This window comes from Bubalus bubalis, chromosome 15, assembly GCF_019923935.1.
Source record: "Bubalus bubalis isolate 160015118507 breed Murrah chromosome 15, NDDB_SH_1, whole genome shotgun sequence".
Lineage (NCBI taxonomy): Eukaryota > Metazoa > Chordata > Mammalia > Artiodactyla > Bovidae > Bubalus > Bubalus bubalis.
In genome coordinates, this window is record NC_059171.1 from 12320187 (window position 1) to 12464365 (window position 144179).

Consider the following 144179-nt stretch of genomic DNA (forward strand, 5'->3'; position numbering starts at 1 on the left):
AGTCTGTAATGGTGAAGAATCTGAAAAAGAATATATATATAAATGAATCACTTTGCTGTATACCCATACCTGAAACTAACACAACATTATAAACCAACCATACTTCAAAAAAAAGATAATATTTCTCTACATGGCTGGCTATATATTTCATGTAAGTTTCACAACTACCCTCAGACATATCACTGGACAGACAGTAAAACTCAGTTCATCGAAGACACTAACGCTGTGTCATAGGTTGCTATGTATGCAAAGCACTTAGCATTTAGAACAGAGTAATAAAAACTTAAAGTTAGCAATTATTATTATCATTATAACATTCATTTTATCTCTTCTGTAGCAACATTTACTACCAAGGTAATATTTTCCAGTCTCATGCCTTTATTAAATACCATCTACATGCTGAAAAATCCTGAATTTCTCTCTAGCCTTGACCAATGTTTCTGAACTCAGCTCATACCAAACTGCTTATTTGACACCTCCACTGGCTACCTAATAGGCTTATCAAACTTGACATAATCAAGTCTGAACTTGTGCTTTTCCCGCACAAACCTCCTCTCACAGTCTTCTTATCTCAGTAACTGGCAACTCCATTTCTCTTTTGGCTCGGGCCAGAAACCTTGCATCATTCCAAATGATTCCAACATCACTTTTTCTTTTTTTTTTACACCTTAAATTCAATCCATTCAGATATCTTGTCAGCTCTGTGTTCAAAAATATCCACAATCCAACACTGCCCTGCTCCTCCTTGGTCCAATCACCAACGCCTCTTGACAAGATTATGGCAAGAGCCTCCTAACTCATCTCATTGTTTCCAGCCCACGTTCCACCAGTTTGTTCTCATCACGGAGCGATTCATCTCGCGACTTTCCTTGGCTCAATTCCCGGTGGTTTTCCATCTCCCTCCAAGTAAAGCTGAAGCTTTCAAGATGGTCTTCGCTGCCCTATAACATCTGACCTCCTCACTGCGATTCTTTTACCTCATCTCCTACTACACTTCTCTCCCCGCAGCGGCCTCAAGCTGTTTCTCAAATGCGTCAATACTCCTTCCCCTGTCTCAGGACCTTTGCACTTGTGGTTCCTTCCATCTGGAACACTTTTTCCCAGAAAATGTCATAGGCCTCAATCCCTGACTTTTTTCAGGCTTCTGCATAAATCTACTGCATATAAATAGCAATCTCCATCTTCACTTTAATATCTCCCTTATTTTTATTTTTCTTCATAGCACTTATCACCATGTGCAATATTACGTTGTTAAGTCACTTTAGTTGTGTCCAACTCTTTGTGACCTTATGGACTATAGCTTGCTAGGCTCCTCTGTCCATGGGATGCTCCAATACTGCAGAGGGTTGCCATTTCCTCCTCCAGAGCATCTTACTGACCCAGGGATCAAACCCACATCTCTTACGTCTCCTGCATTGGCAGGCAGGCTCTTTACTGCTAGCATCACCTGGGAAGCCCTCTGAAACCACAGAACTATCTACAAAAGCAGGCTCCTACTCAGGACACTCTGGGCTGCAGAAGTAGACACACACCCAGGCACGCCAGCTCTGTGCACGCTCCAAGGCTACACGTGTGCAAGTGCATGATCCCTGCTCATTGGGGGACCAGCTTGACCGGCTCTCACGGGCAGACCTGAGAACACTGCTGGAGGGGGGTCTCCTGGGAGAGGACATGCATCCTGACCAAGCAGGCCCAAGTTCAAGGCTTCCTGGCCTAGAGCTGTAGGCCTGGGCTCCCAGGGCCGCCTCCCCAGAGCCGGGGTTCCCTCTGAGTGGCCCCACCTGGCACGTCCACCTGACACCTCTCTTACATATGCGTATCATTCTCATGATGCTAGAATGAAAGCACAGTGAGGGCAGAGACCGTCTATTCTTTGCTATATGCGTAATTCCTAAGACGATGTCCAACATGAACTAGGTATTCAATAAATAATTGTGGAATGACAAATGAATTTAATCAAAATTAAGAAAGGCAGGGATTTCAAGCAGTTCACCCATACCTAATGTGAACAGAAGTCAAGATGAAGATTGAAAAGAGTTCATTGCATTTGCCAGCTGGGGAATGACTGGATAGAGGCCTCTAGTACTGGGGACAGAAACACTGAGAATGCCTCTGAAAATGGACAGTGGTGATGACCGTACAACACTGTGAGTATACAGACAGCAATTCATTTCGACGTGGTCTGTTTTTCAAATGTGGTATGACGCAAAATTTATTGTACTTTTAAAAATGTTTTCATGTATCAGCTCATTCCATTCAACAATTATTCTGCCAACAACTAATGACAATTGGAATCCATCGATCATAATTATTCAAGTGCTTTTCCTCGGTGATGCCTCTGTGGGTAATGTCTTAGGTCAGGTCACCTGGACAACAGACCGAGCAGATCTGCATGCAGGGAGTTTGTCAGGAGCGACATCTGTAAGGCACTGAGGGAAGCAGGTCTGGACACAGAGACAAGCTGAATGGCAGTGAAGCAACAACACAGGCCTCAACAGAGGGCCTAGAGCTGGAGTGGGCCCTGAAGGCTTGTCCCAGATGAGGCAAAGGGCTGGGCCTTTCTACCCTACATCATCAGATCAGTGGGCACCAGTCACCTAGGGGAGGGACGGGAACTTAGCATAAGGTAGCTCCTTTCAGCTGTGGGCTCTTCTTGGAGAGAGACTTGGCTATGAGTGGTCGCCGGTGACACTCCCAACAGCTGGATAAATGAGCAGCTTGATCCTAAAGGGGGCAACCTGGGCAGTACACCCTAGTGTCCACTACAGTTAACATAAGACAATAACGCAGCTAGTCTCTTACCTTTTTAAAAAGATTTTATAACTGAGAATAATGTCATACAAGATACATACTGAAGACAGTTTTATATGTTAAGCCTCATATAAGAAGCCTGTAAACAGAGTCCAGAAATACCATTTTCGCTTTTTATTAGTTGATTACTTCCTTTCTGAAAAACTTGGTCCCCAAAATGCCCGTTCATGAATCACAGATGCACAAATGCCCAGGCGCGCATGTGCGTGCGTGTTTAGTCGCTCAGTCGTGTCCGACTCTTTGTGATCCCACGGACTGTAGCCTGCCAGGCTTCTCTGTCCATGGGGATTCTCCAGGCAAGAATACTGGAGGGGGTAGCCTTTCCCTTCTCCAGGGGATCTTCCCAACCGACTGATCGAACTCAGGTCTCCCACATTGCAGGTGGATTCTTTACCATCTGAGCCACCAGGGAAGCCCAAGAATACTGGAATGGGTAGCCTATCCCTTCTCCAGGGGATCTTCCTGACCCAGGAATCGAGGGGGTCTCCTGCATTGCAAGCGGATTCTTTATCATCTGAGCTACTAAGGAAGCCCACAAACACCCAGCATGGCACTACAGATCTGAAGAACTCAGATTTGATGATAATTGAGTCTTTACTCAAAACCTTAAGACCATATTCGGTCTAAAAGAATTTCCCTAAAAGGAATCAAAAGCTGATTATAGGAGCCCTAACTGGAGATTAAATGAGTAATTCCTTTCTCTTTGCAACTTCAGTCCTGTAAAGCTTGCTTTGTACACTAATGTCAACAATTTCCTCCGAAGCCTTCAACATGATGGTAGCTGAGCCATGGTCCAGTGTATACACAGTGCTTGGTGGGCATGGCTTTACAGACAGCGCGTCAGTCCCCTACGAGTCAGAGGTCCCAGATTAGAAACCAGTGCTTTGACGTGTCCAGTGCTCCTCCCCATCCTGCCACAACCTACACACCATTCTCATCCGAACTGCCCTGCATCACATCGTCAGCATCTGTAATCCCAATCTCTCATTCTCTTTCTCCCTTGAGCTATAGTTTAAACTTATCAAAGTTTTCAATTGTCTCCCACATCTATGGCTACAATTCCTAATCGATTTAGCTTTCCCAAAGACAAGAAACTGGGCATTTTACCTTTTAGTATTCCTTATGAAAATTCTTTAGAAAGCACTTAATAAAGTGTACAAATTATGGAATTATTGATAAGCAATTATAGGATGATAGAAGTATGTCTCTAATGTTTCAATATTTAGGAACATATACAAAACATTAAACAAGTCAGTTCTGACTACCATATCAAAACTATAATATAGTGTGCAACAAAATACATTATTATAATTAAAATAATTTTATTTGTTTTCCAGAAGTACATTTACTTACTAGATTAACTTTTTAAAGGGGGAAGCAAAGTAACGTCATAAAGTAATATTTCATTATATAGCAATAGTTTGATTGGTTATATTTTGAAAAAAGAATGATACATTTTCTCTTATTCTTTCAAGAAAAGGATCTGTAAGATTTAAATGATCTCCAGGAAAATGTTTCCATTGCTTCAGTTGTGACATGGAGAGAGGTTTCAGGGAATCAGACTTCTGTTGATGTGGACCAAGCTGACAATTTCTAGACACAGGGAGTTTTTCCAATGAATCACCTGAAATAAGTAAAACAATAAGAAAATCCTTAGGCCAATCAATACTCTATTATATACAATACTTTTCTTATTATATAATGAGTTTGTGTGACTTATTATATTTGATTACCATAGTTCATGTTAAGATGAGCAAATTCAATTAATTCATTCCTTTTACGAATATTTATAAATTGTTTATTATGTGTTAACTTGAGCAAAGAGGGCCAAAGTGGTCAACAAAAATAGACATGGCCTGACTTCAAGGACCTTATGATCTAACAAGAGAACTACACATTAAACAAATAATCATCTAGAGAGATAGATGTATTATAGGTCCACAATTTCTCATCTAAAAGCCTGTGGTGCCAGATAGGTTTCCTAATTTAGAATACAACTGTAACAACGTGGGATAACACTCCATAATCAAATTCATTAATCAGCTATGGCAAGAACAGTTGTACAAAAGAGATTAAAGACCATCAATAAATTCACATTAATTTAGCTAAGGTATCTGCCACCAAATAAGACTGTTGCAAATTTATGAAAGTGAAGTGAGTGAAAGTCGCTCAGTCGTGTCCAACTCTTTGCGCCCCCGTGGACTATACAGTCCATGGAATTCTCCAGGCCAGAATACTGGAGTGGGTAGCCTTTCCCTTCTCCAGAGGATCTTCCCAACCCAGGGATCAAACCCGGGTCTCCTGCATTGCAGGCGGATTCTTTACCAGCTGAGCCATAAGGGGGAAGGTGCGGGGTCGGGGGATGGGGGTGTGGTGGTGGGGGGGTGCGGGGCGGGGGGTGACAACTTTTGGTCTTTCAAGCTTTCTAGATTTCGAAACTGGAAATAAGGAACTATGGAACCACATTACAAACAGAGCTAAGGGTATGAAGCTAAGACAGAGAGGGCTGTGAGCATGTACAACAGGAGAAGCTGACCTGTGTTATTCAGATCTGAAGGATGAGAGAGTGGCCACAATGGCAAAGTAGGAAGACCCTGAGCTCGCCTTCTCCCACTGGCACACCAAAAGTAGGACTATGTAATTGTTACAAATTGCAACTTTCTATGAGAGGGACGTGAAGACCAACAGAAGAGATTTTCCACAATTAAAGACAGAAAGAACTACAAGGAGATGGGTAGGAGAGGCAGAGATGCAGTCAGGACCCACCCCGCTGTGTAGCTGACCCACAAACTGGAGGATAATCACAATTGCAGAGGTTCTCCCCAAAGACCAAGGGGCCTGTGGCCCATGTCAAGCTCTCCAGCCTAGGGGTCCCGCACAGGGAAGATGAGCCCCCAAAATATCTGGCTTTGAAGACCGAAGGGAATTGCATATGGGAAAGCCAGAGGAATACAGGAAATAGAGGTCACTTCTCCAAGATCAGGAAAAACCCAACCTATTTAACACACAAAAATAAACACAGAGGCAAAATGAGGAGACAGAAGAATATGTTCCAAGCAAAGAAGTAAGATAAAACCCCAGAAGACGTAGTAAGAGAAGTAGAGATAAGCAATCAACCCAATAAAGAGTTCAAGATAATAATCATATAGATGTGCAACAAACTCAGGAGATGAACGGTGAGAAGTTTAACAAGAGCTAGAAAATGGAAGAACCAAACAGAGCAGAAGATACAAAAGCTGAGGCTGCTTTGAGGATCTAGGAGACAGTAGAAAAATACCTCGAAAGTACTGACCAAAAAAAAAAAACCCAAAACATTAAAAAACCCTATCAACTAGAACTGTACACCCAGCAAAGACAGAATTTAAGAAAGAGAAAAAACACTTTGAAAAATAAAATACTGAGAGACTTAATCACTAATAGACCCTTGTTGGGGGAAAAAAACAAAAAATGAAAAGACAGACAGTAGAAATGAATCAAAATATATCCGTAATTATAATTAATGTAAATAGACTGAATGCTCTAGTTGAAAGAAAACATCAGACCGGATAAAAAAAGAAAATTCAGGCTCATGCTATTTAAATGAGAGCTACCTAAAACGATACAGAAAGATTTAATGTAAAAGAATGGGAAAAGATGTATCAGATAAATACTAACAATGAGAAAGTCAGTGTAATATATTAACATAAGACAAAATGAAAGCAAAAGACGTTAGGGATAAAGCAATCCCTACATAATGAAAATATAAATAATAATAAAATAATAATGAAAACATTTCACAAACAACATATAAAGTATATAAAGCAAAAATTGACAGAACAATGAGAAAGAGAAAACTTCACTGTCATACTGTAAGATTTTAATGTATTTCTTAATAATACATCTAACAAAGAATTAGGTTATTAACAGAAAAATGGGCAAATGTTATGAACAGGTGGTTCACATAAAGAAAATACAGCTCTTAACCATAGAAAAGCATTCTCAACTTCACTCATAACAAAAGAAAATTAAATTAAAACTAGACAAATGAGCCATTTTTACTCTCAGACTGACAAAAACCCAAAATCTGATAATCCTAAACTGGGAAAGCTGTGGGGAAATAGTATACTGTTGGTGGGGTATAAATGATACAACCTCCACTCCAGTGGAGGGCACCTTAGCAGGACCTATCAAACTACAAATGTACATATTCTCTGACAGAGCAAAACTGATAATTAACCTTACAGAGATATTTGAACATGTGGAAAAAGATGTATGAATGAAGATGCATACTGACTGAAAAGAACCTAATTACACAGCTGTGAGGTTAGATGAATAAATTATGGTCTATTCATTCAATGGAGGATTATATAACTGAGGGGAAAATAAGAATAAGGAAACTTTCTGTAATGATACAGAAAGATCTTGAGATATACTATTAAATGAAAAAGGTAGAGTTGAGTTCAGCTTAGTCGCTCAGTCATGTCTGACTCTTTGCGACCCCATGAGCCGCAGTACGCCAGGCCTCCCTGTTCATCACCAACTCCCGGAGTCCACCCAAACCCATGTCCATTGAGTCGGTGATGTCATCCAACCATCTCATCCTCCATCGTCCCCTTCTCCTCCTGCCCTCAATCTTTCCCAGCATCAGGGTCTTTTCCAATGAGTCAGCTCTTCGCATCAGGTGGCCAAAGTATTGGAGTTTCAGCTTCAACATCAGTCCTTCCAATGAATACCCAGGACTGATCTCCTTTAGGATGGACTGGTTGGATCTCCTTGCAGTCCAAGGGACTCTCAAGAGTCTTCGCCAACACCACAGTTCAAAAGCATCAATTCTTCAGCGCTCAGCTCTTTTTATAGTCCAACTCTCATATCCATACATGACCACTGGAAAAACCATAACCTTGACTAGACAGACCTTTGTCGGCAAAGTAATGTCTCTGCTTTTCAATATGCTATCTAGGTTGGTCATAACTTTTTCCTTCTAAGGAGTAAGTGTCTTTTAATTTCATGGCTGCAATCACCATCTGCAGTGACTTGGAGCCCAGAAAAATAAAGTCAGCCACTGTTTCCCCATCTATTTCCCATGAAGTGATGGAACCAGATGCCATGATCTTTGTTTTCTGAATGTTGAGCTTTAAGCCTACTTTTTCACTACTCTCCTCTCTCACTTTCATCAAGGGGCTCTTTAGTTCCTTTTTACTTTCTGCCGTAAGGGTGGTGTCATCTGCATATCTGAGGTTGTTGATATTTCTCCCGGCAATCTTGATTCCAGCTTGTGCTTCTTCCAGCCTAGCGTTTCTCATGATGTACTCTGCATAGAAGTTAAATAAGCAGGGTGACAATATACAGCCTTGACGAACTCCTTTTCCTATTTGGAACCAGTCTGTTGTTCCATGCCCAGTTCTAAGTGTTGCTTCCTGACCTGCATACAGATTTCTCAAGAGGCAGGTCAGGTGGTCTGGTATTCCCATCTCTTTCAGAATCTTCCACAGTTTATTGTGATCCACACAGTCAAAGGCTTTGGCATAGTCAATAAAGCAGAAATAGATGTTTTTCTGGAACTCTCTTGCTTTTTCCATGATCCAGCGGATGTTGGCAATTTGGTCTCTGGTTCCTCTGCCTTTTCTAAAACCAGCTTGAACAACTGGAAGTTCACGGTTCACGTATTGCTGAAGCCTGGCTTGGAGAATTTTAAGTATCACTTTACTAGAGTGTGAGATGACTGCAATTGTGCGGTAGTTTGAGCATTCTTTGGCATTACCTTTCTTTGAGATTGGAATGAAAACTGACCTTTTCCAGTCCTGTGGCCACTGCTGACTTTTCCAAATTTGCTGGCATATTGAGTGCAGCACTTTCACAGCATCATCTTTAAAGATGTGAAATAGCTCAACTGGAATTCCATCACCTCCACTAGCTTTGTTCATAGTGGTGTTTCCTAAGGCCCACTTGATTTCGCATTCCAGGATGTCTGGTTCTAGGTGAGTGATCACACCATCGTGATTATCTGGGTCATGAAGATCTTTTTTGTACAGTTCTTCTGTGTATTCTTGCCACCTCTTCTTAATATCTTCTGTTTCTGTTAGGTCCATACCATTTCTGTCCTTTACTGAGCCCACCTTTGCATAAAATGTTCCCTTGGTATCTCTAATTTTCTTGAAGAGATCTCTAGTCTTTCCCATTCTATTGTTTTCCTCTATTTCTTTTCATTGAGCGCTGAGGAAGGCTTTCTTATCTCTCCTTGCTATTCTTTGGAACTCTGCATTCAGATGGGTATATCTTTCCTTTTCTCCTTTGCTTTTCGCTTCTTTTCACAGCTATTTGTAAGGCTTCCTCAGACAGCCATTTTGCTTTTTTGCGTTTCTTTTTCTTGGGGAAAAAGGCATAGAAGGTACAGAATCATACACATACTACACAATCCCTTATGGGGGCCTGGGGGGAACTGGGCAAATAATATTTATTCAGAGTTCCTTGCATATGTATAAAAATACATCTAGAAGGATACACAAAAAACTAGTAACAGTAGTTTTTTATAGGGTAGCAGGACTAGAAACTAGACAGATGAGGGCATTACAGAAGGAAGTGTTTCCACCATATATATTTTATACTTTCAAATAGCTTTCATATGTAAACATTACCAATTTTCCAGTTAAATTAGTAAATTTTTAAATCTTTAAAATAAGAAAAAAGTAATTTGGTAACAGAAAGTTTGACTCATACGGCAGAACTGTAAACTAAGTAATTAAGAGAATACAAATGATTTTCATGCACAAGAGAAACATTTAGTAACTGAACACACCAGGCCATACATACACCAAGTCTCAGTAGTTGCCAAAGAATCAATATCATGCAGACCATACCTGGGACTACAGTGCAGCAGCCAGAATTCAATAACAAAAGCTAAAATACATTTTAAGCATACTTTTTAAATACCTCATGAGCCAAAGAAGAAATCATAATGGAAAATAAAAAATATTTAGAACTGAAAAATAATTAAGATGGCATATCAAAATTATGAGTTTCAGCTTAGTAGAAAATTTACAGCCTTAATAGCCATTTTAGAAAAGAAGACTGAAAGTCATTAACCTAAGGATTCAACTTTAGAAAATAAGGGAAAAAATTAGATAAACACAGGGCAAAAGAAAAGAAATAATTAGAATAGAAATCACTAAAATGGAAAAAACATACAACAGAGGAGATTAATGTTGACTATATAAAGTATAGATTATTTCATGCTAGTCTTATACAGTTTCACTTCTTAAACTCATCTCAATACAATTATCAAGTGACTTCCAACTTCCGGACATTGCTTGCTCAAGTACTACTCCAAATCGAGTTCCTATCTGAATGGTGTTCATTCTGGAGGGTTGACACTTTCAGCCTCATTTAAGCAGCACAAGCGGTGTGTGAGGTATTAAGAAGCATGGTGGCTTATGCGTACTGTCTACAAAGTATGACCTCATTAGGAATAAGTTGTACACAAAATAAACAGTAGGATTAGCCTGTCGTGTGTGTGTGTGTGTGTGTGTGTGTGTGTGTGTGTGTGTGTGAGAAACAGAAATAAGGATTAAAAACATTTCTCTAATTCTTAAATCATTATCAGGATTTGAAAGATTTTTACTAAATAAGTCAAATTTTCCAAAACTGATTCTGAAATAAGCTAAATTGAGAGAACTAACAGGGTTCTAATTAAAATTTTCTCTCCTACAGTAATGGAAATAAAACCAAAAATAAACAAATGGGACCTAATTAAAAGCAAAAGAAAACTGTAAACAAGATGAAAAGACAACCCTCGGAATGTTAAAAAATAATTGCAAACGAAGCAACTGACAAAGGATTAATCTCCAGAATATACAAGCAGTTCATGCAGCTCAGTATCAGAAAACAAACAATCCAATCAAAACAAGGTGGAAGACCTAAACAAACATTTCTCCAAAGAAGATAAACGCATGAAAAGATACTCAACATTGAAAACACAATGAAAAGATACTCAACATTGATGATTATTAAAGAAATGCAAATCAAAACTACAATGAGGTATCACCTCACACTGGTCAGAATGACCATCATCAAAAAAATCTACAGACAATAAATTCTGGAGAGGATATGGAGAAAAGGGAGTCCTCTTGCACTGTTGGTGGGAAAGCAAATTGATACAGCCACTATTCCTTTAAACAACTAGGAATAAAACTACCATGTGACACAGCAATCCCACTACTGGGCATAAACCTTGAGAAAACCGTAATTCAAAAAGACACATGTGCCCCAACATTCACTGCAGCACTATTTACAAGAGCTAGGACATGGAAGCCACCTCAATGCCCACTGACCTACAAGAAGCTGTGGCACCTATATACAACAGAATGTTACTCAGCCATAAAGAGGAGGAAATCTGAGTCAGCTGAAGTGAGGTGGATGAAACTGAAGCTTGTTATACAGGGTGAAGTTAAAAAGAGGAAAATATCATATATTAATACATACATATGGAATCTAGAAAAACGGTACTGACAAACCTATTTGCAGGATAGGAGCAGAGACACAGACGTAGAGAACAGACTGTGGAGCAGCTGGGGGGGAGGGGGCGGGTACGGATTGCGAGAGCAGCACTGACGGATAAACAGCGCCACGTGTGAGCCTGCTGAGCGGGAAGCAGCTGTGCAGCACGGGCATCTCAGCTGGGTGCTCTGGGGTGGCCTGGGGGTGGGGTGGGGAGGGGATCAGAGGGAGGCTCAGGAGGCAGGGGATATATGTACACTTATAGCTGAGTCATGTTGTCGTACAGCAGAAACCAACACAACACTGTAAAGCAATTATCCTCCAAGTGAAAACAAAAAGGGGGGTGCGGCTAAAAAAAAAATTTTTTTTTCTCAAATATCCAGGTCGTAGCTGCCCTAAGACCTGAAGAAAAAAGAATACTAACATATGCAAGTGGTCAATATTTTAGTTATTCTGTTTTTAAATATTTTCAACTGCTTAAGAGTGACCACTTAACTTCATCATAACAGAAGTAAAATGCAACTAACCTGTATGATTTTCTCCTGTACATTCACAGTCAAGCAGGTCATGAGTAACGCAATGTGAACTTTCATGCAATGTGAACAAATTTTTAAGTTCTTCCACTGAAAACTGAATATGATCAGATGTCTTGGATAGGTCTACAACTGCCCCAGAAAGATCTTGCTTACTGATCTGTCTTTGATAGATCTTTTCCTCTATGGTACCTAAAGAGAAAACATTCATTAGATTTCCTTTAGATCTTTACAACTGTCATTTTGGTAGGGTAAAATACATTTATTATTATACTAGCTAACAAAATAATATTCCTGGTACTGAAGCACAGTTTAACACACAAAATATCTTTATTTACTCAAAGAGAATGCCTCTTTTTTCATACTGGAGGGTTACTACCTGTGGTTAGGAGTCTGTAAATATGCACAGGGTGCTTCTGACCATCTCTCCACACTCTAGACATTGCCTGTAGAAAATAAATGAGAATTCTGAAAGTACAATAGAAACTAATAACCTTCTCCACATAAGCAACTTGTATTCATAAATTTAAAACTAGGAATTCTAGATTTCACTTACAGCTTCAAAAAACAAGGCCCAGGCATAACTAAGCCTTCTCTACTTCAATTTTTTTCCTGAGTTAAAGAAAGGGATGAATGAACACTCACTATGGTACTGTAAAATAACCACAGGGTGCCATGCAACAGTGAGACGGGCTATCTGCATTGAAAAAAAAAAATGGGATAGCAAGTTTGGGAAGTAAGAATGAAAAGAACCAAGGATAGCATGGGCATGGAGGGTTTATTCTCGGTCCAACAGGCTAATGATTCACCTCTAAGGAACCCTAGGATACCTGCAATCAGCTCAGGCCCTAGGTAGATCCCTGAGGTTTTAAGATTTATCCATGATAGTATTTAGTAAAAGGTCGATATTCAAACCCTGAACATTCCAAAGAAAATTATGGCCCTCAACCAGCTTCTGGAAGCCCCTGGAATATCGTGCTTGATAAAAGCATCTTAGGTTACCTGGGGTCTTGGGCCACACCAAGCTGTTTATGCTAACGATGTGATTTAGGTGGGGACTTGGGCCAGTTTGACCTTTGCAGAGGCCAATTCGTGCCTACATGACCAACCTCCCACAAAAAGTCTAGACATCAAGGCTCAAGTGAACTTCTCTGCTTGACAAAATTCCATGGGTGTTGTCACTCACTGATGCTGGGAAAATTAAGTGTTGTCCACATAATCCCATAGGGAAAGGAAAACCGGAAGCTTGTACCTGCTCTCTCCTGGACTCTGCCCTATGTACCTTTCACCTGTGCTGATTTTACTCTGTATCCTTTCACTGTAATAAACCCTAACTTGAATATAACTGTTTTTCCTGATTCTGTGAGTCCTTCTAGTGAATCAATGAACCTGAGGATCGTCTCCCGGTCCCCTAACACAGCTACCAGGTGAGGTGCAAATCTATAGGTAGAAACCTCAAAATCTGTGAAGATGGACTGTACTCTGAAGAAAACCAAAGGCTGCTTCTGAGATATTTTCCTAAGGAAGCTAATTTTGCATTTTCACCATACCCTGCACAAACATGGCACCTGCAACACCTTGCTGTGCTCCCCTGATGGTCATGGACATCCTGAAGGCTCAGCTAACTACAGAGCCAAGTAGGGCCTGGAGACATACCCGGCTTGGGTATGAATCCTGGCTCTGCCTCTTACAAGCTATGTGACCTGGAACAAGCTTCCATAGCTTCATCTGCAAAACAGAGCTTACAACACGCACACTTGCAGGACTACTGTGAGGACGGAACAGATGTAAAGCATGTAGTAGATGACTGATACAAAATAAGGGCTGAATATGCAGCAGTTCTTATACTTCATCATCAGCCTCATATCCCCGCAGGCCCCATATCCCCCTTCAGCATTTTATAATGTTTGTTTAATATAGAAACAGTCCTACCTGGATATCAGTAGCTGGATTCCAATCAATGTCATAGAGGATTAAGTGAGATCCTCCAATAAGGTTAAGCCCCACACCACCAGCTTTTGAACTTAACAAAAAAATAAAATCAGAAGAGTATTTACTATTAAAGCCATCAACAATTTGCTGCCTTTGAGAGATTGGGGTCTGTCCATCAAGTCTTGTATAAGCATATCCATGACGCTTGCAGACTTCTTGTAAAATATCCAGGGTTCGTGTATAGTTGGATACCAACACAACTCTGTCAATCAAAAAGAAAGAATCTTCATATACAACCTGGAAGCAGTATTAGATTCTTTTAATTAGAGAAAAATACTAATATTATCACTGATATTTATAGAATATCCAAGAGAACTTTGTATAATTAAAACATAGATTCTCTTTCAAATTCCATTTTAAAGTCAATATCTAAGAGGGAATTCCCTGGCAGTCCAGTGGTTAGGACTCTGTGCTTTCACTGCCAAAGGCATGGGTTCAATCCCTGGTTGGCAAGCTGGGATCCCACAAGGCACATGGTGTGGCCAAAAAAAAGAAATCTAAGAGACTTTCAGTATAAAGATAATGGAGTAAACACCTTTCTGCTTTCATTACCTTTCTTAAGTCACCCTAAGAACAGCAGGAGAATAAGAAACAGAAACACAAACTCTATCTCTGATGAAACAAGGAGAGATTTATATATGAAAACAGAGACTAGTGGAATGGTGATGTGTTTAGGAGTGAAACCTAAGTGCCCAAAGAGGGATATACAAGTCCATTCACACAGTCACATCTTACAAAGCCAGCGCAGAAGGAAGGGGTTTAGACTGCAGCTATTACAAGAACAAAGTAAGTAGAACCCAGGCCCTACTCCCATGAAACTAGTTGACTTCTCTTTCTCAACTAGAATACTTATTCTCTGTGGAAAGTAAATCAAAGAAACTTAGACCAGGGAACTCTAGAAGGCAGAGATATAGCAACAAACCAAAATGCGAGTCTGAGTTTCTCATGTCTCTCATCCTCTAGCAGGCTAGCCCAGGCTTATTCACATGGTAACAAAAAGGTTCCAGGAACCCCAAGGGAGGGCAAGCCCCACTGCGCAAGATCTTTTCAAGCCCCCTGTTTTGCCATGTTTGCCAGCATCTCATGGGCCAATCCAAGTCAGGTTGCTGAGCTCAGAGTCAGAATGGGATATCACCCAAAGTTACACAGCAAAGGAACAAGGATAGAGGGAGGGAGAACTTGAGACCATTGGTTGCAATCTACCAACATTCCTATAAAAAGAATCTGCCTGTACTAATATAGGAACAACATTATTACTACTATTAGTAGTATAGGAAGAACACTCCAGTACTAATATTTCAGTCACTTTTTCCCCTTCCTTTTCAATACTATTGTGTGGATGAATAACATTATCCAAACATAGTTTTTCTGACACAACTTTACTGGACTGGAGGAAGTCTGGTTTAGAATATTTTTCCCAAACAAGTTCTTATAAGACTAGTTGTAGACTAACAGGAGCAGTGATTATCTTGGTAAGGAGTCTTGGACAATCCCCTTTCAGAGGTCGAGAGCTCTCCCTTCCCCGCCACATACATACCACTTTCAAATAAGGACAGTATTTTTATGATTACTTTACTGTCCCTAAAAGCAGCTGAAATCTGCAGGCAAGGCTGCCATGTGAGGTAGAGTGCAAGGTGTACCCAGCACAGGAGTGTCCAACCAAGATGTATGGAGGCTGGAATTCAGCATGAACTCTGCTCACAGGGTTTCAAGCCATGCATAAATGCAACAACCAAGAGGGAAGAGGAACTTTTTAAATTTCGAAGTATCTTTTTTAGAAATTCCATATAAGGGCCACCATCCAGACAAGTCAGGAGCTCTAACTCATCTTAACATACACAAAAGCACTGTTGAAGAGTTCAGCCTGTGGACCTGAAACACACTAGCCGGTTCCGGTTAAGGACAGCACAGTAGGCCAAGTGACAGCAATACTGTCCCTGAGGTCAAGCACTGTGAGCAACTTACAGCTACGTATTTTAAAGGTCTGGGAGATGTTTGTGCAGAGGCAGTTCAGCTGTGGAAAACCTGACCTCTATACCCAATTGGCCATATGAGAAAAAACATAAAGGGCTACAACTCTAGAACAACAACAACAAAAAAAACCCAATTAAAAAATGGGCAAAGGATTTGAATAGAAATCTTCCAAAGAAAATATACAAATAGTCAACAAGTACATTAAAAGATGCCCAGCATCACTAATTACTGTGGGTGTGTGGGCGCAGGTGTGCACTCAGTCGCTCAGTTGTATCCAGCTCTTTACGACCCCATCGACTGTAGCCTGCCAGGCTCCTCTGTACGTGGAATTTTCCAGGTAAGAATACTGGAGTGGGTTGCCATTTCCTACTCCGAGAGATCTTTCCGACCCAAAGATCAAACACACATCTCTTACATCTCTTGCACTGGCAGGCAGATTCTTTACCACTGTGCCATTTGGAAAGCCCCTATTAATTACTAAGGAAATGCAAATCAAAACCACAATGAGATATCATCTTACTCCCATTAGGACATCACAAACAAAACAGAAAATAGCAATACTGGTGAGGCTGTTGAGAAACTAGAACCTTTGTGCACTCTTGGTGAGAATGTAAAATGGTGTGGTCACTGCAAAAAAAGAGTATGGACGTTCCTTAAAAAATTAAAAAGAGAATTATCCTATGATCCAACAATTCTATTTCTGGATATGTATCCAAAGGAATCGAAAAGAGGGTCTCAAAAAGACACTGATACACTCATGTTCACAGCAACATTATTCACAACCGCCAAAAGGTGGAAGCAGCCCAACTGTCCATCAGCAGATGAATGGGTAAACAAAATATCATATATATATACAGTGGACTATTATTCAGCCTTAAAAAGGAAAGAAATTCTGACACATGTTAGAACATGGATGAACTTTGAGGACATTATGCTAAGTAGAATAAGCTAGTCATAAAAAGACAAAGCATCGTATGATTTCACTTATGTACGGTACCTACAGTAATCAGATTCATGGAGACAGAAATTAGACGGGTGGTAACATGCAATTAAAAGATGCTTACTCCTTGGAAGGAAAGTTATGACCAACCTAGATAGCATATTCAAAAGCAGAGACATTACTTTGCCAACAAAGGTCCGTCTAGTCAAGGCTATGGTTTTTCCAGTAGTCATGTATGGATGTAAGAGTTGGACTGTGAAGAAAGCTGAGCGCCAAATAATTGATGCTTTTGAACCGTGGTGTTGGAGAAGACTCTTGAGAGTCCCTTGGACTGCAAGGAGATCCAACCAATCTATTCTAAAGGAGATCAGTCCTGTTCTTTGGAAGGACTGATGCTAAAGCTGAAACTCAAATTCTTTGGCCACCTGACATAAAGAGTTGAGTCACTGGAAAAGACTCTGATGCTGGGAAAGATTGAGGGCTGGAGGAGAAGGGGATGACAGAGGATGAGATGGCTGGATGGCATCACTGACTCGATGGACATGAATTTGAGTGAACTCTGGGAGTTGGTGATGGACAGGGAGGCCTGGCGTGCTGTGATACATGGGGTTGCAAAGAGTCAGACACGACTGAGCGACTGAACTGAACTGAACACACTAGTATATATAAAATATTACCCAATAAAACATTTTAATCCAACTGTATTAAAGAGTTCATAGAAAGTTTCCTTATTTTGGTCACTTCATTATTATGATAAAAGCAAATGACACTATTAATGCTCCAAAGAGGTGAAGCAGACTCCTTGACAATTAAATATAATTACTATTTTGCAAACTTGTCTCTGTATTTTTGCATTCAATAAGTTTGAATATCTCTTACCAGGATAATTAAGACATAGTCCCTGCACTATAGGTGCTGATATAGAAGAAAACTACTGATCACAGTATAACATGTGAAGAGCTCCACCAGAGGCAGGGACATGACGCTAGGGGCGTACAGAAGAGGGGCTGTGAACTCAGTATGAGGCCAGGGGCTTCCAAGAGGAGAAAGCATCTGAGCTGAGTCTTAATGAAGAAAAAGCTGGCCAGAAGCATGAGAAATGGAGGTATAGGAACCTGCAACAGGTAAGAACAGAGGTGAGAAGCAGAGCAAATTATAGGTTCTGCAAATAGATTCTGGTATAATTGGACAACATGAAAGTGTGAAGGAGTCAAGAGGGATTAAGGCTGGAAAAGTAGGCATCGCCCATGTCATGAAGAGTCTTGACCAATGTGCCACAGAGTTGAGAAATTTCTGGAAGGTGAATGGGAATCTTTGAATGATTTTTAAGAAAAGGAGGGATGTGTTCACATTTGTATTTTAAAAAATATACAATTTAGGGCATACTGATATGCAATGGGATTGAAAGTCAGAGGAACACAGTTTATACAAGACTACCACAACCCAATTGTAATAACAAGAATCAAAACAAAAATCTTGGCGCTGAACAGCAGTAATTAACACAACAGTGTAATCCAACCAGACCTCAAAAATAAATTTTTTAAAAAATTTAAAATAAAACTCAAAACAGGTGCTAAAAAAAATCTTGGTACCAGAAAGCAAATAGATTCCTGAGATTAAGAAATAAAACCAACAGAATGTAGTGACTGATGACATTGGGAAAGTGCAGGAGAAAAGTGAGTCTAGAATGATGAAAGCTTTTTCTTTGCGTATGGTACCATTCATCAAGCCAAGGAACGGTGAAAAAAGATTTAGGCTTGCAATGGCAAAGTGATGAAGCTGGTCTGGTACATGAGAAGGCTGAGATCCAGACAGATTTAGATACCATTAAATAGAGGCTTGAACTAGAGATACAATTTGGAATCAACACTATATGGCTGACAGCTGAAACTAGGGAAATAGAACTGAGGCAGGAAGGATGTTTAGAGTGAGAAGGAGGCTGAAGAGAATGTCCTCAGGAGTATCAACATTTAAGGACAGAAAAAGAATGATTCTTAAAGAGATAAAGTAATGACTTAGGGGCTTCCCTGGTCGCTCAGTGGTAAAGAATCACCTGCCAAGGTAGGAGACACGGGTTCGATCCCTGACGCAGAAAGATCTCACATCCTGTGGAGTAACTAAGCCAGGGCGCCACAACTATTGAGCCTTTGCTCTAGAGCCTGAAAGCTGCAGCCACTGAGCCCACGTGCACAGCCACTGAAGCCCGCACGCCTAGGGCCCATGTTCCACAAGAGAAGGTCGTGCACTGAGACACCTGTGCACCGCAACGAGGGAGGAGCCCCTGTTCGCTGCACCTACAGAAAACCCGTGTAGGTGCTTTAAAAGCAGAAAATTTTACAAATCAACAAATTTAAAAACAGAAAATTTTAAAAAAAGACACAAATCAACAAATTTAAAAACAGAAAATTAAAAAAAAAAGACACAAGTTAGGTATTACATATCAAAAGGTATCTCTAGGGTTTATTAAATATAGGTATTTACATTTAGTTTTTCTTAGATTAAAAACTTACAGGCACATTGGTAATGATAAATTTTTAAAAGACTAGGAGCTGACCATGCCCCCAAAGAAGAAGAAAACTTATTTTTAATGTTTTCTTTTTTTTTTCCCAAAAAGAGGCAGTGAGAGGAGGGAGTAAAGACATGGTCTAAGCTAAAATTCCATAAGCACATAGAAGCAGTTATTAAACTGCCCTCTTACTTTTCAGCAGGACGAAGTTCGCGGATAACGGCTAAGAGCTTTGACAGCACCTGCAGTTTTCCGGACTCTTCCTCAGTAAACATGATCGGATTGTAATCAGCAGGGAACACATTCATCAGGCCTTCATAGAGATTTCTTTCTTCACTCTCATCCCAAGTTGAGTTGCTTTCTTTTTCCTGTTCAAAAGGATGATTGTCAACCCTGGTTCATGTTTTTTAGACAGGGAGGAAAAAATGCTAAAATTATGGGTAAAAAAACTGAAGCTTAATAGCTACCTGAAAAGCCCACTCTAATTGTTACCTAAATCTTTAAAGGTCACAATTTGGCCATGTTTGATTAGAGCAGTTCTAATGATGTCTCCAAAATGCCTGCTCCCTGAACCCCACAAGTGCCATATCACTGCCGATGTGTGATCGAGGGGGAGGCGGGTAAGCGAGAAATAAACAGAGGAAAACAAGAGGGCAGACAGTGCTAGGAAATCTATGCTCTCCAAAACCCTGAGGATCCTCATCACTGCTGCCTCATTTTCTCTTCTTCCCTCCTTCTCTCCCTGCTGTTCCTTTTCTCTCCTGATTCGCAGGCTCACACAGCACCTCCCAGGTGATACTCAAACTCAAACACAATAGTTGACTCAATCTTATCCACTTCTTCTACAAGAAGGAATAATTCTGCCAACACATTAACAGAGAAATTTACTGTTAGTTACAGTATTTTGGCTTTTTTACAAAAAGTTTTTGTATATTATTCCAAAGAGATTATCACTACCTCCGAAATTCCCCTGCCAAAACTTACATGTGAACACAAAACTGGAGATTACATTTGTTAATGACTGCATCACTTTTTTAGATTAAATTTCTGGGATTGGCAGTCTTCTCACTCTCTCCCACATTTACCAGATTTATCACTGTTCTTGAAACTTTGTTCAGCCTATGCCCCCTGCCTGAAATGTTCCATCACTTTTTTTATTTTGCCCAATTATCCCACCCCTATAAACACTTGAGGACCCAATGCAAATTCAACCTGATTACTCACCGACACCTTTTTGGGGACATTGAGTCTTAAAATTTTATGGCTACACAGTACATTTCAACTTTGAATTTATTTAGTTGTACAATTAACAATTTTTTTATAAATCCCTAATGCTTTGATGTGTGTTATAATCTTTCATTAATAATACTAGAAACATCTTAAGGGCAGTGAATCCTATAGCATAAAATGCTTGGCACAAAGTACTAATTTTAACTTGGCTTATTCCCAAAACATAGCAATATTTGCATAAAATCACTTGATTAAAAATACTTGGAACCCTAAGATATTTACATAACTGGAATATATATGAGAGGGGAGATGGTTGCTGGCTGGTTTGGGTTAGGTTTCCTACACCAATGCCTACACCTTGGCAGGGTTATCAAAGGATGACAGACCCCAGGTCCAATCTGCAGCTTTTCATGTTCAGAAACTTGCATATGCTTAAGCTCTAGGGAAATGAGCCATACTAACCAAATTAAGAGACTAAATCAGACTATAAATTATATAAATTTATTGACCTATAAATGAGACCTGCCTATTTACACCAACTGGTCTATGTATTCTGTCCTATAAACGGTCCATGGGGAAGCCAAGTTATTAGCACTAAGTTGTCTGGTGAACATTAAACCAAAATACAAGGGAGATGAATGATCCTAAGGCACAAGAGTTTTAAACCAGGAGCACATAATCAGAATCACTTGAGGCAGCTTTTTCAAAATCTTCATGACTGGGTCCTACTCTCAGAGAATCTGAACTGGCTCACAAGTGTCTGGAGTGGACAAATGTACTCTTAAGAGCTTCCCTGAAGACCGTAATGTATACTCCTAATTAAGAATCAATTAACAGATAACATCTTTATGCTGAGACAGCCTGATTCATGGAGGTGCATCACAGAGATTTACCAGTTAGACTTCCCAAATCAACTAGATAGGGCAATCTCTTCTCTGATTCTATGCAACCCAATACTCTCCTTATAAGAAGATACACATACATCATATATAAGAAGATACACAGAAATACACAACTCTTAAAAGTTGTGACTTTTAGTATTTTTATTGGTTATATCCATGCACATTTCCTGAAGAGAAACCCATCATTTTGACTGAACTTGGGAAAACAATCTAGTTTCAGTTGGAACACATTTATTAAGCCATTGCTTAAAGATTACTTATATGTGTGAAAGGCTCATTTCAATCATTTTTTTATTGATCCTTACTTGCTATGATGTTAGAGGGATGGTAAATTATGTACTCTATTTGAAGTTTGTAGTATATTCTGCCTGTTATTAGTTAAGCGGTACATTCTAGGCCACCATAGGTTTTTTCTTTTAAGGAAGAATTCAGGATTCTTTTTTTGCTGGGCATCATGCCCAAAGAGTTTAATTTTTATCACTGTGTACAGATTCTGTTCCTTTAAAAGTTGCTTAATACATTGTTATAATCCTGTTGACTGCAGAGTTATAGAAAGCTGACTTCTCCTATGATAAACTATGTAAATATAATCCACTGTAGGAATAAACATGGAGAAATGTGACAGAACACTACATCTCCTAAATACATAATGACCTCCGCATAACATAGCACCCACAGGTTTTCTTTTCATTTGTTTGTAAATTATTTTACTGTTTAAAGAAAAATAAAAGAAGAAAAATTAAGGGTGAGTTGGGGATAATAGGGTATTAATAGTTACTGTACAACTTCCATGACCAGGCATTCTGCTAGGTTCTTTCCATATTCTTTCATCAAACTGCCCCAATAACATTATCAGGAGGTTGTTATTATCTCTGTCTTCCAGTTAAGACAAACTACGGCTCACAGACATAACTTGGCCATGGTTAAACTTGCTTTTAGTTAAATAAGTAGTCCAGAAAAAGAAATCCAAGCAGGCAAAGTGGTTGTCTGAGGAGACTTTACAAATATCTGAGAAAAGAAGAGAAGCAAAAGGCAAGGGAGAAGGGGAAAGACATACCAAACTGAATGCAGAATTCTAGAGAATAGCAAGGAGAGATAACAAAGCCTTCTTAAGTGAACGATGCAAACAAATAGTGGAAAATAATAGAATAGGAAAGACTAGAGATCTCTTCAAGAAAACTGGAGATAGCAAGGGACCATTTCATGCAAAGATGGGCACATGAAGGACAGGAATGGTAAGGACTTAACAGAAGCAGAAGAGATTAAAAAGAAGTGGTAAAAAAACATACAGAAGAACTATACAATAAAGGTCTTATATGACCCAGAAAATCACAATGGTGTGGTCCCTCACCTAGAGCCAGACATCCTGGAGTCAAGTGGGCCTTAGGAAGCATCACTACAAACAAAGCTAGTGATGGTGATGAAATTCCAGATGAGCTATTTCAAATCCTAAAAGATGATGCTGTGAAAGTGCTGCCATCAATATGTCAGCATTTGCTGACCACAAGTGGTCACAAGACTGGAAAAAGTCAGCTTTCATCCCAATCCCAAAGAAAGGCAATGCCAAAGGATGTTCAAACTATCCTACAATTGTGCTCATTTCACGTGCTAACAAAGTTACGCTCAAAATCCTTCAAGCTGGGATTCAACCATAGGTGAGCCAAGAACTTCCAGGGGTCCAAGCTGGGTTTAGAAAAGGCAGAGGGACCAGAGCTCAAACTGCCAACATTTGTTGGATCATAGAGAAAACATCTACTTCTGCTCCACTGACTGTGCTAAAGCCTTTAACTGCGTGGATCACAACAAACTGGAAAATTCTTAAACAGACAGGAATACTAGACCACCTTACCTGTCTCCTGCAAAACCTGTATGCAGGTCAAGAAGAAACAGTTAGAACCAGACATGGAACAAAGGACTGGTTCAAAATTGGGAAAGGAGTATGTCAAGGCTGTATACTGTCACGCTGCTTATTTAACTTATATGCAGAGCTGTTGCTGGTGTTCAGTCGCCCAGTCGTGTCTGACTCTTTGTGACCCCATGACTGCAGCACTCCAGGCCTCTCTATCCCTCACCATCTCCCAAAATTTGCCCAAGTTCATGTCCATTGCATTGGTGATGTCATCCAGCAATCTCATCCTCTGACGCCCTCTTCTCCTTCTGCCCTCAATCTTTTCCAGCATCGGGGACTTTTCCAATGTACTTTGCATGATATGCAGAGTACATCATGCAAAACGCAGGGCTGGATGAATCACAAGCTGGAATTAAGATTTCCAGGAGAAATATCAACAACCTCAGATATGCAGATAATACCACTCTCATGGAAGAAAGCAAAGAGGAATTAAAGAGCCTCTTGATGAGAGTGAAAAAGCTAAGAACATTTAAAAAACTAAGATCATGGCATCCAGTCCCATCACTTTATGACAAATAGAAGGGGAAAAAGTGGAAACAGTGATGATTTTCTTTTCTTGGGCTCCAAAATCATGGCAGACGGTGACTGCAGCCAAAAAATTAGAAGATTGCTTGCTCCTTGGAAAAATAGCTATGACAAACCTAGAGTGTATTAAAAAGCAAAGACATCACTTTGCCAACAAAGGTTCATATAGTTAAAGCTATGGTTTTTCCAGCAGTCATGTAAGGATGTGAGAGTTGGACCATAAAGAAGACTGAGCACCAAAGAATTGATGCTTTTGAACTGTGGTGCTGGAGAAGACTCTTGAGAGTCCCTTGGACTGCAAGGACATCAAACCAGTTAATCCTGAAGGAAATCAACCCTGAATATTCACTGGAAGGACTGATGCTGAAGCTGAAGCTCCAATACTTTGGCCACCTGATGCGAAGAGCTGACTCAATGGAAAAGACCCTGATGCTGGGAAAGACTGAGGGCAGGAGGAGATGGGGGTGACAGAGGATGAGATGGTTAGATAGCATCACTGACTCAATGGACATGAATTTGAGCAAACTTCGGGAGACAGTGAAGGACAGGGGAGCCTGGCATGCTGAAGTCAATGCAGTTGCAAAGAGTTGGACATGACTTAGCGACTAAGTAACAACAACGAAAGTGGAGAGTGAAAAAGTAGGCTTAAAGCTCAACATCCAGAAAATGAAGAACATGGCATCTGGTCCCATCACTTCATGGGAAATAGATGAGGAAACAGTGGAAACAGTGTCAGACTTTATTTTTTGGGCTCCAAAATCACTGGAGATGGTGACTTGCAGCCATGAAATTAAAAGACGCTTACTCCTTGGAAGAAAAGTTATGACCAACCTAAACAGCATATTGAAAAGCAGAGACATTACTTTGCCAACAAAGGTCCGTCTAGTCAAGGCTATGGTTTTTCCAGTGGCCATGTATGGATGTGAGAGTTGGACTGTGAAGAAAGCTGAGCGCCAAAGAATTGATGCTTTTGAACTGTGGTGTTGGAGATGACTCCTGAGAGTCCCTTGGATTGCAAGGAGATCAGCCCTGGGATTTCTTTGGAAGGAATGATGCTAAAGCTGAAACTCCAGTACTTTGGCCACCTCATGTGAAGAGTTGACTCATTGGAAAAGACTCTGATGCTGGGAGGGATTGGGGGCAGGAGGAAAAGGGGACGACAGAGGATGAGATGTCTGGATGGCATCACCGACTCGATGGACATGAGTTTGAGTGAACTCTGGGAGATGGTGATGGACAGGGAAGCCTGGCGTGCTGCGATTCATGGGGTCGCAAAGAGTCGGACACTACTGAGCGACTGAACTGAACTGAACTGAACAACATCAGAGTAGGGACTGATACTTATCGTTTCAACTCCCAAACAGAAAGTTCTCACTGTAGCCCAAATTGCCTTATGTTCAAATCCAAATGGACAGCTCAACTATGTAGCCATTAAAAACCATATTTGTAGAAGGCATCTAATGTGGGGAAATGACTATAATTTATTTAGTTAAAAAAAAAGATTTTTAAATAATAAGCATAGCATCATTACAATTAAGTTTCTCTAGAAAAAGACTACACATGTGTATCTTTAAGCTCCTATTTTCTCACCAAAAAAGGGATGGTAATAATACTTATTCCATAAAATTCTGTGAAGAATAAGTAAAATAATATTTGAAAAGTACTTAGTGTTTGATACATGTAAATGTTTAATAAGCATCAACTAAGATTATTATTATTAATACCAAATGTGGTTTTGTCTAGCTGAAGAGCTTTACCTCTTTATAACAAATTTCTCAAAGTGGTATTGCCAGGCCACAAGTTACATAAAATTTTAAGGTCTTTGATACACATTACTAAACTGTCTCCCAGTTAGACCAATTTACATTCTAACCAGTATATGATTTTTATTTTCTTCTTTGTGATTTTCACAAATTTTGTACAATAATCATGTATTACTTCTACAATGAGGAAAAAATAAATTATTTCTTAATGGTGGATTTTGTATGTGTCAAACCAAACAGAGTGACTGGCTTTGTTAACATAAAATAGGAAGGGAAACCAGGACCAAGCATTAGGTGAGGCACCAGGGGGCATGGGACACAAAATCCAGAAGGAAGACCCTGAAGCCCAGTTTACCCCTCGTTCAGCTCCATGAATAAGGACATGCTCTGAAGAACAAGCAGAAGGATGGAGGAGCTCTAGAGAAGAATCACACCGGAAAGGCTGCACAGCTTTTGGAAAACACACACATGTAACCTCAGAGATCAGTCTCATCTGCCCTCTTGGGTTCATATGACATAGAACCCTCAGCTCATATTCCTGACACAGTCTCACACACTACTTACCTTTATTGAGCCGAACAAAAGGCAGGGGTGATTGCACAGCTTTTTAAGAGCTCCGATACATATTAGATGAGAAGTATTTTCCAACAGTCCTTGAAGACAGAATCTGACGGCCTGAGAATTTAACAGTTTTCTATAAAGTGCAATCTGTAGGGCTCCTGGTCGGCAAAAGACTACATTCTCTATTTTAGGAGGGAGATATTGATTTATGACTTCTTGGGTTCTTCTAAGGATGAAGAGTCCAGTGAGGCAAGTAAGTTCAGCTGCTCTTTGCTCTCCTAACTCCCTTTCTTCCTGTGGAAAATAGCAGACTTAAAAGTGTTTTAGACAAAAAGAATACATGCAGTTAAAAAGAATATTAAATATTTTATCATGATCCAACATTTACTAATTGCTTCCCTTCAGATTTATTTTAAACAAAAATTATTTGAAATACAGTTTAGAATAGAAAAACCAACAATCATCTCTTTAAATGTTTAGCATAATCATTTAATTAAGGGAAGCCAAAGTCTTCGAATCCTTGCTTGTTTGGCTACTGCCACAACTGAGAACCACTGGAAATCAATAATCTACAAACTGAATTATCTGAAAGTAAGCTTTTATGTGAAGATACGATGGTACAATAGTCTTAAAATCGTTATCAAAGCACTAAAAAAGCAAATTCTTGGAAGAAAATATTTTGACAAGTTACTGATCCTAAAACTAAGCCTTTAAGAAATTACTGGCACAAGGCACTGCTGACTCTTTCAAAATCATTACACATTGTTTGTTCACTATATAATAGTACATCTTTAAAGTCAAAATACACTATGAGTGAAATATATTTAAATTCTCTACATAGAATCTTCTAATCTTCTACATTAGAATCTTCACAGTATAAGTACATATTTGTTTTTATATACATCATGGAAAATTTCCCTTATATTTTAAAACTATTTTCCATTTTTATTCCAAAAAAACTGGGTCACAGGTCAGAAAGTACAGTGATGCAAAAATAAGAAAATTAAAGCCAACTTTCATTAACCAGAAATAGCAAATGTCAAAACTTTTTACAAATATCTTCAAAATCATTTTGTTTGCATAAATATGCAAATAGATGTTTTATTTTTATTTGTTACAAAAAACATGATCTCAAACGATAAAGCATCATGGAAACCAGAAACCAGTTTGGTTTATCATCATAGTCCTCCATGTCTGGAGCTTAGCATTTGGCCCATTTCAGGGATTTCATATGTAAATACTGGGAAAATAAATGAATGTGATCTTATTTTTAAATAATGAATCATAAACATTTTCCTTTCTATGAAATATATGAAATAATTATTTTTATATGGTTCCTGGTTCATGGAAAATGCTCAGTAACTATCTGTTAACTAATCACAGTATTGTATTAATTCTGAGATTTACTTTTTTTCTCACTTTAACTTCTCTGAAATAGGATGCTTTTACAATTGATGACTTCTTACAATTACAACTGACAGTATGTTTTGTTACTGGTGCAAAAAATAATGGTGCATCCTAAAATTAACAGTATCCTAAATGCAATGAAATATACAACATACAGCACCTAACTTAGATTTTCCTATCTTCAGAAATGTTTATTTCCAATTAGTTTGTTTTCCTTAGTTTTATCTGATTTTTTTTACCCTTACAGCTAAATCTTTAAGCATTTAATAAAAATCTATGACTATTTCTTTATAATAAATTCCTAAAGCTGGTATTTCTAGGCCACAAGATACATTCACATTTAAAGCTTTTAATACATATTGGCAAACTATCTTCCAATCATACCAATTTTTATTTCAACCAGTAGAGGACAGTATTCTTAGGTACATTTGCTATTACAGTGCAAATCTAACCAATTAAAACATCAATAGAAAAGTACAAAAATCACTTCACAGTTATTTACATTTTTCAAAGTCAGTAAAGATAAACATTTTTATATGTTTACTATCATTTATAATTCTTTGTGAAGTACCTACCAATGAATCTTTTTAAAGTGATAATGTCATTTTACAAAGTAAGAAATGCAAGAGAAGTTGAAAGATTGTGGAGAAAATAAAAAATTCACTCTATTAATTTATTTTTTTCTAAATTAAAATAATACCCAAGTTATGGATGATTTTCCTAGATAAACTGGTCATTTTTAACCTACTTATTAAAGTAAACTATACCTCAGAAGCAGAAGGTTGTCTTGATATGATAATGGGTTCTTCATATATTTTTCTATAAGCTGACAAAGAGCCTAATATTCCTGGATTTACAAAATCAATTAATGTAAAAAATTCTTGGAGATCATTCTGAACTGGAGTACCTAAAGAGATAAAAGTGATCAGAAGGTCAAGTTTGTGTTTTACAGTATCAGTTTTTTTAAAGGAATTTGTACTCTCTTCCCTAAGAGGACTACATATAAGCAAAGTCTCAAATTAAGAAAGAGCAGCTAAACGAAGTTTTTAAAAATTAATAATCATGTAAATTTTTAACTCCGGTTGTAACTGTGAACTGAAGTCTTATTTAGTACAGCATTTTGGCAGAGTACAGGCTCTAGAGTCTGACTGTGCTGTGCTTAGTCACTCAGTTGTGTCTGACTCTTTGTGACCCCATGGACTGTAGCCCACTAGGCTCCTCTGTCCATGGGGATTCTCCAGGCAAGAATACTGGAGCAGGTTGCCATGCCCTCCTCCAGGGAGAGTCTGACTATTTGGGTTCAAATCCCACCTGTATCACTTACTCTCTGAGTAACCCTGAAAAGTTACTTACACAAATTTTATTTGCTGTAAAATAGGAATAATAATAGAAGTACTAGGGTTGTGAGGATCAAATGAATTAATTCATGCACTAAGAACAGTGCCTGCAGCACAATAATGTTCCATAGCTGTTATCTGTTACTATTAGAACTGTGTGACTCTGGACAAAGTTGCTTAAGTTCTTTTAAGTTAAACTGGGGATTGTTTTTTCACTTAAAAAAGTGTAAAGATAATAATTTCCCAGTGATATTACAAAGGAAAGTAAAGACAAAGGATGTGAAGTGCCTAACGTTTAATAGACACAATGAAAGGTACCTAATATTAATATATTACAAAGTAATCAGATAAAATTGGGATCGTCACTAATCCTAAAGAGTGACAGAGACGCTAATGGATTGATACACCCTGCACATACTACATGCTCAATAACTTTTGGCTAACTAATTTTTAAAGAGACACTAGCATGTTTCAATAATTATAATAATGTTAAATGAATATATAAATCAGCACAGTAAAACAGCATAATTTCAGATGAGTTTCAGAAAAGAGACTACAAAAAGTTGTCCAAAGATATAAATAATGTAAGATGTACATTAAAATGCACTTATTTCAGTAACAGATGACACGAACTTTTACAATGTTAAAGAGTTTCACAATCACTTTCTTTGAAATTAAATGGGTAGACCAAGGTTGGACCAATGCTTACTAATTTTTTTAATACATCTAGTTAGTTTTAAATTTTTTCAGACACATCACATTTAAGAAAATACATTTATATTGATATGCATTTTGTTAAGCCTTTAAAAGAATCCATGACAATGATTAAGAAAAAAGTGGGGAAACAGGAAAAGCAAGAAGGGAACAAAAGGTACACGGTTCATTGTGATTGGCTTCCAGGCAGTCATCCAAATGATTAATCCAAGCTAATTCTGGTAGTTCTGTCCCCTTTGCCAACGACTGATGTTAAGAAAGAGTTTGTCTCAGACTAGGTTCTCAGAAGTAGAGCCTGAGATACAGATTAGCTACACATGATTTATGGAGAAATGACTCAGGAGAAAGGGAATCAGAAAATGCAGAGGAAGAAACCAACAATGTAGCTTGAGTTAAATTACAGGGAGCCTTACAGCAAAAACTGCACCATATAAAGTTGCTCCTGAAATTATCCTAAGGTGAAGGAGCTGGCATTTTTCACTTACTGCTCTATAGGAGTCAATCATTGACTGAGATGCAAGGGAGAGAAGAAGCTCTCATTCAACCAATGATAATTCTCCAGATAAGGCAGGAGAGTTCCTTAACCAACAGCCCCAGCAGCTAAGGGGTGGGTCCGACAGCCAGAAAAGGGGAGCTAGGGAGGGCACCGACAGTGTCTGCCAAGAGTATGCAATCCATCTTGTCCAGTGAGACATAAGAGGAAGTCAGGAGAAAAAGGCAGAGCCAGCCCCTGTTCTCCTTTAAACATCACCACATCTAGCTGTGATGTCTGGAACTGCTCTGGCCACTTGTTACAAGCATGGGGATGAAGTCAACACCAAACATGGCACAGCAAAGAACAAAAAGAACCAGAATCCTTGACAACACTGTTGGGCTGCTGTCCTCCTCCCGGAACCTGTCCTCGCTCTAGATTTGCAGTTGTGTGGGAGAATAAGCACGTTTAATTCACGTATCTGTTACTTGCAGCTGAAATCACCCTGATACGTAAGGAAAAGAGGTAAAAGCAAAACTGGAAAAAAGAAAGGTGAAACATCAGAAGGGGGTAGGAAAAGGATTTGGGGCAAAAAATAATAAGGAAGTAGAGTAAAGAAGGAAAAGAAAAGATGGATTTCCCTGGTGGTACAGTGGATAGGAATCCACCTACCAATACAGAGGATACAGGTTTGATCCCTGGTCCAGGAAGATTCCACACACCAAGGAGCAATTAAGCCTGGGTACCACTACCACCACAGCTAGAGAAGCCACCATAATGAGAAGCCTAGGCGTGGAAAAGAAGAGTAACCCCTGCTCACCACAACTAGAGAAAGCCCGCTCACGGCAACAAAGACCCAGTGCAGCAAAAAAGTAATAAACTTCTTAAAAAAAGAAAAGAAGGGGCTATAAGCTAGGCAATACACTAGGATAGTATCATTCCGATAAGTTGTCACAAATGTCTAGAAATACTTTAGTTCCCAGCTCGCTGCTTTTAGTATTCTTTTCTAATTCTAGACTATGCAGAACCTGTAGAAGCAGCTAAATAATATAACGTTAATAAAAGTTAAGTAAGCAGCAATGTCCAATGACAAGAAAAAAGGAAACACTAAAGATTTTTCAAGTTTGTGTATTTACTAAAATTATTTTCAGAGCTATGGAAGTGAAATTAAGAGAACATTCTCTTCCTCTACCTCTATCCCAGCAATAAAAGCTTTTTATTTCATTGTTTACTTTTAAGGAGACATAAATCTACCACCCAACCCAAGTACAGGAACACTACCAATAACCTACAGCTATATCCGTGTCTCTGATCTCCATAAAAAGGTGTAAGAGCTCTTTATACATACTCCTCTGTGTATTTTTCCTTTAGATCCAATAATTTCACTTTTAGCAGTCTACACAGAAAAAAGTATGTGCTTGAAGATATTCATCACATTTCAAAATTATGCAATATAACAGAAAAATGTTTACATTAAGTGTATTTTGATGTGCATTATGTGTGTCAATGAATAAAGATGGATATTGTATGTACTGGATTGGCCAGAAAGTTCATTCGGGTTTTTCCATATGATCTTATGGGAAAACCCAAACAAACTTTTTGGCCAACCGAATATATACAAAAAATAAAGAAATATGCATGTATGTTCTGTGTGTGTGTGTGTGTGTGTGACAGAGAATAATGAAACATAGCAAAATGCTAACAGCTCATTAAGAAACTGAGACTGAAGGATGACTTCCATTCTCTAGTTTCTAAGCATGCCATAATACAGCAGTACATATATGTATCTGTATGTCTGCGTGTATTTTTAACTTTTACTCTTCAATAAGAATTTTGCTTCAAATCTCATATTTTTCTTTTTTATACTATAAATAAAGGATATCTAATATTTAATGAAAGGCTATTTGACATAATGAGATGTTATGAATTGACAGTGTCCCCTCAAAATTCGTATCTTGAAAGTCCTAATTCCCAATGTGACTATATTAGAAAACAGGCTTTTTAAGGAGGTAAAGTTAAACTCATAAGGGTGAGGCCCTAATCCAACATGACTTGTATTCTTTCAAGAAGAAAGAAACACACAGGGATACACACACTCAGAGGACAGGCCATGAGAGGACCCAGTGAGCAGACGGGCATCTTCAAGGCGAGGAGAGAGGCCTCAGAAGAGATCAAACCTGCTGACAGCCTGAGACTGGACTTCCAGTCTCCAGAACGGTGGGAAAATACATTTCTGTTGTCATTGAAGAAATTCACCACCCAGTCTGTGGTATTTTGTTATGGCATCCCTAGAAGTTTAACATACCTCTATTAAATTTTAATTTAATTTTAATATTAAAACTTTTCCTGGAGGAAATATTAACTGAATATTCTTCACAGCACTGGGCCAGATAAGAGGAGGAAACAAAATCAAAATTACTTTCATTGGATTCTTAAGATAGCTTTTGAGCACCTATTATGTATGCAGCACTGCACATACTCAGAATCGAATGTTAATTCCATAATAAAACACAAATCACCTTGGGAGTAAGATACCCTGCCACTATTAAAAAGAATTTATGAAGGCAATTCTGAGCAGATGAAAACCAACTATAAGCATTTCTAAATATGAGAGCTTACCTAGTGCTAGTTTTCACCTAAATTCACAGCTCAGGAGCAGGAGCAACCAGGACAGGAAAGCAGAAACAGGGACATCTCTGGTGGTCCAGTGGTTAAGAATCCACTTTGCAAGGCAGGGGACTGAGTTCATTCCCTGGTTGGGGAACTAACCACATGCCACGGAGCAACCAGAGAGCCTGCTTGCCACAACAACAACAGCAAAAAAGGTCCCACATGATGCAACAAAGATCTGCAACTAAGACCCAATGCAGCCAAATAAATAAATATATTTTTAAAAAGAAAGAAAGAAAGCAAAACAAGGTAAAGAAGACAAAGCACAAATAAAGGGGGGCAATCCTAATTCCTCAAAGGAAATGACCTTATTGGTCATCATTGGGATAGTCCTTCTGAATGGAGTCCCAGAATCATTTTCTACTGAAAATATTAAATTTATTAATCTCCAAAATATATAAGCAACTCACATAGCCCAACATCAGAAAAACAAACAACCCAATCAAAAATTGGACAGAAAACCTAATCAGATATTTCTCCAAGAAAGACATACAGAAGGCTAATAAACTCATGAAAAGATGCTCAACATCACTATTAAAGAAATCAAATCAAAACTACAATGAGGTATTACCTCACATTGGTCAGAATTGTTGCTGTTCAGTCACTCAGTCATGTCTGACTCTTGCAATCCCATGGACTGCAGCACACCAGGCTTCCCTGTCCTTCACTACCCCCAGAGTTTGCTCAAACTCATGTCTATTGAGTCAGTAAGCCCATCCAACCGTCTCATCCTCTGTCACCCCCTCCTGCTGCCCTCAGTCCTTCCCAGCATCAGGGTCTTTTCCAGTGAGTTGGCCCTTCACATCAGGTGGCCAAAGTATAGGAGTTTCAGCTTTAGCATCAGTCCTTCAAGTGAATATTCAGGGTTGATTTCCTTTAGGATTGACTGGTTTGATCTCCTTGGTGTCCAAGGGACTCTTAAAAGCCTTCTCCAGCATCACAGATCAAAAGCATAAATTCTTCAATACTCAGCCTTCTTTATGGTCCAACTCTCTTTGACTATATGGACTTTTGTCAGCAAAGTGATGTCTCTGCTTTATAATACACTGTCTAGGTTTTAATACGATGGTCAGAATGGGCATCATCAAAAAATCTACAATCAAAAAAGCTGAAGAGGATGTGGAGAAAAGGGAACCCTCCTGCACTGTTGGTGGGAATGTAAACCAATACAACAATTATGGGGAACAATATGGAGATTCCTTAAAAAAAAAGAAACTAGGAATAAATCTACCATATGACCCAACAGTCTCACTACTGCGAATATACCCTGAGAAACCACAGTTCTACAAGACACATGTACCCAACGTTCACTGCAGCACTGTTTACAATAGTCAGGACATGGAAGCCACCTAGGTGCCCATCGACAGATGAATGGATAAAAACATGGTACATACATACAATGGAATATTACTCAGCCATAAAAAGGAACACTTCTGAGTCAGTTCTAGTGAGGTGAATGAATGTAGAGCCTGTTATAGAGAGTGAAATAAGTCAGTAAGAGAAAAACAAATATTGTATATTAATGCATATATACGGAATCTAGAAAAGTGGTATTGATGAACCTATTTTCAGGGAAAGAATAGAAACGGATACAGAGAATGGACGTGTGGTCACAGTGGGGTAAAGAGAGAGCAGGAAGAATGGAGCAAGTACATTGGATATATATACACTGCTGCTAAGTCACTTCAATCGTGTCTGACTCTGTGCAACCCCATAGATGGCAGCCCCGCTTCCTGGGATTCTCCAGGCAAGAACACTGGACTGGGTTGCCATTTCCTTCTCCAATGCATGAAAGTGAAAAGTGAAAGTGAAGTCACTCAGTCATGTCCGACCCTCAGTGACCCCATGGACTGCGGCCTTCCAGACTACTCCATCATGGGATTTTCCAGGCAAGAGTACTGGAGTGGGGTGCCATTGCCTTCTCCGATATATACACTACCAAGTCGAAAACAGATAGCTGGCGAGAAGTTGCTATGTAACACAAGAAGCCCAGTCTAGCATTCTGTGACAATTTAGAGGGGTAGGATGAAGGGAGGGAAGGGAGGCTCAAGAGGGAGGTGATATATGTATAATTATAGCTGATTTGCATTGTTGTACAGCAGAAACCACACAACACTGTAAAGCAATTTTCCCCCAATTAAAAATCATTATCAGTTCAGTTCAGTCACTCAGTCGTGTTTGACTCTTTGCGACCCTATGGACTGCAGCACACCAGGCCTCCCTGTCCATCATCAACTCCCGGAGTTTACTCAAACTCATGTCCATTGAGTCAGTGATGCCATCAAACCATCTATCTCATCCTCTGTTGTCCCCTTCTCCTCCCGCCCTCAATCTTTCCCAGCATCAGGGTCTTTTCAAATGAGTCAGTTCTTCACATCAGGTGGCCAAAGTACTGGAGTTTCAGCTTCAACATCTGTCCTTCCAATGGGCATTCAGGACTGATTTCCTTCATGATGGACTGGTTGGATCTCCTTGCAGTCCAAGGGACTCTCAAGAGTCTTCCTCAACACCACAGTTCAAAAGCATCAATTCTTCAGCACTCAGCTTTCTTTATAGTCCAACTCTCACATCCATACATGACCACTGGAAAAACCATAGCCTTGACTAGACAGACCTTTGTTGGCAAAGTAATGTCTATGCTTTTTAATATGTTGTCTAGTTGGTCATAACTTTCCTTCCAAGGAGTAAGCGTCTTTTACTTTCATGGCTGCAATCACCATCTGCAGTGATTTTGGAGCCCCCAGAAACAAAGTCTGCCACTGTTTCCCCATCTACTTGCTATGAAGTGATGGGACTGGATGCCATGATCTTAGTTTTCTGAATGTTGAGCTTTAAGCCAACTTTTTCACTCTTCTCTTTCACTAAGAAGCTCTTTAGTTCCTCTTCACTTTCTGCCATAAGGGTGGTGTCATCTGCATATCTGAGGTTGCTGATGTTTCTCCCACCTTTCTTGATTCCAGCTTGTAACTCATCCAGCCCAGCATTTCTCATGATGTGCTCAGCGTATAGGTTAAACAAACAGGGTGGCAGCAGACAGCTCTGTGGTACTCCTTTCTCGATCTTGAACCAATCAGTTGTTCCAAACAGGGTTCTAACTGTTGCTTCTTGACCCACATACAGCTTTCTCAGGAGACAGGTAAGATGGTCTGGTATTCCCATCTCTTTAAGAGTTTTCCAGATTGTTGCGATCCACACAATCAAAGGCTTTAGTGTAGTGGATGAAACAGAGGCACATGAAGGACTCAAAGACGTGGGATATGATGCAATAAAAATAACCATGCCCTGCCCGTCCTTTCTAAAAGGATAAAAGATGATCAGGAAAAGGAGCCTTGAGCAGAAAACAGAAGGGATGTAAACATTAGTAATGACAACTTTTTTCTCCTGCTACCAAAATGGTAAGTTGAAAGCACCATACAAGACCAAAATGAGGTGTGGGAAAATAATTCCTTTGAGTCGTTCAGGCCTAATTCTAGTCTAGGCCTTAAGCTAAAAAGGATAAGGCAGAAAAATATTCTTGTATTTATGTATAGTCTATCCCACTTTTCTAGACAATCTGGGCTAGAAACTTTGGCCAGCAAAAAAACATATGCATACAGCACAAACATGGAAAAATAAAGGATATTTGTATTAAACACTTATCATATAAGGGTAGTCTTCCAAGAACTTTACATGAATTAACTCATTTGACCCTCAAAACATAAGGAATCTATTTCACACATAAGAAAATTGAGGTACGGAGAAGCATAACTTGCCCAAATTTGCACAGCTATAAATGAATGTCAGACTTGGAAACCAAGCTCAAGCAGTCTAGCCCCATCTTCTACTTTCTTTACCATGATACCATCGTGTTTATTCCTCAAAGAATCCAAAATCTGGGAAACATTACACAGGAATTTGATAATTCAGAATCCTACCGAGACTCAACTAACCCAGGTTGATTAGTATGAATTTCACTCAATATCATCAATTCTTTGGACGTCAAACATCATACTACAAGTTCTGCATATTCATTAGGCAAAATTCCATCATATCTCACCCAAAGTAAATACAGACCCGTTAAAATTATCCTTTTCTCACAGGAGAGGCTAATGAGGGCTGTAGTTGTCTTAATGGTACTGTTCTTCAAACGATGCCCTTCATCACAAATTAGAAGATCAAATTTTACATTCTTAATTTGATCCAGGGAACGAAGTAACATTTCATAACTGATGATAAGAACAGAATATAATGGAGATTTCGTGAATCCTTCTACTTTGTGGTCCTAAAAAAAAAAAAAAAAAAAGGTAACCTTTAACAAATCATGGGCAAAAATTGTGTGAGATTAAATAAAAGCAGCATATTCCTGAAAACCATTATCTAGGTATTAGAATATATTAACTCATAACCAAATTGTAAGGCAAGATTCCATCTATCAGAAAAAAGAGAACTACACACACTTGAAAAACTACTAGACAGAGTGAAAGCTGCAGCACTGATTTGAAAAACCAGAGATTTAGTAAATAACCCAATCTAAATTTTCAAAAGTCTCTTACCTGATCAACAGTAAATATCTTGATCCTTTCGATTCCTAGCCATTTTTGGAATTCTTTCCTCCAATTATTCACCAAGCTTCCAGGTGTGACAATAAGTGTCTTCTTTACTACTGGCTTGCCTCCATAGGGTCCCTGACACTGTAGGGTCCAGATAAGCGAAATACATTGCAGTGTTTTCCCTAAACCCATTTCATCGGCAAGAATAGCTCCACATCTGCCATTCACCCTGTTAGAAATAATTATATTTCCTTCAACTACAAAAGGAAAATATTTTATGCCCCTAACATCATCACCTATTAGTCAAAAACCAGAAGCTGATATTTTGTAATTAGGATGAATTCTAGCCCCCACTAAACACATTTTCTAGCTTTTCATTCAGCTGATTTATGACATTTTGCATCTGTGCTAATTATATTCATTATATATTTACTGTCAACTAAATTACTAAAACAAACTGAAATTACAGTTGAATCTAAATGTTACTACAATGATTCCATATTTAGAAACTAGAAATGAATGCCAATTTCATATCTACAGTTAAATAATTTAACTATAACTGTGCTTCTCATCACTAACAGCTGAGCAGTTTTTATCAGTTTCAGTATTAGATATCAAAACACTTTAAAATGTAATGAAACATAAACCAGAAAGACCTAGTGATCTGTATTTATGATTTTCTTGCAATAAATGAAGTCCTCGACCAAAATAGCTCCTTGGCCTGTAAGAAAAATTAAACACTATTTGATCTAATACACATAATTTAGTAAAAATCTTATCCTACAAGCCTATTTGGTTCATGCAATTGAAAATTAAACATTATAAGGAATACTATCAGTAACTGGCATTTATACCACTTTATAGTTTTAAAAGCTCTTTGACAGGTATTAGATAAACACTTTAAAAGTTACAAAATCCAAAGGAATTAAGGAAATATAAGTATAGTTTGTTAATCCATTCTGTTTCTTACTAGTAGAAATAACAACCAAAACCAATTTTATTTATGTTTTCCAGTTCAAAATGTAGAGAAAAAATTACAAACATGAATTATAGCCACTATTATTATTTTAGATTACTATAGCCCTTATTCGGAGAAGGCAATGGCACCCCACTCCAGTACTCTTGCCTGGAAAATCCCATGGACGGAGGAGCCTGGTGGGCTGCAGTCCATGGGGTCGCGAAGAGTCAGACACGACTGAGCGACTTCACTTTCACTTTTCACTTTTATGCACTGGAGAAAGAAATGGCAACCCACTCCAGTGTTCTTGCCTGGAGAATCTCAGGGACGGGGGAGCCTGATGGGCTGCCGTCTATGGGGTCGCACAGAGTCGGACACGACTGAAGTGACTTAGCAGCAGCATAGCCCTTATTATTACTTTAGATTATTTTATATTTTGCCATTGCAAGATGCCAGCTAAACGAGATATAGTGAGTGGCAGAGAGAAAACAGTGATCCAGCATTCAGGTATAGCGAAGAGAGAGGAAGGCTTCCCTTGAAGAAGATGAACCTTGAGCAGAGTTTTAAAGGAAAACAGGAATTCACTACATTAATCAGTATTAACACATCAGCACAGCTGGAGCTTGAACTGAATTCCAAGCAAAGAAATACAAGGTTAGGAAGCTGGCAAGATTGGTAGAAGACAGAAGATAAGGATACTTGCCCTTGAAAGCTCAGACGGTATCTTGTAAGTCAATGTCTCCCCAACATCAGTCTTCCAAGAATGACTACACTGCTTTCCCGTATACGTGATACTATATGTTACTATTCATTATTTTTCTCTAAATCAACTCACTTTTTAACTTAGATTTATTTGAAAAGAAAATAAATTCTTTCTAAGGATAATCTACTTGTGAAACCAAAAGTTTGATGTGCTATTTCTTTCCAATTATTCATTAACTAAATATGCTATGATTAAAAGTAAAAAATAAAGTTTGTCCATGTACACCTAAAATAATTCTATACACCACCCAAGTGGAGTGCATACCACAGATTAGGAAACATTGCTCTAAGTTCTGAGAATTGCAATCATTTTAAGCAAGGAAATGCCATGTTCAGAACTGTTTCCAGAAATATCAAACTGGCAGCAATAAGTAGAAGGAATGTGAGGAGCATCAGAAACAGATACACAAGTTAGAAGCTGTTGCAATAGTCCAGATAAAATATAATTTTATGACACCAGTTACTAGAACTGCTATAGTGAGGTGCCAGAAACAATTAGGTTAGAAATGGTATTTGGGAAGTCAAAATATTCAAAAGCTTAGGTGTGATTAGATAGAGAAGGTGAGAGAGAAGAAATAAAAGATGATTCTCAGGCCAACTGAGGTAAGATCTCCAAAAAAGAAGAGCATATTTGAGAGAACATGAATCTAGAAAGCTTCCAGGAGATAATTTTCCCCTTGTCAGGGGTCGCTAAGAGTCGGACACGACTGAGCGACTTCACTTTCACTTTTCACTTTCATGCCTTGGAGAAGGAAATGGCAACCCACTTCAGTGTTCTTGCCTGGAGAATCCCAGGGACGGGGGAGCCTGGTGGGCTGCCGTCTCTGGGGTCGCACAGAGTTGGACACGACTGAAGGGACTTAGCAGCAGCAGCAGCATCATTCAAGGGGTTCTTTAGAGCTTGAAGGAATTTACATTCCCAGCTCCCTAGTAACTGAGGCATACTCAGTGGCAATGACCAATGTAAAAATCAAGGTCCTATGCATCAAAAACAACAAAAAAGGCCTGGAAGGAAATGTACTAATATGTTAGCAGAGACCTTTGATTCTTTTAACCCTCTTTGGTTTGAATTTATGTGTGTGCCTTCTACTTCAACTGTATTTTGACTATAATTCTTTAAGAAAACTCAATTATAAAAAAGGAAGAGGGACTCCTGTGTGTGTGTGTATAAACAGAGGTGAGATAAGAAGGAAACTTTTTTGCAAAATCCTCATAAGTTGTGTGTCCAATTCCAAGCAAGATGTTTAGCACACAGTATCCTTCAAGAACTACCTGTGGAGATTTCCCTGGTGGTCTACTGTGGCTAAGACTCTGGGCTCCCAATGCAAGGGGCCTGGGTTCAATCCCTGGTCAGGGAACTAGATCCCACATGCTGCAACTAAGAGTTCGCATGCTGCATTAAAAAAAAGATCCCACATGCTGCAACGAAGATTATAAATCCTGCCTGCCTCAACTAAGACCAGGCACAGCCAAATTTTTTTTTAGATGGAATTATTTTTTTAAAAAGAACCCACCCGTGGAATAAAACATACACATTACCATTTGCCATTCCTATCAACTAAAATATATGCTGCACTCATTGAGACTCATTATATATTAGGCTCGTCCTAGAAAACCATTATGTTACAGGTAAATCAAAGCTCTGATTAGATCAAACAAATTATTTTCCTACCTCATTCCCATTACACATTCATAAAGGAATGTGATCCCTTCTTTCTGATGTGGTCGAAGGTAATATACGAGGTGAGGATCTATCACTACATCCACAACAGGAAAACAGTTCTTATTGAACAGCCACTGGTGATTCTTATCTGGTCGGAGCATAACAAGGGAATCTTAAGAAAAAGGGAAAAGTATAATTATAAATGTATTCCACTCTGTCAGTAATTACATTATCTTGCTCTAATTACTCAGAAGATACAATTGTTTGCAGTCATTTGCGAGAAAAAAAAAAAAATCAAAAACTTTGAAATTCAAAAAGAAAAAAAAATTAAAACACAATAATTTTGAAATTCAGTAACATCAATGCTAAGCAAAGGTACAAAATTTTAAAAATAAAATCTCATGCCTTATTGATGTAAGATTCATGCAAAGAATGGCAAAGAGCTTTCCAAATTTCATGCACAAAAGTGCTTTGAAACCACTAAAATTCACTATTGTTTCATAAAGAATTCATTAAGCCACAACACTTACTAGCTCAGTATTCAAAGCAAAGAGAACTATTTCCAACTGAAAGCACAGGTTGGAATTTTGCCAAGATGGCCTTTACTAATACTCATAGCTTCTTATTCTCGAAAGGCTTTCCAAATTTAATATAAAGGCTTCCTTTATTTTAATTCCTATGCACACTAACAAAGTCTATTACCCTTATTAATCAGAAGAACTGAGAAAGAATGACAAATTTTCCATTGACTTCACCACCATTATTTGCTTAAAATTAATTACTTCATTCATGAAATGTAAAATTCATGAATCTTGACAAAGCAGCATGGAGTAACCATCAAATAACAATGTAATTCTTTAGTAATATGGTTATACAATTTAAAAGATTTAAAACCACTCAAAAAACAAAACCAAATGTAACTAGAAAGCTGGTATCAATTGATAAATCTGAAATCAGATAATAAACTCATCAAAATAATTTTTTGGATATGTATGTCTGCATCATGGTTAAAAAAAGTAAAATAGATTTTTTAAAATATGAAAAAAGAGAACAAAGATGAGAAAAGGAGATTAAAAAACAATAGGTTCCAGGAGACTAAGACTCAGTGCTTTCACTGCTAAGGACACAGGTTCAAACCCTGGTCCAGGAACTAACATCTCACAAGCTGTGTGGGGCAACCAAAAAAAAAAAAACCACAGGGGATTTAATAAATAACCCTCAGTGTGGAAATATATAGTCACAGAAATGACAGTCTGGTCATGTTTACTGCTAGTAATTACCTGGAGGAAGGTTTTCTGTGGATCTTCCCAGGTTTCTGAGCAACCAAAAGAAACTCTCATTTTCAAGGTGAATCCCTGGCAGGTAGGGGACTAGAGAGTGAAAATGGAAAACTCAGCCCCTGAGTTTCCTCCATATCCCAGTAGTAAAGAAGAGAGTATGTCTTGTGTATTTCCAACCAAGAAATGGTCCCATTTTTTTTTTCTTTTTAAAAAAAAGAACAAAAAGAGGATCTCCCTGGTGGTCCAGCAGTTAAGAATCCACCTGCCAATGTAGGGGACACAGGTATGGCCCCTGGTCTGGGAAGATCTCACATGCCTCAGAGCAACTGAGCAAACGCTCTGCAACTACTGAAGCCCGTGTGTTGTAGGGCCCAAGTGTAACGAGCAAGAGAAGACACTGCAATGAGAAGCCTGTACAGCAACTAGAGCAACCCCTGCTCACTGCAACTAGAGAAAGCCCACACGCAGCAACTAAGGCTCAGTGAAGCTATAAAGAAAGAAAGAAAGCTTTTTAAAAAATTAGTTAAAAAGGACAAAGGGAATTAAAAAGAAAATAGAGGTAAAGATGATTCACAGCTCAAGCAAGGACCATAGAATCATAAGTCATCTAACAAAGCACGAAGCTTCGAGAAAAATAAAACCTAAAGCACCACAGCAATAGGACATCAGTTTAAATCTTTAGATGCCCTTCATGATCATGAAGCATCCTTTAATGCTAACAAAATCTCTCTTGCTTTAGTTTTAAGTCTACAGCTTAGAACTACCTTTAACAAGATTTAAAAAGAGAGAGGATAATCAAGTATTTACCACTTACAAAAGGGGCTTGCTTACACACACACACACACACACACACACATACACACTCATGTACACATATATACAAATTATTATAATAAAATTTTTCATTCACTCAGTTATCAAATATTTATTGTACACAGTATATACCAGGCACTCTAAGTCTCTATGGTAGTTATTAAAACCCACATTTTACATGAGGCAAAACATTGTGAAGTAAGTGACTACCTCAACTGGTCGAAGAATCAGTAGTTTAGTGGCAAAAGCAGGACTCTAACTCAGGCCCTTGACTAAGCACAGTGTTCCTTTCAGTTCACCACAGCTCTCTACTACATAACAGGAAGGTGAAGAGAAAGAAGCATAAAGGACAGAAGGAGGCTTATGAGCTAGTGTGACAGACAAAATATTCACACAAAGAGAAAAATCAGAAGCAGAAACTCCCACTCTCTAAATTTCAATTAAGTATCAAATGAGCTAGAATAAAGCAAGGAGTTTTTAATTTGGGGGTTTTAATACAAATTATGCCAATACCTACTTTAAGCAAGTCAGTTCATCCTTCTGGTACTCAGTTTCCTCAAATGCAAAGTGAGGGATTAGTCTAAATTATCTAAAAGGTCCTTTTATTTCAAAAATTCTGTTCCCAAAATGGCAAGAGGGGAAAATAGTTATTTTAATACTTTTTGCAAGCATGTGTGCATTCTAAGCCCCTTCAGTTATGTCTGACTCTTTGTGACCCTGTGAACCCGCCAGGTTCCTCTGTCCACGGGATTCTCCGGGCAAGAAAACTGGAGTAGGTCGCCATGCCCTCCTCCAGGGGATCTTCCCAACCCAGGGGCTGAACCTGTGTCTCTTATGTCTTCTGTATTGGCAGGTAGATTCTTTACCATCAGAGCCACCTGGGAAGCCCTTAACACTTCTATTTATAGCTGTTTTAAGAGTTATTTTTATAATTATTTCAATATTTTTACTACCATTATGAGAAAAACTTACTCTATTCTCCAACTTCTATATAACAAAACAAATTCAATAGGAATAAGTCTTTTCAAACAAATGCTGAATTAACTGGATATCCACATGGAAAGAACTTCCCAGATGGCACAGTGGTAAAGAATCCACCTACCAATGCAGCAGATGCAAGAGAGGACAATTAGAACCCTAGGTTGGGAAGATCCTCTGGGGAAGGAAATGGCAACCTGCTCCAGTATTCTTGCCCTGACAATTTCATGGACAGAGGAGCCTGGCAGACTGCAGTCCATGGGGTCACAAAGAGACAGACACAACCAAGCACATACACTGCCTTTCTTACTGCCACATGGAAAAAGATGAACATCAATCATTAACTCACCCTGTACACACGATTTTAGGCAAAATGAATCACAGACTTAATATAATTCAAATTTTATGTCTGTCACGTCACCAAATGAGAAGCTCTGTAATGACAGTTTTACCTCTGGGCCCAATGTATAAAAGGCACACAAGAAATACTTGTTGACTGAGCAAGCAAATCTTAAAAAGTCATAAACAGACTAGGTTTTATTTTTGATGCAATTTTTAAATTAAATTCATTAATGTGAAAATTAACTTGACTGGATTGAATTCTCATGAATAAAATTTGAATTCTTTACATGAAATCTCACCTTTCAAGATTTTTCACCTTTCAATATTTTAATACTCAATTAAGTCACTAATTCAGAGAAGGCAATGGCACCCCACTCTAGTTCTCTTGCCTGGAAAATCCCATGGATGGCGAAGCCTGGTAGGCTGCAGTCCATGGGGTCGCTAAGAGTCAGACGCGACTGAGTGACTTCACTTTCACTTTTCACTTTCATGCATTGGAGAAGGAAATGGCAACCCACTCCAGTGTTCTTGCCTGGAGAATCCCAGGGATGGGGGAGCCTGATGGGCTGCCGTCTCTGGGGTCGCACAGAGTCGGACATGACTGAAGCGACTTAGTAGCAGCAGCAAGTCACTAATTACTAATACTTGTGATCAAAGCATACAATCTTCAAAATGGAAGTTCAAAAATATTCCTAATTTATAAATTTACCTAATTTATAAATTTACTAATTTTTCTCCCTACAAAAGACATAAGGTTTTGCTGAAATTATACACATGTATGTGTGTATACATCTATAATTTGCACAATTTTCCTTCAACACATGTATTTTGGTTAATATACTCTTGCAATTGAACATTTATTTATGAAATACTTCTCAAACTATATTATTATTCAACTTCAACATTATCCCTTATGTCAGACTATATATCTGAAAAATGATACATACTTCTACCTGAAAGTGTTAAAACAAAATTTCAACTTTAAATTCACATACCAAAATATCTTTAGACAGTAAAAACAGAGAACTCAAATTAAGCTTTTAAATCTTACTTGGCGCATATGGGTCATGGCGTGGTTTGCAATTTTGGAAACTGTTCTGTTTATTTTCCTTTGAACTGAGTTTACAGACACTTTTGAAAGGGTTAGAGAAACACTTCTTGGCAGCTTGAGAAGAACTTAAGACAGCAGAACATCCTCCTCCAAACTGAAAACATCTTCCACTGTTGAAATCATCTGGAGAGATGATACCCATGACTTCTATTTCTTTTCCACCAATCATCATTGTTTGACCCTCTTCAATCTTTTCAAGCTCTTTCAATTTATATCCAGTGCCTTTAAATTAAGAAGGAAAAAATTAATTTAATTTATTGACACTCTAAGATGACTTAATTAGTAAAACCAGAGTCTCTTCTTATAACTGTACAGAATGAAAACTACTTTGAATGCAAATAGCCTCATATAATAACCCACTAGCCAGAACAAAAATATAATTTATCCTTTTAGTAAAAATACACACATGCAAAAATCAAAATGAATAAATAACTATATAGTTATAAAAATTAGGTAAGGTTTAGAGACCCAAGGCTTTTTTTTAATTACTTAAAATACAGTCTACTGTATTCATGGTTTTGCCATCTGCTGTCTATGGAAAATCAAGTGAAGAAGGGTTTTGGTAGGCTATGTATGGATCCTCCTTTCTTGTAAACAATCTAGACAAATGCCAGGGCAGCTCTCCTTCCACTTAGAAACAAGTGCAAATGTGAAGAACTCGCAATAGAAGCAGTTTCTAACACAACTAGTACTGTACTGGTCCACCTGTGATAGCATAGTAAAACTACACTTGTCACAGACGCTACTGATAGTCCAAGTTCTCGCTCTTGAATAAAAAGCAGGATATTTTATAATACCACGCTTGTTTGAATTATTATTAATTCAACAGACATTTATTAGGTGCTGCCATGTGTAAGGTGTTGATGCAATATAAATATGAGTAAGTTATCACAGTCTGCTTAAAATGAACTCATTAATCAGATAGAGTGAGGGAATTTTATACTCCTCTGCTTGGAACATTAAATGCATGATTTTTGTGCCACTGTGAGGGGCAAAACTGTGTATACCAAAAACTTTAAAGTTTCTAAAAACAAAAAATAAAAGATCATCATATTTTAGATAACATTACATGACCCTTTTAAACTAGCTGGAAAATTGCTACAATTCCCTATTAACACTGGGCTAATAATTACAATCTCTGACAATTGGGAACTACATAATATACATTTTTCAATTACTAATGATAAAGCTCTAAGATGAAGCCAAATAGTTATTTGGCTGGTGTTCCTAAATGCTAAAAGACCCAGCCCTCCATTTCCCAAGCTATTTCAATTCAACAGCAGTCCTGACCTCTCCATATTAATGAAGATAACTGTTTTATCTTCATACTGAATCCAACTCTATTAATCCAATTACCATTAATTACATGAAAATGGGAGATAAGAATAAATTTAACTTTGAGGCATCTTCAAGAGGCCCTGCAACTCCAAAATCTCTCATTTCACTTTGCTCCCTAGTGATGACTGTCTCAAACATCTCTACATCTCCAGAAGACTTTCTTTAAACTCCTGAACTTTGTTTCCCACACTTGTTCTTTGCTGGGAATGTGGAATAAAAATCAACTGAATCTGACTATATTATCACAAGCTATTAGCAATTTCAGCATTCCAGCCTTCAGGTTTCTTAGGAGTGTTTATTTTTATAGTAATAATATTTAAATGCTGAATATCTAAATTATTTAAAAGAAAAACTGCTTGTATAATAGGTGATAACTTGCAAGATTAACTCCAGGTTGATATATTATTAACATTATAATTAAGCAACCAAGTCTTATATTTGAAAGCTTTCACTTTGAAAGCCAATAAATTAATTTTTTAAACCAGTAATTTTCAACTCCTGCTGGATATGAGAGTCATCCAGAAACCTAAAATATACGGATGTTCAGTCCCTCTCCCCATCATCCAGACCAAATAATCACAGCCTCAGAGATCAAGGCCTAAGCACTGGCATTTTTTAAAAGCACCGGAGGTGATTCTACCTGTATAGAGTTGATTCTACTTTTTTCCACTACTTGGAACTGAGAGATCATTTTATTATTAATCAAAACTACACATACTCAAAACCATATATACTATAGTTATGGGTAACAGTTCAGGGTAATTTTGGTAATTTTTTCCTTGCTAGGGGGCTTTAGAATATAATTTCACTAATTAAGTATAAACAAGTTCTCAAAAAAATTTAGCCTCAATCCTTGGTGGCTCAGATGGTAAGGAATCTGCCTGCAGTGCAAGAGACCTGAGTTCAATCCCTGGGTCAGGAAGATCCCCTAGAAAAGAGAATGGCAACCCACTCTAGTATTCTTGCCTGGAGAATTCCAGGGACAGAGGAGCCTGGTGGGCTATAGTTCATGGGGTTGCAAAGAGTCAGACACAACTGAGCTACTAACACCTTAACTAACATGGAATGTGTATTGCTAATTTTCTTTTTAATTTCTCTAAATACTAAGCATAATATTGGATATATGGTATTCAATATTTTCATAATAAAAAATTCTATTGCAGATAATTCCATTCAGCCTCAACTCTTGCCCCTCTGTCACTGCCCTTCGCATACTATATTCCTAAAACATTGAAGTAGTTTTAATTCACTCTTGCCTATACCTGTACATATGCAATGCCCCTTTCTCATTCCCTACAAAATTACTCATCCCTCACATATTACCTTAAACAATAACTCCTTTGAAGCTTTCCCTTGGCCTCGTAGGCTGATTTACATGGTCCTTCTATATATGTTCCTATTGTACTTAGCAAAAGTTCTCATTGAAACAATTATCTTAGTGCTTCCTAATTATCAGTTACATTGCCCTGTCCCTACTAAACTTAATAAACTATAACCCTCTTTGAATGCTTATTCCTAGCATAGTTATTGAAACTACAAACTATGTTATTTTCAACATGTAGAACAGACTTTATAATTATGGGCCACACTCAGAATTGAAGAGTAATTTAAGAGACAACGTAAAAAGACCATGATAACTTTACATACTCTGATTTTGTGGGCTAACTTATGCAAATAAATCATGTTGGCAATGTTTTATAATGGAAATAACAGTTACCTCCAATTTAGATGAATTAATCTAAGTTATCTCTAGCTATTATCTCCTTGCTATTTTCAAATTTTTATTAGGTATCATCGAAGTTAGATATCATTCTATTCCTAATACCCACATGTTTTTTAACTTTTAATCACTCAGCATTCTGGAAAAAAAGAAAAAAGATGAAAAACACACAAAGAAAAACTGCTTAATCTCAGAAAAATGCCAATATAACTGTATATATCTAGCTAATCATTATATATTCAAAGAAAATGATACCATGGGATGAGATTCATCTCACTGAGTATACATAAGATTGTCAGAATTGCTATTACAAGATAAATTTATGTTTATCAGATCATTTATACATGAAAGTCAAGAAAGAACACCTTCATAAAACACAATTACATTTCAGTTTTGTAGTCAGATACACATATTAACTTTAGACCAAATCATAAACATCAGGTAATATCACAATACCTCTTCCAATGTCTTTGCCTTCCAAATCCTTTAATGTAAATGACTTTCCTTTTACAATAAGAACACCATCACCTTCCCACTTTTTGTGTTTTTTCTTTGAAGCTTTACACCAAACAACACTGAAATATTTAACTAGGCTATCAGGTTTCTCTTCTTGTCCCTCAGACACTGTTATTTCTTTAGGGGCTGAATGAACTAGAATATAAACAAAATAAAAACCAATTATTATAGATGACATTAATATTTAAGTAATAAAATCACTCAGCAAAATAAAAGCACAAGTAAATTGGATTGTATTAAGTATTTTTTCATATATATGCTATAAACTGGGAAATTCAAATATCAGCTTCTAGCATTACCACGAAAACAGAATGTAAATTTCTTATCATACAAACTTAGTACAACTAGAAAAATATAATCACTGGTAAGATTTTAAAACTCTAGTAATTAAAGATAAAATCTCAGCATCCATGGAAAAATACCTAAAATCACGCAACAAGATATAACAAGGAAAAGTAATACATTATCACAGAGTTCTCCAAAAGAAAAACCTGTAGTTTTTTCAATAAGAACAAAGGTAAAACTGCTGAAGCTGAAACTCCAGTACTTTGGCCACCTCATGTGAAGAGTTGACTCATTGGAAAAGTCTCTGATGCTGGGAGGGATTGGGGGCAGGAGGAAAAGGGCACGACAGAGGATGAGATGGCTGGATGGCAACACCGACTCGATGGACGTGAGTCTGAGTGAACTCCGGGAGTTAGTGATGGACAGGGAGGCCTGGCGTGCTGCGATTCATGGGGTCGCAGAGTCAGACACAACTGAGCAACTGAACTGAACTGAACTGAAGACACTAAAGCAGCAATCAGACTAAAATTTCATCAATATATTCTTGTCTCCTAGCTTAGGGAGCTAGCTGTCAGGCTGGGTCACTGATTCTGAGAATTCAGTAGTATATGATCAGGAAATTAAAAGTTCCTTATGAAAATCTATACTTTTCTTGAAAACATTCCCAGTATCACCTTACAAAAACATATGCAAAGGGTCTAACAGAGAAACTTTTTCAGCAATGAAACTGATTTATGGTGACAGAAACCAGAAAGTGGCTGCTGGCTCTGGAGTTGGGAAATTGACTGGAAAGGGGCAGGAAAGAAGAACTTGTCTGGGTGATAGTTGCATCAGATCAGATCAGATCAGTCGCTCAGTCGTGTCCAACTCTTTGTGACCCCATGAATCGCAGCACACCAGGCCTCCCTGTCCATCACCAACTCCCGGAGTTCACTCAGACTCACATCCGTCGAGTCAGTGATGCCATCCAGCCATCTCATCCTCTGTCGTCCCCTTCTCCTCTTGCCCCCAATCCCTCCCAGCATCAGAGTCTTTTCCAATGAGTCAACTCTTCGCATGAGGTGGCCAAAGTACTGGAGCTTTAGCTTTAGCATCATTCCTTCCAAAGAAATCCCAGGGCTGATCTCCTTCAGAATGGATAGGTGAATACATTTAACAGAAATCATTGCAGATCATTTAGAGCCATAAATTTTATTGCATGTGAAGTACAGAGCTTGAAAAAGACAAAACATAATAAGACAAAGGATAACAGAATAGGTTGAGAGGTATGTATATGATATTCTATATAATGGTATCTTTTAGTGCTTTGAAGCAAAAACACTCTTAAGTTATCTATTAACTCAAAGCACACTTGACACTAAAGACAAAATCTCCCCTTGTTACTCGGTCTTATTCTTTCTTTTCCCCTTGGCAGTTAACCATGAGCACTTCTGTGAGAAATACAGAGCATCCTCATACTGAGCCCTAGCTCTTGCTTCTCACCTAACTTTTATACTATTTTTTTCAATGACTAGGTAAGTTTACTCCAGCTGAAGAGAGGAAAAATCTCACTCCCCCGTTATTGAAGAGCTATTCACTGTATCTTTTACCAAATACACAACTTGACCTCCAAAGCTATCAAAACAACAGAATTTACAAAACAAAAGCCAAATTACTACTTTATCTTTTAAAATACACCCACCTACTTAAATAGGAAAAGAAAAAGCCCTGAGACTAAGAATAAAAAAAGAATTCCCACTTTCACCACTTCTAATCAGTGTTGTCCTGGAAAGTCTTAGCCAATGCAATAAGGCAATAAAAAGTATAAAGATCAGAAAGGAAGGGAAGAAGTAAAACTGTACCTATATGCGGATGATAAAACTGTCTACATAGAAATCCAGAGGGAAACTAAAAACAAAGGACTGAGAACTAATGACTTATTCCACCTCATTTCAAAGTTAACTATCATGTAACAAAAATGAAGATACTTTGGTATTTAAAAGAAAGACACAATGATCAATGCAACAAAATAGTGGCCACTGTGTATGACCACTATTTTTCAACAAAGTTGGCAAAACAAACTGATTTTCAACACAGTTGGCAAAACAAATTCAATGCTGAGTTAACTGGATAGCCACACAGAAAAAAGATGAACATCAACCATTAACTCACCCTGTATACAAAATTTAACGAAAAATGAATCATAGACTTGAATGTAAAATGTTACTACAAACTTTTACAAGAAAATGTAGTAGAAGATATTTGTAATCTTGAAGTAGACAAAGGTTTCTTAGAATACAAATATATAAAACATTAAAAATAAAATATATGTTTAATTTTATCAAAAATTTTAAAGGATGCCATTAAGAAAACAAAGTCAAACAAATCAATAGAAAATGGGCAAAAAAACATGAACAGATAATTCAGGAAAGAATATATACAAAAAGTCAGTAAGTACATAAAAAGATCTTTAACATCATTAACCATTTGGGAAAGGCAAACAAAAAACACAAGATACACTTCACATCTACTAAGATGATTAGTCTCAAATGGATAAAAGCAAGTATGGTGCAGATGCAAAAAAACTGGAATCCTCACTCACTACTGGTGGGAATGTAAAATAGTCCAACCACTTTAAAAAACAGTTTCACGATTCTTCAAAAGATTAGTTACCATATGATCCGGCAATTCCACTCCTAGGTATATGCTCAAGACAGACAAAAACATGTCCACACAAAAAAACTTACACATGAATGTTCATAGCAGTATTATTCATAATAGCCCAAAGGTAGAAACGAACCAAGTGTCCATTCAACAAACAAATAAATAAATTGTGGTACATCACGTTATTATTAGTGATATTATTCATAATATTATTCAGCCATTAAAGGAATGGATACAGGCTACAACACATATAAACCTCAATAACATTATGTTAAGTGAGAGAAGCCAATCACAAAAGACTACACATTACATGATTCCATTTATATGAAATGTCCAGAACAGGAAAGTCTATAGAGACAGAAAGCAGTTTAATGGTTGCTTAGGGCTAGGAGGTGAGGGTGAGACTAGGGGCAGGTGGTATGGGGACTGAAAGTTCAAGAGCACAGGATTTCTTTTTGAAGTTCTGAAAACATCTTAAAATTGTGGTGATAGCTGCACATAACTGTAAATATACTACTAAAAAATCATGAACTATATACTTTATATGAGTGACTTATGTTGCTGTAGTTCAGTCGCTCAGTCATGTCTGACTCTCTGTGACCCCATGAACTGCACCATGCCAGGCCTCGCTGTCATGAGTAAATTACGTGGAATGTGAATTATAACTCAATGAACTTGTTTAAAAACATGATAACACCACACACTAACTTGACTAAAATTTTTAAAACTATCTTAAGTGAAGGAGATCAGCCCTGGGATTTCTTTGGAAGGAATGATGCTAAAGCTGAAGCTCCAGTACTTTGGCCACCTCATGTGAAGAGTTGACTCATTGGAAAAGACTCTGATGCTGGGAGGGATTGGGGGCAGGAGGAGAAGGGGATGACAGAGGATGAGATGGCTGGATGGCATCACTGACTCGACGGATGTGGGTCTGAGTGAACTCCGGGAGTTGGTGATGGACAGGGAGGCCTGGCATGCTGTGATTCATGGGGTCGCAAAGAGTCGGGACACGACTGAGCAACTGAACTGAATTGAAAGTCAATTATAACTGAAAAAAAAAGTATAGAGTGCCTAGAAATATCACACACTACTAGAAGGAGTGTAAAATAGTACAATAACTTTGGAAAACAGTATGACAGACTCCTAAAAAGTTAAACATACACCTACTATAACCAGCCATTCCACTGGAAAATATTTACTAAAGAGAGAAGAAAACACATGTCCAAAAACCAAACAAAAAAAAATGTGTACAACTTCAAGCCAGGTACATCAGTCTCCTAAAAGTCTGAAAAACCACTGTCGCTATTAGAATTCAGATAATTCATTTGTGCGTCATTGGCATTCATGGATTGAGAAAGTGAATTTTGACTATCTGAAACCAGCAAGGTTTTTTTCTAAGAAAACAACTGACGTGCAGCTAAGAAGTTGTGTCCGGAATGCTTGGCCCAACAACTTAATCCCCTGAAAGGATTCTAGCTGCTGTAATCCCAAACACAACAGTCAAGAACAGAAAGGACTGAAGGGCGGTGGCTCTAGTTTCCTGGCCTTCCTATCACAAATAAGGGTGTTTGAACAAAGAGTAATTTTATACACTTCTTTGAGGGAAAATACGCTTCTAATATAGAAAATATGGTGTAGTTTTTTATTCTATTCTTTTCATATATTACTTTGAATACATTTCTCGTATCATTAAACAGTAAAATGATGCTTTCAGTTCAGTTCAGTTACTCAGTCATGTCCGACTCTTTGCAACACCATGAACTGCAGCAGGCCAGGCCTCCCTGTCCATCACCAACTCCCAGAGTTCACCCAAACTCATGTGCATCGAGTCAGTGATGCCATCCAGCCATCTCATCCTCTGTCATCCCCTTCTCCTCCTGCCCCCAATCCCTCCCAGCATCAGAGTCTTTTCCAATGAGTCAACTCTTCACATGAGGTGGCCAAAGTACTGGAGTTTCAGCTTCAGCATCAGTCCTTCCAATGAACACCCAGGACCGATCTCCTTTAGAATGGACTGGTTGGATCTCCTTGCAGTCCAAGGGACTCTCAAGAGTCTTCTCCAACACCTCAGTTCAAAAGCATCAATTCTTCGGCACTCATCTTTCCTCACAGTCCAACTTTCACATCCATACATGACCATTGGAAAAACCATAGCCTTGACTAGACAGACCTTTGTTGGCAATGTCTCTGCTTTTGAATATGCTATCTAGGTTGGTCATAACTTTCCTTCCAAGGAGTAAGCATCTTTTAATTTCATGGCTGCCAAAAAAAATAAAGTCTGACACTGTTTCCACTGTTTCCCTATCTATTTCCCATGATGTGATGGGACCAGATGCCATGATCTTCGTTTTCTGATTGAGCTTTAAGTCAACTTTTTCACTCTCCTCTTTCACTTTCATCAAGAGGCTTTTGAGTTCCTCTTCACTTTCTGCCATAAGGGTGGTGTCATCTGCATATCTGAGGTCATTGATATTTCTCCCAGCAGTCTTGATTCCAGCTTGTGCTTCTTCCAGTCCAGCGTTTCTCATGATGTACTCTGCATACAAGTTAAATAAGCAGGGTGACAATATACAGCCTTGACGGACTCCTTTTCCTATTTGGAACCAGTCTGTGGTTCCATGTCCAGTTCTGTTGCTTCCTGACCTGCATATAGGTTTCTCAACAGGCAGGTCAGATGGTGTGGTATTCCCATCTCTTTCAGAATTTTCCACAGTTTATTGTGATCCACATAGTCAAAGCCTTTGGCATAGTCAATAAAGCAGAAACAGATGTTTTTCTGGAACTCTTTTGCTTTTTCCATGATCCAAAACATCTGCATAATGTATTACCAATGATATTCCCACAAAGACAGGATCCACTTCACTACTATATTTATCATTTTACCAATTTTTAACTGTATTTTTTAATGTTACAATTATCATACAGTAAAACTGACACTTTCTCTTGGTGTACAGTTCTATGAATGTTAACACAGGTATAAATTGATTTACCCACTACCACAGTCAGGATGAGTAGTTCCATCACTCCAAAAGACTCCCTCATGGGACTTCCCTGCTGGCTCAGTGGTAAAGACTCCGCCTCCCAGTACAGAAGACATGGGTTTGATCCCTCATCTGGGAAGATTCCCCATGCCTCGGAGCACGTAAGCCTGTGCACAACTGTTGAGACTGTGCTCTAGAGCCTAGGAGCTGTGACTACTGAATCCTCGTGCCCTAGAGCCCATCCTCCACAGCCAGAGAAGACAGCAGTGAGAGGAGCTCCGCTCTCCACTAGAGGAAAGCCTGCACAGCAATGAAGGCCCAGCAGAGCCAAAAATAAAAGTTATTTTTTTAAAAAAGATTCTCTCATGCTATTCTTTTTTGGTCACACCCTTACCCTATTCAGTTACTGATCTGTTTTTCTACCAATATAGTTGTGTCTTTTCAAGAATGTTTCAAACAAATCAAAATCATACAGTATACCACCCTTCAAGCTGGTTTCTCCCACTCAGTATTGTCTTTGAGATTTACCCCAAATTGATGTCTATATATCAACTTTGTTATTATTTTGTTCCTTATTATTTATTGAGGTGTTTCCATTAATAGCTCTTAACTATCGCAAACAAAGCTACTATGAACATTTATGTACAGATTTTTGTGTGAACATTCATCTTTACCAATTTGATAGAAATGGCATTTAACATGGTAATTTGAATTTTATTATTAGTGGTGAGACCTTTTTTATATATAGTTACATTTCCTCTTTGCTTGACTTCTCTAATTTCATATTATAAAGGATGTACCTAAGGCAACGGCACCCCACTCCAGTACTCTTGCCTGGAAAATCCCATGGACGGAGGAGCCTGGTGGGCTGCAGTCCATGGGGTTGCTGAGGGTCGGACACGACTGAGCGGCTTCACTTTCACTTTTCACTTTCATGCATTGGAGAAGGAAATGGCAACCCACTCCAGTGTTCTTGCCTGGAGAATCCCAGGGACGGGGGAGCCTGGTAGGTTGCCGTCTATGGGGTCGCACAGAGTCGGACATGACTGGAGCGACTTAGCAGCAGCAGCAGCAAAATAAGTTTCTCACCTCTTTAAAATGAATTTTCAATCTGATCTGAAAACCCTCAACATTCATTCATCCAACAATTTACAGATTGCCCAAAATGCAGTCTAAACTTGAACTCTTACTGCAAAATTTCAGTGAAATCTATAAGTAGAAAACAGGCACTAAAGAGAACTTGAATTAGTAAGAAATTATGTCAAAATTAAAGTAAAGGACTTTCCTGGTGACGCAGCGGATAAGAATCCACCTGCCAAAGCTAGGGACAAGGGTTTGATTCCTGGTCCAGGAAGATTCCACATGCCGTGAAGCAACCAAGCCCCTGTGCCACAACTACTGAATTCAAGCTCTAGAGCCAGCACACTGCAACTACTGAGGTCCGCATGCCTACCGCCTGCACTGGCAACAGAAGAAGCCACCGCAGTGAGAAGCCTCGCAGGGCAAGAGTAGCCTCTGCTCACCACAACTAGAGAACGCCTGTGCACAGCAACGAAGACCCAGTACAACCAAAATTAAATGAATAAAAAAACTAAAAATTTTAAAAATTAAAATACTATTGTATTTTAATATGTAAAAGGCGAATACTTAGTAAGTGTTGAATGTGCTAGAAGAATCAAGAATCCATTTATATCCTCTTTAATATAAGGAATTCACTACACCTTTTATTATAATAAAATTTCAAATAATTTGTGAAATTTTAAATAGGCACAGATTATTTAAACACTCTTCTCTATCCCTCCCTCCTAAAAAAAAAAGAAAGCCATATGTTTTGGCAACACATATAATTTAACAGATTAAAATGTGCCAGGTCGACATAAGCCCACTCATTAGAAATTATTTAACATTATACTGTAACTCAATAAATGATTATGTTTTATTAACAGGTCAAAAGGCTGATTCTTTTTTTAATAAGAAACTATGGGATTGGAGGGAGAACCAGTGCATTATTTTAGGGGTAAGAAAGAGCTCTTAAAAAGATCACTGACTTCCCCCTACTAAAATCCTTTCCCCACAGTAAATCACAGGAAAAGGCCATAGCATGGAAAAATAAAGTTATTCTGTCATGTGTATGTTCAGGGATAAACTAGAACACATGCATAAAAAGGGAACTTACATTGCCTGAAAGAGTTGCCTGTCCCCACTGTTTCCACTATAATCATATGAATAACCACTTACTCCCTCGGTTTCTTCAAATTCGCAACTTCACCAACTTGGCTCCCAGTCGGGCCTGCCCCAAAGTTGCTGTGTTAAAGGCCACTAAGTCCAGGTTCGATGCATGAGACAGGGTGCTCGGGGCTGGTGCACTGGGATGACCCAGAGGGATAGGATGGGGAGGAAGGTAGGAGGGGCGTTCAGGATGGGGAACACATGTACACCTGTGGCGGATCCATGTCAATGTATGGCTAAACCACTACAATATTGTAAAGTAATTAGCCTCCAATTAAAATAAATAAATATATATTTAAAAAAAAAAAAAGAAATAAGAAACCACACACAAAAAAGGAGCTCTTTACTTTTTAGTCCTGACCAAAGTTCCTGAAAGTATTGGATAATGTTGACCATTTCTTCCTGAAATACTGAATTCTATTTTTATAGCTTCTAACACACTTCAAATTTTCCTCTTCCTTGATTGCTATTTCTTAATCATCTTTGCCAGTTCTTACTTCCTGTCTAACCTTTGTTTACTGGAGTTCTTCAGCCCTGAGTTCTAAGCCTGCCTCCCCTCGCTATGTACCAAATCTCCTTAAATTAGCTCCCAAGGCTTCAATACCATTACTATACTAAGTTATATTTTTTTCTCTAGCCCAGATCATAACTCTAGATTTGTATATATACCAGTACATGCAGTTGGGTCTACATGAATGTCTCATAAATGTCACAAACTCACCAGGTCCACTTATCTTCTCTTCAAAAATTGCTCCTCTTTCAGTTTTTCCATTTCTCAGTGAAAGAAGCCAAGAAACTGGTAATCATCCAGGGCATTCATTTTCTCAGTTCCTGAGCCAATCAACCACAAAATCCACATGATTCTACCCTCTTCATGGTTCTCAAAGCTGTGTACTATTCGCCTTCTGCATTGTCCTTACTCTTTCCAAATAATCATCTCTGGACTACGGAAATATTGCAGGGTCTTCTCAACAGTTCTATTGAAGTCTTCTCTTGCCACCCCTACACCCAAAGCCATTTTCCATATATACTGTATTTATTTTTAAATGTGGGCTTCCAAAGTAGTGCGGTAGTAAAGAATCTGCCTGCCAATGCAGGAGACACATGTTCAATCCCTGGGTTGAGAAGATGCCCTGGAGAGGGAAATGGCAACTCCAAGATTCTTGCCTGGAAAATTTCATGGACTGAGGAGTCTCACAAGTTTGAGTGACTGAGCTTACACACATGAGTTTTTAAATGTGAATCTAATCATCTACTTGTCTTAAAGGTCTTGAAGAAAACATTACTTCCAGCCAAAGTTCCTTCTACTTCTCTTCCTTCAACATGCTTATCTAAATTAATTTCTAGTCACCCTTCCATACAGTTTAAATTTCCCTGACTGCAAAACTACATCAAGTTGTGTTATCTCAGCATAAACTCAGCAATTATGTGACAAATTATTTAATGTCAGCCTTTCCCACAAAACTGTAAAGTGTTGAGAGGAGGGCCACTTTGGATCTTGGTCATCACCATATTCCCGTAACAGGGAGTTTTCAAAACTGCCATTATTATTCTAGGCACATTTTTACTTCATGTTTATAAAGATATTAAAATAGAATTACCTTAACACTAATTTTCATGAGAAAGTAGCCTTAGAAATTAACTTTGAACTCAGCTGCATAGTTGTACACACTATACATTCAGGATTATTTTCCAAGTAAATGTTATAAGAAAGATTTATCACTTCTTTATGTATTTTAATTTTTGCCAACATAAATTCTTTCATAATCATAATTTCTACCAAATAGTTTTGCTAAATCAAATTTTGCTAAAATATGAAGACTGTATTACTCCATTAGTCAAAAAGATACCAGTTTTTAGATAAGTTAGTTGTCATGTGTTATTTTTGTTGTTTTAATTTTTCCAGATAAAGTTTTGAGGGTTTTAGCATTAATGAAAGATGGGATGCTTTGATCAGTTTTTGAATTCTAAAAAATGTTGTGGTGTGCAAGTTTAGACAATTTTAGTTTCTTTATACACTATTTCTACTAGTAGCAGTCACTGTGCACTGAATGGAAGACTGACAGCAGCTTTCTGTATTTTTCAAATTTGTTCTTGATTTTCACTTGGTTAAGAGAAAAATGCAATTCCTCAGGATTGCTATTAAAGAAGGGACAAAAAGCCTGTCTTCATCAAAAATGGCTGGGAAAGATATCTTAAGAGTCAAATATCCTGTTGTATTCCCAGGAGAGCTGCCTGTTATGTCCAAACCTGCCCCTGAAAAAAAAAAAAAAAACTAACTAGAATAAAAGACAGTAGTTGAATTCTAAGAATTCAGAATTCCTTATACTAACTGAAATAACATAAGAGTCTCAGATTTAGATACAGCCTTTCTTTTGCAGGAAAGAAAGGATAAGGAATAAAAGCATGAACTCTGGAGCCAGACTGGTTGCACTTGAAGCTTGAGTCTGCCCTAACCAGCAACATGACCCTGCACAAGTTACTCACCCCTGTGCTTATAAATTGTCAAATGAATGCAATACTAATACCTACATCACAGAGCTGTTGCATTAGACTAGCTAATACATGTAAAATGCTTAGAACAGTCTTTGCCATGCAGTAAGCGCTCTCCAAATGCTGACGACCATCATCATCATCGTGCACTTGTCCCTTTCCCATTTAGTCCCATTTTAAATGGAGGCATAGGGCAGGAGAAAGGACTGGCTACCTGCTCCAGTACTCTTGCCTGGAGAATCCCATGGACAGAGCAGGCTGGTGGGCTACAGTCCACGGGTTTGCAAAGAGTCAAACACAACTGAGAAGGACTAACACATAGAGGAGGCAAAGGAAAATGACTGCAAAAAAGCAGAATGAAGGTATTAGGAATTAAACATATTAGGAGCATAACTTCCTTTATCTAGACTACTTGTAACATATAAAATAATGACTAATTTGCTACATTCCAGACTAACCACCACTAACAATTCCGCTCTAACCTATAATTTTTCCCAGGCTTCTCAGGTGGCTCAGTGAGTAAAGAATTTGCTTGCAATGCAGGAGATGAAGGAGACATGGGTTTGATCCCCAGGTCAGGAAGATCTCCTGGAGGAAGGCATGGCAACACAGTCCAATATTCTTGCCTGGAGAATCTCGTGGACAGAGGAGTCTGAATGCCTATAGCCCATAGGACTGGAAAAGAGTCAGACACGGCTGAAGCAACTGAGCACGCATGCTATTCGTTTTTATTTCTAAACTTGGTTCTGATCTACTTCTCCCTTCACCCTGTAATGTGCTTTCCAAATCAATGCCAAAAATAGTCTTCATAAGCCAGAGGCTCGAATGTGTAGAGCAAGATTCACAAGGTAATTCACAGGGTAAGAATGCTTAAAACCATGCTTTGACAAAAGAGGAAGGCAGAGACATGGTCATTTAAATATTAATAGTGGATATTATCATCTTAATGGATGAGTCCTAAGCATAGTAACTCTAAGATTACGTGGCTTAATTATACATTCCATAAACCCAAACCTTTAATATTCTTTTGATAATTCTAAATATATACATTGTTTTTAATGGAGTAAATGGAATTTAAAATGTCTCATATCATCAAATTCAACAAAAAATATAAATACTCTTACAAACCATATTTTTTGAGTTTCAAAATTACCAAAAGCTATCAGAACTTTTAATATGCATTAACATATAACTGCAATATAAATGTGAGATTTGAAAGATATGGTTTTTATTACACTAAAAAATATGCAAACATGAATACACAAATTCTTCAAACTGGTAAACATCCATAGTTTTCTTTACCTAACAAAACAGACTGAATGTCAACTAACTGCAAGTATCATTATGTAAAAAATAAACCTAAAAGATATTTCTTTGCATTAAAGATCATTTTCAGAATGATACTTTGAGGATGGCAGGAACTATACATTTCATCATATTTCTCAATTCTTCATGACAAAGCATATATGCAATTAGTGCTAAAACAGAAAAAAAAAATCAACAAACTACAATATTCCCAGATATTTAAACTATCTGCCCAACATTTTTAATTCATTTAAATATAAAAAATTTATTCATCAATTTCAGTTCTGACATTCCAATCAATAAACATGCAAACTTTATTTTAAAAAATAATCCATACACTGTTGATGGAAGTGTAAAATGGTACAATCACTTTGAGAAAAGGTCTGGCAGTTTCTTAAAAAGTTAAACATATATCTTCCCTAAGCCAGCATTAAGTTCATGACACACTTATATGAGAATATACAAAACAACCAAAATCTGGGAAAAGGCCAGAAGTCCATCAAAAGATAATGGATGGGGACTCTCCTGGTAATCCAGTGGCTAAGACTCCATGTTCCCAATGCAGGGGGCCTGGGTTCGATCCCTGGTCAGGGACCTAAAATCCCATATGCCTCAACTAAGACCTGGTACAGCCAAATAAATTCATTAGACAAATAAAAAGAATTTTTTAAAAAAGATAAAGGATAAACAAACTGTGGTGTATTTATAAAATGGAATACTACTCAGCAACAAAAAAAAGCAATGAACTACTGATAAAAGGATGATGAATATTAAAAACATTAAGATGGATGAAAGAAAACAGAAACAAAGAGTCCACACTGTTTGACCTCAGTAATATTAAGTTCTAGAACAAGAAAAATTTATCTATTTTTTTTTTAAATTAGAATAATGGTTGCCTGAGGTGCCAGTGGATTGGTTAGGAAGGGGCAGGAGAGCACATTCTAGGGTGATAACTTTTTATACTTGATCTTGGCAAAGAATAGGGTGATAACCTTTTAAATCTTGAAATGGGTTTAAGCTACACAGGTGTAATTTGTCAAAACTCATCAAATGGTGTATTTAAGATTTCACTGTTTGCAAATCTTACTTAAAAACATCATACACACACAAATAAATATTGAACTCCAGTTCATAATCCTCATGCTGAAGTGCTTATGGGTAAAGTATTTTAATTCTGCAACTTGTTTTAAAATAAGTTTTCCTTAAAAGAAAAAAAAAAGAATTTATGGATGGATATAGATGGATAACTATGTGATAAGTTCAAGTCTAATGATATATCCATGTTAGGTAAGTGTGGGATAATTTGGGCGACATTTTTATTTATCTATTTATTAACTTTGCTTTCCACTATTTACAAAGGAACTGAAAACTAAAGATAAATAATATAAGTTCACATCATAGCTGCTATTTTTAGTGAAAACAACTTATAGAAGATATATAAAAAATATGGGACCAATTTCTCAAAATCATATACAAAGATCTGGTATGACTATTAATGTTTAATTAGGTTGCATATTTTAAAAATTTGCTCTTTTCTCTTTGTTAAGTATTACAACCATATTTCATCTAATTACTTTTACTATTTACAATCAAAGTCACCATCAAATGTTCAATTGATTTTGAAAATCTGTGAATCTTAACAATTGAAAAAAATAAATACACTATGAAATTTAGACATGGTATATTTGGCAACTATACTGGCACAAGGGCTTCCCTTGTAGCTCAGTTGGAAAAGAATGTACCAACAATTCAGGAGACCCAGGTTCAATCCCTGGGTTGGGAAGATTCCCTGGAGAAGGAAATGACAACCCACTCCAGCCTGGAGAATCCCGTGCACTATATCCTGCCAGGCTCCTCTCTCCACAGGGTCACAGGAGTCGGACCTGACTTAGCAACTAAACCACCACCAACCACTGGCACAATCACCTAAAAAAATGTCAGTATTTCAATTATGTCTCATCAAAAAATTTTACCTGTGTAGTACTGAATTCTTTGACTTATGGCACACAAAAAGTGTACACAAGTCAATACAATGTATAACCATGTATTTAAAAGAACATGTGTTAACAAACCATTTAACCACTATCATCTATAGTATATTTTAATTACAATTTACCACACTCAGTTAAAACTTGACATTATTCTAAAAGAAGGCACATGAAAAATAATTCATATTTTAAACAGTTTCATGTAAGTAATGATGCAACAAGGTAGAATCAATCTTTCAAAATTAAATTACACCAAGTTGATGTCTCATTACACAAAAGAGAAATATATTTGAGTATTTTAAGAAATCTGGCATTTGTTAGAAATGAAAGAACTTCATAAACTTTTTCAGGGTGCTATTATAAATCATACCTAGTTTTATAAAGTGATAAGTTGTTAAAAAAAAAACCAACATACCCATTTGAGTTCCAATGAGTAAGAAAAGACAAGATGACAAGAATAACGTATGCACTATCTAAATTACTAATATATTGGATGAAACAGTCTTATGACTTAGTATATTTTTCAAATTTAATGTATTTATACAGAACCAAGTCTACATTTAAAAAATAAAATCACTCTTTTCTATGTTTTCCCAGCATTACATTTCATAAGTAAAGCTCATGGCCCCAAACAGTTCTCTGTAGTATGTAAGATGTCAGGGGGCTTCAGTTCTATTCTATTTGCACTAATAGAATTTGCCCTTACATATGCCCCTTAGTGAAACTTGTCCTCAGCAAAAACTGTGAATGTAAGTTGGTAAGTAGCCAAAAACTCAAAAAATTCTCAATACAGAAAGGAAAAGAAAAAAGCTTTAGCTCAGAATTTCCCTAAGATACTCTGCAAGATAATAATAAGCAGCCTCCAAAACCAGTTCAGTAGTTAAACAAGTCTTTTTCACACAGAATTTTTCAAAAAACTATCCTATGCTAACTATAGTTGCTGGGGTGAGGAGGTGGAGCAATAAAAATGAAGCAGAATCACATTCACTTTAAGTTTTGCAGATTAAAATTAAACAACAGTGATTCAGAAAAACTGCTACAGTGAACTCCACTGCAATGAGTGGAATGCTGGTGTTTAAAAATATGTAAAACTAAGGTTTTCTATTCTATTCGGCCCTAAACGCTAACACATTTGTCACATGATATCAGCAACGAAACAACAATCTTGAACACCACTGGTGAAAAATCTTACTGAAGCAGACTACGTTTTCTCGGCAGCAAAAAAAATATTCAAGGACGATTTTGTATAGTCTATGTTTTTACCTTCCACACTTATTTTAGAATCTAATCACCAAAAAAAATGTATATTGTACTTTTTTTGAACATGTTACTTTGCTAATAAAGACATTTCATAGAATGACTATTCCACAGAACAATTTGGAAAACTCTGATTTAGCTGTACAAAGTTAGCATTCTAATTGAACATTCATTAACAATTCTGAGTAGTACCATGCTAAGATTATAATATGAATTATTACATTTTGTATGGTAACTTGCTTTCAATAATTTCAAAAAGTTAAAGCTTACTACTGTAAAGACTTACGACAATTATACTGTAAAAACATTACCTCAAATAAGAATTTTAAAGTCTTTGGACTGAAAGAAAAGTCAGAGAGCAGATTAAAAAAGATGAAATTGTCAAAAGGATATATCACATTATACATTCAAGACATTTTTGTAATATTTAACTCTAATAGCAGATATAAAAGCCAATGAAATTAAGCAGTCAACAGGCTCAAACAGTACCGTAAGGGTCTATTTTATTTACTTTCTTTCTATTCCTGTAGCCATAACTTAAATTTTGGATTTCATCTCCTCACTACAATGCCCACTCTGAAATGCTGTTATTATGACATTAAGACAGAGCTTAAGGCATATGCCCCTAGTCAAAAGCCTTACAAGGTTTCCCATTATACAATCACATTTGATTCCTTAAAACAGCTTTTAATGTAATCCGTAATCTAGCACCAGTTTCCAACTTCCAAAATGATATCCCTCAGTTTACCTTCACCCACTCTTCAACAAAAATTTTTGAAATTCTAATGATTTATGCATCATGTTAGGTTTCAAAATACTCTGTTCCAGCGGTTCTTTGAATGGCTTTATAGCTTGCATCAGAAATCTCTAGAGAGCTTATTAAAACAAACTGCTGGACTCTGCCCTTTGAGTCGCTGATCCAAAAGGAACGGATTTACATTTCTCTCAAGTTCTTAAGTGATACTGATGCTGCTGGTCAAGATGCACTCTTGGTGAACCACTGGTCTACACCAAAGGCCAGGAGCCAGAAACCCAATGGCTGAATGAGGCCCACTCACATGTTTTATGTATTTATTAAACATTTAAATTATTTGTAAATATTTTAAATATAAAAATGTCTCAAAAATGCAGATTTCTTGCTTATTTCTGCATATAAAAATTCTGCTAGAGCTGAAAAGTAGCTAACCCCAATTAGTCAAGGTATATGTCCTCATCCAGACTATCACAGCCCTAACTGGCTCTGTGTTCACTTAAAATCACTTAAAAACCACCTGGCTTAGCACTGTATTTGGGCTTATACGCTCTGACCCACTTTTTCTCTTCTTCTATGCCTTTCTTCATGCTGCTCACTCTGACATAAACAGCCTTTTCCCCCAAAAGTGTTGAAATCCAACCTACCCCATTCTAAAGCTTAGCTTAAAATAGCCTTCCTCAACAAACCCCTAGCCAAAATAGAAATCCTTAAGTAGTACACATATTAAAGATTTAACAAAATGTGTATGTGTGCTTTAAGAATCAAGGTTTTATTTATTTCCACAAATACTAAAATAGTAATATTTACAAAAACATAAGACTACAGATATCATAAGTTATACACATATAATGTTTTGCTATTTTTATTGTAAGTAAAATTTTAATTTTGTTCATTAAAGTTTACTGTGATTTTACTGTGAAAGAAATCTTTTTCAGACTAAGACATTCAAAATGAATCAACATATTAAATCTCAGAGTCAACATACTGGATTGGCCAAAAAGTTATTTTGGTTTTAAGTAAAAATAAAAAACATATTTACTGTACAACATATTCACTAATCAAACTACCTTTTTTGGCCACCTCAATATGTAACAGCTCCAACAGTATATCTTATTTTGCAGAACAACAAAAAAAAAGGAGGATGGGAGTAATTGACACAATCCCCCTGATTTCACAATCCACCAATTTTTAAAGACAATTTTAATGAAATAAATGTTTCTAATTTTTTACCATGTAGGATACTTTAGCGGATTTTTTCTTCTATGAAACCGTAGGGGGGGGAAAATTACAGAGAAACAAAAACCGAGTGCTGGTCCTTGCTATGCCATAAAGAGCTTGGCTAAACCAAGTAAATCACTGAGTTTTCCCTTGCCCTCAGTTTTATTACCCTTAAATTGAGATGGGAAAAGTGTTCTCCAAATACCTTCTATTTTAGTCCCTAAAATTCTAGTCCCTAACATTTTAGTCCCTAAAATTCTAGAACTTATTCCTTCAAAGAATGAAAGCATAAAAATCAGTGTCATATAGACAAGCTTCTATGAAGCTAGTATTGCTTCTAAATTAAACTAACTTATTAATAAACAGCTTGAACTACATACAGCTTTCAAAGTGTTAATTAAAAATGTTGAAGATTCAGAACTTTGAAAGAATATTTATGTATATACATATGCATTTATATATGTTAATAATCAAAATAAAACATCTTTTGTAAAGCCCAGGAAGACAAAAAATTTATAAGCATGCCATCAGTTTTACTATATCTCAAAGGAAAATTAAATAATCAGAAAATCATGTCAAAAAAGCTTTTTTCATAACAGAGATTAACAATATGTTTTAAGAATATGTACTCTGCTTCAGGATATTCCCAAATGAAACTAACCAGGCCAAAATTAATCAAATTGCAAGACTGAAAAAAAATCTCAGAGACTATTATATTCAGGTAGATCATGCCGTAGTCGAATTGCTTTCAGCTTCTCAACTTCAATTTTTGCTCTTAGCAGCTCTTCCTCTAGCTGCTGCCTTCTTTTCAATCCATCCCTCTTCTCCTGAACATATAATCCAAAACTTTTTTGATTTTCTAAAATTATCTGATGCTCCTCTTTCAGCATTTGTAGAATCTGAGGATCATACCCTAATTGTGACCTAAAATTTTCTCCACTCTCATGCCGAAAAAAATCATCTCTCCTTGGGATAGAAGATGGAGACGATGTCATTCTCATATCAACAGAGGAAAGTGATGGTGACAAAGATCTTTCCATTACACGCACTAATTCCTGTTCTTCTCTTTGCTCTAAAGTATCACTCTGTTGAGAATTTAAAACCAGTGGAGGAGGGGGCTTAATGTCTTCTTCTTGCTTCACCTCCACTGTAATAGCAACTGGATGGCGGTCCAACATTACCTGTAGTGAACTGGTACCAGCCTGTGCTTCCTCATCCAAGTTTGCACTACAGCACACAAAAAACCATTATAAAATGTAAATCAAATGAAGACAAGAACATTTTAAAACATAATTTCATATTTAATATACATCAAATTATCAAGGTAAAAAGCAAATTATGAAACTAAAAATATTTTTTAATCCTTGGAATAATAAAGTGACTAAGGCTGGGATTTTAATTATTTTATATATATATATATATACTCATTATATATATATATATATGGCTCTCCCCTATCCTTAACTTTAAAATTGGGCTCTTGAAAGAATAGTAAATTACAAATACTAAACAAGGCTATGGAGGTAAATAAAAAAGAAGTGGCATTTTTAACACTCTCAAAGAGCTATCAATTGTCCCTGTAAGCCTGAGGTTCTTAAATGCTGTAAAGAGTCATTTAACTCATTCTGGGCTTCACTATCCCCACATGGTAGTCCTAGACCTTCTATTTCTGCTCTCCTGAACTGATTAATCTAAAAACCACTGAGGTCCATGACTTTGGAAGGAGGACAGTGGAGGGCCAGTGGACAACACAAGGCAGTCTCTGAGAGGTACTGATTTCTGCATTTGTCACACACAAAAAATCAAGACTGTGTATGATTTGGGGTATGCTCCACTAGCAGGGGGTTCTCCTAACTTTCCAATTTCAAATACAGTGGCGTTTCCCCCTTACCTATCCAGAACCACATGACTCAGGTGCTCTTTAAGCCTTTTAACCAGTGGCCAGGTGAAGTGTACAAGAGCAAGGGTTTACATCTACCACTGAATCATCAGTACCCAGCATCATACTAGTACTTGGAATCTAGTAGGTACTCGTCATATGCTGAAAGACTGAATAAATGAAATGGTGTTTTTAATGCAATTTTTAATGGCCTCTATATATTGATAGTTTATTAAATTTACATGAAATTTCCATAAAACATGCATTCCTATTAGAGGCAACTACAGTTTTGGCATAATTAAAATTTTGATATACCAATATTTGTTATGACAAAACACAATGTTCCTTAAAATTCTGTTGGTTTTTAAATAATTTCATGTATAATATTAAGTTGTGAATTAAGAATACATGTTTCTTAGGTTTTTTTAAAAATATGTCTCTGCCTAACTTAAAAACAAAAGTTATAGAGGTGAAAGAGATTATTGGAACATTAATGGAAATGCTACACTTAATATTATTGAAAGAACATTTTATAAATCATAAATAAGTAATACAGGTAAGAATGCATTCCACATGGGTGATTAAAATGCTGGAACAAGTTCAAGTAGAACATAAGGAAAAGAATTTAAACTCTCCATATGTCACTAATAGCATTAAATTGCCAGAAATATCAGATATTTGTCTAAGAGGTACAAATGAAATAAGATATTTAATGTGTTATGAAAAATCTATTTGTATAATAGGTTATATAAATTATAATCTTGCCTTTGTGATTTTATGATTTTTGAAAGCAAAAAAAGGAATACAAATGTAATTCAAATTAGTAAGATTTACTTTTACTAACATCTCTAAATCCTAGAGTGGGAAAAAGTTAAAACTACAGCTACAAATGAAATTTTAAAAACCCACATAATTACTTTTCCAAATTAGTATGTATAATAGACTATAAGACTCACAATTAAACGTAGATATATACTCCCATGTAAATTTAAAATATGCCTTATATCTGTTATATTCCATGCTATTTTAGTTTAAAACATCACAAATAAGGCATAACAAAGTCTAAAAATGACTTAGAAAAAGTCACAAAAAATGATCAAACAGAAAAGGACTTTTAAAATTTATGAATATGAATTCTGAGGATCAGATAGGTTATAAAAACACAAAATATAATGATATTAAAGAGAGGCAAAAATAAAGACATAAATCAATGTGAATTGCAGAAACAGCCTTATGAAATAGTTGCATAGCTTTAAATACATTAAAAAAAAATATGTAGTAACATTTTCCTTATTAAGTATAAGAGTTTGATGAGATTAACAGGCATATTTATATAGAAGCATAATTAAGATACTGTAATTATAAACTTCCAAGATAATTAAGAGTCAAGATGATGTCAAATAAGTACATTAAATATATAAATACATTAAATGAAAATACTAGTATGGAGAAAGTGGCAGTGCAGACATGCTGACACGAATGTTTTAAGTGGCATATTTCTGATACTCTTACATTTAAAAACTGAAAAACTGTTTCAACAGTAGGCATAGAAATGTGTAAATCAATTAACTCATTTTATCAGAGAAATGTTGGTGTCCCAAAAGACTGATTGTGTAGGTATCTATATTGTATGTATGTATGTACACATATACCATACATAGATAAATAGATACTTGTATCTTATATATTATTTCTCTTTTACATTACTGTATTTTTAGAATACACAACTTAATAAAACTACATTTAGTTTTAGTTTTCAAATTATAAAAGCCTACAGCCAAAAGGTAGTTTAATACCTATAATGCAAAGCCAATGTTCTTTATGGCTCAAAGAGGTAAAAAAATTGAATGAGTATAAAGCAGTCTCACTATGAAGGGTTTTGACATTCACCATACTGGGATTTAATCATTTGTCATCACAGTGAACAGTTTAAGCAGTGACCCCATGAATTAATGTAGTGTGTATCCATGTCTTGGATTCCCACTGGTGTTATCTTTCACTATGCTATCAACTAGAAATAAGTATATTGTAAGAAGTTGGGCTCAAAAATACTATCCTCGTAAATTATCAAAATAACAAATATGTTTGACTAAGAAGGTTTTTCCCATTTCTTCCCTAACTTCAAAGGAATTTCACAGGCAATTAATCATTTTGCTTATATAAAGACTCTTTCACCAACAGGAAAGAACTTTGTAAAGTTAAGTTTGAAAGGTTTCTCAACTAGCAAGGAGTTTATGGTTTGCTTAAATTACTCCAAATGATTCAGAAAAAGCATGAAGCTGCCATTTTTATCTTTTGCTGGGGGTTAAAATCTGAATTAGCAGTAAGATAATAGTCTTTTAAGATTTCCAGGCAAGTGGTTACGTAGAGCACAAAATTCAACAAAAAACCTGCTTCTAATCCAGTTGCTCTTACTGACATATTACAATTCATATTTTGATACCCTTGCAAAACACTATGGGAGAGCTTAAAGTGAAACTAGACCATTAATACATAAAAGCAACAAAAGCGTTTATTACGTAATCTGAATCCTTAATTACGCATTAACACCTTTTCCTGTGTTTCCCTGTCTCTTTTGAGTATAAATTAGAAAAATAATTTAAACTGTCTTAACATATACATATGCAATGGTGCTACTAACAAGTTTACTTAATTGTTCATTTTAGGTTTTTAGCTCAATTAATATTCAGTAACTGTAGACAATGAAAATTCATAATAAAGCGAGAGTCCCATTTCTCCTGAAACTGCTAACTTTATACAAAACTGAAAATCCAATGAAATGTAATCTTAAGTGAAATAAGAAAAAGGTACCTCTCAGAAGCTAATTAAATAAATTAATATTAAAGCTTCAAAAGTTTATGAGGTAATGTCACAAATTACATCCCATTTATTCCTCCCTAACCTTTACTTTTTAGAAACTACAGAAGGAGGGAAGGGGGAAGGGAAGACAATCAACAGTGGCTTAAATCAAATGCAGCAGAAAAATTCCTTATAGCCTCACTTTTCTTGTTTAAGAATGCAAAACAAAGAATCTATTCACTACTCCCGTAGTGGGGATGTTTACTATGCATATCTCTATCACAACTAAGCCAGAGCCCAATAGATAGGAGGCGCCATAATTTTCCACAACAAAATAAAATAAAGCTTACCTTTGTATGTGGTTTCTGTCTCTTACCAGGCAAAAACTGGAAATCTGGGGAATCATCTCCATAACTTTCTTGGTTGGCTCAGAAATATTGCTTTTGAAGTCTGACTGGGTCTCTTTTTGCTGCAATAGCTCCTGTTTGGCATATTCTTTGAGCCTTTTGTAAAGAGTGCGTAGGCCCTGCGCTGTTCGAGGAGGGCGGTCTACTCCAATTGCATTATAGTTAACTGCTATGATATCCCAACATCTATTCTTTTCCACTATCACTGAATGTTTGTTAGTGTGTTCTTCCAGAATTTTAACATATGGCTTCACAAGCTTTAACAAATCAAGCTTTTCAGATAAGGTAAAATTGGAAGATCTAGCTTTTCCTACCATTGTTCTTTTCAAATTAAGTAGGCAGTTTCTGAAACCACCATGCAGCTTTCAGCTCTGCTCAGCTCTTTTCACAAACAGAGAAAGATCAGGCTTAACTAGGCTAGCCTCATTTAGGCCCACGCCTACAGGGGAGGGTTTATTAAAATTCCTCCAGCTTAAGCTGACGCAGGTTCAGGAAATCTGCTTAAGCCAAGCCTGACCTACATAAAGCTTCTCACTGAAGAAGACAGGAAGGCACAAGCAAAACACACTTGCTTATAAAGAGAACAGCTCGAGATAGGATTTAATACACAAAAGTCTAGAGATAAGCATGGAACACAGCTAAAAACTGGCTAATTTAGTGAGAATATCAAATTTCGACATGTTTGCCTAGCTGATAGACTGAAACTGCATTGCAGTATCACTTTAATAAAAACAAAAGAGGAACTGTTTTGTGCTATTTGTTTACAAATCCAGTAGGCAGAAAAATGAAAAAACTAAAGATATGAGTGGTGAGTGCAGTGCTTCCTAACAGAGCCCTTATCACGGTTTCTGAGCTGCTGCTCTCTCTTACAAAATCTGCCTAATGCTGGTCTTGCTGTCAATCAGGAATTGCATATCCTCTAGCTAGTTAGGTTACACCCAGCTCAGACTCCACAGTAAAGCTAAGCTTCTCCTTCATTTTACAGGTTACAGTAGCCACCGTGTATTTCTTTCCCCCAGTTACTTATGAAAAAATATTTGAACACTAAATCTAAAAAGCAGATAAAAATTATTTTTAAAGCAATGGATTATTCCAGCTGTAACGTACTTTGAATAAGCTAGCCTGCTTTACCATGTGTAGAAAACACCATTCACAGAGAGAACTGCATAATAACGCCTTGAGAGTGCACACAACAAAATCACATTGGCTCTTAGTACTGAGGAGGATTTCTGTTTAGCTATATTCACACAATTTGGACTATGAAAGCAAACAGTCAGTCTAGTCATTTGCAAGGCTATCCATTTGTGTGTTTAGGATATATTTCCTAATCTCTGTCTGAAAACATGATAAATAACAAAGTAAACAAACAAGCCTATTTTCTCCTGATACACATGTTTTTCCAGACAGGAGAATGAATTAGAACATACTTCAACACAGTTACATTCAATCAAACAATTACTGAACACCTACCTATAATAATGTTCCCAAGCACTGAGAAAGACCCAAGGAAAACAAAGGTAAACACTGAACTGTCAGGGAAGCCCAGATCTAGAAATCTAGATACAGATCCTATCCAAAGAACTGCAGCTCTACAGAAATGCCATACGTTTTCAATTACTTTGTTTTTCATTCTTTCAATGGAAGAGAATTAAATTTATTAAGTTCTCACTCTGAGCCAGACAATGTGCTAGAAGCTTTAAACATGTTATTTGTCAGGAAAAAAAGTGAACGATTGCCGGGTGCACTGTAGGATGCTAGATGTTTTCTGGCATACTCTAGAGGGTAATCTGATTCTTCAGTGTTTCTAGCCTTTCACTGTTTTTGAGCAGTTTTATTGCTGAGTAAGACTGCAGAAAATAGTCATGTAAATGATTCTGGTCCATAGAGAAGCAAACTGAAAATTGACCTGCTCCAGCCACCTGATCAGTTACTTAAAGGAAAGCAAGAACACAGGATATATACTATCTTTAAATACAAGCATTGTGTTAAGAAATGAAGTGCTAATGAAAACATGAAAAATCATTCAATCTCACTATCAAGGAAATGTATACCAAAAATGATTTTCATTCATAAGACTCGCAAAATTCTTAATGACTGAAAATGTCAGGAGCGGATGAAGGTGCAGGACAAAGTACTATTCAGGAAATGTTCACGGGAGTGTAAAATGGCTGTGGTGACGGCAATCTGAGAGTATCTATTCATAGTTTACATGTGCAAAAACTTTTAAAATTGCAGTAATTTTACTTCTCAGACTCTACCTGGAAAAATGCTCAAACACACAAGGCCTTCTTGGCAGATGCATAGTACTGGGAGCAATCTAAGAGCAATCAGTTGGGAACAAGTTAAAGTCACTAAAGTATATCCATATTATGGTCAACCCCGGGCAGCACTAAAATGCAACAGGCAGATTTCTATGTATTGACACAAAACAAGCTCCAAAATAAATGGTAAGTAAAAAAAAAAAAAAGCAAGTAAAACAAAAATACATACAATATAATTCCATTATGCTTATCAAAAGCACCCAAACCTAAATATTTCTGTGGGTACAGAAAATATATATTTAGGTACAGAATGCAGGTCAATACACAGGTAATGACACTCCAAAAAGGTCTAGAACTCCACTGTCTAATTACAGGAGCCATGAGCCACAGGCAGCTATTGAGCAATTTTTTTTTTTGGCCCTGCGGCACGTGGGCTAGGTTCCCCAACTAAGGATCAAACCCACAACTGCTGCAGTGGAAGCACAATCGTAACCACTGGACCACCAGGGAAGTCCATCTATTGAGCATTTTAAATGTGGTTAATGGGATGAAGAGGTTGAATTTTTTTTATTTTACTGAATTTTAACTGTGCCATGCTGTGCTTCAGTCATGTCCAACTCTTTGGAACTCCAAGGACTGTAGCCTGCCAGGCTCCTCTGTCCATGGGGATTCTCCAGCCAAGAATACTGGAGTGGGTTGCCATGCCCTCCTCCAGGGGATCTTCCCAACTCAGGGATTGAACCAAGGTCTCCCATATTACAGGCAGATTCTTCACCATCTGAGCCACCAGGGAAGCCCAAGAATACTGGAGTGGGTAGCCTATCTCTTCCCCAGGGGATCTTCCTGACCCAGGAATCCAACTGGCACCTCTTGCATTGCAGGCAGATACTTTACCAGCTGAACTACAAGAGAAGCCCTAGTTTTTAACTAATAAAAACATAATTTTTTAACTGCAGCAGCATATTATTCCATTAAACACAACTTCATTGTTTGGATAGGATTACATTTTTACTTAACCCTTTTGTCATAAATGATTCTATTGTTTCTAGTATTAGAACTCCCTCCTTCGCCAAACTTTAATCAGGCTCCTCTAAGCCTTCTTCTCAACTAGCAAGAATCCTACTAAACCAGTTTACAGACAATCCCCCTACCCTTGAAACCTAACCAAACTGTTGACACTCCCACCCTTAATACCTAACCACGTTTTTCTCAGTAATTTTTTACCTGACTGCCTTACCCTGCCCATTAGCTACAAACCCCTGTTGTAGTAGCATCTGAGTTCAGTCTCTCTCCCCTGCTGGAACAGTCTTGAGTAAAGTCTTCTTGCCTGTTTTAACTTGTCAGTACAATTTTTCTTGACATTACACATAATCACATCACCAGTGTAGTCAATCTTAAATCAGAGATTCTGCTTGAATGAATTTTTTCTATGCACTGATGTAACACTTAATTGATTTGTTTGAATATTTTATGCAAACAGCACAAATTACATTGACACCCTGTGTAAACTGTAATTGATTATTAATGTGAATTACTTATTCTGTCTTAATTAGAATTAATTTTCTAGCTAAAAAATAATGAGCAAAATTTTTAATGTAAAAAAGTACACTGCTGCTGCTGCTACTAAGTCACTTCAGTCGTGTCCGACTCTGTGTGACCCCATAGACGGCAGCCCACCAGGCTCCCCTGTCCCTGGGATTCTCCAGGCAAGAACACTGGAGTGGGTTGCCATTTCCTCCTCCAGTGCATGAAAGTGAAAATGAAGTCGCTCAGTTGTGCCCGACTCTTAGCGACCCCATGGACTGCAGCCTACCAGGCTCCTCCATCCATGGGATTTTCCAGGCAAGAGTACTGGAGTGGGGTGCCATTGCCTTCTCTAGTTGAGCCTTAAACACAGATAAGGTCTAGGACTCAAGAGCATCTCCCCTACAGATGCAATCCCCTCCTCTGTTTTGTTTCTTTAATTGAAGCATAGCTGATTTATAATGTTGTGTTAGTTTCAGGTGTACAACAAAGTGATTCCACTTTACATACACATGTATCTATTCTTTTTCAGATTCTTTTCCCATTTGGGTTATTAAGGAATATTGAGCAGCACTCCCTGTGCTAAACAGAAGATCCTCGTTGGTTGTCTGTTCTAAATATAGTAGTGTGTTCACGTCAATCCCAAACTCCTGTTTTAAGAGGAAGAAGGTGCTCTGGGCGGTGGATCCCAGTCCTTATCACCCCCACCTGGTCCCTACTGATGCAGAATTAAATGCAGGTGCAGAAGCTAGTACTCTTATTGAAATAATACAGAAAAAAAGACAGAACTAAAGCATATTGCCTATTTCACTTTGAATACCAAAGGCAATTTACTAAGCAGAACAGGAATAAGTTGCCCAATACATTTTAAAAGCTTAAAGAAAGTAAACTAAACAATACTAAGAGACAGTGTCAACATAAACATAAACCTGACAAGCAATTTCCTCTCAACAAACAAAAACTGAGGAAGTTTAGTCACCTCAAATCAAAATTAAATATCCAGAAATATTTTTAAATAATATGTAACAAGGTCTGATCTGGCAACTTTGGTCAGCTATAAAATGGTTTCTTGCACTCACAAAAAAAAAACAACCATTTTTAGACAAAGAGATGGTAAAAATATATATTATTTCAGTTGTGTAAATTTTATCAGAAATTTATGGAGAAAAGATTTTAAAAGGTATTTTAAAAATGAAAGACCTTCAATTAAGCAACCAACAATTGCCTATAGAATATGAGACCTAACATATCGTACATCAATTGATTCAATATTTTTTAAATTGCTAACATTTAAATCCTTTATTTTTAATTGAGTTCTACGATAAAAGAGATACTGCAATGGCACCCCACTCCAGTGTTCTTGCCTGGAGAATCCCAGGGTGGGGGAGCCTGTTGGGCTGCCGTCTATGGGGTCGCACAGAGTCGGACACGACTGAAGCGACTTAGCAGCAGCAGCCCTATTAACATGAGTCACATTTTATCTCAAAAGATTTTCAAAGTTACAGAGAAATGTTACCAATTCATGACCAAATAGATACATGAACTCATAACACAGCTATGTTTTAATCTTCTATATCTGTCAAAGAATTCCAGCTAGACATGGAACAAAAAACAGTTCTACTACAATAGATGCTGCTGTTAAGTCTAAAAACCCAGATTTATTGAAATTTTAAAACAAGAATTAATATTTCATTTATTACTGTTCCATATACATATGAAAATACTTTGTTCAACTTTCTAGGGCAGAATCTATGACGAGTGTCACGAATATGCTGCTAAACATCTGGAGGACTTCCCTGGTGGTCCAGGGGATAAGAATCCTCCTGCCAATGTAGGGTACAGGGGTTTGATCCCTGGTCTGGTAAGAGTCCACGTGCCTGGAGGCAACTATGCCCATACACCACTACTGAGCCCACGCTCTGGAGCCCATGCCCTGCAACAGAAGCCACCATGAGGAGCCCAAGAGCTGCATCTGGGGAAAGCCCATGCACAACAAAAAAGACCCAGTGAAGCGAAAAGTAATAAAATAGTTCAGTTCAGTTCAGTCGCTCAGTCGTGTCCGACTCATTGCGACCCCATGAATTGCACCACACCAGGCCTCCCTGTCCATCACCAACTCCCGGAATTCACCCAAACTCATGTCCATCGAGTCGGTGATGCCATCCAGCCATCTCATCCTCTGTCGTCCCCTTTTCCTCCTGCCCCCAACCCCTCCCAGCATCAGAGTCTTTTCCAATGAGTCAACTCTTTGCATGAGGTGGCCAAAGTACTAGAGTTTCAGCTTCAGCATCAGTCCTTCCAATGAACACCCAGGACTGATCTCCTTTAGAATGGACTGGTTGGATCTCCTTGCAGTCCAAGGGACTCTCAAGAGTCTTCTCCAACACCACACTTCAAAAGCATCAATTCCTCGGTGCTCAGCTTTCTTCACAGTCCAACTTTCACATCCATACATGACCATTGGAAAAACCATAGCCTTGACTAGACGGACCTTTGTTGGCAAAGTAATGTCTCTGCTTTTCAACATGCTATCTGGGTTGGTCATAACTTTCCTTCCAAGGAGTAAGCATCTTTTAATTTCATGGCTGCAATCACCATCTGCAGTGATTTTGGAGCCCAAAAAAATAAAGTCTGACACTGTTTCCACTGTTTCCCCATCTATTTGCCATGAAGTGATGGGACCAGATGCCATGATCTTAGTTTTCTGAATGTTGAGCTTTAAGCCAACTTATTCACTCTCCTCTTTCACTTTCATCAAGAGGCTTTTGAGTTCCTCTTCACTTTCTCCCATAAGGGTGGTGTCATCTGCATATCTGAGGTTATTGATATTTCTCCCGGCAATCTTGATTCCAGCTTGTGCTTCTTCCAGTCCAGCGTTTCTCATGATGCACTCTGCATAGAAGTTAAATAAGCAGGGTGACAATATACAGCCTTGACGTACTCCTTTTCCTATTTGGAACCAGTCTGTGGTTCCATGTCCAGTTCTAAATGTTGCTTCCTGACCTGCATACAGATTTCTCAAGAGGCAGGTCAGGTGGTCTGGTATTCCGATCTCTTTCAGAATTTTCCACAGTTTATTGTGATCCACACAGTCAAAGGCTTTGGTATAGTCAATAAAGCAGAAACAGATGTTTTTCTGGAAATCTCTTGCTTTTTCCATGATCCAGCGGATGTTTGCAATTTGATCTCTGGTTCCTCTGCCTTTTCTAAAACCAGTTTGAACATCTGGAAGTTACAGTTCACGTATTGCTGAAGCCTGGCTTGGAGAATTTTGAGCATAAAAAAAACACTTGGAATACATACGGAAATATAAATTCTTGGAACTGGTTAAAAAGAGAACACAATTTATATATTAATGTTTCTGGTGTTTTGCCAGTGCTCATTGTTTGGGTCATGAAGAGTTTTATAAATTACTGTACTATCTATAAAATTTATAATTTTTATTGCCTGTGATTATGGGACATAACTCCAATAATCCAACCAACCCAAGATTTTTAACTGAGCCAAAGATTTTTTTAAAAAAATAAAAGGGACACTTGCTAAACATTCAAAAATCAAGAACAAAAACAAAAAATGGCAAAGTAATTTATGTTTTCTCATAAATATCATACCGTATATGACTGAGTCAAATTTGAAACTCCAAAGAAAAGAAAGGTATATTTGTGACCTGGTGAGATAAGTAAAAGAATATATGTTTAAAATAAAAATTTTCATAAAAATACAAATCAGTAACTGACATTATATATCCCTCTAACATAAACTGACAGAAATTTTAATTATAATTAAGAGTTTTATTTAAATTACATGAAAAAACAAGAAAAATTTGAAAAATACTTTGTTGACTTTGAAATTTAGAGCTGCTTTTAAATTTATACAATGTTCTTATGAATTCATTGTTAACAATATGGAGTTGACACAAGAATTAGTAAATCTGCTTAACTTGGACAGACATGTTTTTGAAAGTTACATGCTTTTATTTCCAAGTCAAATCAATTCTTCTGAAAAAGATGAGATAGTTTTGTTGATGGAGATGTGAACATAATCAGAATTTTTTAAAAACTCAATTCAGCTAGTGAATTTTTACATTATGTTTAGAACTTATTTATTTCATAAATATGAAGTCTAATCAAGAATGCAAAATAAAACTTCAGCATCTAAATTGAGATCTGCTGTAAATGTAAAATACATGGTAGCTGTCAAAGACTCAGTATGAATAATAGTTAATAACTTTTATATTAATTACACGTTGAAGTTGCATACATATTGAATCGATTAAAATGTATTATCAACATTACCTTCATCTGTTTCTTTATACTCTCTTTAACATGGCTACTAGAAAATTTTTAAATCTTTACGTATGATTTATATTCTAGTTCTATTGGGCAGCTTTGGTCAAGAAGGTCAGACACCAAACTAATGACAGCAACTATTACTGGGAGGAGACCAAAAGTGAGGGGAATAGCTTAGAACCTTTCATTTAACTGTATTAAATGGCAGAGACATTTCAGAAAGCAATTAGTAAACCATATTAAAATGTAATTTAAACACATTATGATCTGACAACTGAGAAATATTTGCATAAGTTCATAAGATCACATGCACAAGGATGTTCACTGTAGGATTGTTTTTAATAAAATTGTAAATAAATCATGATGTATTTACACTATGTAAACCCTGCAGCAACTAAAAGGATTCTAAAATGAAAACAAAAATCTTCAAAGCACACCAGTGAGAACTGCAAAGTACTTTCAGCAGGGAATATCTTCATCCTAACCCCCGCCCTAAGAGACCTGACCACGCCTAGGATGGCCTCTAGCAGCCTAAAAGCCCTGTGTTGGGGACAATCTAGCTTCCCCATGAGTTCCATTCCGTAAAAGCTCAGAGCTTCCAAAAGAATTTACTGTTTGTTCCAGCCAACACCTGAGACCATAGGCCCTTGACCTCCCTTTGGCAGCACATTTACTAAAAAGGCTGACAATTGTGAATCCTTCCTCTGTCCCTCTGACATGCTTTGGATCTCCCACAACTCAGGAGTGTCCTTCCCAAGGACCTGAAAGTCATTCCTTTGAAATGCAATTATCAGAAAGAATAGAGTCAAGGCCTTCCAGTCTTGGTGAGAAGGTGGGATCCTAACTTTGATAACTGCCAGCTAGCAGACACAGTGCCTAATCTCATTTACACCAACCTGCTTTTTGCCATTTTTCACTTCCCTGACTCGACTTGAGCACTCTGCCTCCCTCATCCTCCCTTCAAAAGCCCAGTCACCTCTGCAGAAATCAGAATGGAGCTCAGTTCTTGACCCCACTGTCAGGAGTTATTGGATAAAATCTGTTTTAATTGTTTTTAACTAATGTCTGGCTTTGTTTATCTTTGACACTAGTGAATGAAAAAAATCAAGTTGTAGGTAGATATATGTATACTGCATGACATTTATTTGAAATACACCACTCACATCAATAATTCCAATTTCTTACAGGTAAAATTTATAAATGGGGTCGCATAGAGTCAGACACGACTGAAGCGACTTAGCAGCAGCAGCAGCAGCAGCAGCTGATGCTGGTGGTAAAGAACCCAACTGCCAATGCAGATGTAAGAGATGAAGGTTTGATCCCTGGGTTGGGAAGATTCCCTGAAGGAGGGCATGGCAACCCACTCCAGTATTCTTGCCTGGAGAATTCCATGGACAGAGGAGTCTGGCGGGCTACAGTCCACGGGGTCGCAAAGAGTCAGACACGACTGAAGTGACTCAGCATGCACACACAGCTTTACATACAGTATTTTAGATAGTTGCATGGGGAGAATGTATTTAGGTACATTAATCTCAATGAATGCATGATGTATTCTGAATAAAATGTACTGATGTCTACAACTTTAAAATTCATTTTTTAAAAATAAGACAGACTGAAGGATGAACAGATATGCAATAAAGCAAATACAATAAAATTTTAATTGTGGAATCTAGGTGGTTAGTGTATGGGTAGTCAATGTAAAACTATCAATGTTTCTTTATGTTTCAAAATTATACGTTCAAAAAATTACCCTTAAAAAATAAATATACCTGCTAATATATTTTAACTCTTTAGCTATTAAAAATGTGGGAAGTTTGGACAAAACCATATTTCTAAAGTAGAATTTAGATAATTAGATCTATTAAATTTAATAAATAAGGAACAACTCATCCCACGAGGAATAACCCCTATTGTACTTTCAGACTGTGCCATCCAGCCTCCAAGGGGCACGGAGTGCCACCCTCAAGCTCTGAGGTGTGGTGTTTTATCCAACATCAGATGTGGCAGGAGTCGTCAGTCCCTCCCAGAGTGGGGGGCTGTAGTGATTTTTTTCCCATGAACTACTTGTTAGATAAAAAGAGTACATGACTACTGAGATTATTTCCATATTTTAGGAGATTTTTTTCTTTAAAAAGGTATAGATTTTCTATCTTATTAATCTTTGTCTTAGCCCAGGTTCTCTGGCAAACGGCCTGAAACGATGACTGGAATGCTGAGGCTTTCCTTGAGTATTGCATACACAAGGCATCAAGAGTGGAAAAAAAGTAAACTGAGGCAAGAACCATGTAAAGTCCTGGCTTGGGGACTTCCCTGGAGGTCCAGTGGTTAAGACTCCACACTTCCACTGCAAGAGGCATGGGTTCGATCCCTGGTCAGGGAATGAAGATCCTGCATGCCACATGGACAATAAATAAATAAATACTATTTTTTATAGTGCTGGCTACCACTTTGTAACAAGCTATAAAAAGACAGAGTAGGCCACTTGGCAAATGCATCCACCTGGTACTCTCCTCAGAACACCTGACACACTATAAAAAGAAACAGAGCAGTCCATGGGCGGAAAAGAGGAATTTACCTGGCAGGTTCCCTCCTGTCTCCCATACCTCAAAGACCAAGCTCACACCCCTAGGAATAACCTCTACTGCACTTGCAGACTGTGTCATCCAGCCTCCACAGGGGCACGGAGTGCCACCCCCGAGCTCTGTGGCGCAGTGCTTCATCCAAGATCGGAAGCGGAGAAGGAGTCAGTCCCTCGCAGAGTGTGGTTCATCACCCGCGAGGCAGCGGCCACTGCGAGGTACTGGCTCAGGTGAAGCCGCAGGCCGGCCTCCAGAGGCAGGGCAAGGGAACACTTGGTCCAGGAGGCACACGGTGTCCAGAGACTCCGAGAAGGCATGTTTCACACCACAGGATGTGAGGAAGATGAGACTTTTAAAAAATTCTTCCACACAGGGTTAAAAGCCAGGGTGAATTCAAGCCCTGAGAATCATTCTCAGTTATAGCATTTACATCTCATACTTCACCACTGTGCTTTGGGGATGACACCCTGAAATGCTAAGCCTCACAACAATCAAACCTGGGAATTCCCTGGCGATTCAGTGGTTACCTCCGGCCCAGGGTTCAATCCCTGGTCAGGGAACTAAGATGCCATAAGCCAGGTGGCATGGACCCCAAAAAAAAAAAAAAAAAAAAAAGACAATCAAAACCCAGGTTAACAGGGACCTTGAAAACCCTTACAGAACTGAAGGAAATCTAAGAAGGAAAAACTCGGCGCTCTCCTAAGCTTCTCCTTTACTTTCACACCCCTTCCAACACCCGCTGGATGTTCTACAATTCAGCTCAATTCTGATGCTATCTACCTGGAGACAGCATCACATCTCACAGGTTGGGGCTCAGTCCCACAAGACTGCTCCCACCCCACTTCAGATGCCCATCACAGGCCAGGTTTTCAGCCGTGCTTCTGACCAACCGGCTATAAACCAGGGGTTCCCACGACCCCTCCTCAGGTTCGATTAGTTTGCTAGAGCAGCTCACAGAACTCAGGAAAACAGCTTGCTTACTTTTATGAATTTATTATAAAAGCATATGATAAAAGATGAACATTCAGAGGGAAGAGATGTGTAGGCAAGGCATAGGGGAAAAGCTTAGAGTATCCATGCCCTCTCTGGGCGCTGCCACTCTCTCAGCACCTCCATATGTTCACCAACCCCAAAGCCCTCCATACCCCATGCGTGCCTGCTAAGTCGCTTCAGTCATGTCTGACTCTCTGCAACCCTATGGACTGTAGCCTGCCAGGCTCCTCTGTTCATGGGATTATCCAGGCAAGAATACTGGAGTGGGTTGCCATGCCCTCCTTCAGGGGATCTTCCAGACCCAGGGATTGAATCCACCTCTTTAATGTCCCCTGCATTGGAAGGTGGGTTCTTAACCACTAACGCCACCTGGGAAGTCCCTGTACCCCATACTTTTGGGATTTTTATAGTGGTTTTATCATATTGCCATGATCAACCATCAGCTCCACTTCCAGTCCATCTCCCCTCTCTAGGCAATAGGAACAGGCTGAAAATTCCAAGCTTCTAATCACAGCTTAGTCTTTCTGGTGACCAGCCCTCAACCAGGAGCCCACCCAGAATCACCACAAAAGTGATAAAAACAAAAGACATTTCTATCTATCACCAGGAAATTCCAAAGGATTTAGGAACTCTGTGTCAAGAACTGAGGTCAAAGGCCAAACATTAGGAAAAAAAAGATGCTCCTACTGCTCTTATCACTGAGGAAATTACAAGGGTTTTAGGAACTCTGTGCCAGGAACTGGGGGGTAGGGACCAGTACAGATATTTTCTATTATCTCACAGAGTCAAATTACAAAACATTACTCCAGCCATACTGTGTGAATCTCTATACAATCTAAATTTACACACATTTTCTTTAAAAAGCTCTCAGCCATCTATTAAGGAAGATTGGCCAAGTCTTATCTTTGGGGTAAGAAACTGTGAGCTAAAGGAGACTGCTCCAGAAGCTGGTTGGGAGGAGTCTAGCCTTAGTTAAATTTTGTATACTAAAAATGTTGCTAAAGCTACTCGTCTTTAGACATTTTTTCACTTAATCATTTTTCAGTATAGCTAATATGGATGTTCCCCCAGCATGTAGCTGCCAGGAAATGTGGATGAGATACCTCCCACATCCTGGAAGGAGACAGAGAGTGGGAATCTGATAATTTTCAGAAGCTACTAAGGCTTCTTCTTCAGTGTGGTACCCTAGATCGAAGATGAGGAAACCCAATGCACACAAGGAAGTAACTCAATATCAGCACAAAGTTAAGACACATTATTTAATGAGTATGAGTACGGGCAATACATATGTCATCAGATTGATGAGAAAAACGAAGTGCGTGGTGCCAAGAGGTGCCAATATCTATCATTTAACATGAAGGGAACCAGTCTAAGAATGAAGTCAATCTTGTGGAGGACAGAAAAAATAGAAAGAAACTGGGCTCATAATGACATCTTTTAAACTGCTACACCAGTCATTCCTGAAGCCTGTATTTTCCAGTTACACATGCTAATATTAATAAAATTCAAATTCACAGTCCAATATTTTTACCAATACTTGAACAAAGGGAGAGGATACATGTATACTTATGTCTGATTCATGCTAAGGTTTGACAGAAAACAACAAAATTCTATAAAGCAATTATCCTTCAATTAAAAAAAATAAATTTTTTGAAAAGCATATTAACTGATATAAAAAGTTTTTAATCTTTCTTTCCATTGTGTTTATCCTGTTTGCCTATTTTACATTGCTTAAATCACCACTTGTCCACACTTTATTTTTAAATGAGGATTCAAGTAAGAGGCAAGATGTAAACACAGTTCATTCTCTAAAAAGTAGAGGCTGAACACCATTATGATTTCAATTATTCCATACTAACTTTCCCAAAGCATAAAGCATACTGCCAGATTAATCTGTTGTTGTTTTGTTGTTATTCAGTCATGTCCGACTCTTTGCAACCCCATGGACTGCAGCACACCAGGCTCCTCTATCCTCCACTATATCCCAGAGTTTGCTCAAATTCATCTCCATTGAGTCAGTGATGCTAAATAACCATCTCATCCTCCGCACCCCCTCCTTTTGCCTTCAGTCTTTCCCAGCATCAGGGTCTTTTCCAATGAGTCTGCTCTTCACATCAGGGGGCCAGAGTATTGCAGTTTCAGTTTAGCAACAGTCCTTTCAATGAATATTCAAGATTGATTTCCTTTAAGATTGACTGGTTTGATCTCCTTGCAGTCCAAAGGACTCTCAAGAGTTGTCTGCAGCACCACAATTTGAAAGCATCAATTCTTCAGTGCTCAGCCTTATTTATGGCCCTTTCCCATGAGTGCCCATCTCTGGAAAAAAAGCAAGCAATTCTCTATATTCAGGAGAGAATTTGGTAATTCAATCTCCTAGAGTCCTGGATAATAAGTAATTTCAAACAAGGCTCAAGATATTTGGAGGGATGCGTATAGGAGAGTCAGTATTCAAATAACTAGGATTGTTTTTTACTGGTCTGATTTCAGGTTAAAGTTGAACATACTTACTCACTTCCGAGTCAGGAATTCAAAAGAATAGTCCCAGTATATATGCTTCCTCAAAAGCCATTCTTTATCCTGAGAACTACAGGCAAATATTTTGGGGAGAATTATTTTCACTAGTATTTTTAAAAGATGTAGGGATACACCTGTCGTCTTTTCCCTGTTTAGCAGATTGGGCTCCTGACATTGGTGAATAATCTGGACTGGGAAATAACTTAGAGACCTAGTTATTCCGTGACCCAAATCTTCATAAAAGAGCCTGAAAGGACAAGTGATAGCCTCCTAAATTCTTAATATACTTTTCTTTGGTGAAAAAAAGAACATGATGTCTCTGATTCCTTACAATTATATTAAAAAGAGTCACTAAAGAGAAAAAAAAAATTCACCACTTAATTGCTCACAAATTAAAAAAAAAAATCATAGTTCCCATTCAAATATCTTTTAAGGCTTAACTATAATATCAAAGTCTATTTGAAGACCACATAACAATACAATGAAAATGAACCCATAAAAAGCTGACATGATAGGTACTTAGAGATTGATTTGAATATCAAAGGATGTCAGGCCTTTGGGAAGAGTTAAGAAACCCACAAATATTTTGCAAAAATGATCCTTTTTATGATGGTGCTGTCAATAAAAGCATATATAAAGAAGCCTTAACATGCCATAATTTTCATTTGATTTTGCTCAAACAACCATTTTTTCATATCCCTCTCTTTTTCTATAACATTTACTACTAATTATGGTCCCTTTTTAGTAGACTGCCTCCATACAAGTGAAATGAATTAATAAATAAATATATTTAGGTTAATGATGACCAGTTATCTCACTATCAAAGAAGGTGCTGCAGCTATGGAAGAGTAAGGACTAGACTGAATCGTGTGGTGCTGAATTGGAGTTGGAGTATTGGTATGAAACCACGGTTTTTAATGGAGATTAAAAAATACAAATATATTAATAAATACATATCCTAACCCTGATCACGGAAGGGTTAAAAGGAGTAACACTGCAGTAATAATGAGCTTACCTAGTGCCCAGATCTTGGTTTTTAAATAGTATTTTCCATTAAAAAGGAATCAGGACCCTTGGCTAATTTCAATAACTGGAGCAAAGAAGACCTTACTGTGTCAGACAGTGCTCAAAAATTCATGGGGATTGTCAAAAAGACACAGAAGCCCTAGTAAAGAGGTTACCATTGGTCAAATCTAAGGCAATCTGAGCATCACAATAAATAATAACAGATCACAACCCATTAAATAAAAATTTAAGAATCTGTAAAAATTAACAAGTAAATGAGAGGAGGAAAAGTTCTAGCTTAACCTCAAAATGCTAACTAATAAATACAGACGCAATAAGAAAATCACCATTTGGCAACAATCAAAGCTAAAACTACTGGGTGAAAGTTTGATTAAATACAAGTTGCTGCTGCTGCTGCTAAGTCACTTCAGTCATGTCCAACTCTGTGCGACCCCATAGACGGCAGCCCACCAGGCTCCCCCATCCCTGGGATTCTCCAGGCAAGAACACTGGAGTGGGTTGCCATTTCCTTCTCCAATGTGTGAAAGGGAAACGTGAAAGTGAAGTCACTGAGTCATGTCTGACTCTTAGCAACCCCATGGACTGCAGCCCACCAGGCTCCTCCCTCCGTGGGATTTTCCAGGCAAGAGTACTGGAGTGGGGTACCATTGCTTCGGGTTACATGTGCTTTAATTTGCTTCCTGGGGGTCCTGGAGGCTGCTCTCCAGGCGGAGGCGCTAGGCTGGGCTCTCCTGCAGCGGGCCCCCCATGCCAGCCCTGCAGACCCTCAGGAAGAGCCGTGTCCTCCTCCAGGATGTCCGTGCCTCCACGAGCTCCTCATAGGTGATCTTCTCTGCGAACGGCCGTGGCCTGAGCAGCTCCACCATGTCGGCCCGCTCCAGCACCCCCTTCTCCAACAGCCGCCTAGATATCTACATAGTCTCAAAATATCTCCACATAGATACTTTTTAAGTACAAAGGCAAAATTAATAATTTTACTGTGAAGAAACCCAGTAGACTTCAATCTATTCAAATAAACTTACTGTCACTAATAATTGGATAAATTGATACCATATCCCTCCTAATGATACAGTGTAAGAATTATTTCTGTGGTAGTTCTGCCAAAAATGTATAGCCTAAATCTACTCATGAGAAAACACCAAACAAATGCAAATTGAAGAACACTACATAAATGACTGGCCTATAATTTTAAGAATATTAAAATACTGCACAGAAAACAAGCAAAGACTAAGAAATTGTTCAAGATGAAAGGAAACTAAAGAGACATGACAACTATATACAACATTTTTGGACTAGCAGAAAAAATGTTCTCATATTCGTTTTTTTAAAGTTCCTACAGATTATCATGCTAAGTGAAGTAAGCCAGACAAACAAAATACTATATGGTATCACTTACACGTGGAATCAAAAAAAAAAAAAAAAAAAAAAAAAAAGACACAAATGAACTTATATACAAAATAGAAACAAATTCACAGATGTAAAAAAGAAACTATGGTTACTGAAGAGGAAGGAAGGGGATAAATTACAAGGTTGGGATTAATATATACTCTAATACTATATATAAAATAGATAACCAATAAGGACCTACTGTCTAGCACAAGGTATATTCTATATAATAACCTATAATGGAAAAGAATCTGAAAAAGAATGTGTGTGTATACACACACACACACACACATATAAAACCAAATCACCCTGCTATACAGCAGAAATTAACACAACACTGTAATCAACTGTACTTCAATTTTTTTTTATTTTAATTTATTTTTGCCATAAAGGGTATCATTGGGACAACTCACTCTCTCAAGTTGAGTGAGATCTGTGGATCAGATGATAATATTATATCAAAGTTAATTTCCTAATTATGATGGTTGTACTTTTGTACTTTATAGAAACTTATCCTTATATTCAGGAAATATTACATAATGCAGACTTTAGAGTAATGAAGCACCATGTCAGCAGCTTATTCTCATCTGGTTCAGAAAAATTACATACACGCACACACAAATGTCGTAAAGCGTGTGGAAATTCTTTGTACTATTCTTTGAATTTTTCTGTAAATTTGAAATAATCTCAAAATATAACATTAATAAGTTTAACTTTAAAAGCTCAAGAAAATATTTTAATGATTGTCAAGTATCAAAAATTGCAAGTATATACTTACATATAGATTTAGCATCACAGTAAATGACATACATTGTTTATACATTGATGGTGAGAATACAAACTTGTATTAGCCTCTGCAGAGGGCAATTCCTCAACATTATTCATCAAAATGATAAATGCACATACCTTGAGACCCTACTCCAAGATATCCTAAGAATATATCATCACATATGATTATAATATGTGGATATTCATTGTAGCTTTGTTTGTAATAAGATACCAAACAATTTAAATATCCATTAATACAGAACTGGTTAAGTACAACTGGCAAGTTCACACAATGGAATATTATGTTTTAAAAAGAATGAGGTAGCGGAGTTCCCTGGTGGCCCAGTGGTTAAGATTCTGGTCCCTCACTGCTCTGGCTAAGGTTCAACCCTTGGTCACAGGACGATGAGATCCCACAAGACAAACAGAGCAGCCGAAAAAAAAAAAAAAAAAAGATGAGGTAGTTCTAAATGTACTTAAAAAATATTTCAAAAATAAGCATTTATAAATTAATTAAAACCAATAAAATTCGAAAATCACATTAACATGATAGTGATATTTTACTGAAATTAAAGCCAATGGCATCCCACTCCAGTACTCTTGCCTGGAGAGTCCCATGGTTGGAGGGGCCTGGTGGGCTGCAGTCCATGGGGTCGCTAAGAGACACGACTGAGCGACTTCACTTTCACTTTTCACTTTCATGCATTGGAGAAGGAAATAGCAACCCACTCCAGTGTTCTTGCCTGGAGAATCCCAGGGGCAGGGGAGCCTGGTGGGCTGACGTCTATGGGGTCACACAAAGTCGGACACGACTGAAATGACTTAGCAGCAGCAAACTGCTAATCACAATATAAACATTGTACCAAAAGATACGGCACGAGTTCTTTCATGTCCAACAATCTTCTTCTCCAATACAGCATGTGCATGTGTGTGTGTGTGCACACTCAGTCGTGTCAGACTCTTTGCAAACCCAAGACTCAATTCTTTGACTATCCTTAATGTGAACAGACAAAACCTTCATTTGGTAGAACACCCCATTTTGTCTACCTTTGTTCTCATTTGCAGACATGAAATCCTGTATTAGTACTCAATTTTATGGTGGCCATCCAAAAGATCCAACATATGCATACATACTTTTACTCATATCATTTAAAAAAAAAAACACAAAATTCTAAGTTTCTCTGAGAATTAATAAACCCCTGAAAACATGTCCAAACATCTCTAAGGACCTAAAACTTATCTGGAAAACACTTATCCCGCCAACAGAGAGAGATTTTTATCATTTCCTTTTTATATCCTTTATCTTCCCCTCTTCAATACCGCTTTCCTTTCAACCTACGACACACTACCTTTTAAAAAAAAACAACCAAAAAGTCTCTCTGGTGCCCTGCTATCCCTCAAGATACCACTCCTTCCCTTCAAAACCACATTTCTGTATTGATTTACATACATTATTTATTTCATACACTGCCTCCATTTGCCTGTTTCCACTCATCACATATCCATTACAATACGGCTTTTGTTCCAAACACTTTCTGAAACTATACTCTCAAGTATTACCAAAACCTGCAAACTGTAATGTTCCAGCAGCTACTTCTTGACTTCTCTAAAGCACTTGAGAGCCAAAGGGCTTATCTAAGACTCAACTACAAGTTTTTCAAAATCCCTTCATTTAGTCATAAAATGTTTTTTATTTTATCCTGTTTGACTTACAACTCAAAAAGGACAAAGTTACTGCCCTTTTATGCCACAGTTTAGTGAAGGAAAATCAGGTAAATATTAATAGATAAAATATAGTTGAACAACCTGAAGGAGAATTAATGGTCTCATCTTATACTTCATCACAATGAAAAGGAATCAGAAAGAATCAAAGATTTCTTTGTTTTTCTAAAGACTGTAAGTATAGCCATGAGAATCAGGAGGTCTAGGGCTCTCTTTATTAATTTCCAAGGACTGCTGCCACAAAGTATTAATACCACAAACGCTTAAAACAACAGAGTTTATTGTCTCACTGTTTGGAGACCAGAAGTTCAAAATCAAGGTGTCAGTAGGGCCTGATGTAAGAGATAGATGGGCCCCAGGTTAGATATTTACAACTAGCCTCCTGTTTGCATTTCCTGGGACAGGAGATGGTGGGCTCCAGCTGAGGCATTTACAATCAGCTTCCTGTTTGCCCTCCAAATTGGAAGTAACAACAGAAACAGGATAAAGACAGTGTTTGTCTCTTGGAAACACCTTAAGGTAACAGTCATGGCAAGGACAAAGAGGTGCAAAATTCTGTTTGAATAAAGGATTAAGATCTCTGCTCCCCCTCTTTTGGAACAAGGGATAGACGATGCATGCACAGAAAGGCTCCCTGTGGGTCTAAAGTCAGGGGATGACGCCAGGCTCTATCGAGTCTTGTTCCTCGAGAAGCCTTCACTTCGAGATCCATGTGGGCTGAGAGGTACAAGCCACCCCAGGGGAAGGTCCCAGGGTGGAAAGGTCCCAGGGTAGGTCAGTGTGGAAAAAGAAGCCAGATAATTGGCCTGAAGGAAGACAAAGACCCAGAAGAACTGACAGACATAAATGACTAAACCGCTTCTCTATTGTGCTCCTCACAAGGGGGAACACCCATCCCCTCTCTCCAGGGGTCCATCTCGGCCTTGCTTGTCTTAACTAAACAGTTTCTCTATGTGCTCTCCCACTTGCTGTTGTGCTATGTCTCTAATAACAAACTCTGTACCTGCATTTACACTTTTTTGCCTCCATGATAAATGCATTTCTCATTAGGGGCAAAGATCCAGGGAAAAACAGCTTCTAGCCCCTAGCCCTTGCTGTTTTGGTGGGTAGGATTCCTGGTTTTCATCCAGGCTATCCAGGTTCAATTCCCGGGCAGGTAATTAAGATCTTGCTTCACACCACCACTCACTGCTATCTCGCTGAGATCAGGCCATGTTTTCTCAGAAGATCTAGGAGAGAATCATTCTGTGTCTCTTTCTGGCATCTAGTGATTGCCACCAATCCTTGGTGCTCCTAGGCTTGCAGCTTACTCTGATCTCTGCCTCCACTGTCAGAAAGTCTTTTCCTCTCTGTATCTCTCTGTCTCTCTTCATAACCCGAATCCAGTATGACCTCAACAGACTTGAAGAGACTTGAAGTGTCCAGTAAAGTTCAACAGAATAAAAATATACTTATTAGGGCTCTTTCAGTTAGTAAAGAAACCAAATATAAACTAGCTTAAGTAAAAATGGTTTTCCTGGTGAACTAGATATTAAATACTATGAATTATTGTTAACTCTGTTTGGTGTAATAATGTGGTTATATAGGAGAGAACATTTATTTTAAGACATACATGCTGAAGTATTCAGAGGTAAAATGGCATGAAAGCTGCAACATATTTTCAAAGAGTCCAAAAAAAAAAATTGCATACACAGCGGGGTGGGGAATACAGACAAATGAGGCAAAATATTAGAAACTATTGAATTTTTGATGATATTTGGATTATTCTTTCAACTTCTCTGTATGTAGGAAACTTTTCAAAATAAAAATCTAGTAGGAAATGAGGGTCTATTTTCACTAGGACATGCAGGCTTGGAACTGACTCCAAGGTGAATTAGACCTAGAATTAAAAGAATGTCAAAAGATGAATATATAGGTCTTTCACCTCCATACTTTTCTATATACAACATTTCTCTCCAGCAATCACCAAAGGAAGCATGATGTTTCTCACAATATTTTTTTCCCCAGTTAACTTCTCTCTCTAAATGAGAGGCAGGAGAGTATCAGGAGATTGGCACAGGTTCCCCAGTCCAGTCAATGTACTAAATCAGAGAAAGGATTAAGGGATTAAGGGCTGAGTAAATTAACTCCCGCTTCAATTTATCTTAACTCTTAATTCCCTTCTCATATTTAGTAATAAGGAAGAGAATGAGAAACTACAATAGAACACAAAAACAGCCCCAAATCAGTAACATTAAATGTATTATATTCTACAGTCTAATATCATTCTCTGGAGAAGAGATTAGCTACCATGATAGCAAAGAAACAGGTATAGATGGATCATTACCTGCCACAGGCTGACAGCAGAGGAAAAAAAATCTGGGAAAACAGGATATTCACCTAACAAAGATGGAAGGAAGAAAAGAGAAAAGGAAGGAGGTAAGGGCACGACTGAGTGACTGAACTGAACTGAACTGAAGGAAAGCAATAAAAAAAGAGAGTAAATGAGTCAAACAGGGCAGAGGCTAAACTGCTATGCCCATGCCCGTGCCCAGAGTTGTCTCTAGGGATCTCACTAAATTGATACCAGCTCCAAAAGTCCTTCTCAACTTCATTCTAATACTTGTTACAAATCTGAAGTTATAAGGAGCACATAAATGGTACTAAGGATCCTGGCCAGTTGGGAAAACACAGAAGACCCTCTGCGCCAACAAGAAATGAACCCATTCACGTGTAAAATTTATTAAATATCACAATTCTCAAAAAGTTCCTTCAAAAGGGTTTAGTTTAAGACACAGTGTTGATTTGCATTGGTATCTTAGGGAGAGAAGCTGCATTCTGTATATGACTAGTATATGTATATGACTAGTATATGAGGCTCTCTCCCTGAAACTCTTTTCAACCAAAAAATGAATAAAATGTAATTTAGAAAAATGTAATCTTAATGGTGTGCCTTTCAAAAGGCCAAATAAACACCCATGAACACTCCAGATAATTTTTTCAACTACCTGGAAAATATTAATCTCTTACAATGCAACAAGAACCATAATCATTATTTTAGTTCAATTCAGCAGCAGGGGAATTTGTTAAATGTTTGGTTGTCCTGCAATTATATACTTTCAAATCTAATTGATTTGAAGTTACTCCAATGTACTATAATGAATTAACAATTTTACTCATTTAAAGTTCACCTCTCCGATTTTAATGCTGATAAGCATTTTAAGACTTTTTTTTAAATTAAATCTTTAAAAAAAAAATCAAACCTTTAAACACAATACATTTTGGTACTAGAAGTAAAGACCATTATTTGACCAATAAGTTTACAATGAATAACCTTAGACATATGCCTATTACAAAATATAAGATTTAGATGACATGGTTACAAATTCAATCATTAAAGATAAATTATGACCACAAAAAAATCTGAATTGCCAATGATCTAGCGGTGCTATTAATGTTTCAACTATTTTCAAATATAACATTCATTATTGAATATAATCAATTTAAATAATATTGTAATAAGACTCATCAAGTATAACCTGTACAGTCTTACCTGTATGATGGAGGTCTAATGTTGTCTTTGTAGATGCTTCCAAACAATATTTTTCCCTGTAATTATCCCCATGATTAATTCCTTTAGCACATTCTTTAGTAGGCAAATTAAAATTGCACGTTCTGGGATCATTTTGTGGCTGGAGAAAATTATTCTTATTTGCAGCAACCTAAAAAAAAAAGCATGTATTTTATGCTGATATTAAACCTAATTTCCCATGTTTTTACATAATAGATTTCCAATTTAAAACACTGAATATGAGGTACTAGTTTCTCATATCTAAATAGGGAATAGATATTTTAAAATAAACTAAAATTATAATTTTATTTCTTTAAAACTAGTTTTATTATGCTATAAAAGCTGCAAGCTGGTTAAGAATCCGCCTGCAATGCAGGAGACCTGGGTTCAACCCCTGGGTTGGGAAGATCCCCTGGAGAAGGGAAAGGCTACCCACTCCAGTATTCTGGCCTGGAGAATTCCATGGACTATATAGTCCATGGGGTTGCAAAGAGTTGGAGGGGACTGAGTGACTTTCACTTTCACTTTCAAAAGCTGAACGATACACACAGAATGAAAATTATGCTTACAATTATAGTGTATTTTAAGCAACAGATCAAATGAGGTTTTAAACAAGTCACAATGTGCCATTCTCAGTCAACTGCTTATTTTTCTTGCTAAATTTCTCAATATTAAAAGCAACACTTAAATATTGTTAATTTTTTACATGGCTAATGATATACTGCCAAAGTATTGTTTTAACAGTACCTTATATTTTAGAGTCAAATACTAAAATATTTACAAATGAGAAGAGATTCCTGGAAGCTGTGTCAAAATAATGAGTTGGGAAAAAAGGGGGAGGGAGCTGGAAGGTAAAAATGAAGCAAGAGGGGTCACAAACTGACAACTGCCAAGGCTGGGTGATGTGTACATGGGGGTTCTTTATATACTCTTTTCTCTATTTTTATTATGCATCAATTTTCTGTTGCTGCTGTAACAAATTACAACAAACTCAGTGGCTTAAAACAACACAAATGTATTGTCTTATAATTCTCTTAAGTCTGAACTCTGACTTGGCTCTTACCAGGCTGAAATCAAGGTTATCTGCATTTCTTTCAAGAGGGTCTAAGACAGAACACATTTCCTTGGCTTTCCAAACTTCTAAAAGCTACCAACATTGCTCCACTTCACAGTCAGTGCCTCTGCATCTCTCTGCCCCTGCTTCCTTAATCACATCTCTTTCTCTAACTCTCATCTGTCTCCCTCTTCTACTTTTAAGGACCTTTGTGATTATACTAGGCCCATCTTGATAAGCCAGAATGACCACCCTCCCTCCCATCTCAAGGTCCTCAAACATTAATCACTTAGTCAAGAGTCCCTTTTGCCGTGTGAGGTTAATATATTCACAGGTTTCCACAGATTAGGATATGAATGTTTTTAGAAGATCATTTTTCTGTCTACAATAGTATGTTTAAAGTCTTTTTTAAATAACAGCTCACAATAACAGACACAGCTGTCATAGCTCTATGAATATTCATTTTAACATATTTCAGAGACATTCAAAAACCTATCTGATAAGATTTTAAAGTAAGCCATGGAAATAAATTAATGAGAGTCACAAGTTTTATTTTTTGCAACATTTTATTTTGATATAATTTTAAGCTTATAGAAACATTCCAGAAATAATATAAGGAAGTCCCATGTACTCTTTACCCAAATTCACCATTTGTTTATAATCTGCTCCATTTACTTTCCCTCTATCTCTCCTGTGCATGTATGTGTATCACATGTGTGTGTGTGTGTGTGTGTGTGTGTGTGTGTACATTTGAAAGTAAACTGGAGACACTGTGTTCCTTTACCTCTAAAAATGACAAAGTGTGTTTGCAAAGAGCAAAGACACTCTCTTACATAATCACAGTAACTATCAAAATCAAAAATTTAACAATGGTAGTAAAATATTATTATCTAATCCACAGCCCACATTCAAATGGGGTCACTTACCCCAACAATGTCTTTTGACAGTTTTTTTCCCTGAGCAAGGATCCAATCCCAGATCACACAATACATTCAGTCAACAAGTTTCTTTAGTTTCATCTAGAACAGTTCCTCACCTTTATTCATCTTTTGTGATTTCTGACACTTTCAAAGAATACAGGCCAACTATTTTATAGAATGTTCCCCTATTTGGATTGTGTGATGTTTCCTAATGATGAGCTTCAGATTACGTATTTTGGAAGGACTATCATAGTTCACCATATTAAGGGCACAAAATATCAATCTGTCCATTACTGGAGGCAGCCATTTGATTAAAGTGGTGTCTACCAGGTATTCTCACCAAGTTAGTATTTTTCTACTTGTCTTTACAGTATGTTGTAAGGAGATGCTTAAGTCTACTCAAGTATCCTATTTCCTGATGAAACATTCACCCATTAATCCGATGGGTTTTGGAACCCATTAATATTTTCCGACACCACCATTACCTTTACTTTTGTGATTTAGCATTTCACTCTGAGAGTTTACTACTTATTTAGTTATATTACTATGGATTCAGACTCCTATATTATTCAGTGGGTTATTATCCATTAGTACATTTATTTTGATGCTTGATTTGTTCCAGATTTTTATCAGACCACTCAAATAAAAGACCCCTGAAGTCACCAAACCAATACATTCTTGGTATGGATTAATTCAATCTAAGAAAAAATTTAAGGATGGAATAGACAAAGGGAACAGTAAAGTTGACTGCTAAGCCTAATATTTTTAGGTTTTACATGTTGCCTTACTTAAAGTAGCTGTAAGGTTTCAAAAATGCCTACTTCATTAGTATTTAAAGAAAACTATTTAGTTTCTTGATAATAATTATAAGAGGAAAAGAATAAATCAGTGGTTTTGGTTTCAAATTAGTCCTTAGAACCTCCATCAGAAAATAAACCTAAAGACAAGGGTGTCAAAATGATTCAATGGAGGAAAAAACAGTCTTTTCGAAAAATGGTCCTGGAACCCAATTAGATATCCACATGTAAAATGATACAATTGGATTCCTACCTCACACCATACATAAAAACCATTTCAAAATGGGTCATAGACTAAAATGGAAGAATTAAAACTATAAAACTCTTAGAAGAAAACACAGTAAATCTTCATGACCTTCTCAGATACAACACTAAAATCACAAGTACTACCAACACCAAAAAAGAAAAACCCAGATAAACTGGACTTCATCAAAATTTAAAATGTTCGTGCTACAGACGAAACCATCAAGAAAGTGAAAGGTAATCAACAACAAGGTGAAAATATCTGCAAATCATATATCTGATAAGGCACCTATGTTTAGAACCTATACAGACTCTTACAACTCTGTAATAAAAAGCAAATAATCCAACTTAAAAAAACAGGATCTGAATAAACAATTCTCCAAAAAAGATACACAAATGGCCAATAAGCACATACGAAAACACTCAAAATTAGCCACCAAGGAAAAGTAAATCAAAACCCCTAGTCAGATACTACTTCATCCATAGTATGGTTATAATCAAATAGATAATAAGTGTCAATAAACATGTGGAGGACTGAAATCTCATACATTAATAACGGGAATGAAACAGTACAGCCACCATGGCATTAAAAGGTTAACCACAGAATTATTTTATGACCCAGCAATTCCATCCTAAGAATGCACCCAAGAGAAATGAAAACATATGTCTATATAACAATTTACACATGAATATTCATCAGCATTATTCATAATACCTAATAAATTTTAAAAATAGAAACAACTCAAACATCCATCAACTGACAGATGGAATAATAAAATATGGTATATTAATGCAATGAAATATTACTCAGTGTGGTAAGCAGAATAATGCCTCCCAAAGATGTCCATACCCTCATTCCCAGAACCTGCGGAAATGTTACCTTATGTGGCAAAAGAGATTTTAAAGATGCAATTAAGGTTAAGGACCTTGAAATAGAGAGACTGTCCTGAGATATCCAGGACGGCCCAATCTAACCAAATGAGTTCCAGTTTCAGAGAACCAAAAAGATGTCAATAAAAGGAGTCAAACTGCCACTATCAATTTTCAAAGAATTAAGAAGGGGGCCACCAGGATTGCAGCTGGCCTGTAGAAACTAAAAAGGCAAAGGAAACACTCTTAAAACCTCCAGAAATAAATGCGACCCTGCCAACACCTTGATCTTAGCTCTATGTGACCCAAGTTGAGCTTCTGACTTACAGAACTTATAAGATAATACATTTGCATTGTTTTAAGTCACTAAATTTCTGGTAATCTGTTACAGCAGCAATAGGAAACTAATACATTCAGCAATAAAAAGAAATAAATTACTGATACATGCCGCAATCTGGACGAGCCTTGAAAAACACTATGAAACTGAAACCAGTGAATCATAAAACGTCACATGTTGTATGACTCTATTTATATGAAATGTTCATAATATATATACATAAAACAGAAAGTATATTAGCGATTACAAAGGGCTGAGGGATTTGGATGGGTTGATGTATGTGAAGTCTCTCTCTTTCTGGAATGATTAAAACGATCTGAAATTGATTTTGGTGATCATTGCACAACTCTGACCATATGAAATACAACTGAATTGTAGTAGGTAGATTACAGGTATGTGCATTTAATTTAAATAAAGTTGCTTTTTATAAAAAGAAACAATATTTAAAATGAAAAACTATGCTTACATAGTTTTCTCTTTACATTGTGGCCAAAATTCTAAAGGAGTGTTGGATAAAACAAACAGATGCAGACCAAAAAAGAGTCAAGAATGAGTAGATATTTTCAACAACAAAAAGACAAAAAACCAGTTAAAAGCCTCAAAGGATGTGAAAAGACATTTCTCCACAGAAGATAAGTATATGGTCAATAAGCACATGAAAAAATGCTCAGAATTACTAGTCATTAGGAAAATATAAATCAAGACCACAGTGGAATACCACTTCACAACAACAAGGATGACCATAATCAAAAAAACAGCAACAAAAACAAAATAACCGTTGTTGCTAAGGATGTGGAGAAACTGGAACCCTCGCACATCACTGGTGGGAATGTAAAATGGTTCGGTACCTATGGAAAACAATTTGGTAGTACCTTAAAAACTAAACATAGAATTACTGTATCATCTAGCAACTCCACTCTTGGGTGTATATATATACTAGAGAACTAAAAACAGGTACCTAAACAGAAACATGTATGCCAATGTTCATATCAGCATTATTCACAACAGAAAAAATGTAGAAACAAACCAAGGATCTATCAATGAATGAATGAACAAAATATGGTGTATGTATATACATATATAATATATATGTGTGTATATATATATATATACACATATGTATGTATGTATATGTATATATGTGTGTATATATACATATATATGTATGTATGTACATACAATTGAATCAACATTCAGAAAACTAAGATCATGGCATCTGGTCCCATCACTTCATGGGAAATAGATGGGGAAACAGTGGAAACAGTGCCTGACTTTATTTTTGGGGGCTACAAAATCACTGCAGATGGTGACTGCAGCCATGAAATTAAAAGACGCTTGCTCCTTGGAAGAAAAGCCATGACCAACCTAGACAGCGTATTAAAAAGTAGAGACATTACTTTGCCAACAAAGGTCTGTCCAGTCAAGGTTATGGTTTTTCCAGTAGTCATGTATGGATGTGAGAGTTGGACTATAAAAGAAAGCTGAGCACCGAAGAATTGATGCTTTTCAACTGTGGTGTTGGAGAAGACTCTTGAGAGTCCCTTGGACTGCAAAGAGATCCAACCAGTCTATCCTAAAGGAGATCAGTCCTGATTATTCATTGGAAGGACTGATGTTGAAGCTGAAACTCCAATACTTTGGCAACCTGATGCGAAGAGCCAACTCATTTGAAAAGACCCTGATGCTAGGAAAGATTGAAGGTAGGAGAAGAAGGGGATGACAGAGGATGAGATGATTGGATGGATCACCGACTCAATGGACATGAGTTTGAGTAAACTCTGGGAGTTGGTGATGGACAGGGAGGCCTGGCATGCTGCAGTCCATGGGGTCACAAAGAGTCAGACAAGAATAGCGACTGAACTCAACTGAAACAACTGAATATTACTTAATCACATAAAGCACTGATGTTCACACCTGCTACAACATGGATGATCCTAGAAAACATAGGCTAAGTGAAATAAGCCAGACACAACAGGACAAATATTTATGATTACACTTAAATATGAGGTACCTAGAGTAATCAAATTCATGGAGACAGAAAGAGTAGTGATGACCAGGGAAGGGAGAATAGGGAATTACTGCTTAATGGTTATGAAGTTTCTGTGTAATGAAAAGTTTCAAACACAGAAAATGGTGATTATTGAACAATTAAGAAAATGTAATTAATGCCACTTACCTGCACACTGAAAAATGGTAAAATGGCAAATTTTATGCTATATATATTTTGCCATAATAAAAAAAAGAAAAAATATTAGTAGATTTCAATCTCCAGAACATAAATCAAAGAACTGTAGAGTAGCCAAAGTGCGGACTGTCCATTTTACGTATGCTCCATATAATCTTTATAAACCTTCTATTATACCTAAGATTTAAATAATTCTTCATCTTAGTAGCAAAGAATATATATTAAGACTGTTTTGAGCACTTACTTTTTATAAGTAAAAAGGAAAGGAAGTTTCCATAACAGTGATATAAAACATTATTTATGTATGTTTTCTCTTTAAATTACCTTATCCAAAGTTTTCATTTACTTATGTGATAACTTTAAAAAGAACACTGATCCAGAATAACTTTTTTTCTTGAACAAGAATCTCTACCCCTTCCCTTGTGGAGGTATTTTTCACTGTTACCAAAAGTTTATTTATAGACCTAACTCAAGTTTACTTTATGCCATTCCTTCAAATACATATAGTTAGCCATTACGTCTAAGGGTTTTAGAAGAATTTATCAGAGATACTGAAAACTCCTATGGGCAAAGAACATTGTTAACTGTTTAAATGGCAATTTTTTTAAATACATGCTTCTCTATATTTCTTTTTTTTTACCTCAAATAACTTTATATCTGAATTCAGTTTTGCAACCTCTTCACTAGGACTTGGATGACTTCTTGCTGGTGATATAAACTTTGGTTTTTTGAAGGGATTCCCTTGCAACTGACTTGGTGCTGCTGATCGTCTCATATCTAGCAGTATTAACCTGAAAAATACCCAAAAGTCATTTCATCAGAAGTCTGATTAGAACTACCTCCAAATATATCATCACTATAATCATGACATCTTTAAAAATATAAGGGAATAAGCCTGTAAAAAGCCTTAGAAAACAAATTCAACAGTTGGTAACATTTTATTTTCCATCACAAAAGGCTTTTGAAATGTATTAAGATTCAAAATATATGGTACAAACCTGAACATATATTGTACCAATTTTGATAAAACTATAGATTAGATAAAAACAATAAAGCCTTAAACGTAATTTAGATAGTAGTTTCAAAATCAAAGAAAACATAATTATTCACATACATATATTAAGCATGTTGCTTTTTTCCTATTCAACCAATCCATAAACTGCATGCAGGGAGCAATCATTGTTTTCTTAACCATTTTGTAAGCAGCATCAACCACAAAGCCAGATACATAACAAATACTTTTGAATGAGTGAATAAAACCCTGGCAATTCAAAGAATACATTTAGAGTTCAATTTTTACTATCCTATTTCCTTTTAGAGCAGTGAGGTATTTTAAATAAATAAATCAAGAGACAAGAACCATGTTTCCAAACTTTTGCTCAATGTTATTTCTATCAGGACAGGACAGGTGAGACAGATAAAAGACAAGAACATTACAAGCATACATCATGCTTCTGCAATGGACAGCAACAAGCACTCTAATTTAAAGCAATCTCACAAAACTGTACACAAGATAAGGTATCAATAAGGATGTACATGGCTACCAAAATAATTTGCTTAACCCAGAAATTACACTTCTGGAAATTTACCTAAGGAATTAGCAAAGATATACTCAAAGAATTATGTATAAGGTTTTCATGCCAATATTACTTATAGTAGGAGAAAAAAGGGAAATTTAAATATCTACAGCAGGGTACTGGATAAAATAGAATACACTCTCTTCCTACATCACTAAAATGTAGGGCTGCAATTTCCCAAACAAGCCATGTTCTCTTTTCCTCTAGGTCTTTGAACAAACTCCCTACACAGTGTTGGGTCTCTGATACAGCCTTTAACCATTTTTCTTTGCCTGATGAACTTCAACTTATGCTTTAGGACTCTTAACTATGAGCCGCCTTCATCTCCCCCAAAGACTGGATTAGAAGGATTAGAGATCCTTCCTATGTGTCTACTACCCAAGCACTTTTCACACTGTAATGAAGCTGCCTATTAATTCCCCCAAGTTGTAAACTCCTGGATCAGGCATGAAGTCTTACCTTCCAATCATCAGTATATTGCCAGTATCAACACAAGAAGGCATTCACTATTTGTTATATAAATAATTCTACAGCCATGAATGGGGGAGGGGGGGTGTGGGGGGTGGAGATCACATTTTAAAAGAATGTTTAATGATATGAGAAACTTTTTTATACATCAAATAAAAAATGGCTAAAAACAGCAATTTTAGCAAAGTTGCAAAAATACAAGATTAAAACTCAAAAATCAGTTATCTTCCAACATATCAGCAATAAGTGGAATTTGAATTTAAAAACACAATACCATTTACATTAGCACCCTGCAAAAATGAAATATTTAAGGGTAATCTAACAAAGCATGTACAAGATCTATAAGGGAAAACTATAAAAACTCTGCTGAGCAAAATCAAAGAACTAAATAAATAGAGAGATATCCAGTGGTTAAGAATCACATGCCAGTGCAAGGAACACGGGTTCAATCTCTGGTCTGGGAAGATTCCACATGTCACTGAAAGCAACTGAAAGCCTGAGCGCCACAATTACTGAGCCCACGCTCTAGAGCCCACGCTCTAGAGCCCACAAGCTGCAACTGCTGTAGCCTGCACGGCCCACAGCCCATGCTCTGTAACAAGAGCGGCCGCCACAAGTTCAGTTCAGTCGCTCAGTCGTGTCCGACTCTTTGCGACCCCATGAACCGCAGCACGCCAGGCCTTCCTGTCCATCACCAACTCCCAGAGCCCACCCAAACCCATGTCCATTGTGTCGGTGATGCCATCCAACCATCTCATCCTCTGTTGCCCTCCTCTTCTGCCTTCAATCTTTCCCAGCATCAGCGTCTTTTTCAATGAATCAGCTCCTTCCATCAGGTGGGAAGTATTGACGCTTCAGCATCAGTCCTTCCAATGAATATTCAGGGTTAATTTCCTTTAAGATTAACCAATTTGATCTACTTGCTGTCCAAGGGACTCTCAAGAGTCTTCTCCACCATCACAGTTTAAAAGCATAAATTCTTCGGCACTCTGCCTTCTTTATGGTCCAGCTCTCACATCCATACACAACTACTGGAAAGACCTTGACTATACAGACTGTCGTCAGTAAAGTGTTGTCTTTACTTTACTTTTAAATACACTGTCTAAGTTTGTCATAGTTTTCCTGCCAAGAAGCAATCGTCTTCTAATCTCATGGCTGCAATCACCATCCACAGTTATTTTAGAGTACAAGAAGAGGAAATCTGTCACTGATTCCCCCTTTATCCCTTCTATTTGCCATTAACTGATGGGACCAGATGCCGCAATCTTAAGTCTTTTTTAATACTGAGTTTTAAGCTTTTTCACTCTCCTCTTTCACCCTCATCAAGAGGCTCTTAAGTTCTTCACTTTGTCATTAAAGTGGTATTATTTGCGTATCTGAGGCTGTTGATATTTCTCCTGGCAATCTTGATTCCAGCTTGTAACTCATCCCAGCGTGGCATTTCACAAGATGTGCTCTGTGTATTAAGTTAAATAAACAGTGTGACAATAAACAGCTGTCATACCACTTTTTAAATTTTGAACCAGTCAATTGTTCTATATAAGGTTCTAATTGTTGCTTCTTGATCTGCATACAGGTTTCTCAGGCAACAAGTAAGATGGTCTGGTATTCCCATCTGTTTAAAAGTTTTCCATAGTTTGTTATTATCCACACAGTCCAAGGCTTTAGCGAAGTCAATGAAACAGAGGTAGATGTTTTTCTGGAATTCCTTTGCTTTCTCTATGATTCAGCAAATGTTGGCTGAATTGATGTTTTCGAACTGTGATGCTGGAGAAGATTCTTGAGAGTCCCGTGGACACCAAGATCAAACCATTAATATTGAAGGAAATCAACCCCGAATATTCATTGGAAGGATTGATGCTGAAGCTCCAATACTCTGGCCACCTGATGCAAAGAGTTGACTCACTGGAAAAGACCATGATGCTGGGAAAGACTGAAGGCAGGAGGAGAAGGAGACGACAGAGGATGAGATGGCTGGATGACATCACTGACTCAATGGACATGAGTTTGAGCAAACTCCAGGAGATGGTGAAGGACAGGGAGGCCTGGCGTGCTGCAGTCCTTGGGATCACATAGGGTCAGACACGACTGAGCAACTCAGTAACAACAAGGTGGTGCTAGTGGCAGAGAATCCGCCTGCCAATGCAGGAAACATAAGAGAAGCAGGTTCAATCCCTGGATTGGGAAGATCCTCTGGAGGAGGGCATGGCAATCCACTCCAGTATTCTTGCCTGGAGAATCCCATGGACAGAGGAGCCTGGCAGGCTACAGTCCATAGGGTCCCAAAGAGTCAGACACAACTAAAGTGAATTAGCATGCACGCACACACGCAAAGAAAATGAACCTAGAAACAAGACTTTACACTCTTCAGAATAATTAACTTAAAATGAATCATAGGCTTACATGTAAAACACAAAGCAAAAATACTCCTAGAAGAAAATACAGAAGAAAATCTAGATGACCTTGGGTATGGTGATGACTTTTTAGCTACAACACCAAGGAAAAATCCCATGAAAGAGATAACTGATAAGCTAGACTTCATTAAAATTTAAAACTTGTGCTTTGCAAAGACAATGTCAAGGTAATGAAAAGACAAGCCACACTAGGAGAAAATACCTGCAAAAGGTGCATCTGATAAAGGACTATTATCCAAAATATACAAAGAAATCTTAAAACTCAACAAAAAAACAATCCAGTTAAAAAGTGGGCCAAAGATCTTAAAAGACATATCACAAAAGATATACAAATAGCAAATAAGCACATGGAAAGATGCTCCACATCATATGTCATCAAAAATGAAGAAAATCCAAAACACAATACCAAACGCTGGTGAGGATGTGGGGCAACAGGAATTTTCATTCATTCCTGGTGGGAATGCAAAATGGTACAGCCACTTTGGAAGACATTTTGGCACTTTCTTAAAAAATTGAACATATTTTTATCATAGGATAAACTCCTTTCAACAAAGAGTTGAAAAACCTGCATAAAAATGTTTTATCGCAACTTTATTCATTATTGCCAAAACTTGAAAGCAACCAAGCACTCAGGTGAATGAATAAACAAACTGTTGTGCATTCAGACCATGGAATGTTACTCAACACTTAACAAAAAAAAAGAAACAAAAGAAAAAGAGCTGTCAAGCTATGAAAAGACATGGAGGAACCGTAAATGCATATTACTAAATGAAAGAAGCCAATCTGAAAAGGCTACATACTATATGATTCCAACTATGTGACATCCTAGAAAATTACAGAGGCAAAAGTATGGAGTAAAAAGATCAGCAGTTGCCAAGGGTTAGGGGAGGGGCAGAGATGAAAAGGTAGACCACAAAATTTTTTAAGGCAGAGAAAGTATAGTTTACAATGCCCTAATGATGGATACATGTCATTACATGTTTGTCCAAACACACAAAATGTACAAGGCCAAGAATGAATCCTAATGTAAACTATGAACTCTGGGTGCTTATGTGTGTCAACGGTAACAAATGTACCATTCTGCTGAGGGATGCTGATAACAAGGGAAGGCACGGGTACATGGGAAACCTCCACCTAAACCTAATGCTGTAAACCTAAAACATCTCCCTCCACTTTGCTAAACCTAAAACTGCTCTAAAAACAGTAAATTTTAATTTCACAAATGGCTACCAAACATGTTCAGCAACATTTCAATGATAGAAAAAGACAAAAAAATAGTATGTAAGTTTGTGCTAAAGACTAGAATGCAAAGGGACATGGGGAACTTTCGGGTGTGATCAAGGTAAGCTCCATCATATTGCAGTGTGGTTACAAGTTTGTTAAAACTCATCTAAGCGTACACATTGAATTATTAACTGAAAATTACACATCTATAGAGAGTTTTAAAAGACTAGAAAAACACATGCCACAACATGAACATTATAAATAGATGTCAGAAGTACCAGTAATTTTTATTTTTTTCTGACTTCTTTACTGTGTATTTCCAATTTTCTACAAAGAAAAAAAGAACTACAGCCAATTAAGCTGGGACATGCTATCACTGCTGGTTAGACCTTTCCCACTTTCAGCAACGTAAAAATGAGGAAATACATGAGTATCTGATAAATAACCAGTCTGGATATAGTTTGAGGGATCAGCAGTAGTATAAAAATTAACAGAAATGTCAACTAAAATACAGACCAGAGGCCAGATGGAGAAGCTCTCCCAGTACATGATGATAGCAACAACCGAGAGTTAGAAGAACCCTCTTCTTGCCTGGCAAAAACTCAGCCAATAAAACTGTCAAAACTCAGCCAATGAAAAGTCACTACTGGGACCTCCCTGGTGATCCACTGGTTAAGAATCCGCACTTCCACTGTGGAGGGGAGTGTAGGGGAGGCATCAGGGTGGACTCTAGTCAGGGAACTACCACCCCACATGCCGCAGTGCGTGGGCCAGCCCCTTCCCCCAAAAATGAAAGAAAAGTCACTAGACTTCAAACTGTCGATTCCCCCAATGGACTCTTTGTTTACCCTAGCCCTTTATATTTATTTTTGGTTTGGCTGGGTCTCCCTGCTATGCACGGGCTTTCTCTAGTTGCAGCGAGCAGGGGCTACTCTTTGTTGTGGGGCATGAACTTCTCATTGGTGCGGCTTCTACAAACGGGAGCACAGGCTCTAGAGCGTGTGGGCTCCAGTAGTCCTGCTGCAGGGGCTTAGCTGCCTCACAGCATGTGGGATCTTCCTGGACCAGGGATCGAACCCATGTTTCCTGCACTGGCAGGCGAATTCATATCCACTGTACTACCAGGGAAGTCCTACAATAGCCTTCTCAATTCCTGCCCCCACCCATAAAAGTGTTCTCCTCTCCTGGGTGTGCAGGTTTTGCACATGGCTCACCATGACTGCCAACCGCAAACTGCAATTGTTTGCTGATCCCAAGTAAACCCATTTTACCCGGAGAAATAACTGGCAGTCTATTTGTTTAAAGTCAACAGTTTGGTGGCCCAGACTGGGATCCAGAGAAGACCTGTGATGACTCCAAGGCCGGTGAGCAGGACCCACACCGAGTCCACTGGTGCCCAGTGCTTTTCTTCTTAAACCCTGGGGCTCGAGAGTAAGCCCTTCTCCTGGATCTGAGCTTACAACCTCTTTGGGTTTTGAAGCTCTCCAGGTTTTATTCAGGATCTGTTTCAGGAACTCATTCTTTCTGTTTAAGGCCTAGTTCTGTCTGTGAGTACCCATTTGGCACTTTGGCATGACACTTTTAAAAAGCAGGGTGTTTCAACTCTAACTGCACTAGCCTCCAGCCTGAGCCCTTTTAGAACAGGGGCTGTTTTACCGGAAATGTGCCAGTTCAGCCTTTGGCCAGATTCCCTTTGAAATGGGCTGTTCTAGTGGAACTTCACTATTAAACCTTTGGGCTCGCTCCCACAGATTTAGGCTGTTTCACTAGAGTTTTGCTGAGCAGCTTTTAGCTTGGCTCTTGCATGACTGGGCTGTTCCCTTAGAACTGGTTGGTATTAGACCTACAAGGTATTTGAGCTGTTTAGGCTTTTGAAACTTATTCTTTCACTCCAGAGGAAAAACTCTGACAAATGGGATCCCAGTTACCTAAATTATTTTGAGGGTGCACTCTACCACTACAGGGACTCCGGTCAATTTTATGTTTAAAAACTGCAGTCCTTCTGCATGCACATTTCCAGGTAAATGGACCAACCTACCCAAAAGCAATTTAGAATATCAATGGCCATTAGGAGGAACTTGTGAAATTCCCAAAGTTAACTTTTCTTAAAACCAAACTGGACAATCATAGTTCTGAAATTCCCAAAACTGAAGGAAATGGGTATTTTGATTGCTATTCTGAGGTTTCCAAATGTTATCAGGAGCCTAAAATTGTCTCTTTGCAAAATAACGTCTTAGCTGACGCAAACAAAGAAAGGTAAAAAGCTTCAAGATCCTCTACCCCTCTTCCTCAGCCCTCATGCTGAGGACTGCCCTCTGGCACCATCTCTCTTCCCTTCCACACCACCTACACCTCCTCTTCACCCTCAGTTTCCCCGTAATAACTCTCCAGTGGAACTTCCCTTTTTCACTAAAAGTCTCCTATCCCCTTTTCCTCTGAACGCTATCAGAACTCGCCTTTTCTGAGGACTCAGAGGATAAACTCTTGCTTTCTTATAAACCCTAAACTAAAGCTAAACTGCAAGCAATAGTCAAAGATTTTCCAAAAGTAAACAAAGATCCTCACAGGTTTGTATCGGAGTTTAGTATAGTCATTCAAACGTATCAACCTGGTTTCTCCAACTTGTATCAGCTGGTTCATATGTGTGTCAGCAAGTCAGGCCCACAGTATGAAAACTGCTGACTTGGAGGAATTCCCTAGCAGTGCGCTGGTTAGGAATGGGTGCACTCACTGTCAGGGCCAGGGTTCAGTCCCCGGTCAGGAAACTAAAACTCCACAAGCCATGCAAGCATGGCAGGAAAACACACACACACACGCTAACTGGGAAAATACTGAAAGGTCTCTAGAATTACAACCCGGAGACCAGTCCACCAACTTACATGGTCAGGCTCAAGCAATCTCCAGGTGACCCCATCAGGCATTTTTACAGACTTTTGCAAAGACTGTTAATCTGAACAAAATTCAGGCTTGCACAAAAAAATGTGATGAATCTGTTCATAACTATTCCAATTTTAAATTGTTTTTTTTAAAAATTCTGTTTTTTTCCTTCAGATGTTGATTCCACTTAGGTAGCTTTTAACTCTAAGTACATTAATGGGCTGAACCAGGACCTTTCTCTTCTAATAAAATGGACCAGGATAGGATGGAAAACTATGCCTATTCCAGATTTAGCTACTCCAGCAAACCAGCTCTTTCACACTCTAGATGAGTCACCTCAAAGAAAGTCTGCCAAAATTCTTAATATTCAAGTCCAGGAAATAAATTCAAGCCCAGACCCTAAATGAAACCAAAGCCCTCCTAGTTTTGCTATGGCTTCAAACAGTCAGGACACTGGAAAGAGACTTACAAATTTAAGTGCTTTCAGGTGCCCTCTAACCAGCCTTTCCAACATTCTCCCAACTGTCAATGAAGCGATTCTGAGAAACCACAGGGGTTCTTCCCAATTCTTCCTCTTAAAAGTTTGGAGAAACATTTGCCAGATTGAGGATGAGTCTCTTCCAGTCTTAAAGGACATCAGAGCCTTACTCTCAGTGTTCAACACCACTACAAAAAGGAGCCTCTGCCTCGGAGCACTCAGTTCAGTTCAGTTCAGTTCAGTTGCTCAGTCGTGTCCGATTCTTTGCGACCCCATGAATCGCAGCACGCCAGGCCTCCCTGTCCATCACCAACTCCCGGATTTCACCCAGAAAATAGTGGGGATCTCTAATGAACTTCAATTGATTCCTGTCTTTGAATCTATACCCTTTTGTTTAAGTCACTTGAGAGATACACACCCTTTTCCCTTTAGTTTCTCTGCCCAAACCCACTTATTAGATTGATCCTTCCTTAGAAAAGTCTCATGCCAGAACTTCTTTCTCCCAAAGGGTAAATAATTCTAGAGTTTTTATAGTAGTAAAGCAACCAACCAGGTGAATGGAATTATCTTTTGACAACCTGTATTTGCTTCATCTTTCATGTTACTAGAGCTGATTCAGAAAACATAAATCATCTGTCCCTATTGAATCAGCTACCACCATCCTTATGGGCAAAATCTATACCTGAAGTTGGCAAAATTCAGTGCATCTCCCATCAAGGGAGATATTTACAAGTGGCACTAGTGGTAAAGAACCTGCCTGCCAATTCGATCCCTGGTCGGGAAGATACTCAGGAGAGCATGGCAACCCATTCTAGCATTCTTGCCTGGAGAATCCCCAGGACAGAGAAGCCTGGCAGGCTGCAGTCCACAGAGTTGCAAAGAGTCAGCCACGACTGAAGCGACTTAGCAAGCTTACAGGCACACACGCACTCCCATCAAGATTCTAATAGATCCTTCAAATCCCCGCCCCCAAATTAATTAATACCCTACAAGTAAAGAAGCCCTTCAAGGCATAAAACCCATAACAGAAGATTACAAGGCTCAAACTTTACAATCCCTAGTATTAGTTATACTCCTATAATATTCCCGTTTTACTGGTGAGAAAACCGAAGGGCCAAAGGTAGAGCTGCCCTAGGACCTCCAAGCAATAAACAACACTGCTATCTCTTGACACCTTGCTGTTGTTCCTAACCCTCTACTAAAATCCATTCTCACTGGAAGTAAATTATTTACTGTAACTGATTTATCAGTGTATTCTTTAGCATTCCAGTTGATTGAAGCTACGAAATGCCTTTTTGCCCTCACTTGAGAAGAAAAAACTCACCTGGACAGTAAAAATTCAAGGTTTTACTGAGAATCCTCCTTATTTCTCATAAACCCTAGAGGCTGACCTTTATGATAAAAAGTTCCCCACAGGTTCTACTCTGTTGTAATATGTGAATGACTTGCTTTTTTGCTCTCCCTCTCAACCTGCCTCCTTGGAAGACAGTATCCACTTGCTAAAGGTTTTAGCCTTATAAGACATAAAACCACCAAGGAAAAACTGTAGTTTGCCCAAAGCCAGGCTCACTATGTAGAGCATGTGATGTCAGAACAAGGGCTGTGTGGATCCAGAGAGTCTTCTTAGTGTGCTAAGTTTCCCCAAGCCCAAAGTGAAAGTGAAAGTCACTCAGTCGTGTCCAACTCTTTGCGATGCCATGGACTTCTCCAGGCCAGAATAGGTGTGGGTAGCCATTCCCTTCTCCAGGGAGTCTTCCCAACCCAGGGATCGAACCCAGGTCTCCTGCATTGCAGGTGGATTCTTTAGCAGCTGAGCCACCAGGGAAGCCCAAACCCAAAACTGTCAACTATGAGGCTTTCTTAAGCTAGTCGGTTATCACTTTGATAACATTTTAAATTTCTCTTATGGCCAATCCTCCGTATGTTTTACTAAAGAACAACAGGAACCAATTTTATGGGAAGAACCGGAAAACATAGTCTTAAAGGCCTTAAACAAGTTTCATGAACCCACCTGCCCTTGGGCATTCTAATTATCAGATTTCCTTTCTCCTTTTTGTGTATGAAAAGGAAGGAAATGCCCTTGCATACTCATCCAAAAACACGGGGACCACCAACAACCCATAGGGTATTACAACCATTACTACCGCTGCCGTTTTGGTTAAGACCATCAAGAAAATAGTTGTGGGATCCTCATTAACACTCATGACGCAGAAATCCTCCTAAATTCAACATTTCCAAGTCAGCTGCCTCGAAGTTCTTTTGTTAAACACTCCTTACATAACACTTGTACAGTGTAATAAGCTGACCCTCCCCACTACTCTTCTCCCCTCTATCAACCAAGTCCCTCACGACTGCTTAATGCTGAGGGATCATCTGATTCCTTGTGAATGATCTGCAAAAAAATTCCTTTGGGTAACACTGACATCTTATGGTTCACTGATGGCTAGGAGAGTGACAATATTAGAACTCCTTTTGACAGTGTTGAGGTAGCACCTTTACTACTTCAACTCAACAAACTGAATTATATACTCTTACATGGGCTTGTACTTTAGCCAAGGGCAAAACTGTCAATATTTACACTGATAGTAGATATGCTTTCAGAGCAGCTCAAGATTTTGGAATGTTGTAGAAGCAATGTGGCTTCCTTACTTCAGCAGAAATAAAATTTTAAAAGTCCCTATGTTCAGGAGTGACTGGATGCATTACTTTTACCTGCCACGTTAGCCACTATTAACATTCTGCTAAACTTGACTCTGAGAGCTAAGGGAAATCACCCTGCTGATATTTCCACAAGAAATACCGCCCTTAAAGGAATCAACAGCAGCCAAAGCTCTTTCACGGTCCCAATGGATATTCTTCTAAATGGTAACTTAGAAAACTGGCTAGAAAAGCCCAACAGGTGGCTTCAGAAAACGAAAAACAAGATTGGAAATACAATAATTAATGGATTGGTATTTTAATATCAAGAAAGCTCTGGTTTGGACCAAATAACTACCCAGTCTACTAAAGACTCTAAAATTCCCCTCTCCTAAGCACTGTACACCACAGTTCAAAAGCATCAATTCTTCTGAATCAATGCTTTTGAACTGTGGGGTTGGAGAAGACTCTTGAGAGTCCCTTGGACTGCAAGGAGATCGAACCCGTCCATTCTAAAGGAGATCAGTCCTGAATATTCATTGGAAAAGACTGATGTTGAAGCTGAAACTCCAATACTTTGGCCACCTCATGCAAAGAGCTGACTCATTTGAAAAGACCCTGATGCTGGGAAAGATTGAAGGTGGGAGGAGAAGGGGATGACAGAGGATGAGATGGTTGGATGGCATCACTGACTCAACGGACATGAGTTTGAGTAACTCCAGGAGTTGGTGATGGACAGGGAGGCCTGGCATGCGGCAGCCCATGAGGTCACAAAGAGCTGGACACGACTGAGCGACGGAACTGCTACTGCAAGCACTGTACGTAATACCACTTGCTCTACTGACAAAATGATAGCGTTCATGAATCAATGTTTATGAGGAATATTAACAAGGCCACAAAAAAGTGCCTACCTCACTTGTTCCGCTTGTTTAAAATACAACCCAGGCAACCTGAGAGTACTTCTCCCAGATATTTTAAACTGACTAGTGGACCATTTGAGGTCTGGCAAATGGATTTCACACAACTTCCTTCATCTTATGGATAAAAACATGTTTTTGTCATGGTCTGTACATTTTCACACTGGACTGAAGCCTTCCCCCTTACAGACAATCTACCACCTCTTCTGCAGCTAAAGCTTATTTGGAAACGATTGTCCCAACCCGGAGAACTCCCCTCGAACTTCAAAAATATTTGAGGAACCCATTTTACTCGCTAGGCACTTCGACAACTCAGGTCAGTTCTACACCACTTTCACTGCGCTGTTCACCCTCAATGCCCTGGTTTAGTCAAACCCACTAATGGCTTTACTAAGCCTCAGGTGACAATTTCTAAAGGCTCTCCAAATATCTCGGCCAAAAGCATTGCCACCGGTGCTCCTAAATCTCACATTTAAGAATCACTATCTTAAACCCTTAAACTTTTCTACTCCTAAATCCTATCATGTCTAATTTTTCAACCCTTCTCCTTATCCTCTAAACTAAAGAAAATATTAATGAATTTGAGTATGCAAGTATGGGAAAAGCAGCAAAGTGGGGATTAAGAAAACACTCTGGAGCCAGCCTGCCTTGGCTTGATTTCTAGCTCTGCCATTTACATATGCCCTTAGGCATCCACCAAGTCATCTAACTTGCTGATGATGCATTTCAGAGTAAACTGCAGATATCATTGTGTGTGTGTGCTCAGTCGTCTTCTACTTTTTGCGACCCCATGGACTGTAGCCACCCGGGCTCCTGTCCATGGAATTTTCCAGGCGCAAATATGGAGGGGGTTGCCATTTCATACTTCACAGGGACTTCCTGATCAAAGGACTGAACACACAGCTCTCACAGTCTCCTGCTTGGCAGGCAGATTCTTTACCACCATGACACTGAGGAAGTGCTAGACGTCAGGATCAGTTCAGTCAGTTCAGTTGCTCAGTCGGGTCTGACTCTTTGCAACCCCATGAACCGCAGCACGCCAGGCCTCCCTGTCCATCACCAACTCCCAGAGTTTACTCAAACTCATGTACACTGAGTCAGTGATGCCATCCAACCATCTCATCCTCTGTTGTCCCCTTCTCCTCCTGCCCTCAATCTTTCCCAGCATCAGAGTCTTTTCCAAAGAGTCAGCTCTTCGCATCAGGTGGCCAAAGTGTTGGAGTTTCAGCTTCAACATCAGTCCTTCCAATGAACACCCAGGGCTGATCTCCTTTAGAATGGACTGGTTGGATCTCCTTGCAGTCCAAGGGACTCTCAAGAGTCTTCTCCAACACCACACTTCAAAAGCATCAATTCTTCGGCGCTCAGCTTTCTTCACAGTCCAACTTTCACATCCATACATGACCACAGGAAAAACCATAGCCTTGACTAGATGGATCTTTGTTGGCAAAGTAATGTCTCTGCTTTTGAATATGCTATCTAGGTTGGTCATAACTTTCCTTCCAAGGAGTAAGCGTCTTTTAATTTTATGGCTGCAATCACCATCTGCAGTGATTTTGGAGCCCAGAAAAATAAAGTCAGCCACTGTTTCCCCTGTTTCCCCATCTATTTCCCATGAAGTGATGGGACCAGATGCCATGATCTTCACTTTCTGAATGTTGAGCTTTAAGCCAACTTTTTCACTCTTCACTTTCACTTTCATCAAGAGGCTTTTTAGTTCCTCTTCACTTTCTGCCATAACGGTGGTGTCATCTGCATATGAGGTTACTGATATTTCTCCTGGCAATCTTGATTCCAGCTTGTGCTTCTTCCAGCCCAGCGTTTCTCATGATGTACTCTGCATATAAGTTAAATAAGCAGGGTGACAATATGCAGCCTTGACGTACTCCTTTTCCTATTTGGAACCAGTCTGTTGTTCCATTGACTCATTGGAAAAGACTCTGATGCTGGGAGGGACTGCGGGCAAGAGGAGAAGGGGACGACAGAGGATGAAATGGCTGGATGGCATCACTGACTCGATGGACATGAGTCTGAGTGAACTCCAGGAGTTGGTGATGGACAGGGAGGCCTGGCGTGCTGCCATTCATAAGGTCGCAAAGAGTCAGACACGACTGAGCGACTGATCTGATCTGTTGTTCCATGTTCAGTTCTAACTGTTGCTTCCTGACCTGCATATAGGTTTCTCAAGAGGCAGGTCAGGTGGTCTAGTACTCCCATCTCCTTCAGAATTTTCCACAGTTTATTGTGATCCACACAGTCAAAGGCTTTGGTATACTTCCCCCTAAATGTTTCTGAGTCCTTATTATTTCTTAAATTAGTGCTATCTGAGCCCTTTCCCATTTGGCACCCTGCTGTATGGTAGAAAGTGAAGAGGAACTAAAAAGCCTCTTGATGAAAGTGAAAGTGAAGAGTGGAAAAGTTGGCTTAAAGCTCAACATTCAGAAGACAAAGATCATGGCATCCGGTCCCATCACATCATGGGAAATAGATGGGGAAACAGTGGAAACAGTGGCTGACTTTATTTTTTTGGGCTCCAAAATCACTGAAGATGGTGACTGCAGCCATGAAATTAAAAGACGCTTACTCCTTGGAGGGAAAGTTATGACCAACCTAGATAGCATATTCAAAAGCAGAGACATTACTTTGCCAACAAAGGTCCGTCTAGTCAAGGCTATGGTTTTTCCTGTGGTCATGTATGGATGTGAGAGTTGGACTGTGAAGAAGGCTGAGTGCCGAAGAATTGATGCTTTTGAACTGTGGTGTTGGAGAAGACTCTTGAGAGTCCCTTGGACTGCAAGGAGATCCAACCAGTCCATTCTAAAGGTTATCAGTCCTGGGTGTTCTTTGGAAGGAATGATGCTAAGGCTGAAACTCCAGTACTTTGGCCATCTCATGTGAAGAGTTGACTCACTGGAAAAGACTCTGATGCTGGGAAGGATTGGGGGCAGGAGGAGAAGGGGACAACAGAGGATGAGATGGCTGGATGGCATCACTGACTCGATGGACATGAGTCTGAGTGAACTCCGGGAGTTGGTGATGGACAGGGAGCCCTGGCGTGCTGCGATTCATGGGGTCGCAAAGAGTCGGACATGACTGAGCGACTGAACTGAACTGAACTGTGATGCTCTAACATCTGTTATATTCTAACACCTGCCTATTTCTGTTCTCCCAAGTAAAGTGGCAAATTCAGGCTAATGACACATCAGAAGGCCTATATTACCGGGTAATTTAATCCACTGCACTGTGCAACAGTTAAGAATACAGTTTTTGAGGCAAATGCCTGAATATAAGAATGGACTGACATTTCTATCATGTGATCTTCAACGGTTTACATAACTCTTTGGGCTTTCCCGGTGGCTCAGTGGTAAAGAATCTGCCTGCAATGCAGGAGATGCGAGTTCAACCCCTGGGTCGGGAAAAAGCCCCTGGAGAAGGAAATGTCAACCCACTCCACTATTCTTCCCCAAGGAAAATCTCATTGACAGAGAAGCCTGGCAGGCTTCAGACCATGAGGTCGGACAGGACTTAGCAACTATACGAGGACAACAAATAATGATTATTCGTAAGATGGTTGGCTGCTGCTGCTAAGTTGCTTCAGTCGCGTCTGACTCTGTGCGACCCCAGAGATGGCAGTCCACCAGGCTCCCCCAACCCTGGGATTCTCCAGGCAAGAACACTGGAGTGGGCTGCCATTTCCTTCTCCAGTGCATGAAAGTGAAAAGTTAAAGTGAAGTCGCTCAGTCGTGTCTGATTCCTAGAGACCCCATGGACTGCAGCCCACCAGGCTCCTCCGTCCATGGGATTTTCCAGGCAAGAGTACTGGAGTGGGTTGCCATTGCCTTCTCCAAGATGGTTGGGGGGGTGGGGGTTAAATCAAATACCTAAAGTACTTACAATAAAGTCTGACACAGCAAACACTCAATGTTATCTGTAATGTTACTATCTATGATAATTACTATTAGATATCTCGCACATAACGTTCTATGAGACTAGAGCTGAGGAAGGTCCCAAGAGAGGGTCTAGCAAAAGATGAAGTTGGACAAAGGAGATATCGACCAGAATCTAGGGATTCTGTTTGGCTTTAACGCGGGCGTGGGAGGAGAATCATCAAACCTCTAGGATGCAAGAATGCAAATACAACAGTCAAGAACCAACAACACACCTCCCCTGCTGTTTCTGCTTTCCGCCTTCCAACTCCATTAGAAAGAAGGTGAAGTCGCTCAGTCCTGTCCGACTCTTTGCGACCCCAAGGACTGTAGCCCACCAGGCTCCTCTGTCCATGGGATTCTCCAGGCAAGAATACTGGAGTGGGTTGCCATTTCCTTCGCCAGAGGATCTTCCTAACCCAGGGATCGAAGTTGGGTCTCCCCCATTGCAGGCAGACGCGTTACCGTTATTTCCCTTTGTGGCTCAAGTCGCTCCTTTGATTTTTGTGGCATCGCTGAACAAAAAAATTCTTCCATTACTTAGTTAATTCTAATTAATACCGCGCAGTAGAGTATAGCTGCATCCTGAAGAAAGACACCCAAGCGCCACAGGAGGTGAGCGGGAGGGCAGGAGCGGAGGCACCACCGCGCTGAGTCGCCTCTCCTGGCGGCCTCCCCACCACAAACGCGCCCCTACGGCCCGCCCTCCGGCACCAGCGCCCCACGGCCGGCAGCCAAGGGCCCCTCAGACTTAAGACCCCATCGGCACTCCCAGACCCGCAGGAAGCGGCTGCGGCTACGCCGCCGCCTTCCTGCCCTCCCGCCTCCTTCGGAGGCTCGCTCTGGCGCCTCTCGCGTCTTTGTCCCACACAAGCCTACAGCCTGTCACAGCGTCACACGCCTCCCCCCTTCAGGGACGCACCGGCGAGAATCCGAAGGGAGCGACGGCCCAGGTACCAGGACTACGCGAAGTAGACAGCGACACCCCCAACGCCAGAGCATCTGAAGGCGCCCGCCTCAGCGCAGCCAATCGCGGACGAGTCCCTGGCGCGTGCGCAGTAGCTTCCTGCCGCAGTTCCGGGTCCGCCTAATTGGACGAGGTGACCGCTTCGTCTCTAATTGGACGACGTGTTCGCATAACTGCGCAAGCGCCTTCGTGTGTCTCCTCGAGCGCTCACTTCGAACTTGGCTTCGGATTTGCGGTTCGTGGAGAATCCTATGGGCGGAGGAGCCTGGTGGGCTACAGTGGACACGACTGAGCGACTTCACTTTCTTTCACTTTCGCAAGTTTGCTGCCAACACTCAAATATGGTGTAGATGCTAAGGCTACAGACCACATCCTAGGACACATAAGGCATATTTCTTAAATCAAGAGATCGTCTCCATGGACATGTTTGTGCAGTTTGATGGTCGTCTGAATAGCAGTATTTGCTGCGAAAAATAGTATACAAACATAATTGATTTTTTTTTTTTAACCTATAGCTCTTAAGTTACGCCTTACTTTAGGAATGAGGTACAAACAAGATCTTCACGACCCAGATAATCACGATGGTGTGATCACTCACCTAGAGCCAGACATCCTGGAATGTGACGTCAAGTGGGCCTTAGAAAGAATCACTAGGAACCAAGCTAGTGGAGGTGATGGAATTCCAGTTGAGCTGTTTCAAATCCTGAAAGATGATGCTGTGAAAGTGCTGCATTCAATATGTCAGCAGATTTGGAAAACTCAGTAGTGGCCACAGGACTGGAAAAGGTCAGTTTTCATTCCATTCCCAAAGAAAGGCAATGCCGAAGAATGCTCAAACTATAGCACAATTGCACTCATCTCACATGCTAGTAAAGTAATGCTCAAAATTCTCCAAGCCAGGCTTCAGCAATACTGAACCATAAACTTCCAGATGTTCAACCTGGTTTTACAAAAGGCAGAGGAACCAGAGATAAAATTGCCAACATCCATTGGATCATCAAAAAAGCAAGAGAGTTCCAGAAAAATATCTATTTCTGCTTTATTGACTATGCCAATGCCTTTGACTGTGTGGATCACAATAAACTGTGGAAAATTCTGAAAGAGATGGGAATACCAGACCACCTGGCCTGCTTCTTGAGAAACCTGTACGCAGGTCAGGAAGCAACAGTTACAACTGGACATGGAACAACAGACTGGTTCCAAATAGGAAAAGGAGTACATCAAGGCTGTATATTGTCACCCTGCTTATTTAACTTCTATGCAGAATACATCACTTTTCACTTTCATGCATTGGAGAAGGAAATGGCAACCCACTCCAGTGTTCTTGCCTGGAGAATCCCAGGGATAGGGGAGCCTAGTGGGCTGCTGTCTATGGGGTCGCACAGAGTCGGACACGACTGAAGCGACCTAGCAGCAGCAGCAGCAGAGTACATCATGAGAAACGCTGGGCTGGAAGAAGCACAAGCTGGAATCAAGACTGCTGGGAGAAATATCAATAACCTCAGATATGCAGATGACACCACCCTTATGGCAGAAAGTGAAGAGGAACTATAAAGCCTCTTGATGAAAGTGAAAGAGGAGAGTGAAAAAGTTGGCTTAAAGCTCAACATTCAGAAAACTAAGATCATGGCACCCAGTCCCATCACTTCATGGCAAATAGATGGGGAAACAGTGGCTGACTTTATTTTTGGGGGCTCCAAAATCACTGCAGATGGTGACTGCAGCCATGAAATTAAAAGATACTTACTCCTTGGAAGGAAAGTTATGACCAACCTAGATAGCATATTCAAAAGCAGAGACATTACTTTGCCAACAAAGGTCCGTCTAGTCAAGGCTATGGTTTTTCCAGTGGTCATGTATGGATGTGAGAGTTGGACTGTGAAGAAAGCTGAGCGCTGAAGAATTGATGCTTTTGAACTGTGGTGTTGGAGAAGACTCTTGAGAGTCCCTTGGACTGCAAGGAGATCCAACCAGTCCATTCTAAAGGAGATCAGCCCTGGGTGTTCATTGGAAGGACTGATGTTGAAGCTGAAACTCCAACACTTTGGCCACCTGATGCGAAGAGCTGACTCTTTGGAAAAGACTCTGATGCTGGGAAAGATTGAGGGCAGGAGGAGAAGGGGACAACAGAGGATGAGATGGTTGGATGGCATCACTGACTCAGTGTACATGAGTTTGAGTAAACTCTGGGAGTTGGTGATGGACAGGGAGGCCTGGCGTTCATGGGGTCGCAAAGAGTCGGACATGACTCAGCGTCTGAACTGAACTGAATTTCAACGACTTTGTTAATAGGTTCCTTTTAGGTTCGTGAGTGCTCAGTTGCCCAGTCCTGCCCAGCCCCCTGGACCATAGCCTGCCAGGCTCCTCTGTCCATGAAATTTTCCAGGCAAGCACGTCAGTGGGGATTGCCATTTCCCACTCCTTGGGGTCTTGCCTACAAAGGGATCTCACTGGGTCTCCTGAGTCTCCTGCAGGCAGATTCTTCACTACTGCAACACTTGGGAAGCCCTTCTTTTTAGGTACCCAACTGTGGCCCAGGAGGTTAGGAATCTGCCTGCAATGCGGGAGGCCTGAGTTCGATCCCTGGATTGGGAAGATCCCCTGGAGGAGGAAATGGTAACCCACTCCAGTATTTTGCCTGGAGAAGCCCCATGGACAGAGGAGCCTGGCGGGCTGTAGTCCATGGGGTCACAAAGAGTCAGACACAACAGAGCGACTAAGCACACAGTGGAAACATCAGTGAACTGATGTTTTAAAAGTGGTCAAGGGCTTCCCAGGTGGTGCTAGTGGTAAAGAACTCGCCTGCCAATGCAAGAGACTAAAGGAACTCAGGTTCCATCCCTGGATTGGGAAGATCCCCTGGAGAAGGGAATGGCAACACACTCGAATACTCTTACCCAAAGAATTCCAAGGACAGAGGAGCCTGGTAGGCTACAAGTCCATAGGGTCGCAGTCCTAAAGAGACACGACTGAAGCGCCTTAGCACGCACACAGACCTTTTAATACAGTGACTAGTTAGAAATACATAGGTCTTGGCCCCTTTAATGTAAAACTATCTCCAAACCAGGACACCATCTGTAGTATGTAGAAAAATATTCCAGTTTGAACAAAACACTTAAAAGTGTGTAAATAGAATAATTTTTATCATTTAGTATTAAATTTTACCAAATTGTAGTAGAGTAGCTATCTTTTTTATATAATACATTGTTACAGTTTTTAGACCTTATTTTGGTAAAATTAGTGTTTTTAATAAAGATGTTATTACTTATATAACAGCATAAATTTCTGTGTTCATGGTTTAAAAACTTTGGCTAATTTTCTACAGTAAAGATAAGGACAAAAAGCAAAGCTATGAGGGATGAATATAATCCAAAAGAAATACAGTCCTAGTTGGAACATAGCAAATAAAATACTTTTATTTGAAAGAGTAAATTTCAACTTATTTATGTTTTATAGGTATTGTCTGTAAGGGGGAAGAAATCAACCTTACTTTTTATTTTTTCGAATAAAAATCATCATCATGAAATATTTTATTTCACTTATTATTTTATTATATTATATTAAAATGGCCTAAAAAGATATCTGCCATTTTAGTCAGAAAGAATACTATTTCTCAGTACTAACATAATTTATTACATAAATGATTTGTAATTGTCTGCATTTCAGTCACAAAGTCTACCAATGAGGTTAACTTTGTGCCAGTCACTATAGGTGCTGGGGGATATGTGTGTTAGTCACTCAGTCGTGTCCAACTCTTTGTGACCCCGTGGGCTGTAGCTCACCAGGCTCTTCTGTCCATGGAATTCTCCAGGCAAGAATACAGGAATGGGTTGTCATTCCCTTCTCCAGAGGATCTTCCCAACCCAGAGATTGAACCTGAGTCTCCTACATTGCAGGCAGATTCTTTACCATCTGAGCCACAAAGGAAGCCCACTCGGGGATATAGCAGTGGGTAAAACAGATAAAAATCCCTATCTTTATGGAACTTTGCTTTCTAATGGACAATCAATAAAGGACATAGATAAATAAGTAAATTATTTATAATAATATAAAAGTAAGTAAATTATTTAATATATACTGTTAGATAATGAAAAGTGGTATGAAGAGTAAAGCAGAGATGGAGGGTATTGAAATTTTAGATAAGGTAACCAGGGAAAGCCTCCCTCAACAAAGGTCCCTTGGTAATCAGGTACTTAGGGGCAGTAGGAGCACTGAGGATTTGGTGGCTGAAGCAGAGTTCAGAGTTCAGAGAGCAGTAGATGAAGTCAAAGAGATAACAAGGTTGGGAGAAATCACGTAGAAACTTGTGGATCATTATAAGGACTCTGGCATTTATTCTGAAATGGGAGGGTTTTGAGCTGAGTTAGACTATTTACATAATTGAGACAAGAAACAATGGTGGCTTAGCCCTGGGTGGCTGCAGCAGAGGTGGTAACAGTTACAGTCAAGATATGTTTTGAAGGTAGAGGCCAAATCAGAGGTAGAGTGTATGAGAAAAGGAGTAAATAAAAATGACTAAGGTTTTAGGCTTGAGAAACAGGAAGATGGAGTCGCCATTTATTGAGAAAATGAAATTAGCAGAGGAGTAGTTACCATGAAGGGAATATGAGTTCAGTTTGGATAGTCCAGATTTGAAGTGCTTACTAGACACTGGTGGAGATGTTAAGGTGCAAATCTGGGGCAACATAGGAGAGGTCTAGGTTGGAAATTTAGAGGAATCATCATGTAATGGTGCTATCTAAAGCCATGACCCCAAGAACAAAAAATTTAACGAACAAGTAAACAATGAAGCCATGACTCTGAATGTGGACAAGATAATGAAAACAGTTTTTGAAAAAAGTCATCCTGGAGAATTCCCTAGCAATCCAGTGGCTAGGACTCAGTGTTTTCACTGCCATGGCCAGGGTTCAATCCCTGGTCAAGGAACTAAGATACCACAAGCTGTGAAGAACTAAGATACCACAAGCTGTGAGGTGTGGCCCCCAAAAAAGAAAAATAAATTAAAAATCTTCATCCAGGCAATTCTATGGATACAGATATCTTTGGGGCAGAAAGGTGGTAAATTTTAGTTCCTTTCCTTCTTTAATCATTAATTAAATATTAAAATGTTATCACAAATACTTTTTTAAGGACATTATACTGTGTCCTCAGGTTCAGTTAACTTAGAACTATTGAAAGTAAAAGTAATTAAAAAAAAAGAAAGTAAAAGTAAAAAATAACTTCTAATTTTTAAATAACTTTAGAGTTTTGAAAATATTGGCTAATTGATGAACCAACACCAGCATCACAGCTGAACGTTTCTACGAGGGGGAATGGAGAGTGGGGGGGAAATAATTTGAATACCTCCTTTTCATGGCATACCCTTCCTTTTTCAGTTGTGTTTACTCTACTTGTCTCTTAGTCACTACATTTCATCAATTTTGGACTGCTACTTTGTACTTCAGTTGTACAATAAATATCTATAATAACATCTCTTCTGATTCATCCTCTCCAGTATACACATTCTGAATTGTACTTTACTTTTTTATTTTTTTTACTGAAGTATGGTTGAATTACAATGTTCTGTTAATTACCGCTGTACATAAAAGTGACTCACCTATATGACAAATATACATTCTTTTTCATATTCTTTTCCATTATGGTTTATCACATGAATCCCATTTTATACTTAAGAGTATGGAAGAAAATAGAGGCCCCACTGATAATTTGTTCATATCACATAGCAAGTTAATGAACAGGAAAGTCAGGACTAGTGCCTACCCTTTTACATTTCCAATTTTTTATGTCTTTTCATTAAAATGAGTTTGGGAGAGAAGCAGCTTTTTAAAATTCCACACACTTATGGAGCAGTTTTGGGATGATATTTGCTATAGATGACTTTGGCTTACAAATGAATTCCTTCTGATTTCTTATTTAAAGTAAACAATGAATCCAGAGGACCCTAAATTAGTCTAGCAGAGCCAGGTGAAATGTTTAGTCAGAGTAAATAGCAACTGTACTATTCCAGGGCTACCAGAAAAAAGCTTCATCCCTAAACTTAAAGCAGCTACAGACTTAAGAGCCCCTTAGGGCCTGCTCTACTTTCAAACATTTACCAAAATACTCCCAAAGCCTCTCTGTAGCAAACAAAGAGATCTTCACTATGAGGAATAATACAGTTTATCAACACAAATCATTTGTTAAGATTTATTAACTTGAAAAAGTCTTAAGAATTTTCATTTGGTTATTTTAGTCTCATCCTTTGCTTTAAAATTAAAACCTCACAATTCAGCATTATATTTTTCAAAATTAATACTGCTAAATGCTATTCCATTTGAAACTCTTAGGGAATTCCCTGGCAGTCCAGAGGTTAGGACTTGCCCCTTTCACTGCTGTAGCCCAGGTTCAATCTTTGGTCAGGGAATGAAGATCCTGCACACGGCATAGCGAAAAATAAATAGAAACAAACAAACAAAAAACCCAAGAATATATAATAAATACACTAGCCAGAATAGGGTCATTACAAAATAACACTTTGAGGATAACTCAGTTCAGTTCAGTACAGTCTCTCAGAAGTGTCTGACACTTGGACTCTTTTCAGGATACCTAGGCAGCAGCAGGCAGCCAAATATTTCAGTTCAGTTCAGTTCAGTTGCTCAGTCGTGTCTGACTGTTTGTGACCCCATGGACTGCAGCACACCATGCCTTCTTGTCCATCACCAACTCTTGGAATTTACTAAAACTCATGTCCATTGAGTTGGTGATGCCATCCAACCATCTCATCCTCTGTTGTCCGCTTCTCCTCCTGCCCTCAATCTTTCCCAGCATCAAGGTCTTTTCAAATGAAGCAGCTCTTCGCATCAAGTGGCCAAAGTATTGGAGTTTCAGCTTCAACATCAGTCCTTCCAATGAATGCCTAGGACTGATCTACTTTAGGATGGACTGGTTGGATCTCCTTGCAGTCCAAGGGACTCTCAAGAGTCTTCCCAACACCACAGTTCAAAAGCATCAATTCTTCAGTGCTCAGCTTTCTTTACAGTCCAACTCTCACATCCATACATAACTACTGGAAAAACAATAACCTTGACTAGATGGACCTTTGTTGGCAAAGTAATGTCTCTGCTTTTGAATATGCTATCTAGGTTGGTCAGAACTTTCCTTCCAAGGAGTAAGCGTCTTTTAATTTCATGGCTGCAGTCACCATCTGCAGTGATTTTGGAGCCCAAAAAAAACAAAGTCTGACACTGTTTCCACTATTTCCCCATCTATTTGCCATGAAGTGATGGGACACGATCCCATGATCTTAGTTTTCTGAATATTGAGCTTCAAGCCAACTTTTTCACTCTCCTCTTTCACTTTCATCAAGAGGCTCTTTAGTTCCTCTTCACTTTCTGCCATAAGGGTGGTGTTATCTGCATATCTGAGGTTATTGATATTTCTTCTGGCAATCTTGATTCCAGCTTATGCTTCATCCAGCCCGACATTTCGCATGATGTACTCTGCATATAAGTTAAATAAGCAGGGTGAAAATATCCCAATTTGGAAAGGAGTCTTGGAAAGGAGATTTGGAAACCAGTCTGTTGTTCCATGTCCAGGTCTAACTGTGGCTTCCTGAACTGTATACAGGTTTCTCAGGAGGTAGGTCAAGTGATCTGGTATTCCCATCTCCTTCAGAATTTTCCACCGTTTGTTGTGATCCACACAGTCAAAGGCTTTGGCATAGTCAATAAAGCAAAAATAGATGTTTTTCTGGAACTCTCTTGCTTTTTCAGTGATCCAGCAGATGTTGGCAATTTGATCTCTGGTTCCTCTGCCTTTTCTAAAACCAGCTTGAACATCAGGAAGTTCATGGTTCACATATTGCTGAAGCCTGGCTTGGAGAATTTTGAGCATTACCTTACTAGCGTGTGAGATGAGTGCAATTGTGTGGTAGTTTGAGCATTCTTTGGCATTGCCTTTCTTTGGGGTTGGAATGAAAACTGACCTTTTCCAGTCCTGTGGCCACTGCTGAGTTTTCCAAATTTGCTGGCATATTGAGTGCAACACTTTCACAGCATCAACTTTTAGGATTTGAAATAGCACAACTGGAATTCCATCACCTCCTCTAGTTTTGTTCATAGTGATGCTTCCTAAGGCCCATTTGACTTTGCATTCCAGGATGTCTGGCTCTAGGTGACTGATCACACCATTGTAATCTGGGTCATGAAGATCTTTTTTGTACAGTTCTGTGTATTGTTGCCACCTCTTCTTAATATATTCCGTTTCTGTTAGGTCCATACCATTTCTGTCCTTTATTGTGCCCATTTTTGCATGCAATGTTCCCTTGGTATCTCAAATTTTCTTGAAGAGATCTCTAGTCTTTCCCATTCTATTGTTTTCCTCTATTTCTTTACATTGATCACTGAAGAAGTCTTTCTTATCTCTCCTTGCTATTCAGTTCTGCTTTACTGCCATACATGACTCCTAGTCATGCTGAAGCACCTGCCCCTCTCTTTCCCACTAGAAAGTACTTTCAAATCAGCAATTGCTTTGGCTAATTTTATGCCATCATGGCCTAATGTAATTCTGGAGGTATTACAGTGTCTGAGAAATACCTTTTCTAGTTGATCCCTCCATTTTCATTACCACTGTCTTAGCTGAGGACATTATTTTCCATCTAGGCCATTGGATTCAAACCCAGCTGATTATATGAACCTCTGAGAAGTTTTTTAAAATAGATTTTTAGGCCCCTGGAACATGCATTTTTTAAAGCTTTTTATTATATATTGGAGTCTAGTTGATTAACAATGTTGTGTTAATTTAGATGTACAGAAAAGTGATTCAGTTACACATACACATGTATCTACTTTTTCCAATTCTTTTCCCCATTTAGACTGTTACATAATATTGAGCAGAGTTCCCTGTTATGCAATAGGTCCTTGTTGGTTATACAGTTGAAAAATAGAAGCCACCATCATGAGAAGCCCATGCACCACAAGTAGAGAGTAGCCCCTGCTTCCCACAAGTAGAGAAAGCAAACGTGCAGCAAGGAAGACTCAAAGCAGCCAAAAATAAATGAACATGTTAAAAATTAAATGTTTAAAAAAACAGCAGTGTGTATACATGTCAATCCCAAACTCCCTAAATGTCTTTCCCCTCCACCCTTCCCTACTAGCAACCATAAAATCAGTCTTAGAGTCTGTTTCTGTGTTGTAAATAAGTATCATTTGTATGTTCATATTTATCATTCTTTTTATTCCACATATAAGCAATATCACATGGTATTTCTCTGACTTCACTCAGTATGACAATTTCTACAGTGTATCCATGTTTCAGCAAATGGCACTGTTTCATTCTTTTTAATGGCTGAGTTATACACACACACACACACACACACACACATTATCCACATCTTCTTTATCCATTCTGTCTGGAACCTGCATTTTTAATGACCTCCCCAGATAATTCCTGAATTTGAAAACCACTGACGTACAAACTTTGGGGTGCATCCAACTTCACCTGCAGGGCTTGTGAAAGCACACATGGCTAGGCCCCACCTCCAGTTTCTTAGGTTTGGGGTGATGCTTAGGAATATGCATTTCTAATAAATTCTCAGGTGATGCTAATCTGCTGGTCTAGAGCCACTCTTTGAAGATTACTGATTTAGATCTTTGCTGTAATTGCTTAATTGCTCTTTCTGCCTCAGACTCTTTCCTCTCTAACCCACCCTCCCTGCTGCACCAGAGGGATAATCTTTCTAAACCAGATGATTACAACTTACTTTATGGAAAACACTTTTCATAGTGATTGGTGTTAACAGTCAGTTCAGTTCAGTCACTCAGCCATGTCCAACTCTTTGCAACCCCATGAACCGCAGCACGCCAGGCCTCCCTGTCCATCACCAACTCCCGGAGTTCACCCAAACTCATGTCCATTGAGTCAATGATGCCATCCAGCCATCTCATTCTCTGTAGTCCCCTTCTCCTCTTGCCCCCAATCCCTCCTAGCATCAGAGTCTTTTCCAATGAGTCAACTCTTCGCATGAGATGGCCAAAATACTGGAGTTTCAGCTTCAGCATCAGTGCTTCCAATGAACACCCAGGACTGATCTCCTTTAGAATGGACTGGTTGGATCTCCTTGCAGTCCAAGGGACTCTCAAGAGTCTTCTCCAACACCACGGTTCAGCATCAATTCTTCAGCACTCAGCTTTCTTCACAGTCCAACTTTCACATCCATATATGACCACTGGAAAAACCATACCCTTGACTAGATGGACCTTTGTTGGCAAAGTAATGTCTCTGCTTTTGAATATGCTATCTAGGTTGGTCAGAACTTTCCTTCCAAGGAGTAAGCATCTTTTAATTTCATGGCTGCAGTCACCATCTACAGTGATTTTGAAGTCCAAAAAAATAAAGTCTGACACTGTTTCCCCATCTATTTCCCATGAAACGATGTTAACAGTAGACAGCAGATGCTCATAAAAATGTTCCAAATTTTAAAATGCCATTTATATTAACAATAAAACTTTAGTTACTCCCTGTGGCTTATCATAGCAAATAGTAAGACCTTCCATAATTTTCATAATTTAGGCCCAATTTCCAAGTCCACCTTCCTATTTTCTCTACTCCCACCCCTGCATTCTACACTGGCCAAAGTAGACTACATACTCACTGTTCCCTACATTTTCATACCACCTATAACCTTTTACATTTTAAAATATAAACATTGTATTTAAAAATACTACCATATACACCAAGCCTGTCTATTATAGCTTCCCTTGTAACTCAGTCGGTAAAGAATCTGCCTGCAGTACAGGAGACCCAGGTTTGATACCTTGGTTGGGAAGATCGCCTGGAGAAGGAAATGGCAACCCACTCCAGTATCCTTGCCTGGAAAACCTCATGGATACAGGAGCCTGGTGGGCTGCAGTCCATGGGGTCACAAAGAGTCCAGCACGACTGAGTGACTAAGACTTACTTACTTACCACATGCGCCAAAGTATCATGGAAATTCTTAGACAGAAAGTAGACGATCTTCACTTACAATCTATGTCAACAAAATCATTATAAAATAGTGTCCCCAAACTAAAAATTTCCCTTTAAAAAAACACATGTAAATTGTCTGGTGGAGCTATAACTTAATATAAGTCTATTTCCTTAACTTATACATTATCTCAAGCAAGCACTGGGAAGATCCCCTGGAGGAGGGCATGGCAACCCGCTCCAGGATCTTGCCTGGAGAATCCCCATGGACAGAGGAGCCTGGTGGGCTACAGTCCACGGGGTCCCAAGGAATCGGCCACAACTGAAGCGACTTAGGCTGCACGCACAAGCAAGCAAGCACTAATTCCAAAGACTTCCAAATTATCAAGTGTGTCATATATGGTACACTTTTTTTTTTCCAGGCAGTAGAGGTTGGAACAACATTTGAAACAATATTGCTCTACATAGTTTTTAAAAAGTCAGATGTGTACCTTAACTTCCAAAATCCAGTGAGGTAGGCAGAGCAGAGAGATTTAACTCCAAAGTACTTCTTCACAGCATCCTGTCCTGCACATTCAGTTCAGTTCAGTTCGGTCGATCAGTCGTGTGCAACTCTGTGCGACCCCATAGACGGCAGCCCACCAGGCTCCCCCGTCCCTGGGATTCTCCAGGCAAGAACACTGGAGTGGGTTGCCATTTCCTTCTCCAATGCATGAAAGTGAAGTCGCTCAGTCATGTTCGACCCTCAGCAACCTCATGGACTGCAGCCTTCCAGGCTCCTCCATCCATGGGATTTTCCAGGCAAGAGTACTGCAGTGGGGTGCCATTGCCTTCTCCACAAGGGCAGCGCAGAGCCTGGCAAATCGTGGCCTTGGGACTGTCCTCCGATCAAGAAGATCTTTAGGCTTATGATGTTGTGTGACACGTTGGTGTGTTGAAAAGCAGTAGTTGTGTGCGTGAATCAGCAGCGCCAAGACGATGGGTGAGTGTGTTACAGAAGTGTGAGCAGAGACTGCGTGGAGGCTGGAGGCTCCAGGGAACCCGAGGGTGACAGAAAGTCCAGCGAAGAGGACCGGCGTGGGGGAGGGGGGTGCAGTGAGAAGGCAAGAAGTCACCCCAAGGCAGCAGTGTCCATCTGGGGTCCTTGTCCTGAAGTCTTCCAGCCCAGAGGTCCCGGGAGCTGCACCATTTTGTGGACATGCCCACCCTAGTCCTGAGCTGTAATTGGATTATCCGCCCCCAGCCAACGGGGAATGTAGATGAGGTTCAGGAATTAGGGCTGAGAACAGGGGTCTCACAGCTGAAACTTGGGAACACATGTTTTCAACACAAAGTGTTACAATGAATGGAAGGATTTCATGCATTTGTCAAGGAGGGTGTCCCCATGTTGGCAAAACTAGATAATGAATGGGTCTTTTGAATTTAAAGTCTTGGTGAGGAATGTGGACAAATTACAATCTTCGTGTTGGTAGAAATGCAAAATGGTACAGGCACTATGGAAAACAGTATGGAGAGCCCTAAAAAACTTATAAAAAGAACTACTATATGACCCAGCAGTCCTGCTTCTGTGTATACACTCAAGAATTCAAAGTAGGATCTTGAGCAGGTATTTGTATACCCATATTCATAGCAGCAGCATTATTCATAATAGCCAAGTGGAAGCAACTCTAATGTCTTATTGACAGATGCATAAACAAAATGTGGCATATACATACAATGGAATATTGTTCAGCCTTATACAGAAGGAAATTTTGACATGTATTACACAATGGATGAACATTGTGGACATCATGCTAAATAAAAAAGACAAATGCCACTTATGAGTTACATAGTTAAATTCAGAGACAAAAGAGAAAAATGGTGGGTGCCAGGGGCTGGAGGAAGAAGGGGTTTGGAAGCTGTTGTTTAATGGATTTCACATGAGCAAAATGTAAAAAAGGTCCTGGGCGTCCCCGGTGGCGCTAAAGAATCCGCCTGCCAATGCAGCAGACACAAGAGATGCAGGTTCCATCCCTGGGTCGGGAAGATCCTCTGGAGAAGGAAATGGCAACCCACTCCAGTATTCTTGCCTGGAAAATTCCATGGACAGAGGAGCCTGGCAGGCTACAGTCTATAGGGTCCCAAAGAGTCAGACATGACTGAGCACACACTTAACTCTACACTAAAATATGGTTAAGATGGTAAATTTTGTGTTTTTTTAAAACACAATTAGTATTTTTTTAATTTTAAAACAAAACATTAAAGAAATTTCTTTAGACGATGCATCATCTTTGGATCTGTCAGTTTTCCAAGGTAGCAACCAGCTGAAGCTGAAGAGTAGTTTAATGCAGGAGGCCCTCTCCAGGGCCACCACCTCCAACTAAGTCTCCTGGCTTTCTCCCTTGTGCAGAGGCCAAAGTGTCAACTGCCAACGCTTCCCCAGTTCTCTATTCTTCACCTGGTCCTCTTCTCTCATTTCTGTTACTTTCAAGGCCACTGCTAATACTTAGAGTTTGCATCCTTTTCTCTAGCTCATGAATTTACAGGATGTTTGTAAGGTCTTGTTCATTACTTCCCAATCTGTCCTTTTAATTTAAAAATAAAAATCACATGCATCTAACTTTTCCATCCTAACTAGTCTTTATACAAACAATTCCAAAGATGTTATGTATGGTCTAACAAGGTATAACTGTTAATATCAAGTCTTTTCTTTTGTTCCTTTGGCTATTTTAAACATATACTTACTTCAAAAACTCAATAATAAAATCAGTTTGAAATGTATTAGCTGGATTATTCAAGAACTCCAAGTTGTTCCATGTTCATACACTCACCTACTTACTTTTTAAAAGACAACAAAAAACTACACATACACAAACTTGCTTATGTGATTCTCTACTAGATTATGAACTTTTGGGGGGTAGAAACTGCATTTTATTCGTCCTTATATTCCCTAGACTGTACTAGGGAACATGGAACACAGTAGACACTTAGAAAACATACTCTTGTTCCTACGTTCTCAATCTCGATGTTTTTGCCATTTTTTTACACTAAGCAATAAAACTAAACTGGATCTGGTGCTGCTTCACACACCCTGATTACTACCAGCAACACCGCTTCTAAATAAAGCATAGCAATGTTTCGGAGCATTTTTTTCTTCTTCTTACAAAACAAGTATAAATCATTCTGTCAACTCCTTGTCTTACTAATAGAGTATCTTATCCTCAAAGGTATTTCAAGTTTTTCATTAATTTCTAAACACTAAAACGTCTTCTAAAATCTCTTATGTAAAAAAGTTATACAAATAACATATAAAACTATTCTACCCAAGTACACATAAATCTGACATTCATTTTTGAAGCTATGAGGTCCTACACACAAATCTAAATGTATACGACAAGAACCATCACCCAGCACCTATCTGGCTCACTTTTTTTTTTTTTTTTGGCTACACTGGGAGTTCACTGATGCATACAGGCTTTCTCTAGTTGTGGCCAGGGAGGGCTCCTCTCTAGCTGCAGAGCGCAGGCTTCTCACTGTGTTGGCCTCTCTGTTGCAGAGCATGGGTTCGAGAGCGTAAGGGTTTCAGTGGTTGTGGAATATGAGCTTAGTTGCCCTGGGGCAAGGACTTAACTCATGTCCCTTTCATTGGCCAGCGGATTCTTAACCACTGGACCACCAGGGAGTCCAAGAAATACAACTATTTAAACAATTATTTTTACATATATTTGTGTCAGACATTAGGGACAAACTTCAATTTCCATCTAATGTGAAAAATGTGTATTTAGAGAAGATGAGTTTATTAGTTTCAGGATTAAAAGGGGTTTAGGTTATCTTGGGTTTTTGAGGCCATCAGTTATGAAAAGATTTCCATTATCTTTCATTTAAATATCTTTAGAATTGAGCTTTACTCCAGGGTTTTCCTAGCAAGCAAATTATCTATTCACTCACAAACAGTTTTGACAAAACAGTGTGATAAAGGGATGGAATGAGACTCATACACTCCTTCATTGTTTACGAGAACTCTATATTTTATGCCAGATTATATAAACTCAGTATGTTATCTCTTGGGAAAAATATGACTATTTTCTCAAAGTGTAAATTTTATTTCTGTATATATAAAGTACAGATTTTATTAGATGTCTGATTCCCGAAATAACGGTATTAGGATGTGCCTTATTCTAGGTTCTAAAAAACAGCATAATAAAATAGTATAAGTAGGTATAAAGCTAAAACACAAAGCACGTATGCGTTTCTACCTAGCATAAAGGAGAATGTCATGTTTCTTTTTGTACAGCCAAAAGGTTTCCAAAACTGTGCACTCGATTACCCTAGGAAATTAACAGGCGTGCCATAGGACATTTTAAATTTCTGCACAGAACACAGCTGTTGCACACGACACAAATGCTAGCTCGAGGTAGTTCACATCTTCAACATTAGGCCGCATCCTTTCCATGACAGTATGTCTCTGCAAAACTGGACTTTCAGCAGTTGAGGTAAGTACTATACAAAAAGCACAGTGGAACAGAATATTGGCAGTTTTTAAGCTGATTCTAAGGTTTGAGACATTGTGCAGCAACCACAATTACTTGTGGTCAGGACATAAATTCTTACTGTTTGGACCTAACAGCCTAATAAATGGAATTATTAGACGCTTCTTTTGGCCGAGGTATACTGTAATACAACTGAAACGGTAAAGGGCGCCGTAAGCTGAGAAAGTATCGAGGACGTCTGTGGTATAGGCGAGACACACACTACAACAAAATCGTCATTTCACTGGTCATTTTTAACCTAGGAAATTTCCTAAACAGCCATTTAAGAAGAGAACAAAATATATACAAACATACATACAAAGTTTCGATTTTTATTGAAATCTTGTGTTAGGTATCAAACAAAATTTGCTTTCTTCAGATAAAAATATTCTCTCAGATGTATCCAGGTAACTGCTAAGCCTAAATTGGTCCTCCAATGTCTTGTTTTTACTGTCCTCATGAAATGTTCATATGCACTTAGGATGTTCCCAGGAATATTTATCGTGTAAAGGACCGTACGTGGCGACCTCTACCGCTGCCTCCACTAACAAACTTTCCTCTCGAGCCTCCACTGCCGCTATTTGCACTTGCCCAGGAAGGCCCAAGCCCCCCACGACCTCTGGAAGCACGGTCACGAGGACTTGGGCGGTAGCCTGTAAAAGAAAGAATATGATTTTCAGTTGCAACATCTTTCCCTTTCCCATTATATAAATACAAACCTGGAACACCAAACTCAAACCAAGACTACTGCTTGCTCCTTTTAATATTCAAGTGCAAGTTCTGTGACTGTGTTGAAGACCACTTTAAATCGTTAAATTGTCTAAATCAAGAATTACATCTCAAATAAAGCTATTATTTTAAAAATGTGTATTTGGGACTTCCCTGGCAGTCCAGTGGTTAACAATCTGCACTTCCACTGCAAGGGCACAGATAGCGGAATTAAGATCTCCCATGCCTTATGGCGTGGTCCAAAAAAAAAAAAAAAAAAGTGCATTTGAAACCAAAAGCTATATCTGACCAGAGAATTTCAGACTTGATATAGGAATGTTTTAGAGGGGAACAAAAGGTTATATACTTACATACATAAGATAATCCTGTAACAGAAAAGAAAATAATTGACCCTTGAATAACTCGAGGGTTAATCCAATGTAATTTACATTAGCCCTCATATCCAGAGGTTCCTCTGCATCCTTATTTCAAACCATGAATTGTATTTACTGTTAAAAAAAAATCTGCCTATAAAAATGGACAACCCTTGCAGTTCAAACCTGCGTTGTTGAAGAATCAAACTGTATACTCCATGAAGATGTTTCAGTTTAGTCAACATGAAACCACTCAGATTATACACACAGTTCAGAATCGAAAATTTTGAGAATTTATACAGAATATGTACACTGGGCACTCACTCACAGACATAAAATTACACAGACTTCAGAATTATATGCCTACATTCTAAAATATTCTCTCCCAGAATGAGAACATATGACATTCAACAATCTGGAAAGGATGATTCGCCTCCCTCGTCCTCAGCAATAGCAAGAAGGAAGAACGTGTACCTGTGGAACTAAGTGGTCGTAATGGTGGAAGAGGACCCCTGTTAAAATTGCTCTGGCCTCCACGACTTTCATTGTAAGTTCCTCGAGGAGTATTCTGAGCACTCCAACTGGAGCCTCTTGTTCCCTCCCGACGACTGTAGTTTCCTAAACATAGACAACACGATCAAAATGTACTTGTACCACAACTCTTCAACTGGATTAAGGAAGATATGACATGTTTTTCTTAAATTTTCAAAAGCAATGGAAGAGAAAATATGGAATTTTATACATGAAATACAGGTAAGAGTGGCAGCATTATATACAGTCAGAAGCAGAGGCTCTGGAACCAGCCTGCCAGGGTTCAAATACTAGTTCTGCCTGTTATATTTTATGTGTCCTGGTCAGCTAACTGACAAGTTTTCCCTTCTGTTAACTGAGGGTACTAAAAGAATCTACCTCATGAGGCTGATGAGAGTATTATATGTCAAGGGTTTAAAATAGTTCCTAACACAGCTATGTGTTTACTATTACTGTAAATATCTATTATCTTTGGCTCTCATCCTCTCAACTCAAAAGCATGAAAACTTGTCATTAATCCGCTAGTAGAATATAATTTCTATAAGTTTATACTGTAGAAATTCAGGTTCTAAAATCTTGAAACATTGAAAATAGATTAAATATAACATTAGGAAGCACGCAGATAAAAGAATTGATGATGAACTACACAGAACAATCTTAAGGGAACTGTTGGTAAGGACAACTGTGAAAATAATGTATGGATATTATTCAGAAAGTATACACACAATTCTCAATGCAAATAGGAAAAAAGTTAGGCAAGACTTTTTTTAAGCTCAACAGTAATTATGTAGTTAATCAAAAGTTAACTTAAAAAAAGATTTTTTTCACAGAAAACAACAAAATTCTGTAAAGCAATTATCCTTCAATTAAAAAATAAATTAATTTTAAAAAAAAGATTTTTTCCTATCCAATAAAGTACTTTGCAAATGGTACCATTGGTCTAGATCTAGCTTAATTATAGCAACAAAAAAATACTTTATTTGAATCACTTCTATTCAACAGTCTAATACTGGTAGAACTCATTAGAAAACATATATTAAATAGTTACCTTTAGCTTAGTCTCCAAAATTTACAAACAGCTTATGACACTTAAGAGCATCAAAACAAACAATCCACTCAAAAAAAAATGGGCAGAAGACCTGGAGAGACATTTCTCCAAAGTGGACATACAGATGTCTGACAGGCATGGAGAAAGATGTTCAGCATCACTAGTTATTAGAGAATGGAAATCAAAACCACAGTGAGGTATCACCTCATACCAGTCAGAATGGCTGTCATCAAAAAATCCGCAAACAACAAATGCTGGAGAGGGTGTGGAGAGAAGGGAACCCCCTACACAGCTGGCGGGAATGTAAACTGGTACAGCCACTATGGAAAACAGCATGGAGGTTCCTTAAAAAATTGAAAATAGAGCTACCATATGACCCTGCAATGCCATTCCTGGGCATATATCTGGCGAAAAACATGACCTAAAAGGACACGTGCACCCCAATGCTCACTGCAGCACTGTTTACAATAGTTAAGACATGGAAGCCACCTAAACGTCCATCAACAGAGGGCTGCATAAAGATGCGGTACGTATATGTATACGTGTGTGTGTGCGTGCTAAGTCGTGTCCAATTCTCTGCAACCCTATGGACTACAGCCCTCCAGGCTTCTCTGTCCATGGAATTTTCCAGGCAAGAATACTGGAGTGGGTTGCCGTTTCTTACTCCAAGAGACCTTTCTGACCCAGGGATTGAATCTGTGTCTCCTATATCTTCTGCATTGGCAGGCAGGTCTTTACCACTAGCGCCACCTGGGAAACCCATACACATACACATACATACATACATACATACATACATACATACATACATACATACATATATACATGGTGTGTGTGTGTATACATATATATACACACACATACACACATACATATACACATATACACACACAATGGAATATTACTGCCATTAAAAGGAGTAAGATAATGCCACCTGCAGCAACATGGATGGAATGAGAGTCATACTGAGTGAAGTGAGTCAGACAGAGGAGAAGAAATATCATATCCCCTTATACGGGGAATCTAACAAGAAATGATACAAATGAACTCACTTACAAAACAGGAGACTCAGACTCAGAAAACCAACTTAAGGTTGCGGGGAAGGGACAGTTAGGGACTCTGGGAAGGTCATGGACACGCTGCTGTATTGAAAATGGATAACCAACAAAGACTTACTATACAGCACATGGAACTCTGCTCCATGTTCTGTGCCGGCCTGGATGGGAGAGGGGTTTGGGGGAGGATGGACACATGTATATGTATGGCTGAGTCCCTTTGCTATTCACCTGAAACTACCAAAACATGGTTAAATGGCTACACTCCAGTACAAAATAAAAATTCAAAGTTAAAAAAAAAAGTAGTTACCTTTTGAAGCAGGTGGTGTGAAAAATCTATTCTGACTGTGAAAAGCACCCCGTCCTCCCCGATTGCCTGAAAATCCACCACGCGAAGAGATCTTCTGCGACACTTTGAGTGGCCGTTTTGGTGGTGGTATCCCATCTTGAGGGACCACTTCTTTACTTTCAGCTGCAACAAAGTCATCCACATGCATAGATGGTGGTCTGCTTGTGTTCTGTTTTCTCTGACGAAAAATATCATGGGGTCGTATACCCTGTCCAAAGCCTCCCCTGCCCCTTCCTCTTGGTGGTGGCACAACATGAGCTCGCTTGGCAGGTTCAATGTATTCAGATTTTCCACTATTAAAACAAAAGCATTCCATGAACACCTCTCTTTTACACATTTCCAGCGAAAACATAAGTCAATCTTTGCAATACTGAAAACTGCACTATCAATTATTTCTTATCCTAATTGTGTTAAATTTGCAAACATCCCTGCTACCTTCCAGGGAAACACAACAAAACGAGCTAAGAATGGTACTCAACATTTTACTGATATGACTAACAACTTTTAAGAAATAACCCAGTTCACTCTTTTTCAAATCTTCTAAACTCTCATAAAGTCTAATAATATAACAAATGGATCAGGTATGTCCTGGCCAAATTATTATCTTTTAAAAAAATTCAAGATGATATTTATGACTCAAATATTACATCAGTGTCCGTTTCCCTTTAATAGTCACGTGTTTTAAATTACACTAAAATAAATAACCTTACTTGATTCCAATCAAGATCTTCAGCAAAGTGTATTTTACCTTGAAGTTATAAAGGTCTCGTGCTTGTGCTTCCCAAGTTTGAATCCTTTAGTCGTCTTGGTTCTTCCAGGAGATGACGGCTCTGACAGAAACGAGCGCTCTAATTCTGAGTGTAAGTCAAAGTCACTACAACATTTTTCAGAGAGCTCAATTAAGTCAACCTTTACCTGCAGTCATAAAAACGAAACAAAATGAAAAACAGACCTTAAATGCAGCTATTCATGCAGCATTATACTTTAAATGTAACTATTAACGTAACATTTGAATATAGCAATTCCAATTTCCTATAAACTATATTTGATTCTCATAAGAAATTACAGGTCAGCCTCTTTCCTTCATCTTTTCAAAAAGCAACATCATTGGTAGTTTTAAAAAAAAAAGTCTTAGGAATTCAGCTGCTTTTATTTCAGGGATTGGGGGTGGGAAGTTAGCATTCTTACTCAAAGGAGGACTATTAGTCTGAGATCTTTGCTGCCTGACAAAGAACTCAGGGTTTCTCTATATAAATTAACAATGGAGTATCTCCAGAACTTTCCAAAAGAATCTGAAATAACATACTCCACAAGCCTTGTACAGTCACTATGTTATAAAAGAATTCTGTACCACAGATCCCCAAGTTTTATGAATTTAATGAGGTTCCAACCAAAGTCAACTTTCAGAGAAATGAAAATTATGTTTAACTTAGGTTTTATCCAAATTAATTAAACCTAAAAGACCAAAGTTGTGGCTGCCATCATCCTCCCTAATACATCTATGAGAAGCATAAAACAGACTCCATTAAAATCTTTATTTATACTTTTACCTATACAGTATTAAGTTAACGAATGTCAATTCCTGTTCACACTATATTCCTTTAGCAAATGTCTTTTTACATTTCCCCAAATTAAGAGCAGATACCACAACCTATTCTCCTTAAACCCCAATACAGAAATCAATTATAATTTTGTTGGATACTATTCTCTATCCTACAAATATAAGAAACCAAAGTGCTTCAGAGTACTTATGCAAAAACATGATTTTCCCCTCATTCTCAAATATACAGACCATTAATTAGAAAGAGGCAAAATCAGTAGCATAAAAAAAAATAGTCCTGGACACCATTAAGTGGGCATCTGACATAAAAATAGTGCAGTATAATCCTGAGACAGACTTTTGACAGCCATATAATGTCATCTATTTTAGTGCTAACAACATGCAAAGAAACAAAAAAAAATCAACAATTTTTCCCTAAATAATTTAGTAATAAAATTATACCAAATCCAGATCTGTATCAATCTCCTCAGCCTGAAATGGAGTGAACCACATAGATTTCAACTGATCATCCATGACATCAGCTAGCACATACGCAGTTCTAGAATAGAAAAAGTATTTCTTAAAAAGCAGAATTTCAAAATCAAGTATTTTGGCTTAACTTCTAAGTAAAACCTGTGAACAACAGAATTAAAAATATTACCCTCTAAAATATTAGCAAAATTAGCACTTCTAAAAAGACTCCTTCAAAAAACTACTTAAGAATTAAGTATCCTTAAAAACTAGCAACTTGGAAATTAATCCTTTTGTAACAAATTTTGATTTTTCAATAAAATAAAACAGAGACCTAGCTTTCTTTCCAAAAAGCCAAATTTATAACAGTATACCAATGTGCAATTTTTCTAAATTTAGAGAATAATTTCACCACATTAAACACTCATTATCTCTAGAAGGACAGTGCTCCAAAGATCAAGAGGCACAGCCTCTAGACCAGGGATCAGTAAACTATGACTCTATTTGGCCAACTTGCTTTTGAATAGCCTGCAACCTAGGAATGAGTTCCACATTTTTAAAGCTTTTTAAAGAAAACCAAAAGAAACAAGCAAAAAGCTATAGAAGTGTGTGCAGCAGAGACTGAGTGTGGCCTGCAAAGTCTAGATTTTTCTTGCCTAGCCCTCGCGCGTGTGCTGCGCTGTGCAGGCTCCTCTGTCCATGGTATTTTCCAGGCAAGAATACTGGAGTGGGTTGCCATTTCCTACTCTAGAGAAATCTTCCTGACCCAGGGGTCAAACTCTGTCTCTAGCATCTCCTGCACTGGCAGGCTGATTCTTTACCACTGTGCCACTTGGGAAGCCCTTACAGAAAATAATTTGCTGGCCTCTTCTAGATCCCAGCCATTTGCATGTTTCCCACTATCTACTCAACCACAAAACACTGCTTGTTTCACCTGTTGTTAAACAGATTCTGGAGAGATTCTGGAGCTGAAAGTACTGGTTCCACATCCTGGTCACCAAGAGGTAGAGGATCACCTGATGACTCTAGCATCTGCTTAAGTCCAACCACACTGTCCAACAGAGAATCCAGACTGTCATCATCTTTTGAATGCTCCTAGATACAAACAAAAGCAGAATAAGAAAATGCAGGTAAAACTTGAACATGTATGCCCATAATCTACTGACTCTTTAGTAGAAAAGGTGGTATTCCATTACTAAGAAATTTGGAACACCATCAAGAAATTAGCACTATTATACATATTAAAGTAAAACAAACACCAAAAACACTTGCCATTTTATTTCTAAGTAATGGTATCAGGGGGCACTCTGCATTCAAACAATAGATCATTCAAAAAGTACTGCCTTCATGTACTCCTTAAAATTCATAATAGTATGGAGAACTTCACTCCAAATCATTAACTCAGAGCATAAATACCCAACTGAGAGTTCACTATTTTTAAAAGTCACTAGGAAAACTTGTACTAGTCAAATTGAGAAGAAAGTATGTCTTAGGAAGGAGCTGTTTTTGTTTCTGGTTTTTTTGTTTTTCTTTTTTTTACCAAAACAAGCTTCTCTAGTTCAAGGAACAAATTTTCTGGACTTTCTTCTTTGCTTTGTAGAAGCTGTTTTAACTCTGCAGCATTAATACTCATCGTCCGTGCTGAATGAGCTCCCTCTACTTCCATGAGACCACTATCGTCTCCACAACATCCCTGTAAATGTCACACACAAGTTAAATTTGAGAGCAGAGAAATTTGCAAAAATGCTTCCAAAATCTCTGTTATTTAAGATTGCGGCAATCTTCCCCTCAGTGTTTTGGTTTTTACATCAGTACAAACGGCTGGTTTTAAGAATTAGTCAGCTCAATGCTGAAACAAGTTTTTCTTTACAACTCACAAAATAAACAGGTAAACACATTTCTCAACAAAAATATCCAATGACAAACACACTGGCACTTGCAGGAAACAGAATATACTAATTGATACTCAAATTAATAAAAATGCTGCTATAACAGCTAAAAACGCTGAACTTCCTTTTCTGGAGACAAGGCAAACAACTAAAGAAAACAGGAACCATATATTTAAGACTATGTGTTGTCTACAGATGTCATAAAGTTATTATTTTCTGCTTTAAAAAATATGCCACATAATAAAGTGAATGTGGGAATGGTGAAAAAAATTCACCACACAAAGCAAATCTCCTCAGTTCATGATAATAAATCCATCTGTATCAGTCCCACCAATTCTGATGCAGGACTTAGTATTTTTAAGTTAACAGTAACATTAAAATTTGTTTGCAGCTCCTACCATTTTTCCTTTAACTGGACACATTTCAGTGAAAACTAAATGAAAATTATTCTGCACAGATTTCCACTCAAACTGATACTGTGCCTGAAGCACACTTGCTCCTTTCAGTAAACACTAGACTAAGGAGTCATTTACATGACATTAAGGAACAGGACATGCAATTTTAATGAGAAATTCAATAAACCATATGTCTACAAGGGTTTTACCTGCTCTGTTTGGAAGTGGTGATAAAGGATATGTTGATGATGGTCTACCTTACGCTTTATTTTTTTTTTTGATGTATGAATTAACAGACTAAATATATTTCATAGAAAGAAGTATATTAATGAGATCACAAATTATCAAGGTATCTATCTGACTTTTCTCAGTTATTCATACCACTTTAAACAGGTGGGAAGTTCAGTACAGCTGAATCAAAAAGTATTATATGTTAAATGTTGGTTGCTCAGTCATGTCCAACTCTTTTGTGACCCCATGGACTACAGCCTGCCAGGCTCCTCTGTCCATGGAGTTCTGCAGGCAAGAATGGTGGAGTGGGTAGCCATTCCCTTCTCCAGGACATCTTCCTAACCCAGGGATCAAACCCAGATCTCCCATATTGCAGGCAGATTCTTTACCATCTGAGCCACCAGAGAAACATTATAATGATTATTATTTTTCAAGGTCAGGAAAAGCAGATAATCAATTTTTTAAAGAGAAAAACTATGAATGAATTAAAAATATTTGGAATAAAATTTAAAAATAAAATATTTGGAAGGATATAAAATTTCACCTCTCCCTCCTACCTTGCTTCTTCATTATTATGAACAGAAATTGAACAAAATAAAATACGTTTTAAATTCTTATCTACTTGTTATTAAAAACAGCCTTAGAAAATCTAGAGTTAAATTTAGCTTAATTTGAAGATTGCTCTCTCTATATATATACACATACATTACTATGAAAAGTAGTAAAAGAATTTCTAAGGAGATTTTTTTTAATCTACAAAGTGATTTCAGGAAAATGAAAATTCTATGAAATATGTGATACCACTTCAAATCTCCATCCATAATCATTTGTCAAACGCTTTAGCTATTAAACTATAGAAGACACTATGCATTACACTAGGAAAAATCCAGTAAGACATGGTCTCTGACCTAAGTGACGTAACACTCAGGTAGTGGAAGAGGAAATGCTAAGTAGGCATATAAATGGTCTATAAAAAGAAATCCAGTAACATGATGTGAAGTATACAGAAAGAAAAGTAATATTAAAAGGCTTCACAAATTAGGGTGTGTTAAAATAGGCACTATAAATAGATTACAGTTTGACCAGGGAGAAAGAGAGACAGAGAGAAAACCACAAACTAACAGAGGCATGGCCAAGGAGATACATGTAAGTAGAGGAGATTTACCGATGGTGCCTCCCAGTAAGGGAGAAGTGGTTGCAAAAGTAGCTTTTTGCCCTACAGTGAATAATCTTGAATGCCATGCTAAAAAGTCTGGAATTTATTCTATAGACACGAGAAGTTATTGGAGAGTAGAGTGATATGATCTGCTATCTGCTTTAGGAAGTTATGAACTCATACAGAACTATTCAGAATGTACCAAAGAAGTAAATGCTTGGAAGGAAAAAATTGGAAAGAAAGTTGACACAGCACTCTGCAAGAAAATATCAATAGACAGCTAAGAGTTATACAAAAACAGAACATAATTCTGGAGTGGGAAAGGGCAATAAGTCAAACAAAAAATTCACTAGAGGGGCTCAAGAGCAGATTTGAGCTGGCGAAAAAAAAAAAAAAAAGAATCTGTGAACTTGAACACAGTCAACTGAGATTATCCATTTTAAGGAACAGAAAGAAAAACATGAAGAACCATGTGCACAGCCTCAAAAGATGCTTGTGGAAATACTATCAGGAGTACCAACACAAGGGACCTTCTGAGACCAAGGGTCTCAGAAGAGGAAGAAAGAGTCAGAAAAAATACCTCAAGAAACGGTGACTGAAAACTTTACAAATTTGATGAAAAACATTAATTTACACTTTCAAGAGGCTCAACAAACTCCAAGTAGAACAAACTTAATCCACTCTTAACACATGATCAAGAGCCAAAAACAAAGAATCTTGAAAACAGTAAGAGAGGTGACTCAACTAATAAAAGATTAACAAGTGATTTATTGTCAAAAACCATGGAAGCCACAACGCAGTAGGAAAACATTTTCAAACAGTTGAAAGAATTAAGAATGATACCTAATAAATTCTACTCTTAACAATCTATTTTTTTATAAATCAAAAACCCATACTTTTAGTGAGGTGAGGACATATGAAAAAAATAGTATGTAAGTTCCAAGTTCCAAATAACATCATTCCAAGATATTTTTGAACCCAAGCGATTTTTTTTAACATATACATTAAGTTTGTAAATATGAGAAATACCAAATACATATATATACACACTTACCATTGTATCAGAATTAAGAATTTGTCTCATAAATTCCAAAAATGAAGATGCAAGTTCACCTGTGTCTTTACTAAATGTGCTGACCACTCGTTTCAGTAAACTATGCAGAGCATTACTATTTTTCCTTAAAGAACTGTAAATAAAGAAAATAGAGAGGCAATGTTTTAAAATTTGAGCATGTAAGTCTGGCATGAGAAATGAACTATCTCAGTTCAGACAAACAAAATTTAGTAAATTAAAATGTTACATTTCAAGAAATGTAAAAAAGTACTTTGGTTTATCTGTCATACAAACCATGTAACAAAGCATTTCTTTTTATAGTTGATACCTCCTTTTAAAGAAGATAGACTTCAAAAGGGTGTCTCTCATAGCTCTGGCGGTAAGGAATCCGCCTGCAATGCAGGAGATCCAGGTCTGCTCCCTGAGTTAAGAGGAGAGGCCTGACAGGCTACAGTCCATG

The 144179-nt window shown here is 38.3% G+C and overlaps 3 protein-coding genes across 8 annotated transcripts in view; all 3 read right to left on the reverse strand.

Annotated features, from left to right (window-relative positions):
* Positions 1-4000: 4000 nt before the first annotated feature.
* Positions 4001-117579, reverse strand: RAD54B (RAD54 homolog B). 6 transcript variants are annotated; one of them, XM_025265040.3, is made up of 16 exons: positions 117425-117540; positions 116739-117017; positions 100625-100775; positions 93561-93729; positions 48669-48863; positions 45095-45376; positions 40640-40802; positions 37251-37476; positions 36772-36979; positions 28293-28432; positions 26122-26412; positions 19421-19596; positions 13749-14010; positions 12196-12262; positions 11811-12008; positions 4001-4435 (listed from the first exon to the last, which is right to left on the reverse strand). In XM_025265040.3, the coding sequence occupies exons 2-16, from the start codon at positions 116855-116857 to the stop codon at positions 4218-4220; spliced, it is 2865 nt and encodes a 954-aa protein (XP_025120825.2). In that variant the 5' UTR covers positions 116858-117017; positions 117425-117540; the 3' UTR covers positions 4001-4217. The 6 variants fall into 6 exon arrangements, with proteins under 6 accessions (XP_025120825.2, XP_006076337.2, XP_006076340.1 ...); XM_006076275.4 differs by lacking the exon at positions 116739-117017 and having other exon boundaries at positions 117425-117579; XM_006076278.4 differs by lacking the exons at positions 100625-100775; positions 116739-117017 and having other exon boundaries at positions 117425-117545.
* LOC102395397 (fibrinogen silencer binding protein) lies at positions 65412-73790 on the reverse strand. Its single transcript, XM_006076279.3, has 2 exons — positions 70910-73790; positions 65412-67108 (listed from the first exon to the last, which is right to left on the reverse strand). The coding sequence occupies exons 1-2, from the start codon at positions 71281-71283 to the stop codon at positions 66583-66585; spliced, it is 900 nt and encodes a 299-aa protein (XP_006076341.1). The 5' UTR covers positions 71284-73790; the 3' UTR covers positions 65412-66582.
* A 15651-nt stretch (positions 117580-133230) lies between the features above and the next one.
* The window catches only part of VIRMA (vir like m6A methyltransferase associated), a gene marked incomplete in the record, with an annotated part of 46988 nt that continues 36039 nt past the window's right edge, over positions 133231-144179 (reverse strand). Inside the window, 8 exon segments of the mRNA XM_045162774.1 lie at positions 133231-133571; positions 134475-134618; positions 136945-137276; positions 137732-137898; positions 138986-139082; positions 139929-140089; positions 140535-140687; positions 143720-143852. Of these exon segments, the coding sequence (XP_045018709.1) occupies positions 133417-133571; positions 134475-134618; positions 136945-137276; positions 137732-137898; positions 138986-139082; positions 139929-140089; positions 140535-140687; positions 143720-143852 (1342 nt within the window).

Coding starts and splice junctions, on each gene's coding strand:
- LOC102395397 (XM_006076279.3), bottom strand. CDS start 71,283: ATGGTAGGAAAAGCTAGATCTTCCAATTTTACCTTATCTGAAAAGCTT. Junction 67,109..70,909: donor GACAGAAACCACATACAAAG/GTAAGCTTTATT, acceptor TGTGTGCTGTAG/TGCAAACTTGGATGAGGAAG.
- RAD54B (XM_025265040.3), bottom strand. CDS start 116,857: ATGGACAGAGGAGCCTGGTGGGCTACAGTCCTTGGGGTCGCAAAGAGT. Junction 36,980..37,250: donor AGATATTTACTGTTGATCAG/GTAAGAGACTTT, acceptor TTTTTTTTTTAG/GACCACAAAGTAGAAGGATT. Junction 28,433..36,771: donor GAAAAGGATAATTTTAACGG/GTCTGTATTTAC, acceptor TTATCTCTTTAG/GTACTCCAGTTCAGAATGAT.